The 142180-nt window shown below is 63.7% G+C and overlaps 1 protein-coding gene across 1 annotated transcript; it reads right to left on the bottom strand.

Annotated features, from left to right (window-relative positions):
- Positions 1 to 37775: 37775 nt before the first annotated feature.
- IKZF2 (IKAROS family zinc finger 2) lies at positions 37776 to 139638 on the bottom strand. Its single transcript, XM_048483543.1, has 6 exons — positions 139587 to 139638; positions 138641 to 138689; positions 137980 to 138084; positions 80462 to 80734; positions 72493 to 72660; positions 37776 to 38770 (listed from the first exon to the last, which is right to left on the bottom strand). The coding sequence occupies exons 1-6, from the start codon at positions 139587 to 139589 to the stop codon at positions 38007 to 38009; spliced, it is 1362 nt and encodes a 453-aa protein (XP_048339500.1). The 5' UTR covers positions 139590 to 139638; the 3' UTR covers positions 37776 to 38006.
- Between the last annotated feature and the right edge of the window lie 2542 nt (positions 139639 to 142180).

Below are 142180 nucleotides of genomic sequence, written 5' to 3'. Positions count from 1 at the left end.
CCTCTCTGTGGGCACGCGCAAACAGAGTGCCCCCCCACACACACACACATCTAGGATGGCCTGGGCCGCTGGGCTCGATTATTAGGATTAAACCTAAGACCTAGTTTTGGGGAAGCAGTGTAGGTAACCCTGTTAAGCGCTGTTAAACCCCACTGATTTTCATGCGAAGAACTAAAGTGTGATCCTTTACCTGGGAGTAAGCTCAGTTGCTGGCAATGGGGCTTGCTTCTGAGTAAACTCTCCTAGGATTGTGATTCACCCATTGGAAGAGTTGCACAGTTGCTTCAAAGCAAAGCCACTGACTACCACCATGCTTACTCCTGAGTAACGCACGCCTTGGAGCCAACCATTTTTTCTAAACTAAAACCTCAGTATTCAGGTTAAATTGCCGTGTTGGCACTTTGCGATAAATAAGTGGGTTTTGGGTTGCAATTTGGGCACTCGGTCTCGAAAAGGTTCGCCGTCACTGACTTAGATCATTAATTCAGAAGGACTGTGGCTTTTTCTGCACAAGTCGCTGAAAATGTTTGCAAAACATTTTCAATCCCCTGTTTGTCCGCACTCACCTCCTTGAAATGATTCCTGGCCACCATTTTGTGTTTTTTTCTGTTTTTTTACATTTTCTGTGGAATTGATGCTTTGATGCTTCAGTGCCTCGTGCTGTGGTTTTTTGAAGCACGTGCACTTGACGTTTCAAAGATCTAATCTCCTGAAAATTGTTTTTAAAACAGAACTGACAAAAATAAACAGGTGAGATGACGGAGCAAGCTCAGAAAATGGCCCCTGGGAGGAAACCTGGGGACTGCAGAGAGGCATGGGAAATGCTAAGAGAGATCGCACTGAAAGTCAAAACATGTTTAAAAACGTTTTCAGCAAACTAATTGCTAAAATTGAGGATGCATTCAAAACATTTTCCATTTTGGGGTAAAAACGTTGCTGAACTCCTCAAGAAGAAGAAGAAGAAGAAGAAGAGTTTGGATTTATATCCCCCCTTTCTCTCCTGCAGGAGACTCAAAGGGGCTGACAATCTCTTTGCCCTTCCCCCCTCACAACAAACACCCTGTGAGGTAGGTAGGGCTGAGAGAGCTCCGAGAAGCTGTGACTAGCCCAAGGTCACCCAGCTGGCATGTGTGGGAGTGTACAGGCTAATCTGAATTCCCCAGATAAGCCTCCACAGCTCAGGCGGCAGAGCGGGGAATCAAACACGGTTCCTCCAGATTAGATACATGAGCTCTTAACCTCTTACACCACTGCTGCTCAGAGGAAACACTTTATTTCCTGTCTCAAAATGTTTGGTTGTGCAGAAAATGCCTGTGTTCTGCCTGGAAATTAAGACCACCAGGAGAAGCCCCTCTGACTGCCCCGTCAATCAAAGAAGCTCCTTTGGTGGATACACAAGAGAGGGCCTTTTCAGTGGCAGCCCCAAGGTTATGACGCAGTCTCCCCAAGGAGGTGCTCCTGGTCCCCTCACTTCCGATCTTTGGGAGGCAGCTACAGGCAGGTTTATTTAGGACTGCATTTGGTTAAATTTAGTCGCAGTCCCGAGTAGTGATTTTAAATCTTGGTTTTATATTTTTATTAAGGTGACCAGATTTTTACTCCTGTAATGTTAGCGGGCGATCACGCGCCGCAGCATTGCCTCGCAGCCGACGTTAGGGAGGCACACACTGCCTTTTGCGGTGCTCCCCGGTCAGGAAACAGGGAAGCGCCCCAGAAGGCAGTGCGGCAGCGCAGGAGGCGCACGCGGCCGCAGGAGCACATTGCCTAATCGGGACAATTTAAAAACCCCGCGGGACACGGGACACATTGCAGAAAAGCGTGAGTGTCCCACCAAAAGCGGGACGGCTGGTCACCTTAGTTTTTATGCATTTTATTCTCTGTGTTTGCAAGCTGCCCTTGGGCTCCATAGCTCAGTGTTTCCCAATCTGTGGGTTCAAAGCCTCTGAGAGTAGTTTGCATGGCTGCCCCTGCTGCCCTCTCTGTCCCTCATCTTCCTGGCCAATATCTCACCTCCCTTTATGACAATGACATAGGCTGAGGGCAGGGAAGTCATCCTGTAGCTAGCAAATGTATGGAGGAGCCGGAAGAAGGCCAGGGAGGCTGGAGAGAGTGACATGGACAAACCAGAGGAGGAGAGGAGGAGGCACATGACGCTGCTGCTTCAGGAGTCCAACCTCTTCCTGTCCAGCCGACTGCAGCAGCTCATTGCTCTCCGCCTGCTGAGGGAGGCGTCCTGCACCGAGTCCCCTGCTGGCAGCCCCTTCTCTGTTGTCCGCCCTCCTCACACGACTCCTTTTAGGAATCAAAAGAAGAAGAAGAGTTGGATTTATATCCCCTCTTTCTCTCCTGTAAGGAGACTCAGATGCTTACAAACTCCTTTTCCCTTCTCCCCCCGCCACAACAAACACCCTGTGAGGTGGATGGAGCTGAGAGAGCTCGGAAGATCTGTGACTAGCCCAAGGTCACCCAGCTGGTGTGTGTTGGAGTGCACAGGCTAATCTGGTTCACCAGATAAGCCTCCACAGCTCAAGTGGCAGAGCGGGGAATCAAACCCAGTTCCTCCAGATTAGAGCATACCTGCTCTTAACCACTGCGCCACTCTGGCACTCAGGACTCAGCAAGCTGACCCAAGGAGCCCTCCCCTCCCCTGTCCACAAATAGTCTCCAGCTGAGTCCAGTCCTCTCCTAGGGTTGCCAACTCTGGGTTGGAAAACTGATGGAGAGTTTGGGGGTGGAGCCTGGGAGGGCGGAGTTTGGGGAAGGGAGGGAGGGAAGATCAGCAGGAATGCGATGGCGGAGACTCCACCTTACGAAGCTGCCATTTTCTCCAGGGGGAACTGATCTCTGCGGGCTGGAGATGAGTCGTAAGTCCAAAGGGACGGCCCACCCCACGTGGAGGTGGGCACCCCTATCTGTCAATTCTCTGGTATGCCCTAAAGCCGTGGTGGCGAACCTTTGGCACTCCAGATGTTATGGACTGCAATTCCCATCAGCCCCTTCCAGCATGGCCAATGGCCATGCTGGAAGGGGCTGATGGGAATTGTAGTCCATAACATCTGGAGTGCCAAAGGTCCGCCACCACTGCCCTAAAGCAATGGTGGGATTCAGCCAGTTTGCACCACTTCGGCAGAAACTATTGTTAAAATGGTGCTTATAAACAACCAGTGGTCAAATTATTTGAATCCCGCCACCGGAACCGGTTGTTAAATTATTTGAATCCCACCCCTGCCCTAAAGGGAGCATTGGTGGGAGCCAGGGAGCGAGGGCAGGCAACGTCAGGAGGGGGAAAGAGACAGCAAGGGAGAACTTTGGCTGACAGATCTTGCCACCAAGGAGTGACCTTGCCTGATTATCCGGCTCCTTCTGTCCACAATGGTGCCAAGTGCGCCAGCAGCAAATCCATCCATCAAAAAACAACCCTGGTAGTCCAGCTCTACAAGGTGGTCTTCCTTGGACTCGTCCTCTCCGGAACTTTTCAAGAAGTCCAGGAAATCTCAGTGCTCGGAAACAGCTGGACCACATGAAGCTTTCTTAAGATAGCCAAGTAGGCCACAGAGTTCTAGTTGATATCTCAGCAGCAAGCAAAACAGTGAACCTGAAGAAATGGTGAAGTCCATCCTGTGTTCATGCACTGCCCTATAACCTCCTTTTGGAAACTGCCTGAACCCATGGTGGAATGATTAGCACAAGGGCAATTCTTCCATGGAATGGGGTAAAGATGGACTGTAAGGTTGTCTCGGTTTGCTAGCAGCCTGAATGCAACCTTGGGTCTACATTCCTGCATCTGGGCATTGTGCCCAGGCCAGTCTTTCTCTCTTTCTTAACCTTGCTGCGTGCTTGCCATCACTGGCTTCTGTTCTGTGTGAATCTCTGTCTTGGTGGGAATAGTGGGATGGGAAAGTAGAGTTGTTTTGGGCTGGGATTTCCGCTTTCGCCCGTAAACTTTCGCCCGTAAAAGCGGCTGCTGGGGAGAGTCTGATCAGATTCCGCATTGTCTCTGGAAGATCATGATTGCCAGTCAATGGGCCACTACCCACTTACCTCACTAAACTGCAACGCCGCTGCGACCCCACAATGAAAAGCCTCCGTGGCTTCTGACCACGGAGACATTTGTTCCCCACACGTTTGCAATTCTTGAAATAACGCAGGCAGCAAAGAGCGGGAGTTCCGTTGCAATGAGGGGAATGGAGCACTCCGATTGGCCGTCGAACGTGTGCGTCATGAGTTACGAGAAAGTGGCGGCCAGCCGAGGGCGGGTCTCCAGTGTGATTGAAACAGGAAGATGGTTGATTTTATGATTAAGAGATCGCGACGAAGCGAAGTGCGTAACGTCATCAAAGAGGCGCTTAACAGCTCCTTCTATTAAGATCGTCGGCACATGCTGACGTCAGCGGTAAATCGTTGGTCATGCTTTCTGTGGAGACATCGTCATCAGCAGTGTTTGGAAGTGAAAGCAGAAGCCAGCTCGCGACTGCACGCTCTCTTGTACTTCACTCATTCGGCCGGCGCGGTTTTCATTTTCCATTTGCTCGGCATTGCGGGCTTTGAACAAGTTGAGACGTGAAGACGTGACTTCGACTGGATGTCGAGCCACATTACGTCTCACGTCATCACTACAGCCAGCATCTCTTTAGACGGGGACACCCCCCACCTAACAAGACGGCGCTCCCTGTTCCCTGATTGGCCGTGAGCTGGCGTCTGCCACAGCGAATCAACCAGCTACAAGAACAGCCGAGGTTCCCCACAACCTCAGCGACGCACCCGCGAGGTTTTTTAAAAAGTTGCTTTCTTTTAGCGGAGGCCATGTTGTCGCAGCCAGGAGGCGGGAGAGAGGTAAATCCCTGGCAGCCGCGCAGTGAGCGCCGGAGATGTGGGGAGCGTCCAGGACCCCCGTGGCTTTTAAAGAGGTGACCCCGCGGCTTATGGTGAGTGGATAGTGACCCAATAAAGAGCTTTTAAAGTACGGTTGACCTGGACTTTTCTGGTTCCTTACATGGACACTATGTGGGTGCCACCTGCCAGAGTCGGGATGCATTGGGCAGAGTGGTGTGTGGCAACTTGCCCTCCACTTGGCTTATTAGCACCATGTTGCTGCAGGCAATGCCATTAGTCTTTCACTTTAATGAACACAATCTTCCTGCCAAGAATGAAACATGCATTTGTACAGGCAAACTATGAATCATAAACTTATTGAATGCAACAGACAGATGAGAGATGGATTGCTCTTTCGTAACCAGAGCATATTCGTAGGCACTTTGGACCATGGGGATTATCCAGCTCTTGTAGTAAGGTGGATTCTGTGGAAACCTGCAGGGGCATTTCTCCAGACTGAAAAAGAACAGCAGCACCCTTTGCCCAGAATTCCTGAAGTGGGTCAGCTGGAATTCCCCCCCGGACAAGGTGGAGCCTGCTGGACCGCCTGGACTGCTGCCTGGACATCAGAGTCAGGATCCTGATCCTGCGGTCAGTGGGAGAAGGAGCAAAAGGCCAACACTTCCTATTTTCATTTTTGTTAAGAATGCTTGAAAGGAATCACAAAGAAAAATCATCAGTTGTGGGGAGAGAGGAAGCATCACACTTATTTTTAATGCCAAGGCTGGGAAAGGGGGGACGGGGGACGGGCCCACCAATCTTGATCCTCCTTGATCTGAGGTTGCAAATGCCTTAGCAGACCAGGTGCTCGGGAGCAGCAGCAGAAGAAGAAGACCACTGCTTTCACATCCTTCATGTGAGCTCCCAAAGGCACCTGGTGGGCTACTGCGAGCAGCAGAGAGCTGAACTAGATGGACTCTGGTCTGATCCAGCTGGCTCTTTCTGATGTTCTTATGCTCTAAAGAGGGTTGCCTTTTTCCAGGTGGGGCCTGGAGATCTGTCAGAATTGCAAATGTTCTCCATACTCAAGAGATCAGCTCCTCTGGAGAAAATGACAGTCTTGGAGGATGGACTCTATGGTGTTACACAATGCTGAGGTCTCTTCCCAGCCCAAAGCCCGCCCTCCTCAAGCTTCAACCTCCTCTCCAAAATCTCCAGGTATTTCTCAACCGAGAGTTGGGACTCTACTGAGAAGCCAGTGGCTCAGTTCAGAGCAGAGGTCCCACTGACCCCAGTTCAATGGTGAGCCCCATGTTAGAGTTGACAGACGGTTTTGTTTTCCAGATTTGGGAGGAAGGAAGCCATGGCCATCCCCTACTCTTCCACACACAGAGAGACAATTACTTTTACCAGAACACATGAGACAAATTAGAGTCTAACCCAACTTCCTGGGAAAGACCTAGAACAAGCATGAGCACTGCACATACCTCTCTAAGCATTCACGACTTTCTTCTCAGCTCATATTTCTCATTCTCATCTCTGACCTTTAGTATATATCAAGACGCCAGCCCTTGGGAAACATTTTCTGCAAGTCGGCTGCGCTTAAGTTAAGCTTCCCGGTCAAACGAGGATTTGAATTTCAGACATGGACACCACTGTTTGCCTCCTTTTTCTGCCCAAGTTGGTATCCTGGCTGGATCTAATACCGATTTTCATTAGACAATTGCTCCCCCTCTTCCCATTAATGCCTTTACAAGCCAGGAAAACTGTTCACCAAATGTGTGCGTTCCCACGCAGACACTCAGCCTCCAGGAGGCGTGAGGAAGCCCCAAGCCCAGACTCTGTCATCTGCACCACAAGGGCACCATCAAATGAAAATGCAGACTTTGCAACTGCCGGATGAAGGTTGTAGCAACCCAAGTTTCCAGCTGGAGAATGCAAGTCCGTTTGACTGATAAATGCTGAGGTCCAGTCTGCACAGGGCACGTGATCATTGGGGAGGCTCTGTCCTCCTGGATCCTGTGCAAAGTGGCCAGGAGAATGGAAAACCCCACCAGGACTTGGCTTGTCCATTACAGTCTTGTATCAGGGTAGACTCAGGCTGCAAAATGGCTTTTCCTGAGTGCAGAGCTGGAATTTTCTTTAATGCTTTGCGGCTGCACATGGGAAATGAATCATAGGCTCTTTCTGCACAGCTAATAACACCATTGAGCCGTCGGTGTTATTGGCAGCGCTGCCGGAACGGAGCATTCGCATGGCCAGTCCGCTAAACCACAGTGCTTCACACGGGAGCGCTTTGGAAGCGACGTTCTGATTCTCCGCATTTGCAGCTGCGCAGCAATGTTGCCACGTTGGTCAGACGTCACGGCCGGCCGGCGCCAGGATTAGCTGTGGTCCCAGTCCTGATGTATTGGGGCCCCACCCCCTATCTCCCTGTCAGCGTCTCACCGTGCAGTCGTGGCCTGTCCCTACCTGTCCGGCCAGCGACAACGGAGACCGTGGGGCTCAGGCTCAATCTGCTGAGGAGAGCCATGGACCCGGGAGAGGTGATCGAGGAGGCACTGGTTGAAGGTGAGTGGAATGAATTGCAGATGGCAGACAACACCTTTGTGGCCCACAGTGACCAGCTGTTGGGACGGCTGTGGATTCCACCTGCTGAGCTGGGAGTCACCAGGTGCTCTGTGTCTGCAGTCCAGAGACCCCAAAGGTGCACGATACTACACTGGTTCGCCCTTGCATGTGCCCCCTGCACACCCTGCTACTGGATGGGTGCCCAGAGTGGGACCTGGTGGGAGTGATGACAGTCTGGACCAGGGGTCAGCAACCTTCAACACCCAAAGAGCCATTTGGACCCGTTTTCCACGGAAAAGAAACACACGGAGCCGCAAATACTTTTTGGCATTTAAAATGAAGTTAACACTGTATATATTGGTTTTTTTAACCAATTATACTGTGTTGCTTATGAAATCCATCCTCCCCATGGTTTTTGCACACTGAGTGCGAGCAAAATAAATATATTTTATAAATGTGAAATATGAAATAAATATGCAACTTCAGCCACAGGTTGCTGGTGACTTCCTCCCACTATCAGCCCGCAGCCCTCTCCTGCCTTTGTCCTCTCCTGCCTTCTGCTCTGCCTTCCCCCTTTCAGCCGCTTTCTCTACTTCCTTCCCTGCTTGGCTCTTTTGCTCCATCTCTGCCTTCCACCCTTCAGCCGCTTTCTGAGCTCCCTTCCCTGCACAGCTCTCCTCTGCCTTCCCCTCTGCCTTCCCTCTGCCCCTTTCAGCCGCTTTCTCTGTCTCCTGCACGGCTTCCTTTCCCTCTCTCTCCTCCTCTTCTGCCTCCCTTCCCGTTCCTTGCAACCTCCACAGATCCTGGCTCCTTCCCTCACCCCAGACCCTCAAAAGCCCGCCCCACCCCACCTTAAATAGCCTCCCAAAGGCTCCCTCGTCCCCACACCCTGGCCTTGTGCTGGCACCGCGGCCACCCGGCTGCAGCGCAATTGCCCGCTCGCCCCTCCCCTGGTCCAGCTTGTCTTCTCCCCCCACTGTGGCAAGCTCTCCCCTCAGTTACCAGGTGGTTTGAAGAAAGTAAGTTTACTGGTTTTAGGCTCACTGTCATGAAGTAAATTTTGTGGTGCACAAGGAGATTACTGAGGCAGGAATAGTACATAAAAAAACAAAAATGTACTTATCTGCAGGTTTGTTTCAAGAAGACGAAAAGCAGCACAGGTTTCTTGGTAGACTAAGGAAAAACTTCGCCGAGGCACATAACAATAGAAGGTAGTTCAAGGAGTGGTTTGAATTTTTGTTTTTCAGGCACAGACTTTTACCGAGTAGCCCTGGGGTTGGATTCTCTCACCCACAGGATTCCACCCCACCAGCCCGCCCTTTCCCCAGAGTCCGACTCAGTGGGACCAGGTCTGCTCATCATCCCCGGAGATGGTCTAACATTCAAGCACTCTCTTCTCTCCCAAAAATGGAGCTCAGTCCCTCTGCCATGTTATCTGCCATGCCTGCTGTAAGGAATTCCATAGAGCAGAAATAAAAGGCTTTGTTGGTTGAAAGACCGTTTATTCAGACATCTTAGAAGCTCCGCATTACTGCAGTGTAGCAGGAATGAAATCTTCCGCCAGACCCACAGGTTATAACCTTCTCCGTTCCATCCCCCACCCGGTTTTCTCCGTCCCATTCTCATGGGAGCGACGCATCATCTCAGTGAGATAAGGCCTCTGCCAGAGAATCGCCCATGACCGATTCTGGCCATCGCCGAGCCAGGAATCTACTCCAAGGGTGTGGCTGTGCTGAGGAATCAACACCATTGAAACCTTTACACTCTGCTTCCCTAAAACCTCCACTCCCCTGGTTTGTGTGGGAAGATGCGATGGAAAGAAAGCAGAAATAAAGGGAGAGGCGTTAATGGCCCTCTGAATACACCCATTGATTATAGCCAGCGGAATACCCACCCAGGAAACCACCGTATTACCAAAGCGTTTAGCGCGGTTAGAAAAAAGCGAGAGTCCAGGATAAAGCGTCAATTTCATAATGCTTTATTGGCCATCCAATTATAGTGGCCGGGGAATCTCGGTAGATTACCGTTATGCCGGAGCATGGAAGCGGGCCTCCTTGAGTAAGCTGGAATGAAAGACAGGATGGACGGCCGCACTTAAGAATTAGGCAGATCTAACCGAGGAACGGTAACATCATTAATCGCACTTTAATTAATTCTAAAGGAGTTCCAATTTTTGCCCAGCTTTGAAAATTTATGCACCGCGTCTCGGAGGAGTTTTTTTAGTAGAACAAGTAAAGCCAAGCTATGCTTTCGCATAAAGGGAAGTCCAGTCCGATGTTTATCATACCTGGAACTTTTTTGGGAATCTTTAGCTTTAACTGTAAAAGCAGTCTGAACAGTTTTCACCCCTCAGCCAGAAGATGAAATCCCACTGCTGGAATTCCTGGAGGATGCAGTGCCTCTACTTCGAGTGTAGTTGGGGGGCAACGGTGGGAAGGAAGCTGACCGAACACTAATCTCAAAGGGGTTTTTTTTTTCGCATTACTGCTATGAGAGCGGCATTGTTATAGGCATATTCCTTAAGCAGAATTAAATCACACCAGTTGTCTTGAGTGATAGTTGGTGCTAACAAGCGTAAATACTGGTTTCAAGAGTTCTGTTAAGTCGCACCATTTCCGACTCACGTCACTTTGAGCGCGTGGTAGAGGCGACAACACGGTGTTGGCTAACCATAGACCAGGAAAGCTTTCAAAATTTTTGAAATGGTGGAATTGGGGCCAGTGATTCCGGACACCACAGCTGAGGAGAAGTGTAAGCGGTATATATGTTGAATGAAACAACTACCCGGCGTAATTTGGGAGGCCGGAAGGAATATATGGAAGTGCAGAGGATGAAATGGGCTTGTTTGGAAAAACAAGGTCCACCACCACCACACAGACTGTCGATTTCCCTGGCTCTCCGGTAAATCCAGTAATAAAATCCATTGGGAGATGATTCCAGAGGCCGAGGGCGACTGGGAGAGGTTTTAATAGCTACAGTCCAATAGGGGTTTTCGGGATGGTTGAAATATCGCACAAACAGAGCACTTATGATATAAGCCTCAGTAATGTGCTTTAGCATGGTAGCCACCAGAATGACGGCGGGCTAAGTGCGAGTGTCTTGAAAGCCGAAATGTCCAGCTGAAGCGGGCATCATAGCGAGCTTGAGAACCTGCTGCGAAGGGGGGCGGTACCAACAATTTCCCGGCTTCCAAACACCATTCACTAAAGGCGCTGGCTGGAGTCGCAACTATCCTCGCTGACGAATTCATGAATACATACTCCTCGAGTTCCCGCCAGAAAGGGGAGACAAGGCTGGGAGCGGTGAGGAGGAAGCCGGATGTCTGGGGATCGGTATTGACCAACCCCAGTTAAGGAGAGAGGACAATCTTGGCGGGATGTCACAAAGATAAGAGCAGCTCCACCCCAGGAAAGTAGCGATACAGCGCATCAAATGATTGTTAGTTTTCGAGGAAAAATGGGCGGTGAAGGAAAGCGGGAAAAGAAATGCGACTACCGTAGTTGTTTAGCGAAGACATTTTGGGGGGGGTGGAAGAGCAGCTAAGTTCTTAATGATCGACCAAACCTGGAAGGGTGTTTAGCCCCCCCCTCAAGCCGAGTGGCGCCAAGTGGAAAAAGCGCGCTGGCATTGATGGCAGCAGTCTCTTTATCCCCTACTCTGGTCCGAGTTGAGCTCTCGCCGGAGAATTTTTTGGATAAATAAGCACCGCGGAACAACCTACCATTTTTTATTTCTGCTGCCCAAATAGGGCTCGCCATGGCGCCTTGTCGAAAGCATCCCGCGTGAACCCGAAGGAAGGTCTGGGTGGGTGCTAAGAGCGAGCTTCGGTGGTGAAAGCCGATTTCAAAAGCTGGAAGGCAGTTTGACATTCTTGAGACCCTGGGCTTGGCAGCTTGTGAGTCTTTACCTTTAGTCGCGCTAATAGGTCTGCAATGAGTGGAAAGTCGAATTCAACAAAAGCGGGGAACAAAGTCACGATAAAAATTAAGCAAACCCTAGGAAAAGATTGGCTTGGCTCTTTCGGTTGGTGAAGACTGGCCATTGCTGGACTGCTTCAACGCTTTACCAGGATCCATTTTAAACGCCGGGGATGAGATCCTGTAGCCCAAATAGTCTATGGAGGTTGATAGAAAGCAGCACCCAGACAGTTTTCTTGAAGAGGGGAGTTGTCGAGCAGAAAGTTATAATACCTCGAATAAAATATAATGCTATCCACGGTTTGTGAGTAAAATTAAAAAGCATCATCCTAAGTACACAACTACTCCTTTATATGTAATAAATCATGCTGAAACTTCAAATTTATAGGAGCCATGAAAGCGCCGGGAGCCTAGCTAGCAGAATGGCGTTATTTAAGTATTCATATTGTCGAGATTTAGTGTTCAATGCTGTCAAATGCTACCGTAGCCTTCTGCAATTCTGGCTCTGTACGGTATTCATCTCTCCAAATCCAACAGAAGTAAAAATCCGTCCCACTTGCCGCGCATCCAAAGGTCCTTGATTAAGGGCAAAGGGTATTTATTGGACATGGAAACAGCATTTAAATCTCGGTAATCGAGTACAAAAGTCTTAAAGACCACGTCCTTCTTCTTCACAAACAGGACAGGAGCTGACGTCGCGCGTATGTTTGGTGGCCCGTCGTATGAATCCATGAGTAAGGTTTTATCTAGAGAGCCGCGGAGTTCTTTCTCTCCTAGTTGGGGAGCTCATCGCGACCATTCTACCTACGCTTTGGTAGTTGAGCCCGGGCTGTAGTATGATTTTGCAGTCGAAGATGTCTCTATGGGGGAGTAATTGATCACATTCCTGTTCTTGAAACACTCTGGCTAAGTCCTGGTAAGCTGGAGGAATGTCTGTGGAATTGAGGAGCCATTGGGGTGTGCAGCTGGAAAAAAAACCAAAGGAGTTTATCTCATTGGATAAGGGGCTTCTCCCTCAAATTCATATACTCTCCTATGAGAGGATCAGTGAATTCTGGGAATCCGTTCCTTCAAAATAATATCTTGGTTCATGTAGCAATAACCATGGCATGCCCAGGACATAGTGAATATTTTAGCATTACGCAGGAGCAAATTATGGAAACTAATCTTCTCCAAATGGTCAAGCATATGAAAGGAGGACAGGTTCGCGTTTTGAATCGAGCAGACCCTCGGCTCCGAGTGGGAACTACCGTCCATTTGTGTGAGCGGTATGGGTTTGCTAGAAGGAACTTCGGTCTAAGCCGAGCCTCGCACAACCCTTGGGACGCATTAAGCAATGGGAGCAATACAGCAGAATCGAGGGCTGGAGGCTAAAATCACGTGTATGCTTAGCGGGTTGGCCGTCAGAATGGCTTGAACAGTAATGGGGAGCTGCCTTCACTCACAGCATCTGGAGTAGGATCCATATCGCAGCGCCCGCGATAGGAGAGGCAAAGCACCGCCTTCCCTCGGTGTCACCCTCGGTAGCAGCTTTGAGGCCGAACCACGTTGGAGGAAGGGCGGATCTCCGTGGTGAGAAGCTTGGCAGAGGTAGTGGAAGTGGGGTGGAGATGCGGTGGAGCTTCTGTTTTTTTCGGGCAGTTGGCAGCCAGATGGCCTCGGTCCCCGCAATAAAGGCACAATCCTAAGCGTTCGGCGTTCAGGAGATTAGTTTCGTTAAGAAACTGGCTGGAAGCTTAACTGGAAGTTGTAGGGTGGTGCGTGATAATTGGCGGGTTTAGAGGCGGTAAGCCCCCCAGCGGCGTAGTCCAGCGAGCCACTACTTGCGATCCTAAGTCGATCCACTCCAGCGATGATCTTGGCAGGGATCTTGGGATGAAAACACCATCTCTCGAAGTTTTACGCGTCGATGGAGTATCAGAGAAGTATTCACACTTATCGCGTTCGAGCCCACTCCGAGGATGAAGTCCGGTAGCCGCTGCCACGGAACTCTCGAGCAAAATTGGCAAAGAGCGGTTGCCCTGTTGAATAGATTTTATGAAAATGCGGATTTGGCTTCATTTTCAAGCGTCCTGGATCTTGGAAGGCGAGCTCTTAGGAGCTTGAAGAAATGCAGCCACTGTCGCGAGTATCATCCGCCTGCAATATCAAAAAAAAGTCACTAAACCAATCAGTCAGCCATGCCCGTCCAGGACAGACCGATGTCCACGTATATTTTTCACGCGTTCAGATCGATATAAAGTCATCATATTCTTCCATATTGCATCCGGTTGCAAGATAGTAAGGGGAGATTTAAAGCGGTCCCATCCCGAAGCGAGGCGAGGAGATCGGGGGCCTGTAGTATCCTCTCTCCACTGGCCCTTGGAACCGGCTGGAACGCGGTTACACAGGTTAGTGAATTGGTGGAGCAGGAGGAGCGAGGAATCGAGGGGAGCCGCCGGGCCTAGTACGCTGGTTGTCCCGTTGAGTAACAGGACCTTGGCGGCAGGGCCTTGATAGCAGGACCCAGAAGCGTAAGCCCGATAGGGCCGAACGGCAATGGTGTTAAGGGCTTCGAGAGTAGCGGTGTGCAAAGCCAACTCAAGTCATCCTGTCCACGCTGCTTCTTCAGCTCCTGTTCGAAGGCAGCCAACTCCCTCTCTTTCTGGCGAGGTCAAAGGCATCTTGATCTGTGATGCGCGCAGCTGCCTTCTCCGCTCCAGTTTGTCAAGTTAAGTCCCATTGAATAGCTGCAGTCAGTTCACCTTGCCGTCGGATGGCCTTAATATATGATGTGTTAGCCGTTCCAGGTCCATCCTAAAGAGTGCTCTAGGACCTTATTATTGGATCGATAAATCTTGCGCCATATTGCCGTTGCTTGTCGTCTTTAGCTTTCGGTCGAATTCAAGTTTGGGCGTCTTTCTGGCTGTTGTTCCGCGATCTTTTTTGCAGGTTCTCCGCGGCTCCTTTGCAGCTGTTCTTGTTCCACTCCTCCCATAGCTGGCGTTCCGCGGGCCGCGCTTCTTAGGCATCTGCCAGTCGGACCCACTTCACTGCGTCCCCGAATTTTTCAACGGGCCGGGAGGAAATAAATCTGGATGGGGGGGAGGCAGACTTTCCTCGGATTCCTCCTCTAATCGAGGTATGCACTTCCAGTCCACCGACGGCAGAAGTATACCTCGCCGCATCAGCTACCCTACGTCCGGGATCTGATGGGCCAGATTAGGGTGTCGGTACGCGACTCCCAATCATCGAACCCAATCTTTCGACAAAGACCGGTGTTAACTGCTACCGCAGTTTTTAGGCGGGCTCCGGTGCTATGCCACTGAGGATTCTTGGGAGCATCGTAGCCGAAGCTCTGAAGGTCAGAGTCGTTCTATTGATTCCCTGGAGTTGCACAGCATGTGAAAGTGGTCGAGAGCCCATCTCCTCGAGACAGGGTGCATCTGAGGTTTGTAATCCTACCTGCAGCGAGGTGGAGATCCGGCTCCACGGCGCCCGCGATCCATAGACAAAGCGCTAAGCGTCTCATGCCACTCCATGATAAGCTTCCACGGCGTCCCTCATCTATGAAGTAAGGGAAGGCCTAGGCTAATGTCGAAGGCGAGGGCGGAAAGTTACCAAAGCGGGGCCGTTCCCCCACTGGTTTCTCCAATCCCGGGAAGGGCTCGGGAACCCATCTATGGGGGCTACCGAACCTTCCTCAGTTTCGAGAATATTCAACCTCTGCATGCGGAACACCAGAAGGTCCACTGATTTCTGTAGAAAGTAAATGAGGATTAAGATTCCCTGCCACAATGAGAGGAATTCCATAGAGCAGAAATAAAGGCTTTTGTTGGTTCGAAAGACCCGTTTTATTCAGACATCTTAGAAAGCTCCGCATTACCGCATTAGCAGGAATGAAATCTCTTCCGCCAGACCCACGGAGTTTATAGCCTTCTCGTTCCATCCCCCACCGGTTTTTTCCGTCCCATTCTCGCGCATAGGAGCGGCAGCTCATCTCTCTCCATTGAGATAAGGCCTCTGGAAATGTAGCAACCAGATTCATGGCCCATCGCCCGAGCCCAGGAATCTACTCAAGGCCAAACGGCTGTGCTGAGAATCAACACCATTGAAACCTTTACACCTGCCCTTTACTCTGTCTACTCTTTGTCCTGAGCCAGTCCTGAGTTCTCTCTGCCCTCTCCCTGAGCCAGACTTTTATTTTATCATTTGTTTATTTATTTCATTTAATATCCCGCCCTCCCCAGCCTGGGCCACGGTCAGGGTGGCTAACATGCATTGTTAACATCATACAATAATACGTTAAACAATACAGAAGTTAAAACATTTCATAAAATAAAATGCCAGATTCCAGTCACAAGCCATGAAAACCACTGATGGTGATTTAAATAATTCACATTGCCTGTATACAGAAACAATGGAGACCCAATCCTATAGATCAGGGGTCTTCAAACTATGGCCCTCCAGATGTTCATGGACTACAATTCCCATCAGCCCCTGCCAGCATGGCCAAGTGGTAGGACTCATGGGAATTGTAGTCTATGAACATCTGGAGGGCCATAGTTTGAAGACCCCTGCTATAGATCTTAATTTGGCAGAGGAAGAGGCATGTCGGGGCCATCAGATTTCAACAGACTATAACGACTTCAATTATACATCTGGCAGAATAATTTGTTTTTACAAGCCCTGTGGAATTGGTGAAGCTTCCACACGGCTCTAATGTCCCCTGGCCATGCATTCCACCAAGTAAGAGCTCTGGTGGCAGCCAGCTGTATATCCTTGGGACTAGGGGTCACCAATAGATTGCTCCCAGCGGTCCAAAGGGTCCCCCGTGGGCAATATGGGGAGCTGCGGTCCCTCAGATACAACAGTCCCAGACTGCTCAAGGCCTTAAAGGTTAATACCAAAACCTTGAAAATGATCCAGAATTTGACTGGTAGCCGTTGCTGGTAGCCACTTTAACTCCACTTTCTCTTCCAGTGCTTCCTCCAGAATTTCCATCTCCTTCCTCAGAGGTGACCGGATCCTATGAGCTCAGCTGGATGACTGGGTTTTTCTTTCAGGGGCAGGACAGCCTCCTTCCCCTCACAAGCTCCCTTCCAGCTGCATGTTTCTTACCCAAACCCTGTGTGAGATGGATGCCCGCTTTTTGACTCCGCAACTGCCATTGTGTCTTTGCCTTTTGTACTCCCAAGACAATAATTATTTTAGGGCTTTAAAGAATTGTAGTGTTAGAAGCTCAGTGGGAAACCATAGATGACCCCTGTCTGTGACCAGAAACTCTTCCAGACTCAAACATTCCTGTCTCCACAGATTATTGTGCACAATAGATATAGAGCGTATCCTTATCCAAATGATGGTGCACCCCAAGCAGAAACCAAGACCCAGCATGCTATTTGGGCCTGGAGGCAAATAATACATTCAGAGCTCTATCCTATGCAGGTTTATGTGGCAAGAGGCTCACAGCATTCAACTCCGCTTCTTCCTATGTAAGGAATGCAACTTCAGTAAAACAAACTGTTACGTCTCAGGAATCAAGAGTTGGAGGAATAAAATACAACGCTTTATTGCATGGCTACCACTCGCACATAGCATGAGATCACACTGCAGCTGCACTCAATATAACACAAATACTAATGACCAATTACCGTGCAGCAGCTGCAGACTCTTAAAACAATACAGTACCTCACATCAATACAATACATTACACAAACCCACCTGATGCAAAGAAGAAAGTCATAGCATGCTGGAAGGAGGCAGGAAAGATCTCAGGGGTTTGCCTTTCCACTGCTAGGGCCAAGCCCTGACAGTCACTCTGATTCTGAGGAAGCTCGGAAGGCTCCAACTGTTGTGGGTTCTTGCAAACTGTGCAAAATTGATTCACAAAGTTACTTGGATAAATTATTAGGAGCTGTGGTCTATACTACTGTGTACAGCATGCCGAAACTATAATCCTCCTGTGTAATTGTGCATCATCAAATGTGCCATGTTCATGCTTAGTCTTTGCTTCAGTTATGGTTTTAGACTTCAGGTTGGTTCTACAGCCCTAATTCCTTTTGCGCTGTTCATTGAAGGTTTCATCTGTCAGTTGTATTGACTCTCTGTGTTGTAATGTGCCTTGAATCCATCCAAGTGAGAAAGGCAGACTGTCAATAGTCCAGGGAAATATTTCCATCTAAATCTCCCAGCAGCTTTATTAGTTGCAGGTGTGTGCCGAGCAATAAGTTGATAATTCAAAGGGAGATGGTTGGGCTGAGTAGAGATAGGGGTACAAAAGCTCATCAAATCAATTGTTGAGTTTAACAAGTGGACTGATGACAACAAATTATTGGGTGGGCCAGTGGAAACTGCTAAGGATGCCGAACTGATCTGATGTAATAACTTGCTCAGGAAGATTACATGAAACTTGCCATCACACAAAAAGAAGATTGAGGTGTCTCAATCCAGGGCGAAGTAATCATCATCATCATCATCATCATCATCATCATCATCATCATCATCATCATCATCATCATCATCATCATCATCATCCATTATCAAAAGAGCTTTCCCCCTCTCAGTTTGATTGGCAACCACATTTCATTTGTACATCATATGTTTCTCCTTTTGTCATCTATCACAGTTTCTGGGTGTTTGTCCCCCAGTGAAAATACATGGTTGCCAACTACATGCCAATATTTCTGTGAATGTTTGTCTTTGACCCCAGCTTTTGAAACATGTTCTGTCGCTGCATTTTGGATCGATAAACCAGAACCAAACTCATCTGGTCTTTGCTATGAAGTTATTCACCTGCAATGTCTTACACATCATAGTGCTATGCATGAGTGATTCACAGAATGTTTCCTGAAAGGATTTATGGGGTTTGTTAATATTAGTTTAATGTTTAGTGTCATGATTAGGGAAGATTTGGGCCATCGCCCAGGTGGAGTGAGTGATTAACAATAACATAATTTGGAAGGAGGAAGAGTCAGCGTGTGAAGAGAGTGCAATCGTGCTTTGACCAGAGGGCTACGTAATGACTAAATTCATGCAAAGCAAAGCTTGAAGAATATTTGCTGGGGTGGGTGGGTGGGGTGAGGGGTAGGGGAGCTGAGAGGAACGACTCTGAAAAGCCAGTAGGAATGTCTTTGGAAAGGAGTAGCTGTGACAGGGAAAACATGGTCAGTTCCAAATGCAAAGGGACATCAAATGGCACTGGCCACCTCACACCACAGGCTCCTTGAGGAAGTGATCCATGCATTCAACGTTATTTATTTCCCAGCGGGAAACTGGCATCTATCTGCCTTTACTGATTGAAAACACTGTACAAAAAGCAAGGGTGGGGACAAGAAGTCCATCTGTGCATTTTCACTCAACTTTTCAATATGTAAGTTTGTGGCAAACAACTCAAGGGGGGTGGGACGAGACCACAAAACTGACCTTAGTTTGGGGAAACCCACCAGTTTGTCCAGTAATCTTATTCCTGTTGAACATGTATTATATTCATGTGAATACATAGCCCAGTATAACATGCACCTCTATTGAAGAAAATCAGTACAGTAATCTGTGCCACACCCAAGAGCTGAATGTCCGCACTGATACTGTTGACGCCAATTGGGTTGTTTTGTGCCACACTGACTGACTCTGGTTTTTAAAACACAAAGAGAGATGTCACGTGATCAGTTTTTGCAAGGAAATATTACTAAGAGGTAAGAAATTTCTGGAATTCTGTAATCTTGAAAACATGCCTTTGTATAGCAAAGCATAAACACAATGTTGCATAATACAAAATCAGTCAGTGGGTAATTTCAATACTACTGATAGGCTTTAAAATATGGTTTTTGTTGCAAAATCTCAAAAAATCCTGACTTTTTCACCAGAAAACTAAAAAAAAAACCCAATAAATTTTTAAGGGGTTTTATTGGGGAGTTTTTGCAAAAAAATATCATAACATTATTTCTTCCAAGTTTTGTGGCCAAAAACTGTTTAATTTTTCCTTCCTCCATGTTTTCTGGTCAGTAATGCTTGAATTTTTGTTTGCGTTTTGGGCCCAAAAAAACAGGGTTTTTTTTGTTTTTTTTTAGAGATTTCCAACAAAAAAACTAAGACTTGGTGTGTGTGTGTTAAGATTACAAAGTCACAGAAATTTTTATCCCCCCCAAGTATTCAAAGGGAGGTAGTTTTTGAGGTTTTGCAAAAAATACGATGAAATTTTATGTTTTCCATGAAAAATGATGGAATTTTTCTTGTCACATTTTGATTCTATAATTATGAATTTTTCTTTTGGTTTACCTGAGTTTTCTGGTGAAAATGTAATGATTTCATTTGGAGGATTTTGGGGAGAAGCCATGGATATTTTCTGTGTGTTTTCCTGCCTATTTTAATGTTTTTTAAGCTTTCACAAAAATACCTAATAATTTTGGCATTTCTCGTGTTTGAATTTTAAAGCCATGGAATTTTTTTGGATATTTTGACCCCTTTTGACCCCTTCCAGTCCGGCTTCCGTGCTGGGCATGGGACGGAGACTGTTCTCGTCGCCATCACAGACACACTCCATATTCAGCTTGACCGAGGCGGATCGGCGCTGCTGGTGCTGTTAGATCTCACTGCAGCGTTTGATGTGGTTGACCACGACCTTTTGACCCACCGCCTGGCTGCCTCTGGAGTGCGAGGCACTGTCCTTCAATGGATTGTCGTTTCTCGGGGCCGAGTCGCTTTCGGTGAGTCGCGAGGATCAAAAGCCACTCGGAAGTGCCAGCTTCAATGGTGTACTTGGGGTACTACTATCCCTTTGCTATTTAATATCATATGTGACCCCTTGCTCAGCAGTGCGGGAGTTTTGGGCTGATTGCCATCAGTATGCGTGATGACACAGCTTCGTTCTGTTAATGGAGGGAGCAACGCGCCCTGTGGCTCTACAGCACTGTTTGGAGAATTGGCTGGTTGGTTCTTGAGCAGAGCGGTTAAAGCTGAATCCCACCGCTCGAGCGGAGATCTCACCAACCGGCCGTGAAGGGTCTTTCCAGCTACGCCCGGTGTGGGAGAGGTCGCGGCGCGACCCCTCGTTAAGCCTGGGGTCCACCTGGATTGACTCTGTCAATGGGGGGCAGGTGTATACAACGGGCTGCTTTTCCACCTTCATCAGGCCCGATGACGGCCTTCTCAGCCGGACTAGCCGCATGATCCGCGGTCATCTCCAGATTAGACTTTTGTATTTTTAGGAGAAAATTATGAATTTTTCTTTTTGAAGGGTTTGGCTGTAAATCACTGGATTTGGGTTTATTTGTTTTGAGTTTTGTGGTGAAAATAGGATTTTTTTTCCAGTTTTCAGGCCAAATGCATAATAATGCTTTGTTTTGATTTGACTGATTGACTGTTTTGTTATTTACTTTCCAGTACAAAACCTACAGCATTTTTCTGGTTTTAGATCATAGACATTTTCAGTTTTTTCCCCAGTCTGCCTGTCAAAACTCACTGAATATTTCAGGTTCTTTTTGAGTTTTTCCCGTAGTTTGGGATATTCTATGGAATTCTTTTTTTTAATGTATTCCATAACAAATGAAATAACAAGAAATTCCCCCATTTTAATTTTTTCTGCATTTTTTGACTAAACGCCATTTAATATTTTGAATTTTTTGATTTTTCACCCTTGTGGGTTCCAAAAAAACATGGATTTAAAAAATATTTTTGTTTTTGGAATGGAATTTATTATTTGTTTCATTTAATATATTTTTTCTTGTCTGTAAATTAATTAGGTTTTTTTTAGTTTCAGGTAAAAAAGCACACACCCCCTTGTTTTCAGACCAAAAGATTTGTAATGTTCGATTTTTTGTGCTCAGAGACAGTGCATTTCTTGGGATTATTTTGATGTTTTCAGCACAAAATTATTAGTTTCTTTCTAATTTTCTACAAAACTTCTACAAAAAGTCTTCAGAAAATACACTCTCTGGCAACATCTAATGCATGGACATTTCTTCCAGTTTAGCCAGGACTACAGCACTCTGTGAATATATGAAGAAAAGAACCTCATTTAAGTAACTTTTCAAACTTCTGCTGTAATTGGGAAGGCAGGAACATATGCAAGATCCAGAAAGGAGTAAACTCCTCCACTCCCTTTCTCAGAAATCGATTGACATGAAATCGTAAATTCAGGCATCTGATGTTATCACCAATGGACTCATTTACACAGTAAATATCCATAATCAGTTTTATGAGCCCTGGGCATTTTAACTGACAGGTACTTAAGTATTAATTTAAATGGAAGATTTAAAATTTTTTTGATTAAAATTATTCATTTGAAAGTTTTCAATTACTAAAAATATTCATTTCCAAGTTCTAAATGGCATTTATTTATTTGTGAATGAATTGGTTTATCCATATGTTGGTGTGTGTTCGTCCACGTACACACTGAGTGGAGTGGAATGTACCTGCTTCCCCTTCTTCTAAGAATAAGAAATAATATTTACAAAGTACATGATATTTCCTCACCGTTTCTCACTGACTTGCATCCTTTAGCATCTCCACTGAAAACCAGAAATACAGTCTGTCTGTCAGGAGAAAAAGGAAGGGGTTAATGCTGTTAGGAGAACAGATAAGTTGTCAGGCAGTTGGAACCCAAACGCTTTATCGCAAAGGACAGGCCTCACCATGTTTCCATCGTGATAAGCCTTCCACTGGAAGTTTCTGCTGGTTTGTAGATCTACAGTCAGGGAGTGCAGTTGTGGCAAACTACTGAAGGAAAGCCTACACCAGGTGTGGCCAACCTATGGCACTCCAGATGTTCGTGGACTACAATTCCCATCAGCCCAGATGGCACTCCAGATGTTCGTGGACTACAATTCCCATCAGCCCAGTTGGCCATGCTGGCAGGGGCTGATGGGAATTGTAGTCCATGAACATCTGGAGTGCCATAGGTTGGCCACACCTGGCCTATCTTATTGTCTGAACCACCAAACAGCAATCCATTCTGTGTCTCTGGCTTTCCTTCCAGTTTGCCTCACACTGTCTCAGGACCTATCTTTGAGTATAAGTATTGGTCCTCCGGCCATTCAAAGTGCGTGTATGTCTTGGATCCGAGCGCACATCCCTCCTTGCATGTTGCTTCTTTCCTTTTATTCCTGGAAGTGCTGGCCATTTCCCTCTTCGGCGCTGCTTTTATTGAATGTCCTCCCTGAAAGACTGGTAACTCATCTGCACCTGAACCCCTGTTACCTCCACACCTGAAACCCTCCCTTTTACCTCTCACTCTTGAATGAATGCCGTGTGTGTGTGTATATTCTTATATTAAAAATATACAATTTTGGTTTTTCAATTATTTCATTAGCAAAACTCTTGTTAAATGTTACAGTGGCCTATTTTTTTTTTAAAAAAAAATTCCAGCCAGATAATCCTTGTAAACATGGGTTTGGGATCTTGGTTATCCCCCCACCCCCCTTGCTGGTTGTCTCCACTGCTAATTTCGCCAGCTAAAGTGGAAACTGCCTACTTAGGGAAACAACTGAAGAAGGCCTATTGCAGTGGTGGCGAACCTTTGGCACTCCAGATGTTATGGACTACAATTCCCATCAGCCCCTGCCAGCATGGCCAATTGAGACTACCAATTGGCCATGCTGGCAGGGGCTGATGGGAATTGTAGTCCATAACATCTGGAGTGCCAAAGGTTCACCACCACGGGCCTATTGGGTGAAATACATTTAATTTTAATGATTTTTTTTTTTTTACTATTGGTAGTATATTAAAGTTTTGTTAATTCATCACATGTCACCCTTAAGTATTAATTCTGGGATTAGGCGTTATGTCAGCCTTCATGGTTATCTCATCCTGTAATTACCCAATCCAAAGAGGGGGGCAGCGGATTTACTGTGGTGGAGGAGCAAATTCGCAGGTGGGCGGCTGCTGCAGCACCCAGTCAGCACTCCTGCACCCCCCCCACCTCCACTGGCATAATGTGGGCATCCTGCAGGTGGGGCAGGGGTGGAGCTGACATTAGTTGACTCCCGCCCAGCCTCTGCCTGCGGGAAGCCTGGCCCCTGGGGCTTGGACTTACGCCCCCTTTTTAGGTGGTGCAAGCCCATAGAGCCCAGTGATGGGCTTTTCACTGGCAGGGAGGCTTTCTGGTTGGTTTGTTTTCCTCCCCACGCCATTGAGAAGCTTCTTGGAGGCTCATGGGGTGGGACCACCGCTATAAGTGTTACAGCAGCAGTGGCATAGTGGTTAAGAGCAGGTGCACTCTAATCTGGAGGAACCGGGTTTGATTCCCGGCTCTGCCGCCTGAGCTGTGGAGGCTTATCTGGGGAATTCAGGTTAGCCTGGGCATGCCCACACACGGCAGCTGGGTGACCTTGGGCTAGTCACAGCTTCTCGGAGCTCTCTCAGCCTCACCTACCTCACAGGGTGTTTGTTGTGAGGGGGGAAGGGCAAGGAGATTGTGAGTCCTTGAGTCTCCTGCAGGAGAGAAGGGGGGGGGGATATAAATCCAACTCCTCTTCCTCCTCCTCCTCCAACTCTCACATTCTATTCCACATGCATTGGAGTGGCAGATTCTCTTCCGCGTGTCCATGTGACCAACCACCTCTCCATGTTTCAACCACTGCTTAGAGAAGCATCTTTTCAGTTGACTGCTGTCACCCATCCTGGTTGAGAAACTCCTTTTCAACCAACCCCCAAGCTCCTTTGCAGTTATTCAGTAGCCTCCTCACTCCTTTCTGACTCAGGCACCTTCTTTTTGCTTCGGAGGGGAGCTGTGTTGGTCTACAGTAGAATCGCTACATTTGAGTCCAGGAGCATCTCAGAGATTAACAAGATTCTCAGGGTATAAGCTAAGGGAGTTTTGACTCTTGAAAGCTTATATCCCAAAAATCTTATTGGCGTCTAAAGTGCTGCTGGACTCAAATCAAGCTGCTCTTTTTGTATTTGCTCCTCTTTCAAACCTGTCTGAAACACTGTTCAAAACACCTTATGGAAAAACTTATCTGCAGCACGATGTCACTGCAGATATATATGGGACTGAATGGGTGGTATTCACTCATGCATCCAGAAGTCTTTCCAACCTAAGTAGTAGGATTGCAATGGATACTATGGGAAGGATTTGAATGTTGTAGGAGTGATAAGCTGCAGTAAGACAGTCAAAGCTCTGCTCATGACCAGAGTTCAGTCTTGACAAAAGTCGGTTTCAGGTAGCTGGCACAAAGCTGACTCTGTCTTTCACCCTTCCAAAGTTGGTAAAATGAGCACCCAGCTTGCTGGAGGGGTAAAGTGCAGCTGACGGAGGAAAGCCATAGCAAACCACCCTGTAGCAAAGTCTGTCTAATGAATGTCATGATGTGATGTCACCCCTTGGGTCAGTTACCAAGAAGATTGTTGCTGCCAACCAAGTTATGACTTTGTATTGTGGAAAACAGTTCTAGAGCAGTGATGGCGAACCTTTTCGAGACCGAGTGCCCAAATTGCAACCCAAAACCCACTTATTTATCGCAAAGTGCAAACCCGGCAATTTAACCTGAATGCTGAGGTTTTAGTTTAGAAAAAAACAGTTGGTTAGGAGCTTGGTGGTAGTTGTTGGCTTTGCTTTGAAGCAACCATGCAACCCTTCTAACGGGTGAATCACGGCCCTAGGAGGGTTTGCTCAGAAGCAAGCCCCATTGCCAGCAACCGAGCTTACTCCCAGGTTAAGGATTGCACTTTAGTACATTGCATGAAAATCAGTGGGCTTTAACAGCGATTTACAGGGTTACCTACACTGCTTCCCCAAAACTAGGTCTTAGGTTTAATGCTAATATTCGAGCCCAGCGCCCCAGGCCAGCCTAGATGTGTGTGTGTGTATGGGGGGGGCGATTTCCCCCCCATATCACGAACTCTGTTTGCACGTGCCCACAGAGAGGGCTCTGAGTGCCACCTCTGGCACCTGTGCCATAGGTTCGGCATCACTGTTCTAGAGCATTAGGTCTTTGCTATACATGTCTGAGAAGAGGCTGGCTGTCCCCACAGCGCCAGTGTCCGTTGTTTGCAAAGCACAGCCCAGAAATTCACAGGCCACCAGAGCAGTTCTTCTGCCGGCACACGTTGCCTCTTCCGCATTCAGAGGCCCCTCTGAAAATTCCTCAAACCGCGTGTCTTTCCCCTCCAGTCCCTCCGTGTTGCCAAATACAAAAGTGGTTTATACTAACAGCTTTTCTTCCAGGAAAAGACTCATCAATGGTGAGAAAGTTTCTGTAACAAATGGGTAATGTGAGAAGTTTATTTTTATTGGTAAAATATTAAATAGTATACAGAATTAAAAACTGCACGTACACATTTGCGAAATAAGTCTTGGACAAATTTTATGCTTGTTCCTGAGATTCCCTACATTTAATTCCAGTAGCTGTGCACAGTACAAACGTTCATAATATAATCATTTTCACAAAGTATTACAAAGTTTCTGCAGCTCTTGTCTTTCATTTATATACATATTCACTCACTCTCTCATGCGTTTTCAGCACCCACATCCGTATACGGTGCACACGTATTAAACCATTTGTATGCCTTTAAGGAAAGGAAGAATATATGCCCCGTTTCAGTGACTAAAATGTACAGCAGCTGGATACAAACTTTGTTAGCAGCCCTAGCATTGGTTACTCTAGAGTAGTCTCATTTCATTGCAGCACGGCTTCCTCTCCTTTGTCATTGGGTTCCATGCGATGGGGAGAAGAACACCTTTGCTGGGTCTATGTCCCTTTTATGTACATGACTTCACACACACACGCACGCGCACACACACACACACACATCCCTTGTCAAGCAGCCAGATGGTCATTTCCCCCAGTTCAGGCAAAGGGGAGTCTCCTAGCCCAGCCCAGAGCCCAGCTCCAACCAACAACACCCTGGGTAGTAATTGTAAAGCACCTCTCCTGAGCAACTCCAGCCTGCCGGACAATTGCCCCACGTCTCCAGTAAGGCGGCTAGTTCTGAGGCACCTATCATTAACCTCCACTGGAAAGACTGCACCGAAACATCACTTATGAAGACCCTTTTTAATTCCATAGAAGTTGCTCCCAATTATTTGACCTACATTTGCCCGAGCAAAGAAACATATGTTTATAACTGCATGAATTCTCAAAGGTTGGGGGGGGGGGGAGCCCACAACCACAGGGATTACTTAATTTTTAATATTGTCCAACAAATTACGTATGTCAAATCCAGCCGCAGAACAGGCATAGCAGAAATCCACCGATCACCATGTTCCGTTCCAGTTTCAAACCCCGCAACGTGGCTTGTTCATATCATGCCCGCCACACACTAAATATTCTTCTAAATTGTGGATGGAAAATAAATGCTAAAAATACTCCAGCTTTTGCAAGGTGTGTATTTGTGGTGGTGGGGGGTCACTTTTAATATCAAAACGTTGGAAATCGTTGTCAGAGGAACTGGCTGACAAAATAATATAGGTTAATTGAAGAGAGAAATGCAACTAGAAACTTACTGGATGGGGTGGGAGATCACCACTGCCTGCTCTGAGGGACTTTCTTCCAGTTAGTCAGCCAGCAGGACCTTCCGCACTGCCAGATACAGGGATTCATTGGTCGCCATCAGCCCCTGCCAGCATGGCCAATTGGCCATGTTGGCAGGGGCTGATGGGAATTGTAGTCCATGACATCTGGAGTGCCAAAGGTTCACCACCACTGAACTAGAGCCTGGCTACAAAAGCAAGTGGAAAGCCAAAGGAATCTGACAGATGATCCACACTAGATGATTCTCTTTGTGTCGTGTTGACAATGTAATGTATGGACTCAGTGCGCTTTTTCCTACTCCTCTGCCCACAGGAATGGCTGTCAGGTCTGTGCTGTTGTCTGCTTCACATGTAAAATTATCTATATGAATATACATCTAGGAATCTAGCGAGAACATCTTGGGTTTAGATTTTCAGTCATCCAAGTTCTGCACCAGGTACCACATGATGCATATCTGGAACAGCAGATGGAATTAGCAAGCCTTACACTGGCTCATAGGAAGAGGTGCAAGAAGCATCCGCAAATCTATTTATCAGGACAAGTGCTCCTGGCAGTCCAGTAAGGAGGGCTCCAGCCAACATATTCTCCATGCCCCCCCCCCCCCCCCCCAGCCTCCATTTGTGCTACAGACTGGAGAAAGTAAGAAATGGTCTTTTTCAAGCAACCAGAGAGTCCCGCCTCTATCTTCCCTCCTCCATACCCAGAACAAATGAGAAAAACGAACACCTCCCAGAAAGTGTTCTGGGTGTGCCAGTGAGCAAAGGGACATGGGGGGGGGAGGGGAAAGGGGGGGCACAAAAGCTGGTAACACCAACTCAAACGACCATTTGCCCAACCAACATTTGTGACCCCTACCCCCAGAAGTAACCCCACTGACTCTAAAGGAAACTTGCATGCAATGCACAGGGTGAGACCCTGAATAAAGATATTCAGCCTGCTCCAAAGAACAGGAGCCTCTGGCTAGAGATCCCTGTTTTGGATGTGCTTTACTCCGTTAAATAAAAATGTTTTTAAAACTATTTTTTGGCAAGTGCTTAAAATACAAGATTAATTTTGCTAACCTCTCTCCACTAAACAAAAACACCAAGATGCTTCGGTGGCTGGAACCTGCTCCCAAAGCAATACCATGAAGAATTTCATTCTGTACCTAATCACATATTTACAGTGCTGGTGTTTCCACCTATTGGATAAAAAATGACGTATAAAACAAGCCCCACTACAGTTGAGAAAACCAGGAAAACGGAAAGGAAGTTGTCCTGGTGAGAGAAAACCTGTTTTGGGGTTCTCTCCACAGACAAAATTCCTGCTGATGGAAGAGGATCCCGTGCTTCTGGTCTCCTGGAAAAAATACATCTTCCCCAGCAGAAATCACCCGGCTCTGAGGGAAACCAGCCCACTTCAAGTGGCAAGTCTGATCCTTTCAGCCGAAGGGAAATTGGGAATGGGGTTTGGATCCACAGGTCCCTATTAACATTAAGTGCTTTAACCAAGTTCTTGTTAGACCCTCCGGCTTTAACAAGAACTTACTGAGGCTGTACTGATCAAAGGCACACTTGTAAGAAGGAAGGGGGCTCGCGGACCCTTCAGCTACAATCCCCCTCCCCAAGAAAAGATAGGGCACTCCAGTTACATCCTGTGGCCCTTCAGTACAGTCAAGCACAAGGGCGAGGCCAAACGCAGACATGGAACATTTGTGCGCTTTCCCTTGGAACCGGCCCACCTCAGTTCTTTCTAAGCCAAAGTATATACTGAAATGGGGTCTCCTAATTGGGAAAAAGAGCAGAGACATTAGGACTCAACAGGCCTGATTGGTGACCCACAGGAACTGAATGTGCCCCTCAGGAGATGTCCCAGAATCCTCGGCAAGGTGCTGTGGCCCTCCGGCCCACGCGCAGGGGCTCCTTAGCCAATGGCCAAGGGGTCCCGGAGGGCAGAATTTTTTGAAATTGGGGTTTTAAAATATTGCCCTGAATGATGGCTTCCATGGCTGGTCAGTCCCCTTTGCAACTTCATGCAGTTACTCAATGAATGTTTAGCATAATATAAGACTTTCAGTACTGGACTTGAACAGACAATAACTCAGGTCAGTCAAAGGGTTGTTTGTTCTCTTAACCTAAATAATAATGAACAAAGGCTCCAAACTCACTAGAAGCTTGTTCTGAAGTCAAGGTCCGAGAATGAAGCATCACCGAGAGCAAAAGTGCGACGTAACCCTCAGACCCAGGTACATAACAGGAGCAAAACCTCTTTCAAAGCATATTCGTCCATCAGGAAACATTACATATTTTAAAAATTCAAAACTGTTGTATCACAAGTTTCCAGTATATCATAAAAAGATGCACATTTTGAGGAAAAAAATTACAACCAGAAAATAAAACCAACATAAAGGGAGGCAAATATAGAGTTGTACAGTTCTGTAGCTCCGTCCTCTCTTCAGGTACCATAGGACAGAAAGAGTTACAAAGATTATTTACCTTTATATCTACCTCTGTATCAGATCTGCTTTTTTCCCTTTCCTTTTAAAAAAAAATAAAACTATGTTTGAATACAAAAATATGTAAACAGATTGTAAGCCAATAAACAGACAACCACAAATCAAAATTAAAAATGAGACATTTAAAAAGCTACCGCTACAAAGTTAAGACATGAACAACTGGGCATGAAGAGACCAAAACCAGCAACTACTAGACATGAAGAGACCAGAATAAAACAAGAAACACTCTCCACGTGACACAAAAATTAAATATGGTCAGTCTTTCCAAGTGCTTGGTAACAGGCCAAATTTCAAATCACAATTTCCAAGTATAATTACTAAAAAATAACTCAAATCCTTCCTTTATCCACATTTCTCAGACTTGAATAAATACATTTACAATACACTACAAGATGGGAAAAATTGTAATCTAAAAAGCACGACCAGGTAACATGCAGCCCTGCCAAAGTTTGGTACTTGCAGACGCGTAGCGGCAATGGGGACTTGTCCCAGGTGCCGCCATTAATGTCACATGTTGGGGGCAGAGGCGTGTCGTGGGCGGGGGGGGGGGGGCACGCAGGCAGCTTATGCCCCGGGCACAGTTCCCCCTCCCTTCGTCACTTGGTACTTGAAGCCCCAATGACTGATGTGGAAGAATGAATGACTTCCACAAACAGGGTTTCAAAGCACTGAGCTTCACCAGAGCTACATTCAAATTGATAACTGAAGCACACACATTTCTGAGCGTAACAACAAATTAACTTCTAAATTTATTGAGGCAAAATGAAATTTTTGAAGATGGGGAGCCACACAGCCTCCTGTGAGTGCCCAACCACATCTGAACACATCTAGTAATCTTTGCCATTTCCTTCCCTAGCTGCAGAAATTCACCCTGCACTGGAGGTCTTCTGGAGTCCCCTGGGAAGGTAGTGGAGCCTCTAAGACAAGGGTGTCCAACTCTGGTGCCCAGGAGGGAGTCACGGTAGATCACTATTTCTACCATTTAGTCCCTGCCGAGCATAGCACCAATCACGCCATGCTGGCCAGGGCTGATAGGGAACTTGAAGTCTATATGAACATCTATGGCACCAGAGTTGGACACCCTGCTCCAAGATGTTGTCTGAGCTTTGTGAATCTGGATGGCTGAATGCCCTTGTTGAAAATAAATCAATTGTTTCGCTCCCAAATCCTAATTTTTAATTATCCAAATTTGACTTTGTTAATTTGAATTGGTACATAATTTGATTTCTTTTCTAAAAAACACACACAGGAAACGGATGCTGAAGGATCTGATCATTTTGGCCTAATTATTTTTCTCATCTAAACTGTTGGGGGGAACATCAAGAAGTCCCACCCCCTTTGCTTTGTAGTTGACTCAAGACTACTTGGAAATGCAGCCACTTCTCTCTCAAGATTGTGCAAGTGCTTTCCAGGGCTGCCACCCTGAAGTCTCCCAAAGCCAGGCAACTGAATTTGCCTGTTATGCCATTCAAGCACACTTTTGCTATCCACAAAGAGAAAACCCTCCAGTTATGCCAAGACTCCCTTAAGCTCCAAGCAAAGCTTGTCTGGGGCCCCTTCCGCACACGCAAAATAATGCCTTTTCAAACCACTTTCACAACTGTTTGCAAGTGGATTTTGCCATTCCGCACAGCTTCAAAGAGCACTGAAAGCAGTTTGAAAGTGCATTATTCTGCATGTGCGGAATGAGCCTAAGTTACAGAAAGCAGAAGCAAAGTCCCTCCTGGGCCCTCCAGGTTCCGGATCTATTGGTCCAGCAGCACACGACTCTGAAGTTAATGGGCAGGACGAGAAGACACTTCGCTTCTTCTTCTCCCTTGGAAATTACATACTGAGTGCACACCTTAGTTAGCCGGAATGGAAAGTTCACAAAGTCAACGGAACTAAGATTTGGGCTGCTGTTCTGTGCACACACACACACGCCCCGCCACCCAATGGACTTCAACAGGGTCCCAGGAGTTTCCTGGAAATGTGCTTCCACTTCAGTGCAACTGTGGACTCGCCTTAAGGTCCAGTCCTTGAGGATGTTCTGCACCATCACATTGTTTCAGTCCTATCCACTTAAATACACACTTCATGAACATCTTCGGTATCTTCCAACACCACAAAGTAACAGCAAGAGTTTATCTACACAATTAAAGACCTGGTCGTGGAACTCAAGTTTAATCTATCAATTATCATTCATCTCTGTCTGTAAAGTGAACCAGATTACTGAGCCCCAAGAACTGCGGTCTCAGAGTCCTTGTCAGTAACGGATCACCTCTACGCTACAGGACAGGAATAGACTTTTTTACTGGCATAACAAATCAGTGTGTTTGCTATGGATCAGGACATGGAGGATCTGCAATGCTCTCCCTTCAGAATATTCCACTCAAGAAAGAATGCAGCAATGTTGTGAGCCTTCACGGAATTACTGAATCCTCATCAAGAAAAGAAATAACTTTGAAAGGGGGTTCAGACCAGGCACTTGTATCAAGATAGGTCAGTCAAATGATTTTTAGCACCCACAGCTTCCAAAGATATGAACTGGTCCTGCAATGTGTTAATTAGTAATAAATGAAATGGACTGTCCCCGAATGGGTTGCTGCTACATACTTGACTCTGACTGCCACATATTGCATTTTGGTATTTTTCTAGGATGTTGATGTTCAGTCAGTTCTTAGAATTTAAATTCTTGGTGTCAAAGTTTGCCTCTTGAAAACAGCCATAAATACTGAAAATTAGCTACTAGAATCAAATTCTGAAATAATTTTTCAGACATCTAAATTTGTGAATTCAAATTAATTATTAAAAATATTGATTTCATCCTTTTTAACATTCTAAAAAATTATTCCACAAGCTTTCAAGATTCACACCATTAGAATATTCCAAGTGAAATCAATCTCCATTCTGTAAAACCATCCAAAGAGAATTTGTGGACTTGAAGCCTTATTTAAATGAAACAGGACACCGATTTACCATTCTGCAGTTTTGAATCATATCTTCCTGCAATGACACCACTCTCCTCTGGCCCATATAATATAGTATAAGATACAATAAAAGTAATATAATCCAGGCCCTGATTGTATAAATATGTTGACTATGCTTTTTGAAATGCTAGATGCTAAATGAATAGCTAAAAAATAGCACATCTTTCTCCTCGGTAGACATACATGAGAAAAATGAGGATGGGCATAAAATCCCATATATAAATAATCTGGGCATTCTATGAAGCTTGGTAGAAACCCAACGGATTTCAAAATGTCTCCAATATAATCTATACAGTTAACCATGAATTTCAGGACTTTCACAATATCTGTGGAGGTCCCATTCTTTTTTGCCTCCCAAACGTGTGCATCATGGTGTGGAATCATCCCCAGGGTGCCTTCAGCTGACGTGGCAGTGGGTTGCCTCTTCCGCCCTATTTCTTGCTACATAGACCCTGACAGGGCGCCAAGTGAACCTACAGGAACAGTTATGGATTTCTTCAGTCCAAGAAAAAAAAAGACCCCTCAAAGCCATGTTGCCAGCTCTGAACGGGGAAATACCTGGAGCTTTTGGAGGTGGGGCCTGGGGAGAGAAATGGGGTTTGGAGGAGGGGAACAACTTCAGCAGGTTATGATGCCATTGACTGCATCCTCCAAAGCAGCCATTTCTCCAGGGGGGACTGGTCTTAGTCAACTGGAGATGAAATGAAACAGCAGGGACCTTCCAGGAGCCACCTGGATGTTGGCAGTTCTACCTTGATGATGCGTTGGGATGGGTCCTATAGCCACATGTGCAGGAAGGGCTTGTGCAAGAGACTCTGGCCAGATTTCTCCAGTTCCAGCAGCCTCCCCTGCATGCTCGCCAAGCCTTTCTCCTGAACATCAGGGGACCCTTGGGAGCAAAGTGCTTCGTGGTCTGGGAGAGAGCAAAACCGTCCCTCTCCCTTTTGTGCAGTGCAGCAAGCCAGACTCAGTTTTTGGTCCACATGCAAAGAGAAAACTCCCCCATTGTCCTTCCCCACTACAATGTCACCACATACTATCTGCAGAACCTTGGAAACTTTTTCCATCCGTCCAATCCATAAAGAGCCAGCGAGATTGAGGGCCAAAAGAGCGGCAGAGATTCCAATTCTGGTGAATCTCGGGATTAATTTCCTACCTTAATGGGCCCGGCCCCTCAGAATCCCTTCTTCAGGCTCCTCCTGGCCAGCCACGAGGTGGCTCATTGGGGAGAGGAAGGGCATGTTTCGGTAAGCCACTTTTGAGAATCCTTACAATTAAGAAAAGCGGGGTATAAATTCTTTGCAGGCTGTGTGTGGTGTCGCAACATGAAGGGAAGAGGAAGCCAGGACAGTGCTCTTCACAGCTCTTTGGAACCAACCAAGTGCTGCTTTTCGGACTGAGATCTGGCAGACAATAACAGTTTTCACAAGTCCCAACCTCAAAACACTTCCATCAGGGATTCTGACAATGTATTCTACCACTCCACTGAGTTGAGTTTTGAAGCTCTCTTCTAACACCCCCACCCTGGGCAATGATTTCTAGCCCAACGTGGAATACCTGCCACTGATTTTTTTCTTTTCCTGCTCATAAATAGTGATCGCAGAGAAAACACTTTTCCATAATAAGTTTGTGTTCCTCTTTTCAGTTAACAAGTTGTGATAAGTCAGCAGAAACATCACTTTCCCACCTGCCCCTCACAGAAGAGATTTTGACATCCAACCCTTACCTGATGAACAGAGCCTTTGAAGGCCTGATCAGTCAAGGTTCTACATTTTGCCTTCTGAATTGCTTTAGGGTCCTGATTCAGATGTGCACGTTTGGGAAACTGAAAGTATGGCTATTATTATGTCAGGACCGGGCCTCCCTAAGGACTACTCCGTCAGCAGCTTATCGCTCTTCCAACAACTGTCCACGCATTACACTTTGCTTTCTGAAAGCTCCCATTACTTATGGAAGTACTTCAGTAGTTATCAGCAAGGGGGGAGGGATTTAGAATGTGCCAGCACTACAGAAAGAAGGAATCACCTTTTGTGTACCCGTATATTCACCAGGAGAAAGGGAGAAGACAATGACTTGTGTGTCCAGAAACAGCGGCCTGGAACCAGAGGGGTCTTGCAGGCACATGTTGCGTCCAGAGTTTTCCAAAACAGAATTTTTACTGGGCTCCTTGTAATGAATAACCCCAGAAAAACCCCAAGTTGCCCCGAGAATTCTCCCTCCTGGTTGACAATGTGAGTTGGCCACGAGGCAAAAGATATTAATGTATCCAGATGGCTTTTCCACTGGGGTAGAAAGCTATCTTTTTTTTTTGCCTGCCAAACTTCTTTTTGAGCTGAAGAGAGACTTAAAAAGCAGTTTGGGCGTGCAAGTATCTTCTGTGAAGTCATGCTAAATAGAGGGCTTATTCATGGATTCCTAACTTCAAAAATAGGAACCACTAAAAACTCTCATTAGATAACATGATCAAGGGATGAGACAAAATAAAAATGAGTTTTCAGTCAAGAAAAAAGCCCCATGATAATTTTGGGCTCTTGGCTGAGTACTAATTCATCCTGGAAATCACACAAGCAAAAGAAGTCATTCCCTACAATATGCAAATATGACCAGAATTCACAAATCTTCCCCCAAGTTTTCACACCAGCAAGTTCTTACATTACTTAAAACATTTCTGCCTGTATTTCATTTTACACATTAAGTATTAAGTAAGCCCTTAGATTTATTGTATGGTACTGCAGGACAGCAATCACGCAATAACCTGTCTTTGTCCTTTGACATAGTTTGTACCTGCCAAACATATGGCCAGAAAGTCATCTGAATTTTCCTGCTCCCATTGATTGCTTGTAAAACCTGGAAAGGGAAAAGAAACACAGCAAAGCAGAGAATGGGGTTAAGTCTTCTTGCAGTCTTCTAGGGGTCAGCCATGCTGCCATTTTTTTAAAAAACATAGCCAGATGGTTTTAAAAAACACTGGTATTCAGAATGATTCAAATCCTCTTGCATTCATGGTTATCAGAACCCAAACAGCAAATATCAAGGAACTGAGCTGGAACTACAGAAGATCAATCTGGCAGACCTACTGGAGCCCTCCCTGTCTGGCATCCCCTTTTAGCACAAAGTGGAGATACTGTCTATGGTCCTTCAGATTTATTAGAGAGCTCAATGAAGCGACTGCAGGGGTTGATGTTGGGTGGTGAAAAGACAGAGCCAAAGACTACAAATTCTTTGTCCAAGGAAGAACCTGAAGACCTCATTAAATTCAGTAGCGTACAATTTTTAAAGACTCCCTTTACAGTTATACAGCAAAGCATCTTAACCCAAAGGGGAGGGGGGAGCGAGGAGAACCAAAGGTGTAAAAAAAATGTGAGGTAGCTAGTAATTTAAAAACAAAAATAAAAAATAACATTAAGCAAAAAAAAGATCCTAACAAAAATAAAAATTCAGAATCTAAAATACAGTCACCTAAAATAGAGTCAATAGAGGGTCTATCTATACAATTATAGCCTCAAAATAATAACCTCTAAATTCACCGTAATTGCTTATTAGTTAATACGATCAAGAGATTAACCAGAAGCCAAAGTTTTAGCAAACGAAAAAAGCCCCTGGACAATTTGGGGCTCTCGACTTAGTTCTGTTGGAATAAGTGACTGTGTAAACAATCATCTCTAGTACGCAACCATGTGAGCCAAATTCACAATTTGTGGTGGACTCCCAACTGCACGGTTACCCAAGCATCACTGAGGATGCCAAGACATCGGAGGCCGGGGGCGACTTCACACTTGGCAGCTTTCCAGGGGATCTTCTCATGTACCTACTGTGATGCATGAAACAAATGTCCTTTTTGTTACACAGACATACCCTTGGAAGCCACTGCATGCTCTAGGTTTCAAGAAATTTGTGACATTTTCTTTTCATACTGTACATCTTTCTCTGAAACCTGTGCTGAAACATGAGGTGGCTTTCCCTGACACACACCCGCCCCGTGTAAACGAGAGATGTTGAGTCAGAAGAAGAGCGCTGACTTCCCTTGCAACCAAGTCAGGTATCCAGAAGAATGTCTCCAAGAGAAGACCGAATTTCTCCAGACTTTCAACCTCATGGAAAGTGGTGGCTGAGTGGTCAACACTGCAAGAATTTTTTTAAAAGTATGTAATAATTTAAAACCTATTTGTGATTAATACATCTGAGTTTCTAAAGAAATATTTAAAACAGCAGAATCTGATACATAAACTTTGATTCTTGTACTTCAAGAGTTGTATTCCTAAACACACTTACTAGGAAGTAAACTCTTGCTGAACTCAGTAGAACTTACTCCTGAGTAAACATGCACAGAATTCGATTGTTAGTCACCTAATCAGGTAGATTTGAAAATGTCTATCTTTGTACACAGGGCTCGACTAGTTAAGGCCAATGGAGTGTCCGTAAGAAGCCAGTAAATTAATGTTTGTAACACAACGGCATACCAGCAATTATTTTGTTTTGAAAGTGCATGTTCAAGTAAGATTACAGGACTTCAGACCTTTTGCAGAATGTCTTACCATGTGTAAAATCAAGCATCTATGATATGATGATTCAGTATTACACATGAAAGGTTTCAGACATATTCCAGAAAAAAATAACACAAGGAATCTTCATGTTCAAAATGGGGCATAACTACTGAATGAATATCAATGTAGGTTTGTGCTCCTAAATGACTGGAATATGGTTGAGCCTTGTATGACTCTCTCCCCACCGCCCATATTGGAAAACTCAGGAAAACAGGAATTATCCCTCCCACACACCCAAATCACCATATTGGGAAGGGCTTTTCTCTGAAATGTACTACTCACTTGCCTGAAATTACGCAACTGGCAAAAGCTGATCGTTGGAATACCTAGTGGAGTTCAACCGTACCTCGGGGAGCATAAAATCTATGGAAAATGTGTTCCATCAATGCACAGTCCATCCATTTCCACTGAAAAGGGGACAACAGTTTTCAGAGCAAAACAACAGAATGACGCCGTGGTCCCTTCCTTCCTTCCCTCCTCACTCTGGGTGCCAAGTGAGGCTGGGTTGACAAAATAAAATTAACAAGAAAATAATAGGATGTTGTTGTTTTCTGGGCTGTGTGCAGTGGTGGGATGCGGCCTGTTCGCCCCGGTTCAGTAGAACCGGTACCTAATTTTTTGTTGAGTTCGGCGAGCTGGTTGTTAAAAGTGGCTTTCAGAGCCCCGGAGCAGCCGGGCACCTTGCCTCCTGGCTGCTCCGAGGTGCTAAAAGCCCCGCCGCCCCCTTTCCCAGGGGAGAGGGAGCAAGGTGGCTTTCAGAGCAGCAGCAGCAGCAGCAAGGCCCCTGTTGCCCCCCTCCTCCCCCACAAGAAGTTCCTCCGCAGCAGGGGGGTGCAGGGGGGCACGGCGGGGGCACGTGCAAACCAGTTGTTAAATTATTAGAATCCCACCACTGGCCATAATCGGGTAGCTTTTGCTCCTAATCTTTCACTCGCATCTATGGCTGGCACCTTCAGAGGCATGTCATGGTATGATCTGAAGATGCCAGTCACAGATGTGGGCAAAACAGTAGGAGCAAAAACTACCAGACCACGGCTGCCACACAGTCCAGAAAACCCACAACAGCCAGTTGATTCTGGCCGTGAAAGCCTTTGACAATACAAAATAACAATAATTAAAAATACAGCAACAAAAATGACAATAAAGATAACCAACGCTGTGTTAACATCTGAGGAAAAGTGGGATTGTAAGTGCAGAATGTCTTCATGTGCAGCTGTCTTCTCTCCTTCAGAGTCCCTTTTGGGAGAGAAGGCCTAGTGGAACGTGTGCTCTCCTCGGACAATGTGCGATGAGAACTCATAGCGGTCCTGACTCCGGTAGCCACAAATGTTGCACTCTAATGGGTCACGGTAGCCATGACACCCCATGTGGATGGTGTACATGACATGGTCTAGGAAAAGAACTCGACAGTGCTCGCACGCAAAGGCCCTCTTCTGTTCTCCTTCTCCATTAAAGACTTTGTAGATATCCTTTAAAGAGCCCTTAGAGGTCTTAGTGACATCAACAGCTTTGGAGTCCTCCTTCATGTATGCTGGGCTTTGCTTCCTTTTGGAGTTTAAGGCAGGATTTCCTTGGTAGGAGCGGTGATCTTCGTGGCTGCTGTCTGAGTCACTGGAGTCCGGGCAGCTATTGCTGGGGGAGGCCTCTCTTTCCTGGGGTCGACTCTTTGGTCTGATGAGGGAGATGGGGCCATCCATGTTATTTTCATTACTGTCTGCCGTCTCTCTGCTCACTGGCCTTTCTATCCTGTTGGAGTTATAGACCGGAGCATAAGCCGAAGTGATGACGGGCGCCACGTCAGCCATTGTGCTTGGCGTGTGCTGCATCAAGGGGTGGAGCACCTCTGATCCAAGGTAAGAGATGGCGTTGTTGATCGCTTGGTCCATCATGTGCGTCTGCATGAGCTCGGCTTCTCTCTCATAGGGTGTGTTAGTCTCATAATGGATATCTGGGTAGCCAAACCTCATGAGCTTCTCACCTACATAAGAATGACAGCAGCAAGACATTAAATTTATACCTATCACGCACGGGATAAGAAAATAATACTGATGCTCTACATATCTCCTTGGTATTAAAAGAGATTTGCTCAGGACACCAATGCCGTCACGTTGACAAGGAAAGAACAACAACATGGATTCTAGACCAGGCAGGGTTCCTGAAGAATTTCTCAAAGTAGGAAGAGCTGCCTCTACATGTGAAAGGAATTCTCATTAGAACTTTATAATAGTAAGAAAGAAGTCTTCCAACTAAGTTGTGTGGTGTATGTCCCGTTTAGGTTTTAAGGCTCTCTAATTTATAATGCTAGACTTGAAACTTCACAGCCCATAAACCAAAACTGTAGTTCTATAGCTTAAATACAGTCAGTTAAACATTATTCAGTCGGCTTGACTTACATGTTTCAGAGATCAATTAGAGAAATGTTTACAGATATAGAAGATATACCTAGGTACAAAATATCCAAAACTTGCCAGCCTCAATGGCAGATGCGCGGAGCGTGCCGCATGGATGCTTTTATAGTACATGGAAAGAGTGTCTGAGGCAAAATTGGACCTCTGTTTTCATGCTCTATGGAGCATCTGTCAAGTTTTATGCAAACTATGAACTTGGCATAAAGGCACATGTGTTTTTCATTTTGATAGATGCGCTGGAGGACAAAATACAGAAGGCACCTAAGTATGTTGAGCTGGGGCTCCCAAATAACACACATTTCATCCCTTCATGTAAAAATAGCCTCACTATTATGTGTACAAAAGGGCAGAATTTAGAGATATATCGCATGGGTACAGTGGTGTAGCGCCAACAGGGCCAGGTGGGGAGCGACGCCCCAGGCGGTGCAGCAGAAGGGGCGTGGCCGGGTGTTCCAGGATGACCCCAGGTGCAGTTTCCCCTTGCTCCACCTCTGCATGGGTATTTCAGAAACGGCAGAAGTAAGAAGCAAGATCTTACAACAGCATGGGGTAGTGGTTAAGAGAGGTGGACTCTAATCAGGGAGGTGGACTCTAATCAGGGCACTGATTCCCCACTACTCCACATGAGCGGCAGACTCTTATCTGGTGAACTGGATTTGTTTCCCCTCCCCTCCACATGAAGTCTGCTGGGTAACCTTGGGCCAATCACAGTTCTCTCCGAACTTTATCAGTTCTACCTACCTCACAAGGTGTCTGTTGGGGGGGAGGGAGTTGAGAAAATGATTGTAAGTCACTCTGGGACTCCGTAAAGGTAGAGAACAGCAGGGTATATAAAACAACTCTTCTTTTAATGTATCAAAAGTGATCCGGGAGCAGGCAACTTTCTTTGCCATGGCTAAAAAATCAACCATGTCCACCTGTGATGATACTGGTGGCCAGCAAGCCAAAGGAGGATGAGGCAGGACACGGAGCCTCAGGGGCTGCTGGTGCCTCAAGGACTCACGTGGCTCTCCTGAATAGCGAACCAGCCTGGCATGCCAAACAAAACAGCCCGACACTGCCCACCACTGCCCTTTTCCCTTCCAAGGGCAGGGTCAGCCTCTCCGAGGGTGTGGCAGCTGCCAGGGCCCAGGGCTTCCAGCACAGCCCACTGCTGTGGATCCCTCCCCGTGTGCTCTCTTGCTAACACTCCCCCACCCATGGTCCCAGCTGCATGCACAGCCAGCACCACTGCCGAAAGGACTGCCCGGGTGGCAGGTGCCTTACAAGCAGAGAGGTGGGAGGTCTGTGTGGGGATGGGAAGGAAGGAGGGTCCATTCAGGCAGGCTGGTGCAGTCAGAGCAGGAGGGGCCTGTGAAGGGCCCCCAAACCTGGGAGCAGCCCAGTTCCCTTGGAAGTTTACTAGAAGCCATTAATTCACAACTGCCTCTCTCTTCTCCTTGAGGGAGATGTTCCCTGTGTCTCCAGACAGTCAGGGACACAGGGAAGGATTATCTGGATGGTTCAGGGTGGAGGAAAGGAAGAGGCAGAGAGAGGCAGAGAGGGTGACAGACAAGGCTTTCAGGGGCCTAACAGCCAGGTCCCACTCCCAGGGTGGCATCTCTTCAGATGTCATGGAGAATTTCTCTTTCTCACAATACTAGAACCAGGGGGCATCCATTGAAACCCACCCCCCCCCCCCCCCACCCCCCCCCCCCCCCACCCCCCCCCCCCCCCACCCCCCCCCCCCCCCACCCCCCCCCCCCCCCACCCCCCCCCCCCCCCACCCCCCCCCCCCCCCACCCCCCCCCCCCCCCACCCCCCCCCCCCCCCACCCCCCCCCCCCCCCACCCCCCCCCCCCCCCACCCCCCCCCCCCCCCACCCCCCCCCCCCCCCACCCCCCCCCCCCCCCACCCCCCCCCCCCCCCACCCCCCCCCCCCCCCACCCCCCCCCCCCCCCACCCCCCCCCCCCCCCACCCCCCCCCCCCCCCACCCCCCCCCCCCCCCACCCCCCCCCCCCCCCACCCCCCCCCCCCCCCACCCCCCCCCCCCCCCACCCCCCCCCCCCCCCACCCCCCCCCCCCCCCACCCCCCCCCCCCCCCACCCCCCCCCCCCCCCACCCCCCCCCCCCCCCACCCCCCCCCCCCCCCACCCCCCCCCCCCCCCACCCCCCCCCCCCCCCACCCCCCCCCCCCCCCACCCCCCCCCCCCCCCACCCCCCCCCCCCCCCACCCCCCCCCCCCCCCACCCCCCCCCCCCCCCACCCCCCCCCCCCCCCACCCCCCCCCCCCCCCACCCCCCCCCCCCCCCACCCCCCCCCCCCCCCACCCCCCCCCCCCCCCACCCCCCCCCCCCCCCACCCCCCCCCCCCCCCACCCCCCCCCCCCCCCACCCCCCCCCCCCCCCACCCCCCCCCCCCCCCACCCCCCCCCCCCCCCACCCCCCCCCCCCCCCACCCCCCCCCCCCCCCACCCCCCCCCCCCCCCACCCCCCCCCCCCCCCACCCCCCCCCCCCCCCACCCCCCCCCCCCCCCACCCCCCCCCCCCCCCACCCCCCCCCCCCCCCACCCCCCCCCCCCCCCACCCCCCCCCCCCCCCACCCCCCCCCCCCCCCACCCCCCCCCCCCCCCACCCCCCCCCCCCCCCACCCCCCCCCCCCCCCACCCCCCCCCCCCCCCACCCCCCCCCCCCCCCACCCCCCCCCCCCCCCACCCCCCCCCCCCCCCACCCCCCCCCCCCCCCACCCCCCCCCCCCCCCACCCCCCCCCCCCCCCACCCCCCCCCCCCCCCACCCCCCCCCCCCCCCACCCCCCCCCCCCCCCACCCCCCCCCCCCCCCACCCCCCCCCCCCCCCACCCCCCCCCCCCCCCACCCCCCCCCCCCCCCACCCCCCCCCCCCCCCACCCCCCCCCCCCCCCACCCCCCCCCCCCCCCACCCCCCCCCCCCCCCACCCCCCCCCCCCCCCACCCCCCCCCCCCCCCACCCCCCCCCCCCCCCACCCCCCCCCCCCCCCACCCCCCCCCCCCCCCACCCCCCCCCCCCCCCACCCCCCCCCCCCCCCACCCCCCCCCCCCCCCACCCCCCCCCCCCCCCACCCCCCCCCCCCCCCACCCCCCCCCCCCCCCACCCCCCCCCCCCCCCACCCCCCCCCCCCCCCACCCCCCCCCCCCCCCACCCCCCCCCCCCCCCACCCCCCCCCCCCCCCACCCCCCCCCCCCCCCACCCCCCCCCCCCCCCACCCCCCCCCCCCCCCACCCCCCCCCCCCCCCACCCCCCCCCCCCCCCACCCCCCCCCCCCCCCACCCCCCCCCCCCCCCACCCCCCCCCCCCCCCACCCCCCCCCCCCCCCACCCCCCCCCCCCCCCACCCCCCCCCCCCCCCACCCCCCCCCCCCCCCACCCCCCCCCCCCCCCACCCCCCCCCCCCCCCACCCCCCCCCCCCCCCACCCCCCCCCCCCCCCACCCCCCCCCCCCCCCACCCCCCCCCCCCCCCACCCCCCCCCCCCCCCACCCCCCCCCCCCCCCACCCCCCCCCCCCCCCACCCCCCCCCCCCCCCACCCCCCCCCCCCCCCACCCCCCCCCCCCCCCACCCCCCCCCCCCCCCACCCCCCCCCCCCCCCACCCCCCCCCCCCCCCACCCCCCCCCCCCCCCACCCCCCCCCCCCCCCACCCCCCCCCCCCCCCACCCCCCCCCCCCCCCACCCCCCCCCCCCCCCACCCCCCCCCCCCCCCACCCCCCCCCCCCCCCACCCCCCCCCCCCCCCACCCCCCCCCCCCCCCACCCCCCCCCCCCCCCACCCCCCCCCCCCCCCACCCCCCCCCCCCCCCACCCCCCCCCCCCCCCACCCCCCCCCCCCCCCACCCCCCCCCCCCCCCACCCCCCCCCCCCCCCACCCCCCCCCCCCCCCACCCCCCCCCCCCCCCACCCCCCCCCCCCCCCACCCCCCCCCCCCCCCACCCCCCCCCCCCCCCACCCCCCCCCCCCCCCACCCCCCCCCCCCCCCACCCCCCCCCCCCCCCACCCCCCCCCCCCCCCACCCCCCCCCCCCCCCACCCCCCCCCCCCCCCACCCCCCCCCCCCCCCACCCCCCCCCCCCCCCACCCCCCCCCCCCCCCACCCCCCCCCCCCCCCACCCCCCCCCCCCCCCACCCCCCCCCCCCCCCACCCCCCCCCCCCCCCACCCCCCCCCCCCCCCACCCCCCCCCCCCCCCACCCCCCCCCCCCCCCACCCCCCCCCCCCCCCACCCCCCCCCCCCCCCACCCCCCCCCCCCCCCACCCCCCCCCCCCCCCACCCCCCCCCCCCCCCACCCCCCCCCCCCCCCACCCCCCCCCCCCCCCACCCCCCCCCCCCCCCACCCCCCCCCCCCCCCACCCCCCCCCCCCCCCACCCCCCCCCCCCCCCACCCCCCCCCCCCCCCACCCCCCCCCCCCCCCACCCCCCCCCCCCCCCACCCCCCCCCCCCCCCACCCCCCCCCCCCCCCACCCCCCCCCCCCCCCACCCCCCCCCCCCCCCACCCCCCCCCCCCCCCACCCCCCCCCCCCCCCACCCCCCCCCCCCCCCACCCCCCCCCCCCCCCACCCCCCCCCCCCCCCACCCCCCCCCCCCCCCACCCCCCCCCCCCCCCACCCCCCCCCCCCCCCACCCCCCCCCCCCCCCACCCCCCCCCCCCCCCACCCCCCCCCCCCCCCACCCCCCCCCCCCCCCACCCCCCCCCCCCCCCACCCCCCCCCCCCCCCACCCCCCCCCCCCCCCACCCCCCCCCCCCCCCACCCCCCCCCCCCCCCACCCCCCCCCCCCCCCACCCCCCCCCCCCCCCACCCCCCCCCCCCCCCACCCCCCCCCCCCCCCACCCCCCCCCCCCCCCACCCCCCCCCCCCCCCACCCCCCCCCCCCCCCACCCCCCCCCCCCCCCACCCCCCCCCCCCCCCACCCCCCCCCCCCCCCACCCCCCCCCCCCCCCACCCCCCCCCCCCCCCACCCCCCCCCCCCCCCACCCCCCCCCCCCCCCACCCCCCCCCCCCCCCACCCCCCCCCCCCCCCACCCCCCCCCCCCCCCACCCCCCCCCCCCCCCACCCCCCCCCCCCCCCACCCCCCCCCCCCCCCACCCCCCCCCCCCCCCACCCCCCCCCCCCCCCACCCCCCCCCCCCCCCACCCCCCCCCCCCCCCACCCCCCCCCCCCCCCACCCCCCCCCCCCCCCACCCCCCCCCCCCCCCACCCCCCCCCCCCCCCACCCCCCCCCCCCCCCACCCCCCCCCCCCCCCACCCCCCCCCCCCCCCACCCCCCCCCCCCCCCACCCCCCCCCCCCCCCACCCCCCCCCCCCCCCACCCCCCCCCCCCCCCACCCCCCCCCCCCCCCACCCCCCCCCCCCCCCACCCCCCCCCCCCCCCACCCCCCCCCCCCCCCACCCCCCCCCCCCCCCACCCCCCCCCCCCCCCACCCCCCCCCCCCCCCACCCCCCCCCCCCCCCACCCCCCCCCCCCCCCACCCCCCCCCCCCCCCACCCCCCCCCCCCCCCACCCCCCCCCCCCCCCACCCCCCCCCCCCCCCACCCCCCCCCCCCCCCACCCCCCCCCCCCCCCACCCCCCCCCCCCCCCACCCCCCCCCCCCCCCACCCCCCCCCCCCCCCACCCCCCCCCCCCCCCACCCCCCCCCCCCCCCACCCCCCCCCCCCCCCACCCCCCCCCCCCCCCACCCCCCCCCCCCCCCACCCCCCCCCCCCCCCACCCCCCCCCCCCCCCACCCCCCCCCCCCCCCACCCCCCCCCCCCCCCACCCCCCCCCCCCCCCACCCCCCCCCCCCCCCACCCCCCCCCCCCCCCACCCCCCCCCCCCCCCACCCCCCCCCCCCCCCACCCCCCCCCCCCCCCACCCCCCCCCCCCCCCACCCCCCCCCCCCCCCACCCCCCCCCCCCCCCACCCCCCCCCCCCCCCACCCCCCCCCCCCCCCACCCCCCCCCCCCCCCACCCCCCCCCCCCCCCACCCCCCCCCCCCCCCACCCCCCCCCCCCCCCACCCCCCCCCCCCCCCACCCCCCCCCCCCCCCACCCCCCCCCCCCCCCACCCCCCCCCCCCCCCACCCCCCCCCCCCCCCACCCCCCCCCCCCCCCACCCCCCCCCCCCCCCACCCCCCCCCCCCCCCACCCCCCCCCCCCCCCACCCCCCCCCCCCCCCACCCCCCCCCCCCCCCACCCCCCCCCCCCCCCACCCCCCCCCCCCCCCACCCCCCCCCCCCCCCACCCCCCCCCCCCCCCACCCCCCCCCCCCCCCACCCCCCCCCCCCCCCACCCCCCCCCCCCCCCACCCCCCCCCCCCCCCACCCCCCCCCCCCCCCACCCCCCCCCCCCCCCACCCCCCCCCCCCCCCACCCCCCCCCCCCCCCACCCCCCCCCCCCCCCACCCCCCCCCCCCCCCACCCCCCCCCCCCCCCACCCCCCCCCCCCCCCACCCCCCCCCCCCCCCACCCCCCCCCCCCCCCACCCCCCCCCCCCCCCACCCCCCCCCCCCCCCACCCCCCCCCCCCCCCACCCCCCCCCCCCCCCACCCCCCCCCCCCCCCACCCCCCCCCCCCCCCACCCCCCCCCCCCCCCACCCCCCCCCCCCCCCACCCCCCCCCCCCCCCACCCCCCCCCCCCCCCACCCCCCCCCCCCCCCACCCCCCCCCCCCCCCACCCCCCCCCCCCCCCACCCCCCCCCCCCCCCACCCCCCCCCCCCCCCACCCCCCCCCCCCCCCACCCCCCCCCCCCCCCACCCCCCCCCCCCCCCACCCCCCCCCCCCCCCACCCCCCCCCCCCCCCACCCCCCCCCCCCCCCACCCCCCCCCCCCCCCACCCCCCCCCCCCCCCACCCCCCCCCCCCCCCACCCCCCCCCCCCCCCACCCCCCCCCCCCCCCACCCCCCCCCCCCCCCACCCCCCCCCCCCCCCACCCCCCCCCCCCCCCACCCCCCCCCCCCCCCACCCCCCCCCCCCCCCACCCCCCCCCCCCCCCACCCCCCCCCCCCCCCACCCCCCCCCCCCCCCACCCCCCCCCCCCCCCACCCCCCCCCCCCCCCACCCCCCCCCCCCCCCACCCCCCCCCCCCCCCACCCCCCCCCCCCCCCACCCCCCCCCCCCCCCACCCCCCCCCCCCCCCACCCCCCCCCCCCCCCACCCCCCCCCCCCCCCACCCCCCCCCCCCCCCACCCCCCCCCCCCCCCACCCCCCCCCCCCCCCACCCCCCCCCCCCCCCACCCCCCCCCCCCCCCACCCCCCCCCCCCCCCACCCCCCCCCCCCCCCACCCCCCCCCCCCCCCACCCCCCCCCCCCCCCACCCCCCCCCCCCCCCACCCCCCCCCCCCCCCACCCCCCCCCCCCCCCACCCCCCCCCCCCCCCACCCCCCCCCCCCCCCACCCCCCCCCCCCCCCACCCCCCCCCCCCCCCACCCCCCCCCCCCCCCACCCCCCCCCCCCCCCACCCCCCCCCCCCCCCACCCCCCCCCCCCCCCACCCCCCCCCCCCCCCACCCCCCCCCCCCCCCACCCCCCCCCCCCCCCACCCCCCCCCCCCCCCACCCCCCCCCCCCCCCACCCCCCCCCCCCCCCACCCCCCCCCCCCCCCACCCCCCCCCCCCCCCACCCCCCCCCCCCCCCACCCCCCCCCCCCCCCACCCCCCCCCCCCCCCACCCCCCCCCCCCCCCACCCCCCCCCCCCCCCACCCCCCCCCCCCCCCACCCCCCCCCCCCCCCACCCCCCCCCCCCCCCACCCCCCCCCCCCCCCACCCCCCCCCCCCCCCACCCCCCCCCCCCCCCACCCCCCCCCCCCCCCACCCCCCCCCCCCCCCACCCCCCCCCCCCCCCACCCCCCCCCCCCCCCACCCCCCCCCCCCCCCACCCCCCCCCCCCCCCACCCCCCCCCCCCCCCACCCCCCCCCCCCCCCACCCCCCCCCCCCCCCACCCCCCCCCCCCCCCACCCCCCCCCCCCCCCACCCCCCCCCCCCCCCACCCCCCCCCCCCCCCACCCCCCCCCCCCCCCACCCCCCCCCCCCCCCACCCCCCCCCCCCCCCACCCCCCCCCCCCCCCACCCCCCCCCCCCCCCACCCCCCCCCCCCCCCACCCCCCCCCCCCCCCACCCCCCCCCCCCCCCACCCCCCCCCCCCCCCACCCCCCCCCCCCCCCACCCCCCCCCCCCCCCACCCCCCCCCCCCCCCACCCCCCCCCCCCCCCACCCCCCCCCCCCCCCACCCCCCCCCCCCCCCACCCCCCCCCCCCCCCACCCCCCCCCCCCCCCACCCCCCCCCCCCCCCACCCCCCCCCCCCCCCACCCCCCCCCCCCCCCACCCCCCCCCCCCCCCACCCCCCCCCCCCCCCACCCCCCCCCCCCCCCACCCCCCCCCCCCCCCACCCCCCCCCCCCCCCACCCCCCCCCCCCCCCACCCCCCCCCCCCCCCACCCCCCCCCCCCCCCACCCCCCCCCCCCCCCACCCCCCCCCCCCCCCACCCCCCCCCCCCCCCACCCCCCCCCCCCCCCACCCCCCCCCCCCCCCACCCCCCCCCCCCCCCACCCCCCCCCCCCCCCACCCCCCCCCCCCCCCACCCCCCCCCCCCCCCACCCCCCCCCCCCCCCACCCCCCCCCCCCCCCACCCCCCCCCCCCCCCACCCCCCCCCCCCCCCACCCCCCCCCCCCCCCACCCCCCCCCCCCCCCACCCCCCCCCCCCCCCACCCCCCCCCCCCCCCACCCCCCCCCCCCCCCACCCCCCCCCCCCCCCACCCCCCCCCCCCCCCACCCCCCCCCCCCCCCACCCCCCCCCCCCCCCACCCCCCCCCCCCCCCACCCCCCCCCCCCCCCACCCCCCCCCCCCCCCACCCCCCCCCCCCCCCACCCCCCCCCCCCCCCACCCCCCCCCCCCCCCACCCCCCCCCCCCCCCACCCCCCCCCCCCCCCACCCCCCCCCCCCCCCACCCCCCCCCCCCCCCACCCCCCCCCCCCCCCACCCCCCCCCCCCCCCACCCCCCCCCCCCCCCACCCCCCCCCCCCCCCACCCCCCCCCCCCCCCACCCCCCCCCCCCCCCACCCCCCCCCCCCCCCACCCCCCCCCCCCCCCACCCCCCCCCCCCCCCACCCCCCCCCCCCCCCACCCCCCCCCCCCCCCACCCCCCCCCCCCCCCACCCCCCCCCCCCCCCACCCCCCCCCCCCCCCACCCCCCCCCCCCCCCACCCCCCCCCCCCCCCACCCCCCCCCCCCCCCACCCCCCCCCCCCCCCACCCCCCCCCCCCCCCACCCCCCCCCCCCCCCACCCCCCCCCCCCCCCACCCCCCCCCCCCCCCACCCCCCCCCCCCCCCACCCCCCCCCCCCCCCACCCCCCCCCCCCCCCACCCCCCCCCCCCCCCACCCCCCCCCCCCCCCACCCCCCCCCCCCCCCACCCCCCCCCCCCCCCACCCCCCCCCCCCCCCACCCCCCCCCCCCCCCACCCCCCCCCCCCCCCACCCCCCCCCCCCCCCACCCCCCCCCCCCCCCACCCCCCCCCCCCCCCACCCCCCCCCCCCCCCACCCCCCCCCCCCCCCACCCCCCCCCCCCCCCACCCCCCCCCCCCCCCACCCCCCCCCCCCCCCACCCCCCCCCCCCCCCACCCCCCCCCCCCCCCACCCCCCCCCCCCCCCACCCCCCCCCCCCCCCACCCCCCCCCCCCCCCACCCCCCCCCCCCCCCACCCCCCCCCCCCCCCACCCCCCCCCCCCCCCACCCCCCCCCCCCCCCACCCCCCCCCCCCCCCACCCCCCCCCCCCCCCACCCCCCCCCCCCCCCACCCCCCCCCCCCCCCACCCCCCCCCCCCCCCACCCCCCCCCCCCCCCACCCCCCCCCCCCCCCACCCCCCCCCCCCCCCACCCCCCCCCCCCCCCACCCCCCCCCCCCCCCACCCCCCCCCCCCCCCACCCCCCCCCCCCCCCACCCCCCCCCCCCCCCACCCCCCCCCCCCCCCACCCCCCCCCCCCCCCACCCCCCCCCCCCCCCACCCCCCCCCCCCCCCACCCCCCCCCCCCCCCACCCCCCCCCCCCCCCACCCCCCCCCCCCCCCACCCCCCCCCCCCCCCACCCCCCCCCCCCCCCACCCCCCCCCCCCCCCACCCCCCCCCCCCCCCACCCCCCCCCCCCCCCACCCCCCCCCCCCCCCACCCCCCCCCCCCCCCACCCCCCCCCCCCCCCACCCCCCCCCCCCCCCACCCCCCCCCCCCCCCACCCCCCCCCCCCCCCACCCCCCCCCCCCCCCACCCCCCCCCCCCCCCACCCCCCCCCCCCCCCACCCCCCCCCCCCCCCACCCCCCCCCCCCCCCACCCCCCCCCCCCCCCACCCCCCCCCCCCCCCACCCCCCCCCCCCCCCACCCCCCCCCCCCCCCACCCCCCCCCCCCCCCACCCCCCCCCCCCCCCACCCCCCCCCCCCCCCACCCCCCCCCCCCCCCACCCCCCCCCCCCCCCACCCCCCCCCCCCCCCACCCCCCCCCCCCCCCACCCCCCCCCCCCCCCACCCCCCCCCCCCCCCACCCCCCCCCCCCCCCACCCCCCCCCCCCCCCACCCCCCCCCCCCCCCACCCCCCCCCCCCCCCACCCCCCCCCCCCCCCACCCCCCCCCCCCCCCACCCCCCCCCCCCCCCACCCCCCCCCCCCCCCACCCCCCCCCCCCCCCACCCCCCCCCCCCCCCACCCCCCCCCCCCCCCACCCCCCCCCCCCCCCACCCCCCCCCCCCCCCACCCCCCCCCCCCCCCACCCCCCCCCCCCCCCACCCCCCCCCCCCCCCACCCCCCCCCCCCCCCACCCCCCCCCCCCCCCACCCCCCCCCCCCCCCACCCCCCCCCCCCCCCACCCCCCCCCCCCCCCACCCCCCCCCCCCCCCACCCCCCCCCCCCCCCACCCCCCCCCCCCCCCACCCCCCCCCCCCCCCACCCCCCCCCCCCCCCACCCCCCCCCCCCCCCACCCCCCCCCCCCCCCACCCCCCCCCCCCCCCACCCCCCCCCCCCCCCACCCCCCCCCCCCCCCACCCCCCCCCCCCCCCACCCCCCCCCCCCCCCACCCCCCCCCCCCCCCACCCCCCCCCCCCCCCACCCCCCCCCCCCCCCACCCCCCCCCCCCCCCACCCCCCCCCCCCCCCACCCCCCCCCCCCCCCACCCCCCCCCCCCCCCACCCCCCCCCCCCCCCACCCCCCCCCCCCCCCACCCCCCCCCCCCCCCACCCCCCCCCCCCCCCACCCCCCCCCCCCCCCACCCCCCCCCCCCCCCACCCCCCCCCCCCCCCACCCCCCCCCCCCCCCACCCCCCCCCCCCCCCACCCCCCCCCCCCCCCACCCCCCCCCCCCCCCACCCCCCCCCCCCCCCACCCCCCCCCCCCCCCACCCCCCCCCCCCCCCACCCCCCCCCCCCCCCACCCCCCCCCCCCCCCACCCCCCCCCCCCCCCACCCCCCCCCCCCCCCACCCCCCCCCCCCCCCACCCCCCCCCCCCCCCACCCCCCCCCCCCCCCACCCCCCCCCCCCCCCACCCCCCCCCCCCCCCACCCCCCCCCCCCCCCACCCCCCCCCCCCCCCACCCCCCCCCCCCCCCACCCCCCCCCCCCCCCACCCCCCCCCCCCCCCACCCCCCCCCCCCCCCACCCCCCCCCCCCCCCACCCCCCCCCCCCCCCACCCCCCCCCCCCCCCACCCCCCCCCCCCCCCACCCCCCCCCCCCCCCACCCCCCCCCCCCCCCACCCCCCCCCCCCCCCACCCCCCCCCCCCCCCACCCCCCCCCCCCCCCACCCCCCCCCCCCCCCACCCCCCCCCCCCCCCACCCCCCCCCCCCCCCACCCCCCCCCCCCCCCACCCCCCCCCCCCCCCACCCCCCCCCCCCCCCACCCCCCCCCCCCCCCACCCCCCCCCCCCCCCACCCCCCCCCCCCCCCACCCCCCCCCCCCCCCACCCCCCCCCCCCCCCACCCCCCCCCCCCCCCACCCCCCCCCCCCCCCACCCCCCCCCCCCCCCACCCCCCCCCCCCCCCACCCCCCCCCCCCCCCACCCCCCCCCCCCCCCACCCCCCCCCCCCCCCACCCCCCCCCCCCCCCACCCCCCCCCCCCCCCACCCCCCCCCCCCCCCACCCCCCCCCCCCCCCACCCCCCCCCCCCCCCACCCCCCCCCCCCCCCACCCCCCCCCCCCCCCACCCCCCCCCCCCCCCACCCCCCCCCCCCCCCACCCCCCCCCCCCCCCACCCCCCCCCCCCCCCACCCCCCCCCCCCCCCACCCCCCCCCCCCCCCACCCCCCCCCCCCCCCACCCCCCCCCCCCCCCACCCCCCCCCCCCCCCACCCCCCCCCCCCCCCACCCCCCCCCCCCCCCACCCCCCCCCCCCCCCACCCCCCCCCCCCCCCACCCCCCCCCCCCCCCACCCCCCCCCCCCCCCACCCCCCCCCCCCCCCACCCCCCCCCCCCCCCACCCCCCCCCCCCCCCACCCCCCCCCCCCCCCACCCCCCCCCCCCCCCACCCCCCCCCCCCCCCACCCCCCCCCCCCCCCACCCCCCCCCCCCCCCACCCCCCCCCCCCCCCACCCCCCCCCCCCCCCACCCCCCCCCCCCCCCACCCCCCCCCCCCCCCACCCCCCCCCCCCCCCACCCCCCCCCCCCCCCACCCCCCCCCCCCCCCACCCCCCCCCCCCCCCACCCCCCCCCCCCCCCACCCCCCCCCCCCCCCACCCCCCCCCCCCCCCACCCCCCCCCCCCCCCACCCCCCCCCCCCCCCACCCCCCCCCCCCCCCACCCCCCCCCCCCCCCACCCCCCCCCCCCCCCACCCCCCCCCCCCCCCACCCCCCCCCCCCCCCACCCCCCCCCCCCCCCACCCCCCCCCCCCCCCACCCCCCCCCCCCCCCACCCCCCCCCCCCCCCACCCCCCCCCCCCCCCACCCCCCCCCCCCCCCACCCCCCCCCCCCCCCACCCCCCCCCCCCCCCACCCCCCCCCCCCCCCACCCCCCCCCCCCCCCACCCCCCCCCCCCCCCACCCCCCCCCCCCCCCACCCCCCCCCCCCCCCACCCCCCCCCCCCCCCACCCCCCCCCCCCCCCACCCCCCCCCCCCCCCACCCCCCCCCCCCCCCACCCCCCCCCCCCCCCACCCCCCCCCCCCCCCACCCCCCCCCCCCCCCACCCCCCCCCCCCCCCACCCCCCCCCCCCCCCACCCCCCCCCCCCCCCACCCCCCCCCCCCCCCACCCCCCCCCCCCCCCACCCCCCCCCCCCCCCACCCCCCCCCCCCCCCACCCCCCCCCCCCCCCACCCCCCCCCCCCCCCACCCCCCCCCCCCCCCACCCCCCCCCCCCCCCACCCCCCCCCCCCCCCACCCCCCCCCCCCCCCACCCCCCCCCCCCCCCACCCCCCCCCCCCCCCACCCCCCCCCCCCCCCACCCCCCCCCCCCCCCACCCCCCCCCCCCCCCACCCCCCCCCCCCCCCACCCCCCCCCCCCCCCACCCCCCCCCCCCCCCACCCCCCCCCCCCCCCACCCCCCCCCCCCCCCACCCCCCCCCCCCCCCACCCCCCCCCCCCCCCACCCCCCCCCCCCCCCACCCCCCCCCCCCCCCACCCCCCCCCCCCCCCACCCCCCCCCCCCCCCACCCCCCCCCCCCCCCACCCCCCCCCCCCCCCACCCCCCCCCCCCCCCACCCCCCCCCCCCCCCACCCCCCCCCCCCCCCACCCCCCCCCCCCCCCACCCCCCCCCCCCCCCACCCCCCCCCCCCCCCACCCCCCCCCCCCCCCACCCCCCCCCCCCCCCACCCCCCCCCCCCCCCACCCCCCCCCCCCCCCACCCCCCCCCCCCCCCACCCCCCCCCCCCCCCACCCCCCCCCCCCCCCACCCCCCCCCCCCCCCACCCCCCCCCCCCCCCACCCCCCCCCCCCCCCACCCCCCCCCCCCCCCACCCCCCCCCCCCCCCACCCCCCCCCCCCCCCACCCCCCCCCCCCCCCACCCCCCCCCCCCCCCACCCCCCCCCCCCCCCACCCCCCCCCCCCCCCACCCCCCCCCCCCCCCACCCCCCCCCCCCCCCACCCCCCCCCCCCCCCACCCCCCCCCCCCCCCACCCCCCCCCCCCCCCACCCCCCCCCCCCCCCACCCCCCCCCCCCCCCACCCCCCCCCCCCCCCACCCCCCCCCCCCCCCACCCCCCCCCCCCCCCACCCCCCCCCCCCCCCACCCCCCCCCCCCCCCACCCCCCCCCCCCCCCACCCCCCCCCCCCCCCACCCCCCCCCCCCCCCACCCCCCCCCCCCCCCACCCCCCCCCCCCCCCACCCCCCCCCCCCCCCACCCCCCCCCCCCCCCACCCCCCCCCCCCCCCACCCCCCCCCCCCCCCACCCCCCCCCCCCCCCACCCCCCCCCCCCCCCACCCCCCCCCCCCCCCACCCCCCCCCCCCCCCACCCCCCCCCCCCCCCACCCCCCCCCCCCCCCACCCCCCCCCCCCCCCACCCCCCCCCCCCCCCACCCCCCCCCCCCCCCACCCCCCCCCCCCCCCACCCCCCCCCCCCCCCACCCCCCCCCCCCCCCACCCCCCCCCCCCCCCACCCCCCCCCCCCCCCACCCCCCCCCCCCCCCACCCCCCCCCCCCCCCACCCCCCCCCCCCCCCACCCCCCCCCCCCCCCACCCCCCCCCCCCCCCACCCCCCCCCCCCCCCACCCCCCCCCCCCCCCACCCCCCCCCCCCCCCACCCCCCCCCCCCCCCACCCCCCCCCCCCCCCACCCCCCCCCCCCCCCACCCCCCCCCCCCCCCACCCCCCCCCCCCCCCACCCCCCCCCCCCCCCACCCCCCCCCCCCCCCACCCCCCCCCCCCCCCACCCCCCCCCCCCCCCACCCCCCCCCCCCCCCACCCCCCCCCCCCCCCACCCCCCCCCCCCCCCACCCCCCCCCCCCCCCACCCCCCCCCCCCCCCACCCCCCCCCCCCCCCACCCCCCCCCCCCCCCACCCCCCCCCCCCCCCACCCCCCCCCCCCCCCACCCCCCCCCCCCCCCACCCCCCCCCCCCCCCACCCCCCCCCCCCCCCACCCCCCCCCCCCCCCACCCCCCCCCCCCCCCACCCCCCCCCCCCCCCACCCCCCCCCCCCCCCACCCCCCCCCCCCCCCACCCCCCCCCCCCCCCACCCCCCCCCCCCCCCACCCCCCCCCCCCCCCACCCCCCCCCCCCCCCACCCCCCCCCCCCCCCACCCCCCCCCCCCCCCACCCCCCCCCCCCCCCACCCCCCCCCCCCCCCACCCCCCCCCCCCCCCACCCCCCCCCCCCCCCACCCCCCCCCCCCCCCACCCCCCCCCCCCCCCACCCCCCCCCCCCCCCACCCCCCCCCCCCCCCACCCCCCCCCCCCCCCACCCCCCCCCCCCCCCACCCCCCCCCCCCCCCACCCCCCCCCCCCCCCACCCCCCCCCCCCCCCACCCCCCCCCCCCCCCACCCCCCCCCCCCCCCACCCCCCCCCCCCCCCACCCCCCCCCCCCCCCACCCCCCCCCCCCCCCACCCCCCCCCCCCCCCACCCCCCCCCCCCCCCACCCCCCCCCCCCCCCACCCCCCCCCCCCCCCACCCCCCCCCCCCCCCACCCCCCCCCCCCCCCACCCCCCCCCCCCCCCACCCCCCCCCCCCCCCACCCCCCCCCCCCCCCACCCCCCCCCCCCCCCACCCCCCCCCCCCCCCACCCCCCCCCCCCCCCACCCCCCCCCCCCCCCACCCCCCCCCCCCCCCACCCCCCCCCCCCCCCACCCCCCCCCCCCCCCACCCCCCCCCCCCCCCACCCCCCCCCCCCCCCACCCCCCCCCCCCCCCACCCCCCCCCCCCCCCACCCCCCCCCCCCCCCACCCCCCCCCCCCCCCACCCCCCCCCCCCCCCACCCCCCCCCCCCCCCACCCCCCCCCCCCCCCACCCCCCCCCCCCCCCACCCCCCCCCCCCCCCACCCCCCCCCCCCCCCACCCCCCCCCCCCCCCACCCCCCCCCCCCCCCACCCCCCCCCCCCCCCACCCCCCCCCCCCCCCACCCCCCCCCCCCCCCACCCCCCCCCCCCCCCACCCCCCCCCCCCCCCACCCCCCCCCCCCCCCACCCCCCCCCCCCCCCACCCCCCCCCCCCCCCACCCCCCCCCCCCCCCACCCCCCCCCCCCCCCACCCCCCCCCCCCCCCACCCCCCCCCCCCCCCACCCCCCCCCCCCCCCACCCCCCCCCCCCCCCACCCCCCCCCCCCCCCACCCCCCCCCCCCCCCACCCCCCCCCCCCCCCACCCCCCCCCCCCCCCACCCCCCCCCCCCCCCACCCCCCCCCCCCCCCACCCCCCCCCCCCCCCACCCCCCCCCCCCCCCACCCCCCCCCCCCCCCACCCCCCCCCCCCCCCACCCCCCCCCCCCCCCACCCCCCCCCCCCCCCACCCCCCCCCCCCCCCACCCCCCCCCCCCCCCACCCCCCCCCCCCCCCACCCCCCCCCCCCCCCACCCCCCCCCCCCCCCACCCCCCCCCCCCCCCACCCCCCCCCCCCCCCACCCCCCCCCCCCCCCACCCCCCCCCCCCCCCACCCCCCCCCCCCCCCACCCCCCCCCCCCCCCACCCCCCCCCCCCCCCACCCCCCCCCCCCCCCACCCCCCCCCCCCCCCACCCCCCCCCCCCCCCACCCCCCCCCCCCCCCACCCCCCCCCCCCCCCACCCCCCCCCCCCCCCACCCCCCCCCCCCCCCACCCCCCCCCCCCCCCACCCCCCCCCCCCCCCACCCCCCCCCCCCCCCACCCCCCCCCCCCCCCACCCCCCCCCCCCCCCACCCCCCCCCCCCCCCACCCCCCCCCCCCCCCACCCCCCCCCCCCCCCACCCCCCCCCCCCCCCACCCCCCCCCCCCCCCACCCCCCCCCCCCCCCACCCCCCCCCCCCCCCACCCCCCCCCCCCCCCACCCCCCCCCCCCCCCACCCCCCCCCCCCCCCACCCCCCCCCCCCCCCACCCCCCCCCCCCCCCACCCCCCCCCCCCCCCACCCCCCCCCCCCCCCACCCCCCCCCCCCCCCACCCCCCCCCCCCCCCACCCCCCCCCCCCCCCACCCCCCCCCCCCCCCACCCCCCCCCCCCCCCACCCCCCCCCCCCCCCACCCCCCCCCCCCCCCACCCCCCCCCCCCCCCACCCCCCCCCCCCCCCACCCCCCCCCCCCCCCACCCCCCCCCCCCCCCACCCCCCCCCCCCCCCACCCCCCCCCCCCCCCACCCCCCCCCCCCCCCACCCCCCCCCCCCCCCACCCCCCCCCCCCCCCACCCCCCCCCCCCCCCACCCCCCCCCCCCCCCACCCCCCCCCCCCCCCACCCCCCCCCCCCCCCACCCCCCCCCCCCCCCACCCCCCCCCCCCCCCACCCCCCCCCCCCCCCACCCCCCCCCCCCCCCACCCCCCCCCCCCCCCACCCCCCCCCCCCCCCACCCCCCCCCCCCCCCACCCCCCCCCCCCCCCACCCCCCCCCCCCCCCACCCCCCCCCCCCCCCACCCCCCCCCCCCCCCACCCCCCCCCCCCCCCACCCCCCCCCCCCCCCACCCCCCCCCCCCCCCACCCCCCCCCCCCCCCACCCCCCCCCCCCCCCACCCCCCCCCCCCCCCACCCCCCCCCCCCCCCACCCCCCCCCCCCCCCACCCCCCCCCCCCCCCACCCCCCCCCCCCCCCACCCCCCCCCCCCCCCACCCCCCCCCCCCCCCACCCCCCCCCCCCCCCACCCCCCCCCCCCCCCACCCCCCCCCCCCCCCACCCCCCCCCCCCCCCACCCCCCCCCCCCCCCACCCCCCCCCCCCCCCACCCCCCCCCCCCCCCACCCCCCCCCCCCCCCACCCCCCCCCCCCCCCACCCCCCCCCCCCCCCACCCCCCCCCCCCCCCACCCCCCCCCCCCCCCACCCCCCCCCCCCCCCACCCCCCCCCCCCCCCACCCCCCCCCCCCCCCACCCCCCCCCCCCCCCACCCCCCCCCCCCCCCACCCCCCCCCCCCCCCACCCCCCCCCCCCCCCACCCCCCCCCCCCCCCACCCCCCCCCCCCCCCACCCCCCCCCCCCCCCACCCCCCCCCCCCCCCACCCCCCCCCCCCCCCACCCCCCCCCCCCCCCACCCCCCCCCCCCCCCACCCCCCCCCCCCCCCACCCCCCCCCCCCCCCACCCCCCCCCCCCCCCACCCCCCCCCCCCCCCACCCCCCCCCCCCCCCACCCCCCCCCCCCCCCACCCCCCCCCCCCCCCACCCCCCCCCCCCCCCACCCCCCCCCCCCCCCACCCCCCCCCCCCCCCACCCCCCCCCCCCCCCACCCCCCCCCCCCCCCACCCCCCCCCCCCCCCACCCCCCCCCCCCCCCACCCCCCCCCCCCCCCACCCCCCCCCCCCCCCACCCCCCCCCCCCCCCACCCCCCCCCCCCCCCACCCCCCCCCCCCCCCACCCCCCCCCCCCCCCACCCCCCCCCCCCCCCACCCCCCCCCCCCCCCACCCCCCCCCCCCCCCACCCCCCCCCCCCCCCACCCCCCCCCCCCCCCACCCCCCCCCCCCCCCACCCCCCCCCCCCCCCACCCCCCCCCCCCCCCACCCCCCCCCCCCCCCACCCCCCCCCCCCCCCACCCCCCCCCCCCCCCACCCCCCCCCCCCCCCACCCCCCCCCCCCCCCACCCCCCCCCCCCCCCACCCCCCCCCCCCCCCACCCCCCCCCCCCCCCACCCCCCCCCCCCCCCACCCCCCCCCCCCCCCACCCCCCCCCCCCCCCACCCCCCCCCCCCCCCACCCCCCCCCCCCCCCACCCCCCCCCCCCCCCACCCCCCCCCCCCCCCACCCCCCCCCCCCCCCACCCCCCCCCCCCCCCACCCCCCCCCCCCCCCACCCCCCCCCCCCCCCACCCCCCCCCCCCCCCACCCCCCCCCCCCCCCACCCCCCCCCCCCCCCACCCCCCCCCCCCCCCACCCCCCCCCCCCCCCACCCCCCCCCCCCCCCACCCCCCCCCCCCCCCACCCCCCCCCCCCCCCACCCCCCCCCCCCCCCACCCCCCCCCCCCCCCACCCCCCCCCCCCCCCACCCCCCCCCCCCCCCACCCCCCCCCCCCCCCACCCCCCCCCCCCCCCACCCCCCCCCCCCCCCACCCCCCCCCCCCCCCACCCCCCCCCCCCCCCACCCCCCCCCCCCCCCACCCCCCCCCCCCCCCACCCCCCCCCCCCCCCACCCCCCCCCCCCCCCACCCCCCCCCCCCCCCACCCCCCCCCCCCCCCACCCCCCCCCCCCCCCACCCCCCCCCCCCCCCACCCCCCCCCCCCCCCACCCCCCCCCCCCCCCACCCCCCCCCCCCCCCACCCCCCCCCCCCCCCACCCCCCCCCCCCCCCACCCCCCCCCCCCCCCACCCCCCCCCCCCCCCACCCCCCCCCCCCCCCACCCCCCCCCCCCCCCACCCCCCCCCCCCCCCACCCCCCCCCCCCCCCACCCCCCCCCCCCCCCACCCCCCCCCCCCCCCACCCCCCCCCCCCCCCACCCCCCCCCCCCCCCACCCCCCCCCCCCCCCACCCCCCCCCCCCCCCACCCCCCCCCCCCCCCACCCCCCCCCCCCCCCACCCCCCCCCCCCCCCACCCCCCCCCCCCCCCACCCCCCCCCCCCCCCACCCCCCCCCCCCCCCACCCCCCCCCCCCCCCACCCCCCCCCCCCCCCACCCCCCCCCCCCCCCACCCCCCCCCCCCCCCACCCCCCCCCCCCCCCACCCCCCCCCCCCCCCACCCCCCCCCCCCCCCACCCCCCCCCCCCCCCACCCCCCCCCCCCCCCACCCCCCCCCCCCCCCACCCCCCCCCCCCCCCACCCCCCCCCCCCCCCACCCCCCCCCCCCCCCACCCCCCCCCCCCCCCACCCCCCCCCCCCCCCACCCCCCCCCCCCCCCACCCCCCCCCCCCCCCACCCCCCCCCCCCCCCACCCCCCCCCCCCCCCACCCCCCCCCCCCCCCACCCCCCCCCCCCCCCACCCCCCCCCCCCCCCACCCCCCCCCCCCCCCACCCCCCCCCCCCCCCACCCCCCCCCCCCCCCACCCCCCCCCCCCCCCACCCCCCCCCCCCCCCACCCCCCCCCCCCCCCACCCCCCCCCCCCCCCACCCCCCCCCCCCCCCACCCCCCCCCCCCCCCACCCCCCCCCCCCCCCACCCCCCCCCCCCCCCACCCCCCCCCCCCCCCACCCCCCCCCCCCCCCACCCCCCCCCCCCCCCACCCCCCCCCCCCCCCACCCCCCCCCCCCCCCACCCCCCCCCCCCCCCACCCCCCCCCCCCCCCACCCCCCCCCCCCCCCACCCCCCCCCCCCCCCACCCCCCCCCCCCCCCACCCCCCCCCCCCCCCACCCCCCCCCCCCCCCACCCCCCCCCCCCCCCACCCCCCCCCCCCCCCACCCCCCCCCCCCCCCACCCCCCCCCCCCCCCACCCCCCCCCCCCCCCACCCCCCCCCCCCCCCACCCCCCCCCCCCCCCACCCCCCCCCCCCCCCACCCCCCCCCCCCCCCACCCCCCCCCCCCCCCACCCCCCCCCCCCCCCACCCCCCCCCCCCCCCACCCCCCCCCCCCCCCACCCCCCCCCCCCCCCACCCCCCCCCCCCCCCACCCCCCCCCCCCCCCACCCCCCCCCCCCCCCACCCCCCCCCCCCCCCACCCCCCCCCCCCCCCACCCCCCCCCCCCCCCACCCCCCCCCCCCCCCACCCCCCCCCCCCCCCACCCCCCCCCCCCCCCACCCCCCCCCCCCCCCACCCCCCCCCCCCCCCACCCCCCCCCCCCCCCACCCCCCCCCCCCCCCACCCCCCCCCCCCCCCACCCCCCCCCCCCCCCACCCCCCCCCCCCCCCACCCCCCCCCCCCCCCACCCCCCCCCCCCCCCACCCCCCCCCCCCCCCACCCCCCCCCCCCCCCACCCCCCCCCCCCCCCACCCCCCCCCCCCCCCACCCCCCCCCCCCCCCACCCCCCCCCCCCCCCACCCCCCCCCCCCCCCACCCCCCCCCCCCCCCACCCCCCCCCCCCCCCACCCCCCCCCCCCCCCACCCCCCCCCCCCCCCACCCCCCCCCCCCCCCACCCCCCCCCCCCCCCACCCCCCCCCCCCCCCACCCCCCCCCCCCCCCACCCCCCCCCCCCCCCACCCCCCCCCCCCCCCACCCCCCCCCCCCCCCACCCCCCCCCCCCCCCACCCCCCCCCCCCCCCACCCCCCCCCCCCCCCACCCCCCCCCCCCCCCACCCCCCCCCCCCCCCACCCCCCCCCCCCCCCACCCCCCCCCCCCCCCACCCCCCCCCCCCCCCACCCCCCCCCCCCCCCACCCCCCCCCCCCCCCACCCCCCCCCCCCCCCACCCCCCCCCCCCCCCACCCCCCCCCCCCCCCACCCCCCCCCCCCCCCACCCCCCCCCCCCCCCACCCCCCCCCCCCCCCACCCCCCCCCCCCCCCACCCCCCCCCCCCCCCACCCCCCCCCCCCCCCACCCCCCCCCCCCCCCACCCCCCCCCCCCCCCACCCCCCCCCCCCCCCACCCCCCCCCCCCCCCACCCCCCCCCCCCCCCACCCCCCCCCCCCCCCACCCCCCCCCCCCCCCACCCCCCCCCCCCCCCACCCCCCCCCCCCCCCACCCCCCCCCCCCCCCACCCCCCCCCCCCCCCACCCCCCCCCCCCCCCACCCCCCCCCCCCCCCACCCCCCCCCCCCCCCACCCCCCCCCCCCCCCACCCCCCCCCCCCCCCACCCCCCCCCCCCCCCACCCCCCCCCCCCCCCACCCCCCCCCCCCCCCACCCCCCCCCCCCCCCACCCCCCCCCCCCCCCACCCCCCCCCCCCCCCACCCCCCCCCCCCCCCACCCCCCCCCCCCCCCACCCCCCCCCCCCCCCACCCCCCCCCCCCCCCACCCCCCCCCCCCCCCACCCCCCCCCCCCCCCACCCCCCCCCCCCCCCACCCCCCCCCCCCCCCACCCCCCCCCCCCCCCACCCCCCCCCCCCCCCACCCCCCCCCCCCCCCACCCCCCCCCCCCCCCACCCCCCCCCCCCCCCACCCCCCCCCCCCCCCACCCCCCCCCCCCCCCACCCCCCCCCCCCCCCACCCCCCCCCCCCCCCACCCCCCCCCCCCCCCACCCCCCCCCCCCCCCACCCCCCCCCCCCCCCACCCCCCCCCCCCCCCACCCCCCCCCCCCCCCACCCCCCCCCCCCCCCACCCCCCCCCCCCCCCACCCCCCCCCCCCCCCACCCCCCCCCCCCCCCACCCCCCCCCCCCCCCACCCCCCCCCCCCCCCACCCCCCCCCCCCCCCACCCCCCCCCCCCCCCACCCCCCCCCCCCCCCACCCCCCCCCCCCCCCACCCCCCCCCCCCCCCACCCCCCCCCCCCCCCACCCCCCCCCCCCCCCACCCCCCCCCCCCCCCACCCCCCCCCCCCCCCACCCCCCCCCCCCCCCACCCCCCCCCCCCCCCACCCCCCCCCCCCCCCACCCCCCCCCCCCCCCACCCCCCCCCCCCCCCACCCCCCCCCCCCCCCACCCCCCCCCCCCCCCACCCCCCCCCCCCCCCACCCCCCCCCCCCCCCACCCCCCCCCCCCCCCACCCCCCCCCCCCCCCACCCCCCCCCCCCCCCACCCCCCCCCCCCCCCACCCCCCCCCCCCCCCACCCCCCCCCCCCCCCACCCCCCCCCCCCCCCACCCCCCCCCCCCCCCACCCCCCCCCCCCCCCACCCCCCCCCCCCCCCACCCCCCCCCCCCCCCACCCCCCCCCCCCCCCACCCCCCCCCCCCCCCACCCCCCCCCCCCCCCACCCCCCCCCCCCCCCACCCCCCCCCCCCCCCACCCCCCCCCCCCCCCACCCCCCCCCCCCCCCACCCCCCCCCCCCCCCACCCCCCCCCCCCCCCACCCCCCCCCCCCCCCACCCCCCCCCCCCCCCACCCCCCCCCCCCCCCACCCCCCCCCCCCCCCACCCCCCCCCCCCCCCACCCCCCCCCCCCCCCACCCCCCCCCCCCCCCACCCCCCCCCCCCCCCACCCCCCCCCCCCCCCACCCCCCCCCCCCCCCACCCCCCCCCCCCCCCACCCCCCCCCCCCCCCACCCCCCCCCCCCCCCACCCCCCCCCCCCCCCACCCCCCCCCCCCCCCACCCCCCCCCCCCCCCACCCCCCCCCCCCCCCACCCCCCCCCCCCCCCACCCCCCCCCCCCCCCACCCCCCCCCCCCCCCACCCCCCCCCCCCCCCACCCCCCCCCCCCCCCACCCCCCCCCCCCCCCACCCCCCCCCCCCCCCACCCCCCCCCCCCCCCACCCCCCCCCCCCCCCACCCCCCCCCCCCCCCACCCCCCCCCCCCCCCACCCCCCCCCCCCCCCACCCCCCCCCCCCCCCACCCCCCCCCCCCCCCACCCCCCCCCCCCCCCACCCCCCCCCCCCCCCACCCCCCCCCCCCCCCACCCCCCCCCCCCCCCACCCCCCCCCCCCCCCACCCCCCCCCCCCCCCACCCCCCCCCCCCCCCACCCCCCCCCCCCCCCACCCCCCCCCCCCCCCACCCCCCCCCCCCCCCACCCCCCCCCCCCCCCACCCCCCCCCCCCCCCACCCCCCCCCCCCCCCACCCCCCCCCCCCCCCACCCCCCCCCCCCCCCACCCCCCCCCCCCCCCACCCCCCCCCCCCCCCACCCCCCCCCCCCCCCACCCCCCCCCCCCCCCACCCCCCCCCCCCCCCACCCCCCCCCCCCCCCACCCCCCCCCCCCCCCACCCCCCCCCCCCCCCACCCCCCCCCCCCCCCACCCCCCCCCCCCCCCACCCCCCCCCCCCCCCACCCCCCCCCCCCCCCACCCCCCCCCCCCCCCACCCCCCCCCCCCCCCACCCCCCCCCCCCCCCACCCCCCCCCCCCCCCACCCCCCCCCCCCCCCACCCCCCCCCCCCCCCACCCCCCCCCCCCCCCACCCCCCCCCCCCCCCACCCCCCCCCCCCCCCACCCCCCCCCCCCCCCACCCCCCCCCCCCCCCACCCCCCCCCCCCCCCACCCCCCCCCCCCCCCACCCCCCCCCCCCCCCACCCCCCCCCCCCCCCACCCCCCCCCCCCCCCACCCCCCCCCCCCCCCACCCCCCCCCCCCCCCACCCCCCCCCCCCCCCACCCCCCCCCCCCCCCACCCCCCCCCCCCCCCACCCCCCCCCCCCCCCACCCCCCCCCCCCCCCACCCCCCCCCCCCCCCACCCCCCCCCCCCCCCACCCCCCCCCCCCCCCACCCCCCCCCCCCCCCACCCCCCCCCCCCCCCACCCCCCCCCCCCCCCACCCCCCCCCCCCCCCACCCCCCCCCCCCCCCACCCCCCCCCCCCCCCACCCCCCCCCCCCCCCACCCCCCCCCCCCCCCACCCCCCCCCCCCCCCACCCCCCCCCCCCCCCACCCCCCCCCCCCCCCACCCCCCCCCCCCCCCACCCCCCCCCCCCCCCACCCCCCCCCCCCCCCACCCCCCCCCCCCCCCACCCCCCCCCCCCCCCACCCCCCCCCCCCCCCACCCCCCCCCCCCCCCACCCCCCCCCCCCCCCACCCCCCCCCCCCCCCACCCCCCCCCCCCCCCACCCCCCCCCCCCCCCACCCCCCCCCCCCCCCACCCCCCCCCCCCCCCACCCCCCCCCCCCCCCACCCCCCCCCCCCCCCACCCCCCCCCCCCCCCACCCCCCCCCCCCCCCACCCCCCCCCCCCCCCACCCCCCCCCCCCCCCACCCCCCCCCCCCCCCACCCCCCCCCCCCCCCACCCCCCCCCCCCCCCACCCCCCCCCCCCCCCACCCCCCCCCCCCCCCACCCCCCCCCCCCCCCACCCCCCCCCCCCCCCACCCCCCCCCCCCCCCACCCCCCCCCCCCCCCACCCCCCCCCCCCCCCACCCCCCCCCCCCCCCACCCCCCCCCCCCCCCACCCCCCCCCCCCCCCACCCCCCCCCCCCCCCACCCCCCCCCCCCCCCACCCCCCCCCCCCCCCACCCCCCCCCCCCCCCACCCCCCCCCCCCCCCACCCCCCCCCCCCCCCACCCCCCCCCCCCCCCACCCCCCCCCCCCCCCACCCCCCCCCCCCCCCACCCCCCCCCCCCCCCACCCCCCCCCCCCCCCACCCCCCCCCCCCCCCACCCCCCCCCCCCCCCACCCCCCCCCCCCCCCACCCCCCCCCCCCCCCACCCCCCCCCCCCCCCACCCCCCCCCCCCCCCACCCCCCCCCCCCCCCACCCCCCCCCCCCCCCACCCCCCCCCCCCCCCACCCCCCCCCCCCCCCACCCCCCCCCCCCCCCACCCCCCCCCCCCCCCACCCCCCCCCCCCCCCACCCCCCCCCCCCCCCACCCCCCCCCCCCCCCACCCCCCCCCCCCCCCACCCCCCCCCCCCCCCACCCCCCCCCCCCCCCACCCCCCCCCCCCCCCACCCCCCCCCCCCCCCACCCCCCCCCCCCCCCACCCCCCCCCCCCCCCACCCCCCCCCCCCCCCACCCCCCCCCCCCCCCACCCCCCCCCCCCCCCACCCCCCCCCCCCCCCACCCCCCCCCCCCCCCACCCCCCCCCCCCCCCACCCCCCCCCCCCCCCACCCCCCCCCCCCCCCACCCCCCCCCCCCCCCACCCCCCCCCCCCCCCACCCCCCCCCCCCCCCACCCCCCCCCCCCCCCACCCCCCCCCCCCCCCACCCCCCCCCCCCCCCACCCCCCCCCCCCCCCACCCCCCCCCCCCCCCACCCCCCCCCCCCCCCACCCCCCCCCCCCCCCACCCCCCCCCCCCCCCACCCCCCCCCCCCCCCACCCCCCCCCCCCCCCACCCCCCCCCCCCCCCACCCCCCCCCCCCCCCACCCCCCCCCCCCCCCACCCCCCCCCCCCCCCACCCCCCCCCCCCCCCACCCCCCCCCCCCCCCACCCCCCCCCCCCCCCACCCCCCCCCCCCCCCACCCCCCCCCCCCCCCACCCCCCCCCCCCCCCACCCCCCCCCCCCCCCACCCCCCCCCCCCCCCACCCCCCCCCCCCCCCACCCCCCCCCCCCCCCACCCCCCCCCCCCCCCACCCCCCCCCCCCCCCACCCCCCCCCCCCCCCACCCCCCCCCCCCCCCACCCCCCCCCCCCCCCACCCCCCCCCCCCCCCACCCCCCCCCCCCCCCACCCCCCCCCCCCCCCACCCCCCCCCCCCCCCACCCCCCCCCCCCCCCACCCCCCCCCCCCCCCACCCCCCCCCCCCCCCACCCCCCCCCCCCCCCACCCCCCCCCCCCCCCACCCCCCCCCCCCCCCACCCCCCCCCCCCCCCACCCCCCCCCCCCCCCACCCCCCCCCCCCCCCACCCCCCCCCCCCCCCACCCCCCCCCCCCCCCACCCCCCCCCCCCCCCACCCCCCCCCCCCCCCACCCCCCCCCCCCCCCACCCCCCCCCCCCCCCACCCCCCCCCCCCCCCACCCCCCCCCCCCCCCACCCCCCCCCCCCCCCACCCCCCCCCCCCCCCACCCCCCCCCCCCCCCACCCCCCCCCCCCCCCACCCCCCCCCCCCCCCACCCCCCCCCCCCCCCACCCCCCCCCCCCCCCACCCCCCCCCCCCCCCACCCCCCCCCCCCCCCACCCCCCCCCCCCCCCACCCCCCCCCCCCCCCACCCCCCCCCCCCCCCACCCCCCCCCCCCCCCACCCCCCCCCCCCCCCACCCCCCCCCCCCCCCACCCCCCCCCCCCCCCACCCCCCCCCCCCCCCACCCCAGATGGGAATTGTAGTCCATAACATCTGGAGTGCCAAAGGTTCGCCACCACGGATTTAGGGTAATCTTGGTTTTTCCTTTTATTAATGGCCTGAAAGTGATCCGTTACATCTACCTAAAAGCCACACCGTGCCATGGATGGAAACACATCTCACCATGACGTGCCCCTGAAGATGCCAGCCAAAGATGCGGGTGAAACATTAGGAGCAAAAACTACCAGGCCTCAGCCATGCAGCCTGGAAAAGCCAATCTCAGCAGCCTGCCAACCCCTTGGTGGTTCACCAAGACCTACCAGCAACCTGCAATCTACCCCCTGCCAGTCTTGTCGGGAACTAGGGAGCTTTCCGCCACGGGCCAGTGAAGCAGTTGTGCACTGGTACACACGATACTGATGAAGCTGTAGAGTTGCCATGGCTCGCAGAGGCACCTTCGCACAGAGATGAGTCCTTTTTGTTTTTAAACATACCTTTTCTTCCCTGCACAGCTCCGCAGGAACGAGGGGACACGCCCCCCATGGCCATGGCAACGCCTTGGGGGGTCGGAGGGCAGGAGGTGTGTCCCCTTGTCCCTGCGGAGCTGTGCGGGGAAAGAAGGTAACTTGAAAAGAAAAAAAAGATGCGCCTATTAAGTGGTGCTTCCCTCTCAGTGCCGTTCGGTCTGCACCGGGTGCACAACGGTGTTTTTAGAAAAACTCGCTCATTTAGTGAGTTTCAAAAACACCATTTCGAAACTCACGAAATGAGCGAGTTTTTCTAAAAACACCGTTGTGCACCCTGTGCAGACCGGGTGCACAACGGTGTTTTTAGAAAAACTCGCTCATTTAGAAAAACTCGCTCATTTTAGAAAAACTCGCTCATTTCCCCACCAGTTGTGTGGGGGGGGGGGGGCACAGTGCTGCCTTGTTTCGGAGGTGGCAGCCGTGCAAAGTTCTCCTCCCAAACCAGTGTTTTTCCAGGTTCCACTGGTGTTTTTGGCCTGTGCAGAAAGGGCCCAGAGCTGACACAAGACTATTTAACCTCTCAGGGTACTGGCTCCCTGCAGAATAAAGACTTCATGGGAGTACACTAGAGTAAACAAGGGTTCTGGGTTGGGAAATACCTGGGGATCTTGTTGATAGAGCCTGGCAAGTAAAGGGTTTGGGGAAGGGAGGGACCCCAGTAAGGCATATATTTTGAAAGCAGCCATTTTCTCCAGGTGATCTGGTTTCTGTTGCCTGGAGATCATTTGTAATCCCAGGAGAGCTCCAGCCGCCACCTGGAGGTTAGCAAACTTAAACATAATTTGTGACAGTAGGGCCCCTTCCGCACACACAAAATCATGCGTTTTCAAACCACTTCAACAACTGTTCGCAAGTGGATTTTGCTATTCCGCACAGCTTCAAAGAGGACTGAAAGCAGTTTGAAAGTGCATTATTCTGCATGTGCGGAATGAGCCTAGGACAGAAGGGATTTCCTCGAGTTGAGGAGCCAGTGAGAAGGCAGAGAGGAAGGTCCTTCCCCCACTGAAGAAAGAAGGGCTGGCAAAAGTTCAACAGTGCTGCAGAAAGACTCTGAGATAATTTTAAAGGTTATAATTATCTATTTAATAGTAATAGTAATATCTTATGCTGCTGCATACATGTGTTTGGTGGGTTGGAGCACAGGACTTATAACAGTACTGATGGCTCTTTTGGTTGACATAAATATCAAATGTGGAGCTACTACCACAGATCTAGAGTTTCCTATAAGAAGATAAAGTGGAACATATTCTAACACCTACCAAAAACATCAGATGAGAAAGCATTAAAACTGTGCCAAGGGAATATCTGCTGTTCAATTTCCTATGCAAGCAAAGCCAAAAGTATCATTTTAGGTTGAAAAACCAAAGTTGAAAGTCAAGAGAGACCAACATTTTCACATGTTGAGATGATGCTATAACCCCTCTGTACTAAGAGATGCACCTATATCTGGCCTGATGCTCAGAAGATTCATTTCTCCCTGAATGGCTCAATGCTGTTATCTTTTTCTGTAATGTAAACACAATTTCTTATTTTGAAGCTGCTATTTAACACTGTCAATGAAGGACTGGTGATCTTGTAAGGCCTTAGCAAAGAGCCCAACCTAAACTTTCTCAGGAGCCCTTCACATTACTTTCTCCTTATCAGGAGGAGGACGAGGACTGGATCAAAGGAGGTGAGGGGGGCGGGGCAAGGTGTTCCAGGTGTTGGGCAAAGAAGGCGCAGTGGCAGGAGGTGGGGGAGGCTCAATGGCCCGGAAGAAATGTCTAAGCCTGCAACACAGGCGGCACCCTGTTACTTAGACAAGACACGGGGTTTGTGACCAGTCCAACGTCAACCGGCAAGCTTCCAGCAAGCTGAGTGGGGATCTGTAAACCCTAGCCATGGCCCAACACTCCAACCACCGTATTGGCTCTCGATGAAATATTCCTAGATCCTTCCTAAGGTATAAGATATTTATTCTATTAAAATGTTTATTTCCCACCTCTGCCCTTGATGGAAGACAGCTTACAATAACTCTAAGATATGTTTCTTCCTAAAATATAGGATGAGGAAGTGTTATTTGACAAACAATACTGCTTTCCATGGTCAAGGAATGGGAAGAAAGTGACAAAAACAGAAGTAATTTTTGTAGTAAACTTAAATGCGAAGAATGAGCTTAAACAGTCTTTTAAAAGGCATAATTGACATTTTGATGCATTACAGAATGATACAATTAATGCTGACCTTTTAGAAGGCCGAGCTGCTTTTAAGTGGAAAATTACGCACAAGCTTAACCCAAACACAAAAAAGTAAATTTTGGGTACCAAAGGGCTGTTATAGTTTATCGAGTCCACTGTGTTGTTGTGAATTTGCCCCAGTTTGTCAACATTTTATGAAATGGAAATTCATTTATTTAAAACATTCGCTCCCGAAAGAAGCTCAAAGAATACCACAGTGAGTTTTAAAACCATCAGCTAAATATACAACAATATAATCAAAATCATACAATCCAAGGAAGACAGCTCACCATGTTTATGGTTGGTGGTATTCCCACGAAAATGTTACCAGTATCACAGCCTAAAAGTCTTAATTCCAAGCAACACAATACAAATGTTCTAATTGCCACAGGCTGGAAAGATCTCACAAAATCATCATGGAATTCGAGAGATGGCAAACTAACAACTCAGCACACCAAATGCATGTGGTAACTTTCCTAAATGAACAAATACATTACATGAAAAAAGAAAAATCTCCAGGGTATACAGACTAGACCACAGGGACTACATATCAAGCGCATTTGCCAGATTTCAATGGCTCAGTAAACAACCTTCCCTCATAAAGCCTTCTGAAAGATTAAAAAGTGAACACTACAAACACGATGTTCTCAGGAAGGCAATTCCACAATGAAGGGGCCACCACAAAGCCCTTGACTGAGCGTTGGCAGTTTTGACACAACTGCATCAGGGGCTGGAGAGATCGATTCTATGACCAGCGTTGCTGGAAGGGTTTGTGCAAAACTTGGGTTACTGAAGAGGTTCGTATAGAGCATTATGTCCTCCAAATGCTCTCCTGGTGGCCACGGCTCTTGATAAAAAGGTTCTTCAGAGATTGTTTTCTCTAGGAGTTTTTTCCAGTCTCTCTTTTTAAATATTTCAATTCTGTTTGTTTGCATTTGATTGATTTGTTTCTAAAGTAGGCTGGACCTGGCTGTGATTATGTGCTGGGTGTAGGAAGAAGGGCTTGCCCAAAAGCAAGCCCAGACAAGCTATGCTATGCGCATGAACACCAACACACAGTTACATGGCACATGCATCCCCAATATAGCCCCACTGGCTCTGAAAATCTCTGGCCACCACTTTTGGAGCCTTGGAAGCATGGTAGAAATGAGAAAAACAAATTCAATGGGTGGTGCAGTAACTATCCAACATAAAGCCCTTTACATTTTGGTAGCTAAGTTTTCAACGTATTTTATGTGTTTTATCTATGTTGTAAGCCACCTTGAGCTCATCTTTATCCTGGAGAGAAGTGACTAGTGGGGTGCCGCAGGGTTCTGTCCTGGGCCCAGCGCTAGTCAATATTTTTATCAGTAACTTGGATGATGGAATAGAGGGTATGCTAATCAAATTTGGAGATCTCACCAAATCTGGAGCGGTAGCTAATACCCCAGAGGACAGGGCCAGAATTCAAAATGACCTGGACAGATCAGAGAGCTGGGCCAAAACTAACAAGATAAATTTCACCAAAGATAAATGTAAGATACTAAGGCAGAAAAAAATGAAATGCACAAATCTAGGATGGGGGACACAGGCTGGGTAACAGTACATTGAAAGGGATCTGGGAGTCTTAGTAGACTATAGACCCGTGGTGGCGAACCTTTGGCACTCCAGATGTTATAGACTACAATTCCCATCAGCCCCTGCCAATTGGCCATTCTGACAGGGGCCGATGGGAATTGTAGTCCATAACATCTGGAGTGCCAAAGGTTCGCCACCACTGCTATAGACTGAACATGAGTCAGCAGTGTGATGCAGCAGCCAAGAAAGCCAATGCAATTCTGTATTGCATCAAGAGGAGTATAGTGTCTAGATCGAGGGATGTAATAGTATCACACTATTCTGCATTGGTCAGATCTCACCTGGAACACTGTGTCCACTTCTGGGCACCGCAATTTGAAAAGGATACTGATGAGCTGGAACAGATCCAGAGGAGGGAGACCAAAATGATAAACGTGGATTCCGTGCCCTATTTGAGAAGTGGCTTAGGGAGCTAGTTTAGTCTGGAGAAGAGAAGGTTAAGGGGTGACATGATAGCCATGTTTAAATATTTGAAGGGGTGGCATGCTAAAGAGGGAGCTGCTGTTTTCTGCTGCTCCAGAGACTAGGACAGTGGTGGCGAACCTATGGCACGGGTGCCAGAGGTGGCACTCAGAGCCCTCTCTGTGGGCCCAGAGTTCGTCATGTGATAATAGTGCAATTATTTCAGGGAGATTATTAGCACTAAACCTAAGACCTAGTTTTGGGGAAGCAGTGTAGGTAACCCTGCTAAGTGCTGTTAAACCCTACTGATTTTCATGGGAAGAACTAAAGCATGATCCTTTACCCCAGGAGTAAGCTCAGTTGCTGGCAATGGGGAAGCACTTCTGAGGTAGCCCTCCTAGGGTTGTGATTCACCTGTTCGAAGCGTTGCACAGTTGCTTCAAAGCAAAGCCACTGACTACCACCAAGCTTACTCCTGAGTAACATGTGCCTTGGAGCCAAACGTTTTTTTCTAAACTAAAACCTCAGCATTCAGGTTAAATTGCCATGTTGGCACTTTGCGATAAATAAGTGGGTTTGGGGTTGCAATTTGGGCACTCGGTCTCAAAAAGGTTCGCCATCACTGGACTAGGACAAGGAGTAATGGATTCAAGGGGAAGGAAAAGAGATTCCACCTAAACATTAGGAAGAACTTCCTGACAAGAAGGGCTGGCCGACAGTGGAATCCGCTGCCTCCAAGGGTGGTGGAATCTCCTTCTTTGGAGGTTTTTTAGCAGCGGCTGGATGGCCATCTGTTGGGAGTGATTTGATTCTGTATTCCTGCATGGCAGGGGGTTGGACTGGATTTTGTGCGACTTTCTAGAACTGAATTGGGACAAACAGTGAACTGGGATGAGATCTGAACATGGAAAGATGGTAGGAGCAAAAGTCACTTTGGGCATCATTATTAAGATTTGGAGGAGCCGCATGGCTTGCACTGCCACGCTTGCACTGCCACTCACACGGTCAGGAGTTCGAACCCCCTGTGGGTCAGATATCCTGGCAGCTGGCTCATGGTCAGCCATCCATCCATTTCTTGGTCGGTAAATGAGTACCCAGCTCATAGCTAGGGGGTAAAGAATAGCCGGGGAAAGAAATGGCAAACTACCCGACAAAAGCGGCTTGCCTATAAAATCACTGCTTGCAATGGGTCGAACATGACTGAAGGGAAAACTTTACCTTTATTAAGATTGAAAAGGGAAGGGCTGGAGCCAGGCATCTAAAGGGATCTTCCATCCATCAGTATGGGAAAGTAGTGCCAAAAATGTTACTGAGTTGTTCAAACTTGTTCCAAACACTTTTTTAAAAAAAGATTCGAGCTTTTACACAGTATGTGACTTTTCAACCAGATCAGCTGCACAGAGCTGCTTTGACCCCCCCACCCCACCCCATCCCGAATAACGCAGTGCTTTTCCTTGTGGGTTTCTGAACCCATGTCACAGACAGCAAGTCCATACTGCACACTCACACCATGAATCAGAAGCATTGATTTCGTACGGCTTCTCTGACTTGTTTCTGTGCATGCCCATTTCTTCAAAATGCGGCTTGGGTTTTATAGTATTCACAATATGGAAGAGACTGTAGGAGATGGTGAGGCATGAAAGCATGACTATACTGTGAGATTGCACTTGCCAAAGGGGACAGGGAAAACATGGAAATTTCTGGATTCAATGGATGGCACATTCACTGAAAGCAGCGGGAATTTCAGTAACATGGAGGTGTCCAGGAAAAGTAGACTTAAGAAGTAGCATCAGACTTTGTAGCAAGAAGGGGGGGGGGGGCATCCTTTGCCTCTAGTTTACTTCTGAGAACATAATAAAAATCCTTATATTACCACTACATGACACACTTCAATTTGTAAGTGAGAGCGACAGAGGAGACAACAAAGACTCACCAGAGTGCGTCCTGAGGTGTCCAGTGAGGGCATCCCTCCTCCGGCAAGCATAGCTGCAGAAGGGACATTTAAATGGTTTCTCCCCAGAGTGTAATTTGATGTGCCTCAGTAGATTGCCTTTTTGTGTGAAGGAAGCTCCACACTGGTTACAGTGAAAGGGACGCTCACCTACGTTGGAGAAACAAAACAGGAAACAACTGAGAAACCACAGACAGCGCACACACCAATTCAGGATTCCTATTTTTGAATGCACTCATAAATATATCTAACATAATTCAAACCTACAAAGATTGCAAACATTATATTACATTACACTTAATTGCAACAGTTCCACTGATGGCAGTTTGGCCGTAGAGATTCCTTTGAGGAAGCTCCCCAACAGAATTCCTGATTCTAGGATCACCAGGAGGCAGGAGAGGCTGGGAGGCACAGAAGGACATCCCCCAGTCAGCGGGTGACGAATCTTTCCATCAAACTTTCAGGGGGGCATATTTTCAGAGGGGAGGGAGGCCAGCTCTACTACCCTCTTTCCCCAGCGCCCAACAGCTGATCAGCAGACCTTTACACTGCAAAGAACCATTCTTCCTAGAGTTTGGAGGCCAGGTCTTTCCCATGGGAAATAACAGCTTAGCAAAATGTAAAGGGCTGATACATCACCAACCCACTGAAGAATATGTCCCTTTTCTCCCATCCTCCCACATTATAATTCCACATGGGAGAACCAACATTTTATGAAAACAATACTCACACCCCTTCTAATTTTCTGATAATGGAGTTAAACATCTTTTTTTCCCATATGCACCCGCCTAGCTTGTATTCACACACTTCTCGAATACTCCATCACTACATAAGAACAAACTCCCAAGCAGAGAGAGGGAGGGCCAGAAAAAAATGGGGTGAAACCCCTTCCCCTATTCCCTCTAGTTTTTATGATGTAAAGATTCAGAAATGTTGGGAAATACTGGAATGAATGAGTTAAATGACTGGAATGAATCTCCCAGAATAGGTGTGTGAAATGATTAAGACAATGTTTGACTCTTTAATAATGTATAGTATGGAAAATTGTAAGTAAGACGATCTACAAGTACAGGAAAAGAGATTCCACCTAAACATTAGGAAGAACCTCCTGACAAGAGGGGCTGTTTGACAGTGAAATACGTTGCCTCGGAGGGTGGTGGAGTCTCCTTCTTCAGAGAGTTTTCAACAGAGGTTGGATGACCATTTGTGGGAGTACTTTGATGGTGTGTTCCTGCATGCCAGGGGGTTGGACTGGATGGCCTTTATGGTCTCTGCCAACTGTATGATTCTCCGATTCATTAGATAATTACAGAAGCCCTACATGGCCTGGAACCAACTTATCTTCAGGACTGCCCATCCACTCCAGACATTTCCAGAGGCCCTGCTTCACTGACCTCCCACCCCCCACCCCCTCTGAAGCTAGGTGGCTGGCAACCTCAGAAGGGCCATCTTGGTTGTGGCACTAAAACTTTGGAACTCCCTCCACAGGGAGATCTGTCTGCCTCCCTCTCTTGGCATCCACTGTCAGCAGGGGATGTCCCCTGTAATAGTTACTGGCTCTTCTTCTAGTGTTGCTTGTTTATGTGTTTTAATGGAATTATTTTATCATTTAAACTATATTTTTGATGACTCAAGTGTGTTGATGTTTTTATGTTTGCTGTCTTTGAGACCCTGCTGGTTGGAAAGGTAGCATTAAAATGTTTTAAATGATAAATAATAATTCTTACATATACCGCACACACTTTCAAAATATTTTCAATGCATTGACTAATTAAATATGAATAATTTTTGCAACATTTAATGTGCTATAATGCATTTGATTGTAACAAACTATTAACAAGTTCAGCATTGTCAATATTATAAAGTTTAACCTGCTATCTCAATATTTGGGCAGGATTATGTACTGGGTGTCTGTTCAAATAATGTCTTTTCTTTACCAATATTTGCTTTCTAATTCAAATGCTAGATTGCAAAAATTAAGAAATGCGCAAAGTCAGCATTGGGCTCAGCGGCTGGCAACTTTCCCTCAGGTACTGGCTACATTTGTAACTCAGGGGAGCATTAAGGCATTTATATTTTTAAATTCTAGAAATATGTCAATTAGCACAATTTTGTGTTAATTATAGCGTAGTATATATTTTACGTTGTTGGAGCAGTAAAATAAGATTAAACTGTATAGGCAAGTAAGTACTGAATATATTTCAGTTTTGTCCCAAATGTAATCCGCTCCCGCTGCTGTGCCAAACAGGATGGGGGAAGTGGTTCTGGAAAATGTACACCTCTAGATTTGGAGAAAGCCAGGCATATTTCTAGTGTTCTGACAAACAACTTGGCTTCCCCAAGTCTAAGTCCATATCAAGCTGAGGGAGGCAAGCTTGCCTCCAGTTGGGTCTATCCTACTAGCTCATTCTCCCCTCATTCTCCTGTACTAAGGTGGATAAAAATCAATGGCTTTTTAAAAAATTAAATCTGATTTTTTTTAATTCAAATTGATTTAAAAAAAAATAAAATGCCTTTTGAGGAAAAAAAAATCCACCCAAACATAGTTTAAATAGTGTTCTATTTAAGATACATTAAAGTCCATCAAGAGATAAGAATTAATTTTTAATTACGTAGCTCGAGACTGTGCATTCATAGAGTGTTTGAATTTTTAAATAAATCCCATTAATCCATTCACAGTCTCATTTTTCTATCTAGAGGACATTCAGCCCAATCCAAAAAAAGGGGGGGGACACTGAATCCCCCTCTGGGGCTGGTGCACCCTTGCACCGCCAGCGCAAGAGGCAAATGCGCCAGCAGAGGGGCAACTGACCCAGGGGGCCGAGTGCCACGAGACTCCGCAGCATCCAACCCAGAGGCGTCTTCCGCCGCCCAGACTTGCCGGAGCAAAACGCCGTGGCCATTCTAGGGGACGGGACTGACCTTCATGGGTCTCCAGAGCCCGACTGGCCCCTCTGCGCCAGCAGATATCTATCGTGATTTTCATGGTGTATTTCTATCCCCCACTATGGGAAAATTTCGGCCTTTAAAAAAAACCACGTTTCGGATTTCCTGCATCGCAGAAAAGCCATCTGGAGGAGGCGGGGCAGAGCTGGAGCAGTGCCGTCCCCGCCCGCCCAAAAGCTCTGGATTGGGCTGGTTATCACAGATGCTTTGATTCTGAAGTTGTCAAAACGGTGAATTCGTGTTTGCAGAGGTAACATGCCTCTTCTTTACAGCAAAAATGTTCAAACATACAGAGTTGAGAAAAAGACCATAATCCCATAAGACAAGCTGGGGAGTCTAAAGGCCCTGTCTGCTCCCAGCCATTCTGTCGCTGCAGGGCAACCTGAGTCACCACACGGCTGTTGAGAACCCATCCTCAGAATGCGGTCAACTGGGCAAGCCTTGGTTGTGTCTCCAACTGACACCAAGTCATTAAGAAAACATTAATAAATGTTGTAGGTTTTGGCAGTGAAGCCAGAGTCACGATGCAGGTACACAGAAGTCCCCGAAGTGATGCTAGGAATGCACTAATATCATTTCCGGAGAAAGCCAGCTGACTCATTACCCATCAGCAGAGGCGGAGCAAGGGGAAACTCCACCTGGGGCGCGCACTGCACCCCTGCCACTGTGGCGCCCCCCCCCGGAATGCCCCCTCTGCGGCCTCACCACGCCTCCACCGCTGCTCTACCCGGGGCGTCATACCCCACCCCACTGGCACTGTGCCTCTGCCCATCAGAGCCACAATGGCTCTTCATTCAGTGGCCAGTCACATCCCCACAAGGAAGAACGGCCACCGGTAGGGAGAGGTAAATCAGTTGGGCCAGGTGGATCTTTTTCCCTGGGAGTGTTCAGGTGGTTTGACAGGAGATAGGCACACTCAGGTGGGCTACCAAATGGTCTGTGGCCTTTTGGTCTTTTGCTGACCTGTTTGCAAAGAGATCCTGACAACTGAGCAAAAATATCATTTAGTATTTAGCAGTTAGAGTCAACAGAATGTGCCCAGTGGGAGAGAGTTGACTGGGCCGTGCCATTTGGAGCAGTGGCCAGGCCGCGGAGGGGGCATTCCGGGATGTAGCAAAACGGAAATCTGGAGGCTAGAAGCATATCATGGGGAAATGGCGCCCAGGGGCAACATCTCCTCTGGACACCCCCTGCCCTGTGCCCCCGGCCCTTGGGAGTGGGGGAGGGGACTTGGACCGAGTCCTGCCCCCACCTCTCTGCAGGGTGGTTCCTGCTGTCCCCAGGGCCTAGGAAGGGCAAAAGCCAGCCTGCACGGAGGTGGGGGGCGGGGCTTGGTGGCAGGCAGCCCCGGTGGACACCTCGGCTGGCCGCGGCTGAGCCCTGCACCCTCGTTTCCTTGCAGGGGGCAGGGCAGGGTGGCATGCGGCTGGGGCGCATGCCATTTCGTCAAGTGGGGGGGGGCGTCTGGCACACACCCCCACATGACAGAAAGGCAAGCGCCCAAGGGCATGGGTGATCCCATGTCCCTATAGGCTGTACACCTCTGCCGGAGGCACCTTAGAGAGTAACAGGGTTTAGTCCAGAATGATCTTTTGTGAGTCAAAGTTCACATTTGGGGACCAAAGTGTTGACAAAATCTCTTATGCTGGAATAAACACTGACCATCTCCAAGATGCCCTTGGCTTCTGCTTTGTTTTGTACTATTCTGACCAATGTGGAACACCCTCTCTTTTGAGATGTTCCCTCCCATTTGAAAAAAGAATTCCCTGAAGAGAAATGCACCAACATGCCAAGGAGGAAGGCTCTAGAACAGTGATGGCGAACCATTTCGAGACTGAGTGCCCAAATTGCAACCCCAAACCCACTTATTTATCGCAAAGTGCCAACATGGCGATTTAACCTGAATACTGAGGCTTTAGTTTAGAAAAAACGGCTGGCTCCAAGGCGTGCATTACTCGGGAGTAAGCTTGGTGGTTGTTGGTGACTTTGCTTTGAAGCAACCATGCAACTCTTCCAACGGGTGAATCATGACCCTAGGAGAGTTTACTCAGAAGCAATTCCCATTGCCAGCAACTGAGCTTACTGCCAGGTAAAGGATCACGTTTTAGTTCTTCACATGAAAATCAGTGGGGTTTAGCAGCGCTTAACAGGGTTACCTGCACTGCTTCCCCAAAACTAGGTCTTAGGTTTAATGCTAATAATTGAGCCCAGTGGCCCAGGCCAGCTTAGATGGTGGGGGGGTGGGGGTGACTCTGTTTGCACATGACCACAGAGAGGGCTCTGACTGCCACCTCTGGCACCCATGCCATAGGTTCGCCACCACTGTTCTAGCATAACCTGATACTGATACTTGCTACTTTAGGGGAGATAGTTTCAAAGGGTAGCTGCGTTAGTCGGCAGTAAAAGGAGACTGGCAAGATTTTCAAGGTCAAAACTCCCATCTCCAGACACCTTTGTCAGCTTTGATGAATCCAGCTGCTCTCAGGGAGATCTGCACCTACAGGTAATCCACAGAAGTCTCCGATCCATTGGATGGAGGGGCTTCCCCACCCCAGAGCTCCATACCTCAATCCCCACTCCCTTCTCCCACAAGCACCTTGAGAGGAGCCACGGTCAGATTGCCCTAGTGTTGCAAACACAAGCTTTCATGTAGCATAAAATCATTTTTTTCTCTCTCTGAAATTTAAGTAAGGGATTCAATGTGTACAGTAAAACCCACCAAGGAAAAGTTCTGGATCGCAAAAAGTGAAGTGGCGTCTGGAGACAGAAAACAGAGAACACATCAAAAGACAACCCATATATTTAATTTGTTTTCCATTTCTGCATCCACACCCTTGAGAATGAAGCACTGTGGATATCAGTGAAGGATTGGCTGCTGTCAGGTCGTGAACTGGCTGCAGTTTGGACGCAGTGACACAGAGCCCAGTCTTTGCAGGGCAGCAAGCCACGTGCCCTCCCAAACACCACGCCAGTCCACACAACAAACTACATGTGCAACACCCCCCACCCCCCTTAAAACAAGCTCGGCTTTGTGTCTTATCTGCTGACTTGGGGTGAGGCAGGCAGGCAGGCAGGCAGGCAGGCAGGCAGGCAGGCAGGCAGGCAGGCAGGCAGGCAGGCAGGCAGGCAGGCAGGCAGGGGAAAGTCCTGACTATTCCTCACCCTCTCTGACCTGGATGACCCAAACTAGTCCGGTCTCCTCCGATCCCAGAAGCTAAGCAGGGTCAGCTGCGTTTAGTAGTTGGATGGGAGACACCCAGAGGCAGCCAAAGGCAAACACCTCTGTCCACGCCCAACCTTGAAAACCCACCAAGGTCACCAGAAATGAGCTGCGGCAGCACAGCCCTTCCCACCCCCACTCCATGGCCTTTGCGCTCCTGTGTGCGTCTAGCGTATGGCACATCGATGTCTGCCACGGGTGCCACTTCATGCTGTTGCTGTTTCTTATTAAAGAAATAGCCAATTTTTGCTTTCGGGGTAGGGGGTGGGGGGCAGGGGAGAGGACACCTCCATACAGTGCCCTTGTCGGCTATTTCTGGTGATCTGAAACAGTTCCTCTGGGATGGTTTGATCTTCCGTTTGCTATATCTTATTATGGAACTTCTACCGGGAACAGGCCAGGTTTCTCAGGGCAGAATGAGCTCACCAACAGTACTCTCCCTATTTTTACCACTGCGATGCCTGCAGAGCACTGAATCACAGCTGCCCATCTAAAGCCGTCTCCTTATAAATCCCATCATTGCTAATAAGAACACACTTTGTACGAACGTTCCAGAGGGGAAGCTGCAGTCGTCTGTTGCAACAAATGTAAACAAAGAGCTTCAGATCTGGTACGTTAAAGACTGAAAACAGGTGACGCCGGCATTTGCTTTCATGGACTAGAGCCCCCGTCTTCAGGCCCAGAGAGCAGGATCCCACCAGGCACTTATTTTATGTAGGGCAATGGGAGGAAAACCAAGAACAGATGAACAGCACGGCAAAGGGGACGTGAAATGAAAGCAGTCCGGGGTGAAATGCAATTGTATAAAATTCATCTCTCATCAAGGAAAAAAAAACATACAGAGACCACATTATTCTAACAGCTATAAGGACACCTATAAACATCTTTTGATGAAGACGAGGAATGAGTTAAGCCAGATTAATGTGCTCGGGGCTGAAGTGAAGACTGAACTCTTGCTCAACAGGCACACACGGACATCGTTGAAAACTACTTGCATCAACAATTAAAATGGAATCAAGGAGATTATAAAGGCATTTATCAGAAAGACACAATGCAAGGAGAGTCCTTTCGGATCAGAATCGGGGTTCATCCTCCTCTTTCCAAAGCAGCCCCCTTCAGGGATCTGGGGCATCCAAACACTGAATGGCACTGAGGTGCATCCATGTGGCAAACTGGGGGAGACAGAGCCCTCCCCCACCCCCTCCCCCACATCCAGGATAGGTCTGACCATTCATGCCATTCTTTAACATTGTGCAAAGAGAAAGGTGCCTTGATTTTACCAAAGAGGCTCGGGCGCTTGCAATGCGGACTACTTTTAAGGAAACCAGTGTGGAATATGCCTTGACAAAGAATACGGGATTCAAATCCAGTACCACCATAAAAAACAGAAGTTTAAGCTTCTAAGAGGAAAAAGCTCCCGACCACCAGCTAACTGACAAAGGGAGATTCGACTCTCAAAGGTTATACACACAGAGCATCCCGTTCGTTTCTAAAGTGCTACTGGATTCAAATCTACCTGTTCAAGTACAGACCAGCACTCTGAAGGACACCTTACGTTATATTTCTTGGAAGCCTCCATTGCAGTGAGTGGCTCGGTCTGTGCTGTAACCCCCGCCTCCCCCACCCGGCCTCCTTATCGGGCCAGAGACTTCCAGGCTGAAAAACAAAGCTGTTCCTCACCACGCTTGGCCACTATTGGGGCACTGAGAAAAGCAAGACAGCACGTCAGCAATATTAACACGAGAAACCAAAGGCAGTCATCACGTTTTTCTTTCAGCTGCTTACCAGTGTGACTCCTTTTATGTACCATAAGCACATTGGGACCAATGCAAACCATGCCACAGACGTCACATTTCAGTTTACCATTCGGAAGCCGGATTCCTCCCTCGCTCGACAGCTCCTGCAACTTCCTGTGGTCCACCATCTCGTGGTTCTCAGAGAGAGGTTCCTCCAAACTGCTCCCTTCGTCTTGGCCCCTGAGCCCGTGGCCTTCCTGCTTCAGGGGTTTCCTCTCGGAATCCTCATCATCACTTTGCATTTCTAGCTTTATGGAATTTGCTGCAAATTTAGAAAAGACATTAAAGTTAATTTTGTTCTTCCCCAAACTGCTAGGATAATCGACAAGCACTGGCGTTATGTCAGCCCTAAAAATCTGTAGATTCCAAAACTGGTTCTCAGGACATTTCCCAACACAAGCAAGCTGTGCATTTCTTGGACGTCTGTGATGACTTGCTGCAGAGGTCTCCACTACGAGCATCAGGGCATCCACCAACACCTCTGCTGGCACCCACCACGTGTTTTTATTAAGTGGATGGGACAAAGTGGAGCTTCTGCCCAGCCAGGCTTCTGAGTGGCCACAGAATGGAGATCTGGTTGGCTGCAGAGATTTTTGAAAGCATTCCTTTGGCAGCAGCTGCCACCACAGCGCAAGGATCTTGACTGGTGTGACTAGAGGCAAGTTGTGGTAGTCCCTTTGGGGCTGGCCCTACCTCCGGCAGAAGCCATTTTGTGGTGGTGCCCATCACACTATGTCAGAAGTCTAAATGTGCCTGCAGGCTCAAAAGGGTTGGGGACCCCAGACTTCATGTGATGCCCAACTAGCTCACCAGGGGGAAAGAAAGAATGTTGATCTTATCTGACTATATCATGAAGAGAAACTGGGGTGGGGAATGGGGTGGGGAGGCAGCCATAGTCACCCAGCCAGCCCCAGCGTCACCTGAGCATGTTCAAGCTATGAGCAACTCGCCTCTCAGCATCTCGGGTTCTACTTTGGGTTGCGCTCCAGAGAGGGGTGTGATAAGGACACAAGGACACGTCTGTCCCGGGCCCCTCCGTGATCGGGCTGGCCTCCACCTGGGCCAGGGCCTTTAGTGCCCTGGCCCCTACCTGGTGGAACAATCCCCCCCCCCTCTACCATCAGGGCCTTAAAACAGTTCCACAGGGCTTGCAAGACGGAGGCTTTTGGGGAGGCCAGCCGCTGATGGTGCCGTCCCCTATATTCCATCCCATCTTTGGAATTATATTTATAAGCAACCGCCATTGAGCTGGGCTACCGAAATACTGAAACTACTGAAATTGTAATGTTTTTGGAGTTATTGGAATGTTTTTAGAATGATTTAAACTGTTATTTATTGTTTTATTGTGGGCTTGTTGATTTGTTGTTTCTGATTTGTACACCGCCCAGAGCCCCCAGGGGATGGGGCGGTGTATTAAGCATCAGAAATAAAATAATAAAATAAATAAAGAGCAGCAGTGACAAAAAGTCCAAGGGACCGTGTGTGAACTGGCACCTGCTGGCACCGAAAGGAAGAAACTGGCCATGGGGGCGTCCAAACCCACAAGGATCAGTGTTGTGAATTTGCCTTGCCAGACCCTGACCTGGGTGGCCCAGGCAAGCCCCTCCTCCTCAGATCTTGGAAGCTAAGCAGGGTCAGCCCTCCTTAGTGTGCAGAAGGGAGGCCGCCAAGGAAGTCTGGAGTCACCACACAGAGGCAGCCAATGACAACTGACCCCTGAAGGCCTTTGAAAACACCATGAGGGGTCACCATAAGTCAGTCGCAACCACAGGAGCACATACATTGGCCTTATTCCAAGTGGGGCTGGCAACAGCTCTCCACCAGCCTCCATTCAGACCACTGGTCAGCCAAAGCACCCCTCCCGGTGCCGCTCTGGGGACTCCCCCACCCCACCCTGGCCCGGCCCAAGCAAGCTGCATTTATGTCACAGCTGGCCCTCATAACTAATGAGTTTGACACCGCTGGTTTAGTTAAATGATCCTTGAAAACTTCAACCAAAAGGATTTTCAGTGGGAGAACAGTTTGATGGACGTTTCAATCAGGCTTTTTTTGCCACTGAAAATGCTTTTGATAAAAGTTTTCAAAATTTATTCCACTAAACAGTAGCTTACATCCCACACACTGCATCCATAGGCAGAGAAATATGCACGTGCAAACCTCACTTTTGCCCCCCCCCCCCCACTGCCCTGTGGTCGCCTGAAAAGCCCCCCAAAGCTTGTTCATGGGGAACCTGCAGTGACAAGATTTGGGAAGGGGGATTTCAGGCTGCAGAAGTAGAGGGGTGGTGACAAATTTCCACGTCAAGAGTGTGTACCCCTCCACCTGAGAAAATACTCCATGGGATGTGAGCCAGTGATTTGCCTAAACTTCGAGAGAAGGCCGTTTTCTGTTCATTTGAGCAATGATCTACATTTTGGCTTTCTCCTCGCCCTGCTTCTTATGCAGCAAGTCTTGATTTTCAGAAGGGTCAATTGCTCACCAGACCCACCCACTGGAGTGGCCGGTGGCGGTGGCAGCCGGCACACTGGAAACCAACGGACAGCACATGCTTAACACTCCAAAGCTTTCCTAACCTCCTCTTGGTTCACCTGTGATGTTTCATTCTAAGCTCTGGCTAGAATCCAGTAAAAGATAGCAGAACAGCAAAACAGAGCGACTCCACGTCCACTCAAACACACTGTCTGACCTCACTGCATCTGAAGACAACCACGCCGAGTAGAGAGAGGCATGAAGTCACACATCTGGCTTCGCTTCACCTTGGCACCAAAGCAAAGCTGGGTCCGCTGCGAAACATTTCCATCCTCACACCTTGCCATCTTCAGGTGCCTGACCTCAGAGCTTGTTGCTGCGCGAAGATTTCCTCTCCACCTGGGACCAGCAGGTCTCCAAGGAGGGGAATGCTGCTACAGCAGGGATCGCCTCTGCTCTGCAGAAGTCGTTTGCTACTTGGGCAATTCCCACTGCCTGAATCTTGCTTCACTCACTTCAGATATATGTGTATAGTTATACAATTGTTTATAAAATGCATAGAGGGTAAAAATCCAGCTACAATTAAGCACCAGCCGTTTTTACAGGAGAGATACACGTATCATATGCTAACATTTCCTGCTGAAATCAGTAACACTTCAAATCACAACTCTGGGATTGTTTTTATTTTGGAGTTGTTTTTGTTTTGCAAAGGGCTTTAGATTGTTATTGGGTTAACAACAAATGCATGGGGTGATTTTAAAAAACACTGCAAAGGAACTGGGGACGAGAGACAACAGCTTGCTGAAGAGCCAACAGGACAGGCAGAACTTTTATTTCATTAACACCACACCTTTCAGGAGAGGGATGGTGGGGAAGAGATTTGCCTGAGACCCTGGCGAGCTGGGCCAGTCTGTGTAGATGACAGTGCCCCTGACTGACCGAGGGCCTCATTCAATATGCGGCAGCTTCATAGGCACACACCACGTACATGGGGGAGGGGGGCAGGATGCTCCATCAAGGCACTGACCGAAAACCAACCTGCTTATTAACTTGAACAGGGCTGTAGGAGCATGTTTCTGCAGACTCTGCCTGCAGCTGGCAGGCACATCTTCCAGCACCCAGCTTAGCTCTGCACAACTTGGGTGCTGGAGATTCTTCTAGTCCTCATTTCATTGTGTGTAACAGAAAATGTCCCTGCTATAATACAGAGGCACATTTGAAGCATTCCAAGATATCTTCTGAAATTCCCTTGCTGATTGTTTATGTCCTTTTAACACTTCTTTGCCCCTGCAGGAACGTAGCAGCCTCTCTATTTCACTGCCAGTTTTGATACAACTCTAATTATGTGTTTCTCGTTGTTTCTTTGTAAGCATCTCCTTGAAGAGTCACATTTTGGGCTGGCTTCACCACCCCACCAGCCAGAAAGTAGAACCTTCTGAACGCCACCCTTTTAATCCTCCATGCAGCCGCCTAGACACAAATTTTCCTCGATCCAGTTGAGGTGATCTTTGTGTACCATAATCAAAAACTATAAGCATAAAGGGACGTACATATGCATGGGATTGTACAGCCACATGTGAGCCTGATAGTGGCTGTAAGGCCACCAAGCTGTAGTTTTCAGGCAAGAGATTTTCAGAAGTGGGCTGCCTGCCTCTGTGTAGAAGCCCTGGACTTCGTTGGTGGCCTCCCACCCTTGGTGGTTTCCCTTCTGAGGAGATCAGGCTAACTTGGCCTCTCCAGATCACGGCTCAACATGACTCGCTGCTGGTCAGTTCAAATTCAAAATATGCCCAGAGCTGGACTGATTATTTCACCCAGAGGGAATGTGAGCCGGCCTTTCTCTGGAATAACTTCGCTGTTGACCACTTCATGTCTCCATCAGTGGGAAAAGGTGCCCAAGAGTTCAGCCACATGAAGAGGTCAACGCTGAACACGCCCCTAGTCTTTGTTCTGTCCAAATAACTGTTGTGAGATTTTAGTCGTTACGGTTTCACAGAGTCTAACAATATAATAGAAAGTACAGGATTCTGCAGCTGGGTTCATGGAGGAACCAATTCTAGGGAGCACAAGCACAAAACCACGACTCCCGGCCGCAGCCAGGTTGACTCAGCTGTGTTAACTAGAACTGGTGAGTTCCACACATCCATTCGCAAAGTCCGCCATAGCATACATTAGTTTTCATGCTACAGACTTCAGTTTTGGAGCCTAGGCTGGTTGAGATGACTGAACTCGAATCTACATTCAGTCAAATTAAACTTGTAAAATATGCAAGTAAATAGCTATTAAAGATTTCCCCCCACAAAACATGCTTCTGGTTTGCACTTCTTGTTGCAGCGACAGATGGCAGTGCAAAAGAAGAAAAACGTAACGCTGCTAGGGGATGCAAACTTTCCTTCACTTCTGTGCGTGCCACAGTCTTTACGGTAAATAAATGGCATTGTGGTACCTCATTAAGTCCATACATCTGTGTAGCAACTTGCAATTTCTGGATATTTTCTGACACGGAGTTTAAATCAACAGCTTTTGCTCACATGTTTCCTTTCTCACAATGCCACAAGAAAGGCAAACAAAAGAAAAGATATCCCGTAAATATTTCACAAGTGCTCTTATTTGCTATTAATCTCCTCCACTCGCCAGGGAAGACCGTGAAGCATCGCAGCAATTAAGTCCTTGCTAATCGGAATGTGCAGCCGAAGGACGCTTCCCTCTGTTAAACAGCCCATATGCTTTCGCTACAGAATACGCGATAATACTGTTCAACTTCATCTAGCCAGAAATGAAATAATTATTCAGAGCATCCGAAGTTCAAAAGCGGACGTGTTTGAGTACGTTCAAAGCAACAGCTGCGTCCTGACGTGACAACAAGCCGGGGTCTGTTCTTGATTGGCACAAGTGAGCCTGTTGCTAGGCCCTTTAGCCATCTTGCTGGCAGGAACAAAACTGCCAGCAGAAATAATGTAAACGCAACTGCACCCTTCCTCACCCAGTTCAGGTTAACAGCAAACTGTGACGATCTGGAAGCGAGGAATCTGCAGGTGGCACGGGAACCTGCAGCGGGAAGACGCATGTTCATTTTCCTTTAAAAAACAGCAGCCAAACGTCAGATCCTTCCTTCGTGCAAGTGCGAAGGAATGTTTTCATGGGGAACTAGGCAAGTGGTTCTTCGGACCTCAGCTGCAAGATGCAGTTCTCGGGCTCTTACGCCAGGTGAGATGGCAGCAAGAGTGTGTAGATAACCGATACCGTATACTTGGACTTTCAAAAGGCTTTTGAGAATCTACATCAGTAGCAACTCTTCAGTAAACTCAGGAGTCATGGGATAAGAGGGTTCCCTGATGGATTAAAATTGGTTAAATGACAGGAAGCAAAGAATGTAAAGGAACAGTAGTCACAATGGAGGAAAGTGAGCAGTGGGGTCCCACAGGGGTCAGTATTGGGGCCAGAACTATTTAATTTGTTCAGAAATACTAGGGACGAGCAGGGTAGTGGCCAAGTTTGCAGGAGATGACTAAAAATTATTCAGGAGGGTGATAACCAAGAATGACTTTGAAGAACCCCGGAGGAGCTCCACAGGGTGCTTGGTCAACCATGTGGCAAACACTTTGAAGTTCAGTATAGGTAAATGTAAGGTGATCCATACTGGACCAAAAATCCCAACTTCAAGTACAGGCCAATAGAGTCAGAACTTGCTGAGAAGGAAAGAGGCTGTGGGGTTGTGCTGGACGGCTCCATGAAAGCACCAACCAGTGTGCTGCAGTGGTGAAAAAGGCAAAGTCCACATCGGGCATTTTTAGGAAAGGGATTGAAAACAGAATGGTCACTATTATAATGCCCCTATATTGAACTATAATCTATAAAAATGATGCAGTATTTAGTCTTTTCAGAAGTCTCCCCATGCAGATATTAAAATTGGTGGGGAAATGCTTTACACATGAAGTAGCAGAGAAGCTCGCTCTTATGCGGTTTTTAGGGAAAACTCTGTTTGAAATATTGAATGTATTGTACAGGCAGTCATTCATGGCAGAGAAGTAGGCAGGATTGCCTGTAGGATTGAACTATGATCTGCTATGGAACTATTAGGGCAGGAGAGCACCAGGGCTGTGCGGTGCAGGGGTCAGAGTGCTGAATGAGTGTCTGGAAGGACAGCGTTCAAATCCTGAAGCTCAGTGATTGACTTTGGGCGCTCAAATGTCTTGTCGAAGGCTTTCACGGCCAGAGTCAACTGGTTCTGGTGGGTTTTCCAGGCTGTGTGGCCGTGGTCTGGTGGACCTTGTTCCTAACGTTTTGCCTGCATCTGTGGCTGGCATCTTCAGAGGTGTGTCACAGAGGGAAGTCTGTGTTACAGGGCAGCTCTGCAGAGGGTGGGGGGGGGGGGGGGCCACGGGGCATAATATGGGAAGGTAAGGTTTGCTCCTGTGGGCACTCTCCCTTTGTGGAACCTTGGATATCCAAGCCACTGTGCAAAAGAAAGTGATGAACAGAGCTGAGGAGATTCTATTTTCAAAACAAATTAATATAACGCTTCTTGGACCTCCATCAAAAATCAGCTACAACTATGGCCAATATCAGTGCATCAGCTATCACCCATTTCTTTTATAACAGAAGTAATCAGTTTGTCCCCGCAGCTTTAAAAACCTTCAACGTCAAGACTGGCACCATCAGTTGCTCAGTCAAGCTCCTACAATCTACTTTTTAACGTAAAATCATGGGAATGTTGAGGTGTGTTTCTCATGCAGCTTCTCTATGTGATGAAACTGGTCAGTGCAAGATGAAGACCTAATCCCCCCCCCCACCCCCCCCTACCCCTCCCCGCCCCCCCCCCCTCCCCCCCCCCCCCCGCCCGCCCCCCCCCCCCCCCCCCCCCCTCACCCCCCCCCCCCCCCACCCCCCCCCCCCCCCACCCCCCCCCCCCCCCACCCCCCCCCCCCCCCACCCCCCCCCCCCCCCACCCCCCCCCCCCCCCACCCCCCCCCCCCCCCACCCCCCCCCCCCCCCACCCCCCCCCCCCCCCACCCCCCCCCCCCCCCACCCCCCCCCCCCCCCACCCCCCCCCCCCCCCACCCCCCCCCCCCCCCACCCCCCCCCCCCCCCACCCCCCCCCCCCCCCACCCCCCCCCCCCCCCACCCCCCCCCCCCCCCACCCCCCCCCCCCCCCACCCCCCCCCCCCCCCACCCCCCCCCCCCCCCACCCCCCCCCCCCCCCACCCCCCCCCCCCCCCACCCCCCCCCCCCCCCACCCCCCCCCCCCCCCACCCCCCCCCCCCCCCACCCCCCCCCCCCCCCACCCCCCCCCCCCCCCACCCCCCCCCCCCCCCACCCCCCCCCCCCCCCACCCCCCCCCCCCCCCACCCCCCCCCCCCCCCACCCCCCCCCCCCCCCACCCCCCCCCCCCCCCACCCCCCCCCCCCCCCACCCCCCCCCCCCCCCACCCCCCCCCCCCCCCACCCCCCCCCCCCCCCACCCCCCCCCCCCCCCACCCCCCCCCCCCCCCACCCCCCCCCCCCCCCACCCCCCCCCCCCCCCACCCCCCCCCCCCCCCACCCCCCCCCCCCCCCACCCCCCCCCCCCCCCACCCCCCCCCCCCCCCACCCCCCCCCCCCCCCACCCCCCCCCCCCCCCACCCCCCCCCCCCCCCACCCCCCCCCCCCCCCACCCCCCCCCCCCCCCACCCCCCCCCCCCCCCACCCCCCCCCCCCCCCACCCCCCCCCCCCCCCACCCCCCCCCCCCCCCACCCCCCCCCCCCCCCACCCCCCCCCCCCCCCACCCCCCCCCCCCCCCACCCCCCCCCCCCCCCACCCCCCCCCCCCCCCACCCCCCCCCCCCCCCACCCCCCCCCCCCCCCACCCCCCCCCCCCCCCACCCCCCCCCCCCCCCACCCCCCCCCCCCCCCACCCCCCCCCCCCCCCACCCCCCCCCCCCCCCACCCCCCCCCCCCCCCACCCCCCCCCCCCCCCACCCCCCCCCCCCCCCACCCCCCCCCCCCCCCACCCCCCCCCCCCCCCACCCCCCCCCCCCCCCACCCCCCCCCCCCCCCACCCCCCCCCCCCCCCACCCCCCCCCCCCCCCACCCCCCCCCCCCCCCACCCCCCCCCCCCCCCACCCCCCCCCCCCCCCACCCCCCCCCCCCCCCACCCCCCCCCCCCCCCACCCCCCCCCCCCCCCACCCCCCCCCCCCCCCACCCCCCCCCCCCCCCACCCCCCCCCCCCCCCACCCCCCCCCCCCCCCACCCCCCCCCCCCCCCACCCCCCCCCCCCCCCACCCCCCCCCCCCCCCACCCCCCCCCCCCCCCACCCCCCCCCCCCCCCACCCCCCCCCCCCCCCACCCCCCCCCCCCCCCACCCCCCCCCCCCCCCACCCCCCCCCCCCCCCACCCCCCCCCCCCCCCACCCCCCCCCCCCCCCACCCCCCCCCCCCCCCACCCCCCCCCCCCCCCACCCCCCCCCCCCCCCACCCCCCCCCCCCCCCACCCCCCCCCCCCCCCACCCCCCCCCCCCCCCACCCCCCCCCCCCCCCACCCCCCCCCCCCCCCACCCCCCCCCCCCCCCACCCCCCCCCCCCCCCACCCCCCCCCCCCCCCACCCCCCCCCCCCCCCACCCCCCCCCCCCCCCACCCCCCCCCCCCCCCACCCCCCCCCCCCCCCACCCCCCCCCCCCCCCACCCCCCCCCCCCCCCACCCCCCCCCCCCCCCACCCCCCCCCCCCCCCACCCCCCCCCCCCCCCACCCCCCCCCCCCCCCACCCCCCCCCCCCCCCACCCCCCCCCCCCCCCACCCCCCCCCCCCCCCACCCCCCCCCCCCCCCACCCCCCCCCCCCCCCACCCCCCCCCCCCCCCACCCCCCCCCCCCCCCACCCCCCCCCCCCCCCACCCCCCCCCCCCCCCACCCCCCCCCCCCCCCACCCCCCCCCCCCCCCACCCCCCCCCCCCCCCACCCCCCCCCCCCCCCACCCCCCCCCCCCCCCACCCCCCCCCCCCCCCACCCCCCCCCCCCCCCACCCCCCCCCCCCCCCACCCCCCCCCCCCCCCACCCCCCCCCCCCCCCACCCCCCCCCCCCCCCACCCCCCCCCCCCCCCACCCCCCCCCCCCCCCACCCCCCCCCCCCCCCACCCCCCCCCCCCCCCACCCCCCCCCCCCCCCACCCCCCCCCCCCCCCACCCCCCCCCCCCCCCACCCCCCCCCCCCCCCACCCCCCCCCCCCCCCACCCCCCCCCCCCCCCACCCCCCCCCCCCCCCACCCCCCCCCCCCCCCACCCCCCCCCCCCCCCACCCCCCCCCCCCCCCACCCCCCCCCCCCCCCACCCCCCCCCCCCCCCACCCCCCCCCCCCCCCACCCCCCCCCCCCCCCACCCCCCCCCCCCCCCACCCCCCCCCCCCCCCACCCCCCCCCCCCCCCACCCCCCCCCCCCCCCACCCCCCCCCCCCCCCACCCCCCCCCCCCCCCACCCCCCCCCCCCCCCACCCCCCCCCCCCCCCACCCCCCCCCCCCCCCACCCCCCCCCCCCCCCACCCCCCCCCCCCCCCACCCCCCCCCCCCCCCACCCCCCCCCCCCCCCACCCCCCCCCCCCCCCACCCCCCCCCCCCCCCACCCCCCCCCCCCCCCACCCCCCCCCCCCCCCACCCCCCCCCCCCCCCACCCCCCCCCCCCCCCACCCCCCCCCCCCCCCACCCCCCCCCCCCCCCACCCCCCCCCCCCCCCACCCCCCCCCCCCCCCACCCCCCCCCCCCCCCACCCCCCCCCCCCCCCACCCCCCCCCCCCCCCACCCCCCCCCCCCCCCACCCCCCCCCCCCCCCACCCCCCCCCCCCCCCACCCCCCCCCCCCCCCACCCCCCCCCCCCCCCACCCCCCCCCCCCCCCACCCCCCCCCCCCCCCACCCCCCCCCCCCCCCACCCCCCCCCCCCCCCACCCCCCCCCCCCCCCACCCCCCCCCCCCCCCACCCCCCCCCCCCCCCACCCCCCCCCCCCCCCACCCCCCCCCCCCCCCACCCCCCCCCCCCCCCACCCCCCCCCCCCCCCACCCCCCCCCCCCCCCACCCCCCCCCCCCCCCACCCCCCCCCCCCCCCACCCCCCCCCCCCCCCACCCCCCCCCCCCCCCACCCCCCCCCCCCCCCACCCCCCCCCCCCCCCACCCCCCCCCCCCCCCACCCCCCCCCCCCCCCACCCCCCCCCCCCCCCACCCCCCCCCCCCCCCACCCCCCCCCCCCCCCACCCCCCCCCCCCCCCACCCCCCCCCCCCCCCACCCCCCCCCCCCCCCACCCCCCCCCCCCCCCACCCCCCCCCCCCCCCACCCCCCCCCCCCCCCACCCCCCCCCCCCCCCACCCCCCCCCCCCCCCACCCCCCCCCCCCCCCACCCCCCCCCCCCCCCACCCCCCCCCCCCCCCACCCCCCCCCCCCCCCACCCCCCCCCCCCCCCACCCCCCCCCCCCCCCACCCCCCCCCCCCCCCACCCCCCCCCCCCCCCACCCCCCCCCCCCCCCACCCCCCCCCCCCCCCACCCCCCCCCCCCCCCACCCCCCCCCCCCCCCACCCCCCCCCCCCCCCACCCCCCCCCCCCCCCACCCCCCCCCCCCCCCACCCCCCCCCCCCCCCACCCCCCCCCCCCCCCACCCCCCCCCCCCCCCACCCCCCCCCCCCCCCACCCCCCCCCCCCCCCACCCCCCCCCCCCCCCACCCCCCCCCCCCCCCACCCCCCCCCCCCCCCACCCCCCCCCCCCCCCACCCCCCCCCCCCCCCACCCCCCCCCCCCCCCACCCCCCCCCCCCCCCACCCCCCCCCCCCCCCACCCCCCCCCCCCCCCACCCCCCCCCCCCCCCACCCCCCCCCCCCCCCACCCCCCCCCCCCCCCACCCCCCCCCCCCCCCACCCCCCCCCCCCCCCACCCCCCCCCCCCCCCACCCCCCCCCCCCCCCACCCCCCCCCCCCCCCACCCCCCCCCCCCCCCACCCCCCCCCCCCCCCACCCCCCCCCCCCCCCACCCCCCCCCCCCCCCACCCCCCCCCCCCCCCACCCCCCCCCCCCCCCACCCCCCCCCCCCCCCACCCCCCCCCCCCCCCACCCCCCCCCCCCCCCACCCCCCCCCCCCCCCACCCCCCCCCCCCCCCACCCCCCCCCCCCCCCACCCCCCCCCCCCCCCACCCCCCCCCCCCCCCACCCCCCCCCCCCCCCACCCCCCCCCCCCCCCACCCCCCCCCCCCCCCACCCCCCCCCCCCCCCACCCCCCCCCCCCCCCACCCCCCCCCCCCCCCACCCCCCCCCCCCCCCACCCCCCCCCCCCCCCACCCCCCCCCCCCCCCACCCCCCCCCCCCCCCACCCCCCCCCCCCCCCACCCCCCCCCCCCCCCACCCCCCCCCCCCCCCACCCCCCCCCCCCCCCACCCCCCCCCCCCCCCACCCCCCCCCCCCCCCACCCCCCCCCCCCCCCACCCCCCCCCCCCCCCACCCCCCCCCCCCCCCACCCCCCCCCCCCCCCACCCCCCCCCCCCCCCACCCCCCCCCCCCCCCACCCCCCCCCCCCCCCACCCCCCCCCCCCCCCACCCCCCCCCCCCCCCACCCCCCCCCCCCCCCACCCCCCCCCCCCCCCACCCCCCCCCCCCCCCACCCCCCCCCCCCCCCACCCCCCCCCCCCCCCACCCCCCCCCCCCCCCACCCCCCCCCCCCCCCACCCCCCCCCCCCCCCACCCCCCCCCCCCCCCACCCCCCCCCCCCCCCACCCCCCCCCCCCCCCACCCCCCCCCCCCCCCACCCCCCCCCCCCCCCACCCCCCCCCCCCCCCACCCCCCCCCCCCCCCACCCCCCCCCCCCCCCACCCCCCCCCCCCCCCACCCCCCCCCCCCCCCACCCCCCCCCCCCCCCACCCCCCCCCCCCCCCACCCCCCCCCCCCCCCACCCCCCCCCCCCCCCACCCCCCCCCCCCCCCACCCCCCCCCCCCCCCACCCCCCCCCCCCCCCACCCCCCCCCCCCCCCACCCCCCCCCCCCCCCACCCCCCCCCCCCCCCACCCCCCCCCCCCCCCACCCCCCCCCCCCCCCACCCCCCCCCCCCCCCACCCCCCCCCCCCCCCACCCCCCCCCCCCCCCACCCCCCCCCCCCCCCACCCCCCCCCCCCCCCACCCCCCCCCCCCCCCACCCCCCCCCCCCCCCACCCCCCCCCCCCCCCACCCCCCCCCCCCCCCACCCCCCCCCCCCCCCACCCCCCCCCCCCCCCACCCCCCCCCCCCCCCACCCCCCCCCCCCCCCACCCCCCCCCCCCCCCACCCCCCCCCCCCCCCACCCCCCCCCCCCCCCACCCCCCCCCCCCCCCACCCCCCCCCCCCCCCACCCCCCCCCCCCCCCACCCCCCCCCCCCCCCACCCCCCCCCCCCCCCACCCCCCCCCCCCCCCACCCCCCCCCCCCCCCACCCCCCCCCCCCCCCACCCCCCCCCCCCCCCACCCCCCCCCCCCCCCACCCCCCCCCCCCCCCACCCCCCCCCCCCCCCACCCCCCCCCCCCCCCACCCCCCCCCCCCCCCACCCCCCCCCCCCCCCACCCCCCCCCCCCCCCACCCCCCCCCCCCCCCACCCCCCCCCCCCCCCACCCCCCCCCCCCCCCACCCCCCCCCCCCCCCACCCCCCCCCCCCCCCACCCCCCCCCCCCCCCACCCCCCCCCCCCCCCACCCCCCCCCCCCCCCACCCCCCCCCCCCCCCACCCCCCCCCCCCCCCACCCCCCCCCCCCCCCACCCCCCCCCCCCCCCACCCCCCCCCCCCCCCACCCCCCCCCCCCCCCACCCCCCCCCCCCCCCACCCCCCCCCCCCCCCACCCCCCCCCCCCCCCACCCCCCCCCCCCCCCACCCCCCCCCCCCCCCACCCCCCCCCCCCCCCACCCCCCCCCCCCCCCACCCCCCCCCCCCCCCACCCCCCCCCCCCCCCACCCCCCCCCCCCCCCACCCCCCCCCCCCCCCACCCCCCCCCCCCCCCACCCCCCCCCCCCCCCACCCCCCCCCCCCCCCACCCCCCCCCCCCCCCACCCCCCCCCCCCCCCACCCCCCCCCCCCCCCACCCCCCCCCCCCCCCACCCCCCCCCCCCCCCACCCCCCCCCCCCCCCACCCCCCCCCCCCCCCACCCCCCCCCCCCCCCACCCCCCCCCCCCCCCACCCCCCCCCCCCCCCACCCCCCCCCCCCCCCACCCCCCCCCCCCCCCACCCCCCCCCCCCCCCACCCCCCCCCCCCCCCACCCCCCCCCCCCCCCACCCCCCCCCCCCCCCACCCCCCCCCCCCCCCACCCCCCCCCCCCCCCACCCCCCCCCCCCCCCACCCCCCCCCCCCCCCACCCCCCCCCCCCCCCACCCCCCCCCCCCCCCACCCCCCCCCCCCCCCACCCCCCCCCCCCCCCACCCCCCCCCCCCCCCACCCCCCCCCCCCCCCACCCCCCCCCCCCCCCACCCCCCCCCCCCCCCACCCCCCCCCCCCCCCACCCCCCCCCCCCCCCACCCCCCCCCCCCCCCACCCCCCCCCCCCCCCACCCCCCCCCCCCCCCACCCCCCCCCCCCCCCACCCCCCCCCCCCCCCACCCCCCCCCCCCCCCACCCCCCCCCCCCCCCACCCCCCCCCCCCCCCACCCCCCCCCCCCCCCACCCCCCCCCCCCCCCACCCCCCCCCCCCCCCACCCCCCCCCCCCCCCACCCCCCCCCCCCCCCACCCCCCCCCCCCCCCACCCCCCCCCCCCCCCACCCCCCCCCCCCCCCACCCCCCCCCCCCCCCACCCCCCCCCCCCCCCACCCCCCCCCCCCCCCACCCCCCCCCCCCCCCACCCCCCCCCCCCCCCACCCCCCCCCCCCCCCACCCCCCCCCCCCCCCACCCCCCCCCCCCCCCACCCCCCCCCCCCCCCACCCCCCCCCCCCCCCACCCCCCCCCCCCCCCACCCCCCCCCCCCCCCACCCCCCCCCCCCCCCACCCCCCCCCCCCCCCACCCCCCCCCCCCCCCACCCCCCCCCCCCCCCACCCCCCCCCCCCCCCACCCCCCCCCCCCCCCACCCCCCCCCCCCCCCACCCCCCCCCCCCCCCACCCCCCCCCCCCCCCACCCCCCCCCCCCCCCACCCCCCCCCCCCCCCACCCCCCCCCCCCCCCACCCCCCCCCCCCCCCACCCCCCCCCCCCCCCACCCCCCCCCCCCCCCACCCCCCCCCCCCCCCACCCCCCCCCCCCCCCACCCCCCCCCCCCCCCACCCCCCCCCCCCCCCACCCCCCCCCCCCCCCACCCCCCCCCCCCCCCACCCCCCCCCCCCCCCACCCCCCCCCCCCCCCACCCCCCCCCCCCCCCACCCCCCCCCCCCCCCACCCCCCCCCCCCCCCACCCCCCCCCCCCCCCACCCCCCCCCCCCCCCACCCCCCCCCCCCCCCACCCCCCCCCCCCCCCACCCCCCCCCCCCCCCACCCCCCCCCCCCCCCACCCCCCCCCCCCCCCACCCCCCCCCCCCCCCACCCCCCCCCCCCCCCACCCCCCCCCCCCCCCACCCCCCCCCCCCCCCACCCCCCCCCCCCCCCACCCCCCCCCCCCCCCACCCCCCCCCCCCCCCACCCCCCCCCCCCCCCACCCCCCCCCCCCCCCACCCCCCCCCCCCCCCACCCCCCCCCCCCCCCACCCCCCCCCCCCCCCACCCCCCCCCCCCCCCACCCCCCCCCCCCCCCACCCCCCCCCCCCCCCACCCCCCCCCCCCCCCACCCCCCCCCCCCCCCACCCCCCCCCCCCCCCACCCCCCCCCCCCCCCACCCCCCCCCCCCCCCACCCCCCCCCCCCCCCACCCCCCCCCCCCCCCACCCCCCCCCCCCCCCACCCCCCCCCCCCCCCACCCCCCCCCCCCCCCACCCCCCCCCCCCCCCACCCCCCCCCCCCCCCACCCCCCCCCCCCCCCACCCCCCCCCCCCCCCACCCCCCCCCCCCCCCACCCCCCCCCCCCCCCACCCCCCCCCCCCCCCACCCCCCCCCCCCCCCACCCCCCCCCCCCCCCACCCCCCCCCCCCCCCACCCCCCCCCCCCCCCACCCCCCCCCCCCCCCACCCCCCCCCCCCCCCACCCCCCCCCCCCCCCACCCCCCCCCCCCCCCACCCCCCCCCCCCCCCACCCCCCCCCCCCCCCACCCCCCCCCCCCCCCACCCCCCCCCCCCCCCACCCCCCCCCCCCCCCACCCCCCCCCCCCCCCACCCCCCCCCCCCCCCACCCCCCCCCCCCCCCACCCCCCCCCCCCCCCACCCCCCCCCCCCCCCACCCCCCCCCCCCCCCACCCCCCCCCCCCCCCACCCCCCCCCCCCCCCACCCCCCCCCCCCCCCACCCCCCCCCCCCCCCACCCCCCCCCCCCCCCACCCCCCCCCCCCCCCACCCCCCCCCCCCCCCACCCCCCCCCCCCCCCACCCCCCCCCCCCCCCACCCCCCCCCCCCCCCACCCCCCCCCCCCCCCACCCCCCCCCCCCCCCACCCCCCCCCCCCCCCACCCCCCCCCCCCCCCACCCCCCCCCCCCCCCACCCCCCCCCCCCCCCACCCCCCCCCCCCCCCACCCCCCCCCCCCCCCACCCCCCCCCCCCCCCACCCCCCCCCCCCCCCACCCCCCCCCCCCCCCACCCCCCCCCCCCCCCACCCCCCCCCCCCCCCACCCCCCCCCCCCCCCACCCCCCCCCCCCCCCACCCCCCCCCCCCCCCACCCCCCCCCCCCCCCACCCCCCCCCCCCCCCACCCCCCCCCCCCCCCACCCCCCCCCCCCCCCACCCCCCCCCCCCCCCACCCCCCCCCCCCCCCACCCCCCCCCCCCCCCACCCCCCCCCCCCCCCACCCCCCCCCCCCCCCACCCCCCCCCCCCCCCACCCCCCCCCCCCCCCACCCCCCCCCCCCCCCACCCCCCCCCCCCCCCACCCCCCCCCCCCCCCACCCCCCCCCCCCCCCACCCCCCCCCCCCCCCACCCCCCCCCCCCCCCACCCCCCCCCCCCCCCACCCCCCCCCCCCCCCACCCCCCCCCCCCCCCACCCCCCCCCCCCCCCACCCCCCCCCCCCCCCACCCCCCCCCCCCCCCACCCCCCCCCCCCCCCACCCCCCCCCCCCCCCACCCCCCCCCCCCCCCACCCCCCCCCCCCCCCACCCCCCCCCCCCCCCACCCCCCCCCCCCCCCACCCCCCCCCCCCCCCACCCCCCCCCCCCCCCACCCCCCCCCCCCCCCACCCCCCCCCCCCCCCACCCCCCCCCCCCCCCACCCCCCCCCCCCCCCACCCCCCCCCCCCCCCACCCCCCCCCCCCCCCACCCCCCCCCCCCCCCACCCCCCCCCCCCCCCACCCCCCCCCCCCCCCACCCCCCCCCCCCCCCACCCCCCCCCCCCCCCACCCCCCCCCCCCCCCACCCCCCCCCCCCCCCACCCCCCCCCCCCCCCACCCCCCCCCCCCCCCACCCCCCCCCCCCCCCACCCCCCCCCCCCCCCACCCCCCCCCCCCCCCACCCCCCCCCCCCCCCACCCCCCCCCCCCCCCACCCCCCCCCCCCCCCACCCCCCCCCCCCCCCACCCCCCCCCCCCCCCACCCCCCCCCCCCCCCACCCCCCCCCCCCCCCACCCCCCCCCCCCCCCACCCCCCCCCCCCCCCACCCCCCCCCCCCCCCACCCCCCCCCCCCCCCACCCCCCCCCCCCCCCACCCCCCCCCCCCCCCACCCCCCCCCCCCCCCACCCCCCCCCCCCCCCACCCCCCCCCCCCCCCACCCCCCCCCCCCCCCACCCCCCCCCCCCCCCACCCCCCCCCCCCCCCACCCCCCCCCCCCCCCACCCCCCCCCCCCCCCACCCCCCCCCCCCCCCACCCCCCCCCCCCCCCACCCCCCCCCCCCCCCACCCCCCCCCCCCCCCACCCCCCCCCCCCCCCACCCCCCCCCCCCCCCACCCCCCCCCCCCCCCACCCCCCCCCCCCCCCACCCCCCCCCCCCCCCACCCCCCCCCCCCCCCACCCCCCCCCCCCCCCACCCCCCCCCCCCCCCACCCCCCCCCCCCCCCACCCCCCCCCCCCCCCACCCCCCCCCCCCCCCACCCCCCCCCCCCCCCACCCCCCCCCCCCCCCACCCCCCCCCCCCCCCACCCCCCCCCCCCCCCACCCCCCCCCCCCCCCACCCCCCCCCCCCCCCACCCCCCCCCCCCCCCACCCCCCCCCCCCCCCACCCCCCCCCCCCCCCACCCCCCCCCCCCCCCACCCCCCCCCCCCCCCACCCCCCCCCCCCCCCACCCCCCCCCCCCCCCACCCCCCCCCCCCCCCACCCCCCCCCCCCCCCACCCCCCCCCCCCCCCACCCCCCCCCCCCCCCACCCCCCCCCCCCCCCACCCCCCCCCCCCCCCACCCCCCCCCCCCCCCACCCCCCCCCCCCCCCACCCCCCCCCCCCCCCACCCCCCCCCCCCCCCACCCCCCCCCCCCCCCACCCCCCCCCCCCCCCACCCCCCCCCCCCCCCACCCCCCCCCCCCCCCACCCCCCCCCCCCCCCACCCCCCCCCCCCCCCACCCCCCCCCCCCCCCACCCCCCCCCCCCCCCACCCCCCCCCCCCCCCACCCCCCCCCCCCCCCACCCCCCCCCCCCCCCACCCCCCCCCCCCCCCACCCCCCCCCCCCCCCACCCCCCCCCCCCCCCACCCCCCCCCCCCCCCACCCCCCCCCCCCCCCACCCCCCCCCCCCCCCACCCCCCCCCCCCCCCACCCCCCCCCCCCCCCACCCCCCCCCCCCCCCACCCCCCCCCCCCCCCACCCCCCCCCCCCCCCACCCCCCCCCCCCCCCACCCCCCCCCCCCCCCACCCCCCCCCCCCCCCACCCCCCCCCCCCCCCACCCCCCCCCCCCCCCACCCCCCCCCCCCCCCACCCCCCCCCCCCCCCACCCCCCCCCCCCCCCACCCCCCCCCCCCCCCACCCCCCCCCCCCCCCACCCCCCCCCCCCCCCACCCCCCCCCCCCCCCACCCCCCCCCCCCCCCACCCCCCCCCCCCCCCACCCCCCCCCCCCCCCACCCCCCCCCCCCCCCACCCCCCCCCCCCCCCACCCCCCCCCCCCCCCACCCCCCCCCCCCCCCACCCCCCCCCCCCCCCACCCCCCCCCCCCCCCACCCCCCCCCCCCCCCACCCCCCCCCCCCCCCACCCCCCCCCCCCCCCACCCCCCCCCCCCCCCACCCCCCCCCCCCCCCACCCCCCCCCCCCCCCACCCCCCCCCCCCCCCACCCCCCCCCCCCCCCACCCCCCCCCCCCCCCACCCCCCCCCCCCCCCACCCCCCCCCCCCCCCACCCCCCCCCCCCCCCACCCCCCCCCCCCCCCACCCCCCCCCCCCCCCACCCCCCCCCCCCCCCACCCCCCCCCCCCCCCACCCCCCCCCCCCCCCACCCCCCCCCCCCCCCACCCCCCCCCCCCCCCACCCCCCCCCCCCCCCACCCCCCCCCCCCCCCACCCCCCCCCCCCCCCACCCCCCCCCCCCCCCACCCCCCCCCCCCCCCACCCCCCCCCCCCCCCACCCCCCCCCCCCCCCACCCCCCCCCCCCCCCACCCCCCCCCCCCCCCACCCCCCCCCCCCCCCACCCCCCCCCCCCCCCACCCCCCCCCCCCCCCACCCCCCCCCCCCCCCACCCCCCCCCCCCCCCACCCCCCCCCCCCCCCACCCCCCCCCCCCCCCACCCCCCCCCCCCCCCACCCCCCCCCCCCCCCACCCCCCCCCCCCCCCACCCCCCCCCCCCCCCACCCCCCCCCCCCCCCACCCCCCCCCCCCCCCACCCCCCCCCCCCCCCACCCCCCCCCCCCCCCACCCCCCCCCCCCCCCACCCCCCCCCCCCCCCACCCCCCCCCCCCCCCACCCCCCCCCCCCCCCACCCCCCCCCCCCCCCACCCCCCCCCCCCCCCACCCCCCCCCCCCCCCACCCCCCCCCCCCCCCACCCCCCCCCCCCCCCACCCCCCCCCCCCCCCACCCCCCCCCCCCCCCACCCCCCCCCCCCCCCACCCCCCCCCCCCCCCACCCCCCCCCCCCCCCACCCCCCCCCCCCCCCACCCCCCCCCCCCCCCACCCCCCCCCCCCCCCACCCCCCCCCCCCCCCACCCCCCCCCCCCCCCACCCCCCCCCCCCCCCACCCCCCCCCCCCCCCACCCCCCCCCCCCCCCACCCCCCCCCCCCCCCACCCCCCCCCCCCCCCACCCCCCCCCCCCCCCACCCCCCCCCCCCCCCACCCCCCCCCCCCCCCACCCCCCCCCCCCCCCACCCCCCCCCCCCCCCACCCCCCCCCCCCCCCACCCCCCCCCCCCCCCACCCCCCCCCCCCCCCACCCCCCCCCCCCCCCACCCCCCCCCCCCCCCACCCCCCCCCCCCCCCACCCCCCCCCCCCCCCACCCCCCCCCCCCCCCACCCCCCCCCCCCCCCACCCCCCCCCCCCCCCACCCCCCCCCCCCCCCACCCCCCCCCCCCCCCACCCCCCCCCCCCCCCACCCCCCCCCCCCCCCACCCCCCCCCCCCCCCACCCCCCCCCCCCCCCACCCCCCCCCCCCCCCACCCCCCCCCCCCCCCACCCCCCCCCCCCCCCACCCCCCCCCCCCCCCACCCCCCCCCCCCCCCACCCCCCCCCCCCCCCACCCCCCCCCCCCCCCACCCCCCCCCCCCCCCACCCCCCCCCCCCCCCACCCCCCCCCCCCCCCACCCCCCCCCCCCCCCACCCCCCCCCCCCCCCACCCCCCCCCCCCCCCACCCCCCCCCCCCCCCACCCCCCCCCCCCCCCACCCCCCCCCCCCCCCACCCCCCCCCCCCCCCACCCCCCCCCCCCCCCACCCCCCCCCCCCCCCACCCCCCCCCCCCCCCACCCCCCCCCCCCCCCACCCCCCCCCCCCCCCACCCCCCCCCCCCCCCACCCCCCCCCCCCCCCACCCCCCCCCCCCCCCACCCCCCCCCCCCCCCACCCCCCCCCCCCCCCACCCCCCCCCCCCCCCACCCCCCCCCCCCCCCACCCCCCCCCCCCCCCACCCCCCCCCCCCCCCACCCCCCCCCCCCCCCACCCCCCCCCCCCCCCACCCCCCCCCCCCCCCACCCCCCCCCCCCCCCACCCCCCCCCCCCCCCACCCCCCCCCCCCCCCACCCCCCCCCCCCCCCACCCCCCCCCCCCCCCACCCCCCCCCCCCCCCACCCCCCCCCCCCCCCACCCCCCCCCCCCCCCACCCCCCCCCCCCCCCACCCCCCCCCCCCCCCACCCCCCCCCCCCCCCACCCCCCCCCCCCCCCACCCCCCCCCCCCCCCACCCCCCCCCCCCCCCACCCCCCCCCCCCCCCACCCCCCCCCCCCCCCACCCCCCCCCCCCCCCACCCCCCCCCCCCCCCACCCCCCCCCCCCCCCACCCCCCCCCCCCCCCACCCCCCCCCCCCCCCACCCCCCCCCCCCCCCACCCCCCCCCCCCCCCACCCCCCCCCCCCCCCACCCCCCCCCCCCCCCACCCCCCCCCCCCCCCACCCCCCCCCCCCCCCACCCCCCCCCCCCCCCACCCCCCCCCCCCCCCACCCCCCCCCCCCCCCACCCCCCCCCCCCCCCACCCCCCCCCCCCCCCACCCCCCCCCCCCCCCACCCCCCCCCCCCCCCACCCCCCCCCCCCCCCACCCCCCCCCCCCCCCACCCCCCCCCCCCCCCACCCCCCCCCCCCCCCACCCCCCCCCCCCCCCACCCCCCCCCCCCCCCACCCCCCCCCCCCCCCACCCCCCCCCCCCCCCACCCCCCCCCCCCCCCACCCCCCCCCCCCCCCACCCCCCCCCCCCCCCACCCCCCCCCCCCCCCACCCCCCCCCCCCCCCACCCCCCCCCCCCCCCACCCCCCCCCCCCCCCACCCCCCCCCCCCCCCACCCCCCCCCCCCCCCACCCCCCCCCCCCCCCACCCCCCCCCCCCCCCACCCCCCCCCCCCCCCACCCCCCCCCCCCCCCACCCCCCCCCCCCCCCACCCCCCCCCCCCCCCACCCCCCCCCCCCCCCACCCCCCCCCCCCCCCACCCCCCCCCCCCCCCACCCCCCCCCCCCCCCACCCCCCCCCCCCCCCACCCCCCCCCCCCCCCACCCCCCCCCCCCCCCACCCCCCCCCCCCCCCACCCCCCCCCCCCCCCACCCCCCCCCCCCCCCACCCCCCCCCCCCCCCACCCCCCCCCCCCCCCACCCCCCCCCCCCCCCACCCCCCCCCCCCCCCACCCCCCCCCCCCCCCACCCCCCCCCCCCCCCACCCCCCCCCCCCCCCACCCCCCCCCCCCCCCACCCCCCCCCCCCCCCACCCCCCCCCCCCCCCACCCCCCCCCCCCCCCACCCCCCCCCCCCCCCACCCCCCCCCCCCCCCACCCCCCCCCCCCCCCACCCCCCCCCCCCCCCACCCCCCCCCCCCCCCACCCCCCCCCCCCCCCACCCCCCCCCCCCCCCACCCCCCCCCCCCCCCACCCCCCCCCCCCCCCACCCCCCCCCCCCCCCACCCCCCCCCCCCCCCACCCCCCCCCCCCCCCACCCCCCCCCCCCCCCACCCCCCCCCCCCCCCACCCCCCCCCCCCCCCACCCCCCCCCCCCCCCACCCCCCCCCCCCCCCACCCCCCCCCCCCCCCACCCCCCCCCCCCCCCACCCCCCCCCCCCCCCACCCCCCCCCCCCCCCACCCCCCCCCCCCCCCACCCCCCCCCCCCCCCACCCCCCCCCCCCCCCACCCCCCCCCCCCCCCACCCCCCCCCCCCCCCACCCCCCCCCCCCCCCACCCCCCCCCCCCCCCACCCCCCCCCCCCCCCACCCCCCCCCCCCCCCACCCCCCCCCCCCCCCACCCCCCCCCCCCCCCACCCCCCCCCCCCCCCACCCCCCCCCCCCCCCACCCCCCCCCCCCCCCACCCCCCCCCCCCCCCACCCCCCCCCCCCCCCACCCCCCCCCCCCCCCACCCCCCCCCCCCCCCACCCCCCCCCCCCCCCACCCCCCCCCCCCCCCACCCCCCCCCCCCCCCACCCCCCCCCCCCCCCACCCCCCCCCCCCCCCACCCCCCCCCCCCCCCACCCCCCCCCCCCCCCACCCCCCCCCCCCCCCACCCCCCCCCCCCCCCACCCCCCCCCCCCCCCACCCCCCCCCCCCCCCACCCCCCCCCCCCCCCACCCCCCCCCCCCCCCACCCCCCCCCCCCCCCACCCCCCCCCCCCCCCACCCCCCCCCCCCCCCACCCCCCCCCCCCCCCACCCCCCCCCCCCCCCACCCCCCCCCCCCCCCACCCCCCCCCCCCCCCACCCCCCCCCCCCCCCACCCCCCCCCCCCCCCACCCCCCCCCCCCCCCACCCCCCCCCCCCCCCACCCCCCCCCCCCCCCACCCCCCCCCCCCCCCACCCCCCCCCCCCCCCACCCCCCCCCCCCCCCACCCCCCCCCCCCCCCACCCCCCCCCCCCCCCACCCCCCCCCCCCCCCACCCCCCCCCCCCCCCACCCCCCCCCCCCCCCACCCCCCCCCCCCCCCACCCCCCCCCCCCCCCACCCCCCCCCCCCCCCACCCCCCCCCCCCCCCACCCCCCCCCCCCCCCACCCCCCCCCCCCCCCACCCCCCCCCCCCCCCACCCCCCCCCCCCCCCACCCCCCCCCCCCCCCACCCCCCCCCCCCCCCACCCCCCCCCCCCCCCACCCCCCCCCCCCCCCACCCCCCCCCCCCCCCACCCCCCCCCCCCCCCACCCCCCCCCCCCCCCACCCCCCCCCCCCCCCACCCCCCCCCCCCCCCACCCCCCCCCCCCCCCACCCCCCCCCCCCCCCACCCCCCCCCCCCCCCACCCCCCCCCCCCCCCACCCCCCCCCCCCCCCACCCCCCCCCCCCCCCACCCCCCCCCCCCCCCACCCCCCCCCCCCCCCACCCCCCCCCCCCCCCACCCCCCCCCCCCCCCACCCCCCCCCCCCCCCACCCCCCCCCCCCCCCACCCCCCCCCCCCCCCACCCCCCCCCCCCCCCACCCCCCCCCCCCCCCACCCCCCCCCCCCCCCACCCCCCCCCCCCCCCACCCCCCCCCCCCCCCACCCCCCCCCCCCCCCACCCCCCCCCCCCCCCACCCCCCCCCCCCCCCACCCCCCCCCCCCCCCACCCCCCCCCCCCCCCACCCCCCCCCCCCCCCACCCCCCCCCCCCCCCACCCCCCCCCCCCCCCACCCCCCCCCCCCCCCACCCCCCCCCCCCCCCACCCCCCCCCCCCCCCACCCCCCCCCCCCCCCACCCCCCCCCCCCCCCACCCCCCCCCCCCCCCACCCCCCCCCCCCCCCACCCCCCCCCCCCCCCACCCCCCCCCCCCCCCACCCCCCCCCCCCCCCACCCCCCCCCCCCCCCACCCCCCCCCCCCCCCACCCCCCCCCCCCCCCACCCCCCCCCCCCCCCACCCCCCCCCCCCCCCACCCCCCCCCCCCCCCACCCCCCCCCCCCCCCACCCCCCCCCCCCCCCACCCCCCCCCCCCCCCACCCCCCCCCCCCCCCACCCCCCCCCCCCCCCACCCCCCCCCCCCCCCACCCCCCCCCCCCCCCACCCCCCCCCCCCCCCACCCCCCCCCCCCCCCACCCCCCCCCCCCCCCACCCCCCCCCCCCCCCACCCCCCCCCCCCCCCACCCCCCCCCCCCCCCACCCCCCCCCCCCCCCACCCCCCCCCCCCCCCACCCCCCCCCCCCCCCACCCCCCCCCCCCCCCACCCCCCCCCCCCCCCACCCCCCCCCCCCCCCACCCCCCCCCCCCCCCACCCCCCCCCCCCCCCACCCCCCCCCCCCCCCACCCCCCCCCCCCCCCACCCCCCCCCCCCCCCACCCCCCCCCCCCCCCACCCCCCCCCCCCCCCACCCCCCCCCCCCCCCACCCCCCCCCCCCCCCACCCCCCCCCCCCCCCACCCCCCCCCCCCCCCACCCCCCCCCCCCCCCACCCCCCCCCCCCCCCACCCCCCCCCCCCCCCACCCCCCCCCCCCCCCACCCCCCCCCCCCCCCACCCCCCCCCCCCCCCACCCCCCCCCCCCCCCACCCCCCCCCCCCCCCACCCCCCCCCCCCCCCACCCCCCCCCCCCCCCACCCCCCCCCCCCCCCACCCCCCCCCCCCCCCACCCCCCCCCCCCCCCACCCCCCCCCCCCCCCACCCCCCCCCCCCCCCACCCCCCCCCCCCCCCACCCCCCCCCCCCCCCACCCCCCCCCCCCCCCACCCCCCCCCCCCCCCACCCCCCCCCCCCCCCACCCCCCCCCCCCCCCACCCCCCCCCCCCCCCACCCCCCCCCCCCCCCACCCCCCCCCCCCCCCACCCCCCCCCCCCCCCACCCCCCCCCCCCCCCACCCCCCCCCCCCCCCACCCCCCCCCCCCCCCACCCCCCCCCCCCCCCACCCCCCCCCCCCCCCACCCCCCCCCCCCCCCACCCCCCCCCCCCCCCACCCCCCCCCCCCCCCACCCCCCCCCCCCCCCACCCCCCCCCCCCCCCACCCCCCCCCCCCCCCACCCCCCCCCCCCCCCACCCCCCCCCCCCCCCACCCCCCCCCCCCCCCACCCCCCCCCCCCCCCACCCCCCCCCCCCCCCACCCCCCCCCCCCCCCACCCCCCCCCCCCCCCACCCCCCCCCCCCCCCACCCCCCCCCCCCCCCACCCCCCCCCCCCCCCACCCCCCCCCCCCCCCACCCCCCCCCCCCCCCACCCCCCCCCCCCCCCACCCCCCCCCCCCCCCACCCCCCCCCCCCCCCACCCCCCCCCCCCCCCACCCCCCCCCCCCCCCACCCCCCCCCCCCCCCACCCCCCCCCCCCCCCACCCCCCCCCCCCCCCACCCCCCCCCCCCCCCACCCCCCCCCCCCCCCACCCCCCCCCCCCCCCACCCCCCCCCCCCCCCACCCCCCCCCCCCCCCACCCCCCCCCCCCCCCACCCCCCCCCCCCCCCACCCCCCCCCCCCCCCACCCCCCCCCCCCCCCACCCCCCCCCCCCCCCACCCCCCCCCCCCCCCACCCCCCCCCCCCCCCACCCCCCCCCCCCCCCACCCCCCCCCCCCCCCACCCCCCCCCCCCCCCACCCCCCCCCCCCCCCACCCCCCCCCCCCCCCACCCCCCCCCCCCCCCACCCCCCCCCCCCCCCACCCCCCCCCCCCCCCACCCCCCCCCCCCCCCACCCCCCCCCCCCCCCACCCCCCCCCCCCCCCACCCCCCCCCCCCCCCACCCCCCCCCCCCCCCACCCCCCCCCCCCCCCACCCCCCCCCCCCCCCACCCCCCCCCCCCCCCACCCCCCCCCCCCCCCACCCCCCCCCCCCCCCACCCCCCCCCCCCCCCACCCCCCCCCCCCCCCACCCCCCCCCCCCCCCACCCCCCCCCCCCCCCACCCCCCCCCCCCCCCACCCCCCCCCCCCCCCACCCCCCCCCCCCCCCACCCCCCCCCCCCCCCACCCCCCCCCCCCCCCACCCCCCCCCCCCCCCACCCCCCCCCCCCCCCACCCCCCCCCCCCCCCACCCCCCCCCCCCCCCACCCCCCCCCCCCCCCACCCCCCCCCCCCCCCACCCCCCCCCCCCCCCACCCCCCCCCCCCCCCACCCCCCCCCCCCCCCACCCCCCCCCCCCCCCACCCCCCCCCCCCCCCACCCCCCCCCCCCCCCACCCCCCCCCCCCCCCACCCCCCCCCCCCCCCACCCCCCCCCCCCCCCACCCCCCCCCCCCCCCACCCCCCCCCCCCCCCACCCCCCCCCCCCCCCACCCCCCCCCCCCCCCACCCCCCCCCCCCCCCACCCCCCCCCCCCCCCACCCCCCCCCCCCCCCACCCCCCCCCCCCCCCACCCCCCCCCCCCCCCACCCCCCCCCCCCCCCACCCCCCCCCCCCCCCACCCCCCCCCCCCCCCACCCCCCCCCCCCCCCACCCCCCCCCCCCCCCACCCCCCCCCCCCCCCACCCCCCCCCCCCCCCACCCCCCCCCCCCCCCACCCCCCCCCCCCCCCACCCCCCCCCCCCCCCACCCCCCCCCCCCCCCACCCCCCCCCCCCCCCACCCCCCCCCCCCCCCACCCCCCCCCCCCCCCACCCCCCCCCCCCCCCACCCCCCCCCCCCCCCACCCCCCCCCCCCCCCACCCCCCCCCCCCCCCACCCCCCCCCCCCCCCACCCCCCCCCCCCCCCACCCCCCCCCCCCCCCACCCCCCCCCCCCCCCACCCCCCCCCCCCCCCACCCCCCCCCCCCCCCACCCCCCCCCCCCCCCACCCCCCCCCCCCCCCACCCCCCCCCCCCCCCACCCCCCCCCCCCCCCACCCCCCCCCCCCCCCACCCCCCCCCCCCCCCACCCCCCCCCCCCCCCACCCCCCCCCCCCCCCACCCCCCCCCCCCCCCACCCCCCCCCCCCCCCACCCCCCCCCCCCCCCACCCCCCCCCCCCCCCACCCCCCCCCCCCCCCACCCCCCCCCCCCCCCACCCCCCCCCCCCCCCACCCCCCCCCCCCCCCACCCCCCCCCCCCCCCACCCCCCCCCCCCCCCACCCCCCCCCCCCCCCACCCCCCCCCCCCCCCACCCCCCCCCCCCCCCACCCCCCCCCCCCCCCACCCCCCCCCCCCCCCACCCCCCCCCCCCCCCACCCCCCCCCCCCCCCACCCCCCCCCCCCCCCACCCCCCCCCCCCCCCACCCCCCCCCCCCCCCACCCCCCCCCCCCCCCACCCCCCCCCCCCCCCACCCCCCCCCCCCCCCACCCCCCCCCCCCCCCACCCCCCCCCCCCCCCACCCCCCCCCCCCCCCACCCCCCCCCCCCCCCACCCCCCCCCCCCCCCACCCCCCCCCCCCCCCACCCCCCCCCCCCCCCACCCCCCCCCCCCCCCACCCCCCCCCCCCCCCACCCCCCCCCCCCCCCACCCCCCCCCCCCCCCACCCCCCCCCCCCCCCACCCCCCCCCCCCCCCACCCCCCCCCCCCCCCACCCCCCCCCCCCCCCACCCCCCCCCCCCCCCACCCCCCCCCCCCCCCACCCCCCCCCCCCCCCACCCCCCCCCCCCCCCACCCCCCCCCCCCCCCACCCCCCCCCCCCCCCACCCCCCCCCCCCCCCACCCCCCCCCCCCCCCACCCCCCCCCCCCCCCACCCCCCCCCCCCCCCACCCCCCCCCCCCCCCACCCCCCCCCCCCCCCACCCCCCCCCCCCCCCACCCCCCCCCCCCCCCACCCCCCCCCCCCCCCACCCCCCCCCCCCCCCACCCCCCCCCCCCCCCACCCCCCCCCCCCCCCACCCCCCCCCCCCCCCACCCCCCCCCCCCCCCACCCCCCCCCCCCCCCACCCCCCCCCCCCCCCACCCCCCCCCCCCCCCACCCCCCCCCCCCCCCACCCCCCCCCCCCCCCACCCCCCCCCCCCCCCACCCCCCCCCCCCCCCACCCCCCCCCCCCCCCACCCCCCCCCCCCCCCACCCCCCCCCCCCCCCACCCCCCCCCCCCCCCACCCCCCCCCCCCCCCACCCCCCCCCCCCCCCACCCCCCCCCCCCCCCACCCCCCCCCCCCCCCACCCCCCCCCCCCCCCACCCCCCCCCCCCCCCACCCCCCCCCCCCCCCACCCCCCCCCCCCCCCACCCCCCCCCCCCCCCACCCCCCCCCCCCCCCACCCCCCCCCCCCCCCACCCCCCCCCCCCCCCACCCCCCCCCCCCCCCACCCCCCCCCCCCCCCACCCCCCCCCCCCCCCACCCCCCCCCCCCCCCACCCCCCCCCCCCCCCACCCCCCCCCCCCCCCACCCCCCCCCCCCCCCACCCCCCCCCCCCCCCACCCCCCCCCCCCCCCACCCCCCCCCCCCCCCACCCCCCCCCCCCCCCACCCCCCCCCCCCCCCACCCCCCCCCCCCCCCACCCCCCCCCCCCCCCACCCCCCCCCCCCCCCACCCCCCCCCCCCCCCACCCCCCCCCCCCCCCACCCCCCCCCCCCCCCACCCCCCCCCCCCCCCACCCCCCCCCCCCCCCACCCCCCCCCCCCCCCACCCCCCCCCCCCCCCACCCCCCCCCCCCCCCACCCCCCCCCCCCCCCACCCCCCCCCCCCCCCACCCCCCCCCCCCCCCACCCCCCCCCCCCCCCACCCCCCCCCCCCCCCACCCCCCCCCCCCCCCACCCCCCCCCCCCCCCACCCCCCCCCCCCCCCACCCCCCCCCCCCCCCACCCCCCCCCCCCCCCACCCCCCCCCCCCCCCACCCCCCCCCCCCCCCACCCCCCCCCCCCCCCACCCCCCCCCCCCCCCACCCCCCCCCCCCCCCACCCCCCCCCCCCCCCACCCCCCCCCCCCCCCACCCCCCCCCCCCCCCACCCCCCCCCCCCCCCACCCCCCCCCCCCCCCACCCCCCCCCCCCCCCACCCCCCCCCCCCCCCACCCCCCCCCCCCCCCACCCCCCCCCCCCCCCACCCCCCCCCCCCCCCACCCCCCCCCCCCCCCACCCCCCCCCCCCCCCACCCCCCCCCCCCCCCACCCCCCCCCCCCCCCACCCCCCCCCCCCCCCACCCCCCCCCCCCCCCACCCCCCCCCCCCCCCACCCCCCCCCCCCCCCACCCCCCCCCCCCCCCACCCCCCCCCCCCCCCACCCCCCCCCCCCCCCACCCCCCCCCCCCCCCACCCCCCCCCCCCCCCACCCCCCCCCCCCCCCACCCCCCCCCCCCCCCACCCCCCCCCCCCCCCACCCCCCCCCCCCCCCACCCCCCCCCCCCCCCACCCCCCCCCCCCCCCACCCCCCCCCCCCCCCACCCCCCCCCCCCCCCACCCCCCCCCCCCCCCACCCCCCCCCCCCCCCACCCCCCCCCCCCCCCACCCCCCCCCCCCCCCACCCCCCCCCCCCCCCACCCCCCCCCCCCCCCACCCCCCCCCCCCCCCACCCCCCCCCCCCCCCACCCCCCCCCCCCCCCACCCCCCCCCCCCCCCACCCCCCCCCCCCCCCACCCCCCCCCCCCCCCACCCCCCCCCCCCCCCACCCCCCCCCCCCCCCACCCCCCCCCCCCCCCACCCCCCCCCCCCCCCACCCCCCCCCCCCCCCACCCCCCCCCCCCCCCACCCCCCCCCCCCCCCACCCCCCCCCCCCCCCACCCCCCCCCCCCCCCACCCCCCCCCCCCCCCACCCCCCCCCCCCCCCACCCCCCCCCCCCCCCACCCCCCCCCCCCCCCACCCCCCCCCCCCCCCACCCCCCCCCCCCCCCACCCCCCCCCCCCCCCACCCCCCCCCCCCCCCACCCCCCCCCCCCCCCACCCCCCCCCCCCCCCACCCCCCCCCCCCCCCACCCCCCCCCCCCCCCACCCCCCCCCCCCCCCACCCCCCCCCCCCCCCACCCCCCCCCCCCCCCACCCCCCCCCCCCCCCACCCCCCCCCCCCCCCACCCCCCCCCCCCCCCACCCCCCCCCCCCCCCACCCCCCCCCCCCCCCACCCCCCCCCCCCCCCACCCCCCCCCCCCCCCACCCCCCCCCCCCCCCACCCCCCCCCCCCCCCACCCCCCCCCCCCCCCACCCCCCCCCCCCCCCACCCCCCCCCCCCCCCACCCCCCCCCCCCCCCACCCCCCCCCCCCCCCACCCCCCCCCCCCCCCACCCCCCCCCCCCCCCACCCCCCCCCCCCCCCACCCCCCCCCCCCCCCACCCCCCCCCCCCCCCACCCCCCCCCCCCCCCACCCCCCCCCCCCCCCACCCCCCCCCCCCCCCACCCCCCCCCCCCCCCACCCCCCCCCCCCCCCACCCCCCCCCCCCCCCACCCCCCCCCCCCCCCACCCCCCCCCCCCCCCACCCCCCCCCCCCCCCACCCCCCCCCCCCCCCACCCCCCCCCCCCCCCACCCCCCCCCCCCCCCACCCCCCCCCCCCCCCACCCCCCCCCCCCCCCACCCCCCCCCCCCCCCACCCCCCCCCCCCCCCACCCCCCCCCCCCCCCACCCCCCCCCCCCCCCACCCCCCCCCCCCCCCACCCCCCCCCCCCCCCACCCCCCCCCCCCCCCACCCCCCCCCCCCCCCACCCCCCCCCCCCCCCACCCCCCCCCCCCCCCACCCCCCCCCCCCCCCACCCCCCCCCCCCCCCACCCCCCCCCCCCCCCACCCCCCCCCCCCCCCACCCCCCCCCCCCCCCACCCCCCCCCCCCCCCACCCCCCCCCCCCCCCACCCCCCCCCCCCCCCACCCCCCCCCCCCCCCACCCCCCCCCCCCCCCACCCCCCCCCCCCCCCACCCCCCCCCCCCCCCACCCCCCCCCCCCCCCACCCCCCCCCCCCCCCACCCCCCCCCCCCCCCACCCCCCCCCCCCCCCACCCCCCCCCCCCCCCACCCCCCCCCCCCCCCACCCCCCCCCCCCCCCACCCCCCCCCCCCCCCACCCCCCCCCCCCCCCACCCCCCCCCCCCCCCACCCCCCCCCCCCCCCACCCCCCCCCCCCCCCACCCCCCCCCCCCCCCACCCCCCCCCCCCCCCACCCCCCCCCCCCCCCACCCCCCCCCCCCCCCACCCCCCCCCCCCCCCACCCCCCCCCCCCCCCACCCCCCCCCCCCCCCACCCCCCCCCCCCCCCACCCCCCCCCCCCCCCACCCCCCCCCCCCCCCACCCCCCCCCCCCCCCACCCCCCCCCCCCCCCACCCCCCCCCCCCCCCACCCCCCCCCCCCCCCACCCCCCCCCCCCCCCACCCCCCCCCCCCCCCACCCCCCCCCCCCCCCACCCCCCCCCCCCCCCACCCCCCCCCCCCCCCACCCCCCCCCCCCCCCACCCCCCCCCCCCCCCACCCCCCCCCCCCCCCACCCCCCCCCCCCCCCACCCCCCCCCCCCCCCACCCCCCCCCCCCCCCACCCCCCCCCCCCCCCACCCCCCCCCCCCCCCACCCCCCCCCCCCCCCACCCCCCCCCCCCCCCACCCCCCCCCCCCCCCACCCCCCCCCCCCCCCACCCCCCCCCCCCCCCACCCCCCCCCCCCCCCACCCCCCCCCCCCCCCACCCCCCCCCCCCCCCACCCCCCCCCCCCCCCACCCCCCCCCCCCCCCACCCCCCCCCCCCCCCACCCCCCCCCCCCCCCACCCCCCCCCCCCCCCACCCCCCCCCCCCCCCACCCCCCCCCCCCCCCACCCCCCCCCCCCCCCACCCCCCCCCCCCCCCACCCCCCCCCCCCCCCACCCCCCCCCCCCCCCACCCCCCCCCCCCCCCACCCCCCCCCCCCCCCACCCCCCCCCCCCCCCACCCCCCCCCCCCCCCACCCCCCCCCCCCCCCACCCCCCCCCCCCCCCACCCCCCCCCCCCCCCACCCCCCCCCCCCCCCACCCCCCCCCCCCCCCACCCCCCCCCCCCCCCACCCCCCCCCCCCCCCACCCCCCCCCCCCCCCACCCCCCCCCCCCCCCACCCCCCCCCCCCCCCACCCCCCCCCCCCCCCACCCCCCCCCCCCCCCACCCCCCCCCCCCCCCACCCCCCCCCCCCCCCACCCCCCCCCCCCCCCACCCCCCCCCCCCCCCACCCCCCCCCCCCCCCACCCCCCCCCCCCCCCACCCCCCCCCCCCCCCACCCCCCCCCCCCCCCACCCCCCCCCCCCCCCACCCCCCCCCCCCCCCACCCCCCCCCCCCCCCACCCCCCCCCCCCCCCACCCCCCCCCCCCCCCACCCCCCCCCCCCCCCACCCCCCCCCCCCCCCACCCCCCCCCCCCCCCACCCCCCCCCCCCACCACCCCCCCCCGCCCCCACCCCCCCCCCCCCCCACCCCCCCCCCCCCCCACCCCCCCCCCCCCCCACCCCCCTCCCCCCCCTCCCCCGCCCCCCCCCACCCCCCCCCCCCCCCACCCCCCCCCCCCCCCCCCCCCCCCCCCCCCCCCACCCCCCCTCCCCCACCCCCCCCCCCCACATGCTGAAAGCATTTTGAAAATGTTTTCAAAAATTATTTCTGCATGGCCTATTGCTGTGTTCAGATTTGTGAGTTGGGGCATGTTCTATAATGTGATGGTGACTTTGAAACAACCTGGTGTAAAAAATCATTGCTTGGTCATGGTGGGGGAGGGTGTCTGCCCATGGGGGGGGGGGCACCAAACTCCAGTTTGCCTAGATACGCCACTGGGCGTAGCTACAAGGGGGCCGGGGGTGCGCGTTGCACCGGGCACGCGCCTGGGGGGCATCAAACTCTGGTTTTGCCCAGGGCTCCAGTTTGCCTAGTTACGCCACGGGGGGGGGGGGGGCACACGTCATCTATCCCCTGCCCCTGTAAAGTGGGGGTGCTGGGAACTGAACGTGTGATCTTCTACAAGCAGCCACTTGACTGATGAGCCACGCGCAGCCTCTTCCCAGCCTCATTCTAATTTCCAGCGTGAGCTGAAACTAAAGCACTGGGGAGGAAACCGAGAGGCCGGAAACAAACTACCATCTTCAGTGAGGTTTCCAGCAATGCGTCAAAAACTGAACGGCACTGATGGAAATCCCACAACTGGTTCCAGAGTTAGCAAGCAGTGCAAATTAAAAAAAACTAGAGGTCCTTTTACGGCTGGACCTCTCTATAGGGGAGTTTAGCCATTTTGAATAAAACCTGCTTTCTTAATAAATATCCATTCACAGGGAGAGAAAAAGAAAAGGATATTGCCTCAGCATACTTCACCTTGGGAAGGCTGCTGGGCTCTCCGTGCCTATCTGCAGGGACACCATTAATGGCTGGGAGGCAAGAAACTGTTGGGCACGCAAGCGCTGATCCCACCGTCTTGAACAAGGATCTGGGGCAGCACTATTGGCAGCTTTCTGCTCCAGCTCCCCCTGTTCTTCTGCGGCCGCCTAATTAGTTGTTTCCATTCTTAGAGGCGCTTCACTTCTCAGTTTGGTTAGAGGCCCACACTAATCAGCAGCCGAAATCTAAACTGATGATTTCAGAAATCTCAACAGATGCAGAAGCCAGGAGGAAACAGACATAGGCGTCTTCTGCTGCGTGTGCACCAAGCCAAAGGAATACTTAAGTGGGGGGGGGGGGGGAGGACGGGACGGGACTCAATCCATCATATTGCTTATTTCATTCCTTTATTCTTTTTATAACCCAATCTCTGCCAAATCCGTGCTGTGTTTACATCTCACACAAGCCAATTCCAGGGGGTTTATTTGTTAAGCAAATGTGATCTCTGTTCAGACGTTAATTTTGTGAGCAAATTAACACATGGAGAATGAAAGCAGGATTCCACCCACGGGCCCCGTTTTCTGCCTCCTGGACGTCTGAGCAGGAGCAGGCGAGCATTCAGACAAACACAGTCTGAGCCATCCGTAATTGTGGGGAGCAGATTCAAAAATGAGAGTCTTGGATGGAGAAATGCAGGCAAATCACACCAAGTTCAGAAGTCACCGAACGGGTTGAGCAGAGCTCCATCCCACTCCATGTTCTGAACTGGCATGATTATCTGACGCTTATAGAGCCAGTGGAGCGTAGTGGATAAGAGCAGCTGGACTCTGAATTCCCCACTCCTCCACATGAGGGGGGGACTCTTATTTGGTGAACTGGATTTGTTTTCCCAGGCCTACACATCCAGCCTTGAGCTAGTCACAGTTTTTGCAGAACTCTCTCAGCCCTGCCTACCTCACAAGGGGTCTGTTGTGGGGAGAGGAAGGGAAGGAGTTGGTAACCCCCTTGAGACGTCTTACAGGAGAGAAAGGCGGGTAAGGAGATTCAGGGCAGCTGACAAACTCCTCTCCCTTCCTCTCCCCACAACAGACCCCTTGTGAGGTCAGTGGGCCTGAGAGAGTTCCTAAGAATCATGACTAGCCCAGGAACTAGCCCGGAGGACTGATCTCTGCTGTCTGGAGATAGGGATACCAGCCTCCAGGTAGGACCAGGGATCTCCCAAAATGAAAACTCATCTCCAGACTGGAGAAAAGGAAACAAGTGGATCTGCTTTCTGGGTCTTGATTCTCATCAACAGGGAAAAACTGTTTGACAGTGTGAAAGTAATAAGCGCCCTGGGTAGAAGAGACCACGTAATTTAGGAATTTACAACCTTGGGGAAGGGAGGAGCTGCACCTATCTGACACACAAGTTGAACTTTAGAAAAGCAAATTATAACAGGCTTAAAATTATGCTGGGTAGAATCTCATAGTCAGAAATACTAAGGGAGAAGGGAATTTGAGGGCAGTGGGAGTTCTAAAAAGCAAAATATTGACGTCCGCTTCCTGTATTAGGACTCCAAGTTCCTCCTTGCTTGTTTCCCATACTCTGCGCATCTGTGAAGAGACGCTGGAATCCGTGGTTTATGTGCCCTCAGAATTCTGTGCTTGCCTGCAAATTCGCATTCAGTCCTTGGTATTTCCAGTTGGAAGAACCAGGTAGTTTGTTTGGATTTTTTTGGCCATCAAATTGAAGCTGACTTGACGTATTTCCAAGACAAGAGATCTTTGGAGGTGGTTTGCCATTGCCTGCCTCTGCAACACAACCCTGGTGTCCCCTGGAAGTCTCCCATCCAACTAGGTCAGGGCTGAGAGTGTGGCTGGCCCAATATCATGGGAGACATGAGAGATCTCAGCCTGAAGCCTTGGAGAGCAGCTGCCAGTCTAAGAAGCCTGTTTCAGTACAAGGCAGATTCATGCAGAAATGGATAATTTCTACATTCTCACACAGCTTCCCATCAGCAAAGACACTACCCAGCCTTCCACTGCAAGAATGACTGAACTCCCTCACTCTGACAACCTGATTCATGGGAAACACAAAGAAGTATTACTACTTCTGAACTGGGGTCATAATTCTAGGCTGCTGGGGAAAACATCACAAAAGGAGGACTTCTTTGTATAGCTGCCACTGTCAAAACAAACTTGACACTGGGAGCTTGGAATCTCTATTAGATTGTTCATTTAACAGACAGAATGTGACATTCTCTTGCTGAATTCTATCTGGGAAATATGCTTCCGCTACTTCATCTCATCAGTTGATGAATTCCCCCCCAGAACTGCACTCTCATCCACTACCCTGAAAGCTGGAGCTGAGTAGAACTTCAAGGTGATTGACCCAGCAGAGGGGCCTCGGTAAGTCTGTGGAAGAGCTCCAGAAAGATCTCTACATGTCATCCTAGTTGCTCCAACTGTCCCTCTGGAAGCAACCAGCATCTGGAAGGAATATAAGCAAAATAAAAACGCAGCGAATTATGGGGATTAAAGTTGAGAACTCAACACCTGAAGATCAGTTGATCTTTCTTGATTCTCACCAACAGCAACACTGGCCTATTCATCACTTCTCTGACAAAGCTAAAGATGGATCTAGGAAATCAGAAGAAAAAAACCTGCACGATGGCAAGGAGCAGCAGCCGCATTTCAGGGTAGGATGATTATTGATTTCTTAATGGATTACTACTGGACAAAATTTACACTCCCACCAAAAGCATCAATCTTGGGATAATAATTACAAAACTCTCAGTGTGTTGAGCATCCTGAGTGAAGAAAGAAGTTATTACTTTCTGCCGGGAAATGGCCCAGATTTCTATTTCTCCTTTCCCAACCACATTACGGCATAGATTAAAAATATATGCTATTATAGGATGGCTGGTAACAACTGAAACACATATCGTTGCAATAAAGTTACATTAAGAAGGTATCTGGCTGAACATTTGAGGAAGACAATAAACCAAGCTAATCATGACAAATTAAATAGGATAATAGCTGCTGTGTCATTAATTCAATACCAAACAATTCATTCCCCCCCCTACTCAAATGCCCTGCCAAACTCTGCCATTAAATAACTTCTTACACTGAAGAACAGTCACAGCAAACTTTTACTGCAATTTCTGCATCTTCACTTACTCCATCTGTTCTCATATCAGTTGGATATACACAAAATTTAACACAAAACAGATTACAGTTAACACATTTTAATTGCTTTCTACACAATCGGGGCATTCCATCATTAAAATTAGGGGTGTCAATGAATTGTGAATAGTGTGGAGAGAAAAAGGGGGAATGTTGAGTCTCAAAACTAGAACCTGGTGTGGTACGACAAGGGAAGGAGGCAAGTTGCCAACTCTGGCTGAAGAAAAACCTGGAGATTTAGGGTTGAGAGAGCTGAGTCTAGGGCGGGGAGAGACCTCCGCAGGCTATAATGCCACAGAAGGCAGCCATGTCCTCTGGGGGAACTTGATTCTCTGTCCCCTGGAGAGCTGCTGTCACTCCAGATCAGTAGGTCCCACTTGGAGGTTAACAACCCTAGAAGAAAGACTGGTTTGGATGCTGGGTTCATGCCCCCTGCCCCTCATCTCTCATTTTCTTGTGAATATAACACATGGCCTGAGACCTTGCCAACTGAAAAAGAAGAAGAGTTTCAATTTATACCTCGCTTTTGTCAACAATAAGGAGTCTCAAAGCTGCTTACAAACTCCTTTTCCCTTCCCCTCTCCACAGCAAACACCCTGTGAGGTAGGTGGGGCTGAAAGAGTTCGGAGAGGACTGTGACTAGCCCAGGGTCACCGCAGCAGGCTTCATGTAGAGGAGCAGGGGAACTGAACCCAGTTCTCCAGATTAGAGTCCACCGGTCTTAACCACGCCTACACAACTGCTGCCTCAGAACTACAGTGACACAGACAGGGCCTTCTGGCTCAGTTCTGCACTCTTAGCCTCGCCTTCCTCACGGGGCGGTGTGATGAGGATAAAATGGAGGAACAATGTAAACTGTTTTGGGTCCCAAGTGGGGAGGAAAGCAGGGTGTAAATTAAGTTAATTAATTAATTATCTGGTTGTGCAGTTAATGCCAGAGAACCCCAGTCCACTGTATAGATTACGTTTTAAACTTGGCCTCTCCCAGTCATTCAAGTATTGACCTGTTCAGCCCATGGGGGTGACACCATTAAATCCCTAAAGAACTACTGCTTTTTTCCCCAATTTATTCTGTGCAGAAGACAAATGCATGGAGCTTGATGCTCTTTACTATCATCTTTACTATCATCTCGAGGCTTCTACCTTGGGCTTGCTTTACTAGTTTTTTTTTTAAAAGAAGGTTTTCATGTTACATTGCTGTTCACAAAATAAACTACAATGAACATTTGGATATATATAGATATATATATTTGGATATATATATTTGGATATATTTGGATATATATATTTGGATATATATATTTGGATATATATAGATTTGGATATATAGATTTGGATATATAGATTTGGATATATTTGGATATATATTTGGAGATATATATTTGGAGATATATATATATAATATATATATATTATAAATATATATATTTACACACACACACACACACACCCCAAACGTTCATTGTGGTTTATTTTGTGTATATACATATATGTATGTATGTATATGTGTGTGTGTGTGTGTGTGTGTGTGAACAAGAACGAACTTCAAAGTGCAAAAGATCCTTCAAAATATTAACCAGAATTTCAACACTGTGAGCTAAAACCCTCACGCACTTACTTGTACTAGCCATTTTTAGTAGACATTTTTAATAGCGTGTACAGTAAAGAGGGCTAGCACAAGTCAGAGATTTTTTTTAAAAATAGCAAAAGCAAACATTCTATATGCTTCAAGTTACTCACAGTGTGGTCTTAAGCCAAGTTACATCTTTCTAAATCAATTGAAATCAACCGACGTTGGAAGATGTAACTCTGTTTAGGATTGTACTATTCAGTTCTTAGGTTGGATCCAGCCAGCTTTTCCACTTGTGAAAAAGAGAGAAGGGGACCCTTTTGACCACTCAAAAAGCTATGATGGGTCTAATGGGGCCTGTCTGAACAAAAGTTATGTGTAATGGGACTATAATAAAAAGGGAAAGGGGGAATTGGGTGAGATTGGGCTTCCCATAACCTAGATATGATGTGTCCTGACCTCCCCCCACACACACCTGCACTCCTTTCCCTATAGAGACAGCTTCTGAGATTGAAGCTGGTTTGAACCTCTTCAGTCCTTCAGACTGAATCCTTCAGACTTTGCAGGAGGTGAGCAAAGGGGCTTGAGAGCAACGGTGTGTCTTGGGGGAGGGAAAGGGGGACATTTGACCAGGCGCCACTCGCCTGAATCACGTGGAGGGCTCATATGGCTCTCTGCCACCACTGAGTAATGGATTCAAGGTGAAGGAAAAGAGATTCCATCTAAACATTGGGAAGAACTTCCTGACTGTCAGGGCTGTTGGACAGTGGAATTCATTGCCTCGGAGAGTGCTGAAGTCTCCTTCTTTGAAGGTTTTTAAACAGAGGCTGGATTAACATACCGGTATGTCACGAGTGCTTTGATTATGTGTTCCTGCATTGCAGGGGGTTGGACTATGATGGCCCTTGGGGTCTCTTCCAACTCTGTGATTCTATAAGTGCATGATACATGATTCCCTGATACCAGCAAAAATAGTATTGGCTAAATGTTGAAAAAGCACAGAACAGTTAAATATTTCAAAGAATGGATACTGAAATTGTGGCAGATACACAAACTAACTGAATTAATTCATTTGAGACATGAAGGCGAAAAAAAGTCATAATTTTCAATAATTTGGAGGCCTGTTATTGAGGAAGTTAAAGCTATGAATTGATTTATATAAACATGAACTTGCCAAATTTTTTGTGTTGTGTGTTAAGGTGAAGATAAAGGCAGTCCCCTGTGCAAGAACTTGGTCATTACTGACCCATGAGGTGATATTAAATTACATCACAACAGTTACTAGACAGACCATGTATACAGGGAGATTTTTCACTGCCTTCTCCAGTTGTCTACATTTTACCCCCAGCGAGCAGGACCTCAGAAGGATGGAAGGCTGAGTCAACCTTCGGCAGGCTAAAAGAAACTTGACTTCTGTCACCATCAAACTCAAGTTGTGAGCAGAGCTCTGACTGCAGTGCTGTAGCCCACGGGGATTCTGTTGTGTGTTAAAAGACATCAAGTCGCTTCCAACTTTTGGTGACCCCATGAATCAATGACCTCCAAAATTTACTATCATTAACAGCCTTTCACAGGTCTTGCAAACTGGGGGTTGTGACAGATTTCTTAAATTTTCCTTTTCCTTTATTAAAAAAAATTCACCTAAAAGATGATAAAATGCACAAATTACAAAGAACTGTCCATTTTGTTCCATCACAAGACATACAGTTTGTAGGCATTTTTTATTTGTATATTGTATATATATTTGCAAAATTAAAAAATGAAGAACTAAAAAAAGAACACTCATTACCATTCTGTGCTAAGTAGGCGATGGAGCAGTCTGCTTTCGTCTGTGGTTCATGGAAAAACGCCACCCAGGCAGGGGCCCCCCGCCTCCCAAAAAACCCCCTATAATACAAAAAGTATTTGAACCATCTGTCAATAGACTCCTGGCAACAATTGCTCATTTACAACTGGAAATATATCACATTATTCTAGCCCCACCTATTCCATAACACCCAGCAAGCTGTCAAAGATTGTGTTACAAAACAGTTATTGTAAAAGATCCCCTAAAGCAATGAAATTAATTTGACCTATTTTATTACTGAATTATTACTCCCACACAACTTCTGTACAGTAGATATCTATCAGTGTTGACATTTGCATTCCAGTTAGACACTCTCTGCAGCAGGCAGGCTTCGCTGTCAAAGACGACCAAGCAGATGTGAAGTAAACACCCCGATGCCAGACAAATCAGGCTGTGTACATTTCTGCAGCCCAAATTCTACATACACCATACATTATACATTATACAAATGAACACCAACAAACAAAGTCTAAGCAGGCTTATTTCCCATACATTTGCTCAGCGCATGATTGGTTTTCATGTCTACATTTCAACGCTGGCAGAAACTGGCAAAACAGCGAACCGGCACTAATGGAAGTGAGAGGGGAAACTGAGGGGAGAGCAGCAGGATTGGAGGTTGTGGGCAGAAATAGACCCGTCTGGAGCTCAGAGTTTGTCCCTTGCAGACACCAGAACATTTTGAGGCTTCTGGCTGGGCATTCTCGAGCATCTGCCCGCTGCTGAAATGCATGCTGGCAAGTCTACAGGAAACACAGGAGTGATAAGACTCACAGTAAAATTCAGCATGTGTAGAACAGCCACAGAAGATCGTATTTTGATATATCTACTAGCTAGCATGTCACTGGCCCAGGCAAGCCTGCTCTCATGATCAGATCTCAGAAGCTGAGCTGGGCCCTCATTGGGGAGTCCTCTTGAGCAGGGGCAGAAGGCTCACAGGAACATGCAGGGTCACATGTCCCCAGGCGCACGCCAGCTGGTCTCCGCCCCCACCCCCCTCCCCTCCGAAGAAGAAGCCTGTGGGACCGGGCCGAGGGGTGGCCCGCAGCAGGCTTCTGCCAGCTAAAGTAAGTGGGGCGTGGGGAGGCACCTGGCGCAGGTGTTGCCTCAGGCACCATCACCCCCCCCACACACACACACGCCTCTGCTCTTCAGTCACCAACCCCGGGCTCCTCCCCGAGGCCTCAGAGTTGGGTTTGCTGGGCTGATCAGAGGGGGTTGTGGCAGAGCTCCATCTTCTCCGACCCTGTGTTTTTTACCCCAGAACTGCTTCCCCTCAGCAGTTCCTTCCCAGCCTAGAGGGCGTGGGAGCATGGGGGGCTCAGTCTAAAAACAGCCTCTCCACGCATCTCCTCCCCTGACATCCCCCCAACTTCAGAGAGATTTGGAACGATGCAGGTTTAATCCTCCACTGTCTCCATTTGCCTGACTCTTGTGATCACCGTGACTCATGTCACAGTAAGCATTGCTGTGATGTGGCCGAAGTTTACACAAATAGTTCAAGTGTATACCCTGTGTCTGTCATCACAAAGGTCTGTAATCCATGCCCTATGACCGTGGTGGTGAACCTTTGGCACTCCAGATGTTATGGACTACAATTCCCATCAGCCCCTGCCAGCATGGCCAATTGGCCATGCTGGAAGGGGCTGATGGGAATTGTAGTCCTGTATCTGGAGATATGAGTCCCTACCTGACTGGGACAGACTTAGGGAGCTGGACATGTTTAGTTTGGTGAAGAGAAGGTTAAGAGGTGACATGTTAGCCATGTTCAGATATTTGAAGGGATGTCCTGATGGTGAGGGAGCAAGCTTGTTTTCTGCTGCTCCAGAGACAAGGACCAGGAGTCATGGGTTCAAGGTGAAGGAAAAGAGATTCCACCCAGTATTGGAATTCAAATAATTTAACAACCGGTTCAGGTGGTGGGATTCAAATAATTTAATCATTGTTTACAAGCACCATTTTAACAACCGGTTCTGCCAAAGTGGTGCGAACCTGCTGAATCCCACCACTGATTCCACCTAAACATCAGGAAAAACTTCCTGACAGTCAGGGCTGTTGGACAGTGGAATGCGCTGCCTCGGAGTGTGGTGGAGTCTCCTTCTTTAAAAGTTTTTCAAGAGAGGCTGGATGGCCATCTGTCAGGAGTGCTCTGATTGTGTCTTCCTGCATGGCACGGCGTTGGACTTGATGGCCCTTGCGGTCTCTTCCACCTCTATGATTCTATGATAACAATCCAGGGTTCTTCCCCCCCTCCAGAAGTGGAAGAATGAAAGACAGATGAGGCCAGTCCTACAAAGCGGAAGCCAGCCAGAGGGAAGGAAAGGCCCATGGACAGTCTTAACCATGTCCTTGCTGTGGCCCAATTACCAGCTCAGGACTAATTTTCTTTATGCATTAGCATGGCCACTCATATGTTTCACAGCTCATCCAGTAAAACAGAAATAAATCATAATCAACAATCTCCATACAGCATCCATCATTTTAAAAACCATTTTACAAAATGATGGTTGATTAACATTTTGCTTGTGTGTGTGTGGGGGGGGTCTTTTGTTTTAGAGAGCACACAGAGAATAGGAGTAAATCTCCCAGATTAATCCCAAACTGCACCCACCCACCCACCCTTTGCAGAAGGAAGCAATGCAAAGACTGAGGGGGCCACAGCCAAGAGTCTGCCTTTTTAGCCCACAGCAGGGGTCTGCAACCCCAGATGTTCATGGACTACAATTCCCACCAGCCCCTGCCAGCATGGCCAAGTGGCAGGGCTGATGGGAACTGTAGTCCATGAACATCTGGAGAGCCGCAGGTTGCAGACCCCTGGACCACAGGAAGAGAAACAGGATATCAACACACCTACAGAGATAACACAAGGGGGGGCATCGTGATCACCCCTGTGCCTCCCCCAAGAATTGCTTGGGGCCACTGTTGGGATATTAGACAGACAGTTGATCCAACCCATCGGCATTCAGGCGGAGGAAGAAACTGCAGATTCCAACTCAAGGAAAAAGTTGCTTGTTGTGTCAGAACCTCTTGAGGTTGGCCAAATAAAAGAATGTCGTAGTGCATGTTTTGTACTTCTAGTGCTTTGGGACCAAAGTGGCAACAACCCTCCACTCCAGACAAATTATTTCAAACATTTAATCAAGCAGAGGGACACCCAGTCTCTTCATGGACAATTCCCAAATTAACGGAAAAAGCACCATTTATTCAACAGCTTTGCGCAGAAAATCAACCTCTGAAAGGAGAAATCAATACTGACAATCAAGTGATTGAAAGTCAAACCCCAGCAGGTATGCACCACCATCCCCCCCCCCCCCCACTTCCATGGGGGCAAAACGTTAGAATACCAGGATTCCTACTGACATGGAGTGTTCCTTATTCAGAAGAAAGGTGCAAAATGTGGGCTCTGCAAATCCAAAGTATTCATCAGGACTGGTAGATTCTGTCTGTATACTACATTTACCTTAAAAGTCATTTGAACAAAGTGGAAGTAATTTTTACACAATCTCTGTTTTGCAAATGATCCTTAACGTATCTCCGTGGTGGCGAACCTTTGACACTCCAGATGTTATGGACTACAATTCCCATCAGCCCCTGCCAGGGGCTGATGGGAATTGTAGTCCATAACATCTGGAGTGCCAAAGGTTCACCACCACTGACCTATCTTAACAAAATTGTGTGCAAACCAATTGTATTAAGAAATGAATTCCCTTGCAATCCTGAACGTAAAGTCACTCGAGCCTCAGCGATCCAGTTCAGTAAGCAGCAGCAGCGTCTGCTGTTCCTTCCTCTCTTTGGGCCAGCACTTTCCCTGTCAGAAGCGTCCTCTTCTGCATAAACCACTTTTCAGCGCAGGTTTAGAAGGAAGGGATTTACAGTGGCTTCCCCATTCGAACGTCGGGCCAAGTGACCCTCTGCACTATGAAAGGAAGTTAATGGGAAGCTGAGACAAAAATGGAAGAAGTAGACCCACTGACCCTCAGCCCATTCCCGTGCCCAAAAAGAAATCCTGTCCTCTTTGAAGCAATGGCTCACCCTTATTATTAATTTTTTAAATTTGTCCTGACTTGGCTCCAAAATTATTTCCCTGCCTCATGTCAACCCAACAGCTGGGGGACCGGCCCCAAGACACAACCGTGGAATGCCCCACTTTCTGGGCTGACCACGACCGACCCCCGAGAGGGAACAGCAGCCACCCACGGACGGTTCTGCATCATACAGATCCAGACAAAAAAATCCTCCAGGCATCCCGGCTCAGGGGATCTTCATCGGGGATCTTGGTGCGTGGCTTCTGCTTTACAGGATCTCCATGACACCCCCTTGACAGCCCCTGAGACCTGGGCTGAGCCCTCAGCTGACCCACAAACACAACAGCTGACCTGAAGTGACTCTTGGGACAGGGACAGGCTTTTTAAAATACTGGCATTATTTCAGAATCAAGCAATGTCAAGTTTTTTTTAAGTCTATCCTATCCACAATAGTTAGTTGTAGAAATCTGAAGAGCCATCTTATTTATTTATTTATTTTATTCGATTTTATAGGCTGCCTCATCCCCAAAGGGCTCTAGGCGGCTCACAACAACCCCAAACAACCACGTAACAAATCCAATTAATCCAAGAAAATACATAAACCATCTAAAGACAGTAAATAAGACTAAAATTCAAAAGCAGCGAATAGCTCCATCACAGCAATATACCCGTATATACTTGTGTATAAGTCGACCCGCATATAAGTTGAGGCACCTAATTTTACCACAAAAAACTGGAAAAACTTATTGACTCGCGTATAAGTCGAGGGTAAAAAATGCAGCTGCTGGTAAATTTCAAAAATAAAAATAGATACCAATACAATTACATTAATTGAGGCATCAGTAGGTTAAATGTTTTTGAATATTTATTTCAAAGAAAAACAGTAAACTAGCTCCGTAAATGGAAAAGAGGGTCAACAAGAACAATATGGTATCAACAATAACTTTAAAAGTACAAAAACCTTAGGCCGTTTCCGCACGGGCGGAATATGGCGGCCTGGGAACGGCAAAAACGCCGTCCCCAGGCCGCCATTCGCATGAGAGGCGCAGCTGCATGCAGCTTGGCAGCCCTCGCGCCCTTGAGGAGCCGGCATTTCCCCAGAGCGCTCGGAAGCGCTCTTGTTGGGGAAACGCCGCCTTGAAGCCGCTGCCGAGCGAACGGCAGCAGCCTCGAGACGCCTCCCCCCCCCCTCGCTCCCGGCACTTACCTTGTCCCCGGGCCTCCGGTGCGTCGCCGAGGCCTGGGGACACGCCCCCTGCCTTGTGCCGCTGGAGCAGGCGCGCAGGGCCGGGGGTGTGTGTCCCCAGGCCTCAGCGACGAGCTGGAGGCCCGGGGACACGCCGGGTCGGCCGGGCGCCGGCGCTTTCTAGGACCGTCCATGCGGACGGTCCTAGCGTCGTCGGGTCGGTGTCAAGTACGCCGACCCAGCCGCTTCCGCATTCGTGTGGAAACAACCTTAGCTTTTTTGTAAGGAAGGGTTTTAAACTATTGATCTTACAATAAAAACTGGAATGAACATGTCTGTTCACTGTGACTCAAAACTACCCTGCTTTTTAAAAGAATAGTTCATTATTTTTAGTGTACATATTTTTAAATTTGCACATGGCAGGTGTCATTTTAGAAGGGACATTCACACAACCTGTCAGAGGAGGAATGTTTATGTTAGTAGTACCAGCATTTCAGAGTATCTTTAGGAGACCCTCCTGATGATACCACCCAGGTTTGGTGAAGTTTAGTTCAGGGGGTCCAAAATTATGGACCCTCAGAAGGGTAGCCTAATCTACTATTAGCTTCCATTGGAAACAATGGGGGATGGGAGCACCCACTTTGGGGATCCATAACTTTTGACCCCCAGAACCAAACATCACCAAACCTGGCTGGTATCAGCAATAGATTATCCTGATGATACCACCCAGGTTTACTGAAGTTGGGTTCAAGGGGTCCAAAACTATGGGTTAGGGTTAGGGTGCATCTGTGGCCGGCATCTTCAGAGGTGTATCAGAGAGGGAAGTGTGTTACTGGAGACTGTGTGTAACAGACTTCCCTCTGTGATACACCTCTGAAGGTACAGATGCAGGCGAAATGTTAGGAACAAGATCTACCAGACCACGGCCACACAGCCCGGAAAACCCACCAGAACCAGTTGAATCTGGCCGTGAAAGCCTTCGACAAGACACTGTGCCAGCTGCCCATATGGGCCCAATGGCCACTATCACAAAACAGCATTTCCTCACTCTGTGGTGACCGAAGCCTCTGATAGAAATGCTCTCATTTCCAGGACAGGAATCAAGGGCTCACTCACCTGCACCCTGTCACAAGCGAGTGGATGGGAGGGCAACTTGGGAATAGAGCTCAGTCACAGGAAAGCGCCAAGTCCAGTCTTAGACCTCTCCAGTAAAAAGGGCCTCGGGGAGCAGCAGGCTGAGCACAAAGAGGATTCCTGGCAGGAACCCCAGAAAGCTCCACTAGCATTACACAACCAGACAAACAAACCGCCAGTTTCCACATAAGGAGGGGAAGGGGGGAGGGGGCTCATCATCTGGTCTTGTCCCACCCACCCTGGGGGGAGGGGGAGGGAGGGGGAGAGGAAAAGGGTCATGGTCCACCTACCCTGGGAGGAAGGGGAGGGTGGGGAGGGGGGCCATTATCTGGTTATTACCCACCAACCCTGGGGGGAAGGGGAGGGAGGCCATTATCTGGTTGAGGCCAACCCAACCTGGGGAGAAGGGAATAGAGAGGGAGGGGAATGGGGCCCATCATCTGGGCCTGGCCCACCGACCCTGGGGGGAGGAAGGGGGACGATCATCTGGTCTTGTCTCTCCCATCCTGGGGGAAAGGGGACGGAGGGACGGAGGGACGGAGGGGAAGGAAGCAAGCTCCACTAGGGTGGCAAGGGCTATCAAGTCGCATCTGACTTATATTGACCCCTCGTGAGGTTTTCAAGGGAAGAGACAGAGAGAGACGGCTGGCCACTGGCTGCCTCCGCTTAGCAACCCTGGACTTCTGTGGTGGTCTCCCAGCCAAGTGAATATCAACAGCACTGATTTCTGCTCCAATGCTGTTGCATTCCATAATGAAGAATCATGTTTCTCAGAGGGTACAGTAAGGCTACAAAGTGGGAAACCAGTGGGATGGGGAAGGGTCGTGGCTCAGTGGCGAAGCATCCCCTTGGCACGCAGAAGGTCCCAGGTTCAACCCCCAACATCTCCAGTTAAGGACCAGGCAGTAGGTGAGAGGAGAGACTTCCTTCTGAGCAGACAAGACTGACTTTGATGGGCCAGGGGTCTGGTTCAGTATAAGGCAGCTGGAGGAGGAGCCCCATATCTGGACTGCAGCTGTCCCTTCTGCCTTTTACATGGCAACCGGCCGTAGCATCTGGTCTGAAGGCGCTGGGAGTATCATGCTGGGGAGGTGGGGGAGGAGGGAAGCCCTTGAGAATTCTCAAGGCGAGCAAAGTGAGCAAGCCTTTGACAGGACACTTAGGGAAAAAAAACCCCAAAAGCATGTGCAACCAAGAAGCCAGCAACTAGATCTCTGTTCATGCAAGTATGTGTGCATATATATGTACACATGGTATATAATTTCATATCTATTACTAGTAAGCTATATTTAACAAGCATTACACCCAGTAATGAAATTTGACAAACTTCTGGTGAGAGGGAAGAAATGGTCTCAAAACAAGTTTTGCAGCATTGCTATACAATTACTGTATGCAAATTAAGTGGGATCATGTCATATACCAATTGGATGAGTCATGTCTGGGGTAATGATCCACCAAGGAAAGCAGCGGCAGATAACTGTTGGTTAAGCAAGTGAGAAGACCGTGCCCTTTATAGACCAGCTGGGGTGAGGGGCAGGAATTCCCTTACTAAATCCATTTTCTAACAGATACCAGCATGCAGGTATTAAATCTTGAAGCAGTTTTGTCTGACTCACTGGCAAAACAGGAGGAACTGCCACACACAAATATTTGATGAACATCACGGAATGCTTGTATTTCTCAACAGCCGCCGTAAAAATATATCTCCATTTTGTGCTTCTGAAATACAAGGAGCAACACTTCAAATTCACACAGACTCACAGAAGTCTGTTGGCCACTTGGGACCCTACAATCCTCCCCAAAGCAGCCCAAGTCAGTTGCACATGTGCACAGACACACACGCAGGGTGCTAAGGGCAGGGACAGAATGGCCAGAGCAGGTCAAACACTGACACATAGGAACCAGCCTCATACTGAATCACTTCCTTGGTCAATCATGGTCAGTAATTGTCTACTCGGACAATAATTGTCTAAGTTTTTTATATATTTCTATTTTATCAACATATTTCTATTTTATCAACATAAACACTTTCACCCCTCACCACGCCAGCACAAAACATAAGCATGAAAAGCCAAAATAAAAGAAAGAAAAAAGATAAAAGCAAGAAAATATCCAAATAATGACTTCTCACTATTGAATTCTAATCCATTCTAGGTTCATGCATCTAGTTAAAATAAAACATCTTATTGGTTATGCTCGATATTATTTCTAACATACTATTTCGGCCTGCTGTTGTCTTTTAACTCTCACATCCAGCGATTATTTCTCTTCTATCATATTTTTTCAATAGGTTTCCAGTTTTCTACAAATTTATCTGAATTACTGTCCTTCATTAAAATTGTTAGTTTTGTTATTTCTGAATATTCTGTGACTTTCTGTATCTAGTCTTCCTTGGTTGGTACTTTTTCATCTCTCCATTTCTGGGGATACAATGTCCTTGCAGCAGTACACATATACATGAAAAGAAGTCTATATTGATTTGGGATATTGTCTCCAATTGTCTCCAATTAATCCCAGTAGAAAAACTTCAGGCTTTCTCTTCATTGATATTTTCATTGATATTTTCAGAATTTTCTGCATTTCTTTCAGTACCATGTCCCCAAAGGATTTAACCTCTGTACATAGCCACCACATATCAAGAAAGAAAGAAAGAAAGAAAGAAAGAAAGAAAGAAAGAAAGAAAGAAAGAAAGAAAGAAAGAAAGAAAGAAAGAAAGAAAGAAAGAAAGAAAGAAAGAAAGAAAGAAAGAAAGAAAGAAAGAAAGAAAGAAGATCCCTCATGTTTTTGGCATTTCCAACATCTGTTAGTTATAGGTCGGCAACCTTTAACACCCAAAGAGCCATTTGGACCGGTTTTCCACGGAAAAGAAAACACTTGGAGCCGCAAATACGTTTTGACATTTAAAATGAAGATAACACTGTATATATTGTTTTTTACGTTTACACTTTGTATAAACAATTATAGTGTGTTGCTTATGAAATCCATGAGGTGCTACAGAGAAAATTATATTTTATTTATGTAAAGAACACATTTTGAACTCTTAAAAAAATAATAACAGACCTCCATGTCTGCCATGGAGGGTGGACTTGACAGCCATATTCCTCACTGAGCATGGCCCCCACCCTGGTCCCAAAAGCCACATCTTCTGAGAATCTACCCCCAAATGTCCTGGGATTTGCCTGCCAGGAGTTGGCAACCCGCGACAACCATGGCTGAGGATGATCCCGGCCTTCCTCCCTTTCACGATCTACAAGCTTACCCTCCACTGGCTTACTCTGAAGTAAACCCTCCAAGGTTCACGTGCAAGGCTTTCCCCATGCGCTCCTGCCCTCGGCAATGCAGAAGCAAACAATTCCCACCCACCCCCACCTCCCCATCAAACAGACCTGATGAGTGCAACCTTACAGGACTGCAGGTAATAACTCCTTTAAAAGCTGACATCGTCTTTCTCACCTGGACTCAGCCAGGCTGCCATCCACCAGGAAAGCCCTTGGAGCTCAGCAAGGTTGCTGGGGGATCTGCAACCCAAGGTGGCGCTGTTGGGGTCCCCCATGTGGTCCCGCCCCGCAAGAAGGACCCGGGGGAGGGGGAAATGTATGTCAAAACCTATACTCTTTTGATCAGCTCTGAACATCTCCAGTAACCGGAAGAAATCGAACTTTTTTTTTTTTTTTACAATATCTGTTATCTCCTCCATGGGCCTAAGTTCCCATTTGTCATTTTTAAAGTTCAGCAATTCTCGATATGTGGGCCATTTCTCTTTCATATTTACTTCTTTCCTGGAGTAAGCCTCAGCTGGAGTCAACCATAACGGTGTTGTGCTAGCTATACATTTTTTGTATTTCAACCACACCCAGAGAAGACTCCTTCTAATATAATGGTTAGAAAACTCTTTGTATATCGTACCATCGATATCCATGCCATCCAAATTGCCTGTCAAAACCCTCCAAATCCAGACTTCTTGCATTATTTCAGCAATACCCATTCTCTCACCCATGTCAATGTATCTGCTTCAAAATATAGTTTTAAGTTTGGCAGCTAGAGGTGTCCTCTTTCCTTTGCATATTGCATATATCTGTACTTAATACTTGGTTTCTTTCCCTGCCAAACAAAACTACTTATATCCTTTTGCCATTGCTTAAAACATGTTACAGAATTAATTAGGGGTATGGTTCGGAACAAAAATAACATTCTGGGTAATACACCGAAATTCTACCCATCAAAGATTAATTCAGTCTATTCCATCTCCGCAGACAATAATTGTCTATCTGGTTCTCTAGAGTTCCAGGCAGACGACTTTCACATCACCTCTGATCTGATCTTTTCAACTGGAGGTACCAAGGATTGAACCCGGGAGCTTCCACAAGCCAAGAAGAGGCTCTTCCACTGAGCCACGCCCCCTCCCTGACAGTTCTGTCTCCAGAGGGTGGCTTTGTGCAGGGGATTTTTAAACTGTGTAAATCAGCCTCCCCCTCTGGCCACCTACTCTACCTGGCCCTAGAGAACTTTTCTCCTTAGCTCAGCCCAAGTTCTCTGTCATGAGGCACAAGCCGGACAGTTCCCACCTGTCTCCTGTTGCCCAAAGCTTTCAAAGTAAACAATTTTCAAAGCTGAATGAGCAGCCACCAGGCATGACTTCCAGTTTCTCAGGGCGTCTGTATTATCCTGACAGTGTGACTGCTTTACTCACACGCACAGGAGAGGAGGGTGTGGCAGCCAAATTCTATGACCAGGCAATCTCCCCAAAAAGTCACTAATGTGGATATAATCCTACTCTGGCAGATTAGCCAATGAGTCAACCCCACCCTGGCAGTAACCTCCAACAAGAGAGGAATGGCTGAGCAACTGAGATGCTGGCACCTCTGGGACACTTCAAGGGCTCTGCATAGGTGGGAGAGCCAAAAACTGACCCCAAGTTCGTCTGCAAACTTATGAGGAAGGGAGATGCAGCTCGGGGGGAAACCACATCTTACAGGAAGCTCTTGCCTTGGTTTTCATATCATTTAAAAACTTTTATTTATCATTTGTTTTTGTATTTTATTAATCTGCAAGTCACCTTGAGCACTTTTCTGAAGGTGAAAGGTGGTGCATAAATCGCACAAATAAACAAAGATGAGAACGACTGCCCCAACTGAGCTTGGAAACAGGTTCAAAAAAAGGCAAGCCCTCCGCCAATTTTTCAGGCAAATGCACTTCTGAATCCCATGGCATCTCCAGTGTGGACAGTCACCACACCGAGAAGTTTAGAAGAGTATGTTTTTACATCCCACTTTTCTCTACTGAGAGGAGTCCCAAAGCAGCCTGCAATTGCAAACGTTAGGAACAAGATCCACCAAACCACGGCCACATAGCCCGGAAAACCCACCAGGACCAGTTGAATCCGGCCGTGAAAGCCTTCGACAATGTACCTCCTTTTGTTCTACAAAATGCAGGGGGAGCAGGGGGATGCAGGGGGAGCAGGATAAATGTGCTGGAGTGCCACACGGACCAGTGTTCTGTAGTTCTCTAAAGTTACTGGGTTGGGTTTTTTTTTAATTATTTGCTAGTTGAGCACTAAGACATCTATACTTTTAGATGCCATAAACTTGCCAAACAGGACCATATTATGTGTTAATATGAGGCAGAGTTGTCATGAGCTACCTCTGTTGCTCTGGCCTACTGTTGCTTTGCCCTACTGGGGTCAGAAATGGCCTCAAAAGGGAGAAGGGGGGCTCCCCCCCCCCCCGGCTGTCCCTAAAGCAGCCAGAAATGTCCCCCGGGCCTCCGTCCTGGCAGCCGACCAGGCAGCCTCACTCAGGAAAACGCCTTATGGCAATTTATTTTATTTATTGGGTTTCTATGCCGCCCCTCCCCTCTCGGGCTCAGGATGGCTCACATCGTGATAAAACATTATACACATCCAAAAGAGCCTATAAACAGTCACAGTAAAACCAACCGCAATAAATACATCTAATAATAATAACGAGATGGTGATTTTCAGTCAGGAGTTTCCCACAGTCCAGGCTTGCCCCTTGGGTGGCCCCCAATCAGCTGGAAGAGGGGGGCAGGGTTGGTAATCTCCGGGGAGGGGAAGGGGGGGCTGGAGATCTCCCGCTGTTACAACTGACCTCCAGGCAACACAGATCGGCCCACCGGGAGAAAACGGCTGCTTTGGAAGGGGGGCTCTGGGGCATTATGATGCCCCACTGAAGCACCTCGTCAGGCTCCATCCCCCTAATACTCCAGGGGGTTCCCAAACTGGAGGTGGCAACTGCAGCAGCCGCCTCGAGGCCAGGCAAGGGGAGCAGCAGGGACTGCAGGCACTCCACGTTGTGAAAGATTTAAAGTCAGTTGAGACCTGATAAGACAGGAAGTACATAAGCCTACGTTTTAATTTTTCTCCCTAATTTCTTTTTGGTTGTTGTTTGAAAACATAAGGAGGGGGGAAAGGGTTTGTCTGCGGCTTCAAAATTTCCTGCAATTTTACATCTCCATCAAGCTGCACAGTTGAAACCGTGAGATGGCAAACTTGAGCCAATGGCAGCTTCCCGGGGGGGGGGGCGGGGCGGGGGGAGCTCACAGGATCACACGTTCTTCCAGACAAAGACAGACACACACACACACACACACACACACACCCCAACAACCTGGTTTTCTGTGTTGAGAAAATGTTGTTTCTTTTCTGCAGAGAAGCATTCAGTCCTGTGTGCCCATACCCAGATTCTGAAGAAGCAAAAAAAGTCAAACTCTAAGTCTGCCCCTTCAGGGAGAAAGTGTGGCAGAAACAAGGTGGACACACACCTCAAAGCCGGCCAGTCTGATGCCGGGGGGGGGGTGTGGTGGGGGGGGAGATTACCGCCTTCCCACTGTAACAGTCGCAGTCAACAAAAGGGAGGAAGAACTGTCCTAGCTCTAACAGGCCTCCACAAAAGCACCACACATTCACACAGGCTAACTTCAGCCTTGGTGCCATGAGGCTCTGGTGAACCCAGATGACGATACATCAAGCAATAAGTGAGCCCCATGATGCACAGACACTGCCTGTCCGTACGGCCTGCCAAGTGGGGCAGGGAAGTAGGATACTTTTCCGCTCTCACCTGGGAAACCAGCCAGTATGTTCCTCACGCCCTGGCAGGAAAGCGGAGATCTCTGGGTTACCCGGCAAGAGCCTGGTCAATGGTCCCAGTTGCTCCAGCAAAGACTAATTCCTTCCCAGTCCAGAACTCCACATCCCTAACCTGCATGTAGATATTTGCAGATAAAATTCCACACCGAGTAACCCTGCCGAGCAGCCGCTACATCGCTTAGGTGTTGAGGATGAAACCAAAGCAGACGCTGTCAACAGCCATTGCGGATGATGTGTCCATTAACCAAGCAGATGAGCAAACGCGGTGTTCTCTGGCAGCCACCATTTCTTACAGCACAAACCACAACATACACATCACGATGCATCTTTCTTGTCACCCAAGCCTCCATCGCTTCACAATCATCTGTATTGTAAAAAGGGGGGAAAGCCAACCTCTCTACCACAACTCCTTTTCCTGTTTTTCTAACAGCCTTGTTCTGGCCCAGGGGTAGGGAACCTGCGGCTCTCCAGATGTTCAGGAACTACAATTCCCATCAGCCCCTGCCAGCATGGCCAATTGGCCATGCTGACAGGGGCTGATGGGAATTGTAGTTCCTGAACATCTGGAGAGCCGCAGGTTCCCTACCCCTGTGATCTGGCCTCTTCATCACAACAGAAAAGTGAGCTTGGCTTCGTTTGTGCTCTACACATGTTCTATGTAATTACCAAAGCTGCAACAAAGAGACGCACCTGACATCTCTGCAGCACCTGCCAAAAACTTTTGACCTGCAACCTTTGGCAGCAACCTGAATACATTCATGGTGAGAGTCAAGTCTTACTCACTTGGAAATGCCACTGGCTAATACCAGGGGGGGGGGAAACCCTCTCCCACAACCATGCCGTCTGACCAGGGTGGAGAGGGAATGTGGTTTATTTCAAACAGAGTAGTTTCCCTTTGCTGTCTGGCACACACTTCATTTAAAATACATAAAAGGACAAAAAAATCAGACTGCTGTCTATATAGCAAACATAACGCAAGGGATAGATGTGGTCTATTCAAAAGTGGTCTATTCAAGAACATAAGAAAGAGCCTGATGGATCAGACCAGAGTCCATCTCGTCCAGCACTGAGCTACTTGCAGTGGCCCACCAGGTGCCTTTGGGAGCTCACCTGCAGGATGTGAAAGCAACAGCCTTCTGCTGGTCTGCTAAGGCATTTGCAATCTGAGATCAAGGAGGATCAAGATTGGTAGCCAGGGATTGACTTGTCTTCCATAATTCTGTCCAAGCCCCTTTTAAAACTATCCAGATTTAGTGGCCATCACCACCTCCTGTGGCAGCATATTCCAAACACCAATCACACGTTGCGTGAAGAAGTGTTTCCTTTTATTAGTCCTAATTCTTCCCCCCAGCATTTTCAATGTATGCCCCCTGGTTCTAGATTGGTGAGAAAGAGAGAAAAATTTCTCTCTGTCAACATTTTCTACCCCAGGCATAATTTTATTTCAAAACTATCCTCCACAGTCTTCCACTATTTATTTATTTACTTACTTCATTTATAGGCCACATTTTTCCTCCTTGGGAACTCGAGGTGGCTCACGTAATTCTCTGGTCCTCCCTTTTATTCTCACCGCCATCCCTGCGAGGCAGGATAGGTGGAGAGCGGGTGACTAGCCCAAGGTCACTCAGCAAGCTTCCATGGCAGAGGGGGAATCTGAACCTGGGTGTCCCAGAGCCTAGTCCTACACAAACCATTAGACCACCCTGGCTCATTATTGTTTGGAAAGCTGCAATAGTGGAAGAGCAAGAGACTGCACTGCCGAGCTTTAGGAACAATGTAAAGTCCCACTTTGTTTCTGCTAAAGCTAAAATAATAAGCCACGAGAGAGAGAGACAGAGAGACAGAGACAGTAAAGTGCAGTCAAGTCACAGTTTACTGATGACAACCCAGTAGGGTTTTCAAGGCAAGAGACTAACAGATGTGGTTTGCCATCACCTGCCTTTGCAGAAGATTATCTCCCATCCATGAACAAACCAGGGCCAAACCTGCTTAGATTCTAAGATCTGATGAGATCACGCTGACTTGTGCCGTCCAGGTCAGGGTAAGCCATGATTGCCATGCACAGAAAGAAGTTCAAGATGGTCAAATATCACCCTGCTATACCACCAGTTTGCACAGCAGCCAATGGCTACGTAAGTAAAAAATAAAACCAGTACGGGGTAGTTTCTGTTGCTTTCAAGGGAAGCTTGAAAGGCTATCAGCACAAGTTGCTCAGCCCGATTCCTCTGATAGGGAAAGATAGGATATGAATTTTTAAAAAATATAACTCGATAAGCCCCACATTTCACAATGTGCAAGAAGCACGATTAGTCACTGCTGATTAAAGCAGATTCAAAGAACACAGTTTTCCAGGGGCCGAACAGGCATGCGCACGACAGACCTCCTAATTGGACAGAGCAGTGATTGAGTTTAGGGGTGAAAACATGACAAGGACACAGACTGGTGACTGGAGCATGAGCGTGGGGGACAAGGAAGAGAGAAGAAAATCAGAGGCACTCCATAGAATCATAGAGTTGGAAGAGACCCCAAGGGCCATCAAGTCCACACTGAGAGAAACCCCAGCTATAACTTGGTTCCATATTTCCACCAGGCTGCACATCAGCTAGAACGGCCCTATTAGTACCCCATTTTATATATTTCGTTTTTGTTACAAGCTACCTTGAGATCCATATGGAAGAAAGAAGCTAATAAGTAAAATAAATCAATCACGGTTGTTCAAAGAAGTCACAGATGTAATACAAGTGAAACGGAATTCTCTGCACCCTGATTTTGATACTACTTGGGATTCCCAACAGAAGCATACACACACTTTTCAGGAGACCTACATGGGAGGGGGTTAAATTTTGCAGTTTGTAAACATACAGGGTTTTTCTAGTTCTCAGACCTTCAGTCACTTTCTGGAAAGCAAGAATCCCTGTCCCCTAAGAGAGGAGCTCTTGTAAGAAATATTACCCAAGCTCCTCCTGGGCTTCACCTGCCTTAGAATGAGACGTTTGTACTGAAGGTGGTGTAAATATAAAGGGGGTTCTTCAAAGTAATACTACTGCGTTTTTACATGCAAAACTGGTGTGAGCTGCTCTTTGAGTGTGCGATATGCATACACGATTTTCCAGAGCAGATCTTTGGGAAGCCGAGTATACCCTAAATCCCAACTTTGAGGGTCAAGTTCCCAGCATCCATGAAATTCACAAATTTTGTAGGTAGGTAGGTAGGTAGGTAGGTAGGTAGGTAGGTAGGTAGGTAGGTAGGTAGGTAGGTAGGTAGGTAGGTAGGTAGGTAGGTAGGTAGGTAGGTAGGTAGATTTGCTTGCATTAGTAAAGCTGTATATTTTAAATTCACACTATGAAAAAACAATGTGTGTTACAGCCGCAAATTAGGATTAATGAGGAGCATATTTGCATTATTACAACAACCATTTTTTTAATTCAGTACTTAAACAGACAGGAGTTTATTGTCTACATGATAACAACAGTAATAATAAAATTGTATTTCTATTGCACCCTTCCCCACAAAGTGTATGTAAGGCACAATATTAATATAAAGGAGAAAATAAAGGAAGCAAGTATATCAGAATCCCAGAACCACATTGTCTAAATATGCTGAATTATGAACAACTGGCATGCTATAAAAAGTTTGCCTCAGAATACTAGCAATCATACTCTTTAACAACATGTATCTCATAATTGAAAAAGTCATAATAACCCTACATTTTAACACTCATAAAATCTATGTTTTACTCATGTTGCTGGAGGACAAGAGAAACGGCTGCGTGGGGCACCTTCTCAGCCAGGAATGATTGGAATATCATGCTTTATTTTTACAATGAGCTCATTCTAAAAGTTTCATCTTCCTTGCAGAGCAGTAATTGCAAAATAAAAATCCACTTAACCAGTCGCATATACACAAGCGTATGCATCCAGAGAAGGGCAGACACATAGAATATAAAGTTGTAAATTCAACATGCTCAGTTGGATAAACCTGGTCAGATGATTATTACATTTCTGATCAACTGCAAAACAATCCACATTACTTAACAGATAAATCAATCTAGTCCAATCATGAACTCTGTACTTTAATGTTCTTTGCTTGAAAAGCAAAGAAATAGCGAACATTAAACAGAATTAAGAAGAATGTTTCAAACCTGAAAGGAATGAAGTGCTAGAACGGGAAACAAATAGTCTCTGAGTCCGGAACTATCCTGGACTAAGTCCTCTCTGTCTTTGGCTTGAAATCATGCCTTTAAAATGTTTTGATTACAAAACCTAAGAAACCTCAACAAGTACTAGGTTTTTTCCTACCTGATTCAGGTAAGGACCAGCTCCCATAAATCAGTCTCGGATAACTCAGACAAACTCTGAGGGTCATGTTTAGATAATACAGTGGCCCTGGCAAACAGAACCTATCCTACCCTTCCCCACCTTGCATTAATAAACCACAAAGATGGGTCCAATTAACCTGTTGAGGTTTTTAAAAAATATATACTTACTGCTTGCCATGTGACTCGGTGAGGTATGCTGCCCATTAGGTGTGCTTGAGGTGAGGTCAATTGCCATGTCAGAATGCTCCCTGCTGGGCGAAAGTTCGTTGTCACCTGTGCCATAAAAAAACAAGTTGTTATTTCGATGCAGAAAAGTTGTCATTTTTATGAAAGCAGGAAGCCCACGCTCAAGAAGAGGGAAGCACGATCCCCAGCAGGACTAGATTCCTCCACAGGGAATTCGAAGGGGCCCCTGCTCCACATCTGCAGATCTGCAGACACACGAAGTGGCAGCAAACTCTCGCTTTGCTCAAGTGATCTTACACTCCCGGTCCGGGACAAGCCTCGCAGTCCAAGCCACGCTCAGTTACCTTCGTTTACATACAACGCACAGTGGAATGTGTCAGCCGGCAGGGAACACAAAAACATCAGCCTCCCCTTTCAGCTTTGCAGGCAGCTCCCCTCCTGCGCCCTCCCTCCAGCGCAGGCAGGCAGGCCGGCCCACGGCAGCACCCTCCCCCACCCCACCCCCTGCCTGCCCCCACCCACCAAAGCTGAGGAGGCCTGAACGCACTCACCAGGGAGGCAGGTGAGGTGAGCTTGGGCAACATTTTGGCCCTTTGGGAGGAAAATGCCAGAAGGGCCCCAAGAGAAAGGCAGGTGGACTTACATGGCGTGTATCCATCCGCAGCCCCTGCGTCCATACTCAGAGTGCAGTGCTGCAAGGCAAAAGGGGACCCAGTCAGAGGTGCCGCTTCAACCCAGCCGGGGGGCGCAGAAGAACCAACTGCTGGCCCACAAATCTCCCCAGGTCGCAGCGGCCGGGAAAAGTCAGCGGAAGTTCCAGGGACACACCTGTCCTGGGGGGGGGGGGGTGTCAGTCTTGGCCTAGAGCCTCCCTCTTCCCCGCAAAGTCCTGTTGGCACCACCGGGCATGTCTCCAGGGGGGTGTTCCTGCCCTATGGAGGAGCGCGAGGGCTCCCAGGTGTGGCTGGATGCCGTGGGGCTGACTTCCCAGTGGGCACCGGCTGCTGAGCGCCGCCCTCGCCAGCTCTGCCGCCCGCCCGCCCGCCAGCCCACCTGTCAGATCCAACAGGTGAGTTTGGATCCTGCGGAACGGAGTTGTCAGAACTTTCTGCCCAGGAGGAGGGGGAGGGGGAGGGGGAGGGGGGGTCCCCTGCAGGTGCCCCTCCAGGGTCGGGGGCGCCCTTGGCGGGCGGGCGGGCAGCGGGGGAGGGCAGGGCAGGGCCGCCCCCCCGAGCGCGGGCGAGGGCGAAAGGGACCGGGCTGGCTCTCCGGCTCTCCGGCCTGTCGGGGCCGCCCGCGGGCCTCCTCCTCCTCCTCCTCCTCGCTCCTGCCGGCCGCTGAATTATTCAGCAGGAGGAGCCATTTCGCGCTATCGATCGCCGGGTATATTTAGCCGCGGCTCCGGGAATGTCTCCGCCACTTACTGGCAGGCGGGCGGGCGGGCGGCTCCAGTTCTGGCCCCCCCTCCCCTCCCCTCCCCTCCCCCCCTCCCCCCCCCGGCTCCATCCCCCCCAGGTAGCTGCTGCGGGGCGCGCGGCTGGGGAGGGCGTCGGGGGCGCGCGCGCCTGAGAGAGAAAGTTGCGCCTCACCATGGCCGGCGCGCCCCCGGTCGCCGCCCGCCTGCCCGCCCGCCTGCCTGCCGCTGCCCAGCGCTGTGGAGCCCCGGCCGGGACGGCAGCCGCCCCGCCCGCCCGCCCGCCCCAGGCCCAGGAGGCAGCAGCGGCGGCGGCGGCGGCGGCGGCAGGAGGGGGCGGAGGCGGAGCAGAGGAGAGGAGAGGCCGTCCCCGCTGGCCTGCTGCTGGCCCTCCTCCTCCTCCTCCTCCTCCTCCTCCGGCCCCGGGAGCGCCTGGCTGGGCTGGGCGAGGAGGAGCCGCGGGCACAAAGGGCGGGAGGCGGCCGGGCCGGGCAGCGCGCGCTGGGGGGAGCCCTTCGTCCGCCGCCGCCGCCGCCGCCGGTTCCGGGAGGCCCGGCCAGGGTTGGGCGCCGCAGCAGCAGCAGCAGCCTCCGCGCCCCCCCCCCCCAGCGCCCCCGGGGCCTCAGTGCGGGATGCTGCGCGGAGGGCCCCCCCCCCGCGGGGCTCCTCCTCCTCCTCCTGCAACAAGTCCCCCCTCACCTCCGGGGCGCGCGGGGGAAAGGCCCCCCGGGGCCATAGGGGCGGCCCAGGGTCCGTCGCCCGCGCGCGCCTGGCCGGGGAAGAAGGGGGGGAGGAGGAGGGGGCGGCGGCGGGCCAGCCGGGGGCGCCGCCGCCTCCTCCTGCTCCTGCTCCTGCTCCTGGTCCCTCTTCGGCGCGCGGGGCGAGCCCGGGAGACCTGCTGGCCAAGCCCCGAGAGGCCGGTCGGGCCCCGGCGCCACATCGCCCCCCCCCCGGAGCCGCCCCCCCCCCCGCTGGCTGGCTGGCTGGCTGCTGGCGATGGCCCGGCCGAGGAGGCGCGGACCCCGCTCGGCAGCCCGTTGGAAGATACCCCCCCCCCCGCAACGCCACGCGCGCCCCCGCCGGCCCCCCTGGGCGCCCTGCTGGTGGCCCGGCTGCCCCCCCCCATCTCGCTGCCAGCGGACCCCGCGGCGCCCCCTGAAGCCAGGCCAGGGGCAGGAGCCGGACAGCAGCTCTGGAGGGGGGGGGGTCCCTTTGCCGGCGCCCAGCAGGGCTTGGTCAGAGGCTGGGCCCTGACCCCCCCCCCATCAGGGCCCAGCCCTCGAGGGCAGCCAGGCATCCTGCAGAGGAAGAAGCCCGGCCTGAGCCCCCACTGGCGCCAAAGGCCCCCAGGCAGCAGCTTTGGCACAAGCCCAAGGGAACCTGCCCCCCCCCCACCTCCTGGGCAAAGTTTGACCTGTGCTCCGGGTGTCTGGATAGACAGCAAGTGGAGGCACCTTCATTTCAACACTGGACATCCGACAGGTGCTCCCCGGCAGTAACTGCGCACCTGCAGCCCCTCAGCCAAGCAGCAGTCGCCTAGGGGGCCAGCTCCAGCCCCAGATCGGTCCAGTGACAGACAGCAGGGCCTTCACTGAGGCCAAAGCACCCCACGCTCCCCAGTGCTGTGTAGAGCAACAGCACGCAGGCGTCTCATAAGCAGAACAGGCCTTGCCTGCATAACCAAACTGCAGCAAGAGCAGGGAAGAGGGCAAGAGGATCCCGAGTCCCACTGTGGAGGCAGACACGGCAGGATCAAATCATGACACAGTCAAGACGCAGCAGGGTGTTCAAGGCAAGAGACCGTCAGAGGTGCTTTGCTGTTTCCTGCCTCTGCATGCCGGTAGCAGCCCTGAGCTCTCCTGGTGGACTCATAGAGTCGATCCCCCTTCCACCAAAACTCCCCCCCATTTCTCCAATTGGTCACCACCCTCCTCCTGCGGCACTTTAAGGGCCCCCGCCCCCCTGAGGGCCTCCTCCAGTGAAGGGCGGAGCTGCAGGAATGGACCTGGAGCGACTGCAGCTGCCCTGACTCGCGGGTGGCAGAGCTGCCAAGCCCAGTTGAGATGGGGAGAACACAGTTCCGATCCCGGGCCGGGATCCCGAGGGGAAGGATCCGGGCATCGAGAGGGCTGGGAGGCGTCCAGCCAGAAGCAGATTCAACTTCCCACGAGGGAGGAAATGCAGTGTGAGAAGAGATTGAAATGAGGAGAAAAAAAAGTCAGCCACTTAGCGGGAAATTGCTTGGCAGACCCAACTTCCCCGGAACCCGCCACGAAGCACCCGTCAAAGAGTTCCATATGAGGTCAGTCAAACCACCTCCCGAGGGAGGGCGGCCGCCCTCCAGCCAGTGTCGCCAGGCAGTCAAAGCACACTTGATCGCTCCCACCTCCTTATCCCCAACCGTCCAGTGACGCTCTGCCCCCGAAAACTTGCGGGATAGATAGGCACATGGATACAACCTCCCATCTCCCCCCTTCTGTAGTAGGGCAGCGCCCATAGCCTTGTCCGAAGCATCAACATGCACAATAAAGGGCTTGGAAGGGTCGCCATGGCGTAGTATAGGTTCTGACGTGAAGGTGCGCGTAAGCGTCTGGAAGGCCGCCCCGCACTCCGGGGATCACGGCAGCGGAGCCGAAGGCTTGGTTGCCACCAGCCCCTTCTCCTTCGTGAGCAGCAAATCAGTGAGGGGGAGAGCCAGCTGGGCAAAGTTCGGGATAAAGTCCCGATAGAAATTGGCAAAGCCCAGGAACGACTGCCACTGACGCCTGG

Source organism: Sphaerodactylus townsendi, linkage group LG02 (assembly GCF_021028975.2).
Source record: "Sphaerodactylus townsendi isolate TG3544 linkage group LG02, MPM_Stown_v2.3, whole genome shotgun sequence".
In the NCBI taxonomy this organism is placed as follows: Eukaryota; Metazoa; Chordata; class Lepidosauria; order Squamata; family Sphaerodactylidae; genus Sphaerodactylus; species Sphaerodactylus townsendi.
The sequence above is the reverse complement of the archived record's forward strand: the minus strand, read 5'-3'. Positions and strand labels throughout refer to the sequence as shown.

Bases quoted from the DNA above. Each gene is read 5' to 3' on its own strand.
- IKZF2 (XM_048483543.1), bottom strand. The intron at 138,085-138,640 runs GTAAGTCCACCT...TTTATGGCACAG, and splicing joins TGCGGATGGATACACGCCAT to GTGACAACGAACTTTCGCCC. The intron at 38,771-72,492 runs GTGAGTCTTTGT...CGTGCGTGATAG, and splicing joins ACACCTCAGGACGCACTCTG to GTATAAATTTAATGTCTTGC.